We start from the raw sequence: 144,179 nt of genomic DNA, 5'->3' as shown, positions 1-144,179 counted from the left end.
CTGGAGCACAGTGCGCTGCACCCACTGACCTGCGCCCACTGTCTGGCACTCCCTAGTGAGATGAACCCAGTACCTCAGATGGAAATGCAGAAATCACCCGTCTTCTGCGTCGCTCACGCTGGGAGCTGTAGACCGGAGCTCTTCCTATTCACTTGTTTATTTCTTGAATGAGAATTTCCTAACTTCCCTTTTCTTTCTACAAGTCCTTAACCAGCCCCCAAATCCTCCTCCTAAAATTGCTGACCTTAAATATACTACTTGTGAGCTGAGATGAGCAGATAGATTTGAACCCATCTCCTATCTTCTTGTTTGGCTGCCCTGCAATAACACTTTCTTTCTAAAAAATTCAACACTTCAGTGTTTGGGTTTCTGCCCTGCATGGTCAAACAGACCCAGCTGGGTTCTGTAACAGCGGTAGACTATCACATGCCCTCGCACGGTCCCTTCTGCATTGGTACAGGACTTGGCCATGGGGCTTGCTTTGGCCAATGGAACAGCAGCAAATGTGACCGAACAGAAGCTGGATAAGCACTTGCACATTGGGGCTTGTCCTCTTGAAATGCTTCCTCTTGGAAGCCACCTGCCATTCTATGAAGAAGTTTGGGCTAGATCACCGAATGATGAGCAACCACATAGAGAAAGACCCCCACAGAATAAGAGACTGTCAAGGATGTCTAAGTCTCAGTGAACTTCCAGGTGAATGCACCTGATGAGTGACCTGAGCTATTGCACTTTCATGCTGAAGAACTGCCAGCTGAGCCCTGCCAACCACCAACTCTTAAATAATGGGAGGAGATTGTTACCAAGTAATAGACAGCTGAAACAAAGAATGCAAAAGCAGAATAAATTAAAATCTAGAAAGTAATTCAATAATCACATATGAGATTCCCCTCAGGGAATTTCTGCTTTTGTGATACTTGTAGGATAGTCTTATGTTGAAATCTGAGAATAAAAATTCAAACTAAATGTCAAGAAAATTTTACTCATTTATTAATTCCTTCAACAGTCTTTTGTTGGCCTTCTGTTATGAGCCAGGCTCCGTGTGAATAGAGAAGACAGGGAAAGGGAGAGAGACGAGGGAGCTCATCTCACCCCAGCACAGTGTGCTAAGTGTTGTGAAGGATGGCTGTGGGGAGTACAGCGGAGGGTAGGAGGACGGGCAGAGCTGAGGGAACTTCCTAGAAAAAGGTGGCCCCAGAGAGAAAGATTTTGCTGGCTAAGGACTTTTATGGAAACCTAACTTGGGATGATTTAATTCCAGGTATCTTTATGAAACTTAGGATTTAAAAAAGACAAATGGAGAGTTAGATAAGGAGAGACAAGCATTTCCTATTTATTTAAAGATTCCAAATACAACTCTTCATAAGATATGAATGATCCATCTTGGCTCCCTTAAAGCACATCCTGGACACATGGCCAAGAAACTGCTTCCTTCAGTCACCACGACAGAGTGCCTCGTGTAACAATGTTCTGCACCTTCCCCTCTCCTCCCCTACCCACACCCGTCCTCACACATGCTCCTCCCTGCCCCTGACACTGACAACCTAGGAATCGCTAGGAGAAAAGCCTGGCATATGTGGGAGCCACCCTCATAGAAGCTGTCCCGAAGGAAAGGTGCTAACTAGGTGAAGACATATGACTCTCTGAGCGCTATTTCTTAATTCTAATGGAGGGAGATTGTGGCATGGAGCCAGGAAACAGAAAAGGCATGAAAAGAAGAACTAATTTGGAGCTGGCAGGGTGAGTGTTTCCTGGCTTATTTAAAAACATAGATACAGAATTCAAACATGGAAGAGGAATCCGACTACCAGATGGAGACAGGATGTCAACAATGGAGTCAACAATGGCCAGGCCTGAAGGGATGTATTTTGACACTAGGGCAGCCATATAAAGAATACTGCTTGGTGGATCGGGTGGGTTCATCTTATACTCAATGTTTCATTTCCATTTAAATCTCTTGGAGGCAGAGGTTGAGGTTATTGACTTGGCCCCATATTAGGAAAAATCATAACCCAGGCCTTCAAAGACCTTCCAGACTACAAGGGAAAAAGTCAAACACATGGCTAACGGGCATATATAAGGATCTTCACTGAACACGGACTTTTGAATGTCTATGATGTAGCAAGCACTGTGCTGGACACCACAGGTGCATTAAAGCATATGCCGGAGTCCCTTCCCTCAGGGAACATCCCTTCTAATTGCCACTTAAACATGGCAAACCTATGGAGGTGTGCCAGGACAAGGGCAGTCAGAAGGGTGGTGTGGTATACTGGGAAGCTCATAGACCACCTTGCTTTGAGTGCCTCTCAGCCACTGTCTTGCTCTGTGATTTTAAGGAAGTCTTGAACCTCGCTGAGCCTGCTTTTTCCATCTGCAGATTGGTGATAATGAAACCTACCTTGCTGTTTCATGTTGAGGAATCACTGTGAGAAGGTAAGGTCGTAACAATTTGTCGGAAGGAGAAGGAAGGTCAAAGCTTTGTTGAAGAGCTTTATGCTATTGGCCAAACAGAAACATAGAGCCCTGTGTGTGGTAACTCTCAGGGGACATGGTTGCCTCATGGATAAAAATGTGAGAATTAGAAGAACAGAAAAAGCCAGCAGGAAAACTCAGAGGAAAGAGTCAGAGAGAACAAGGATGTTGTCTGTCTCCAGCATAATTGTGTAGAGCCTGGGATTCATTGCTAGTGACATTCCCTGGCTTCTCCCTCAGTGTGACGTCATGTGCTCTGTGATGTTTATTGCACTGCATTCCAGGGATGCTGCACAGAGCCATGTCCAGTGTCAGAAACCTTGGAAAATAGTCCTCGGTTTAATTTTAACTTTTTATATAAACAGTGACCTAATTTGAGGAAGGCTCGGTCTGGCCAGGCATCCCCGCTCCCACATTTCCTCCTCTTCACTCCCTCCTTCTGCCCTTAGTCAAACTGTCTCGCCTTCATCTCCCATATGGACTTTGCAAACAAGCAAGGGGGATGTGTGAGCTCAGCTAACTTGAAAAGAGAAGACGTGTGCCAGCGAAGCAAAACACTCCAGCCAAGTCATGCACCTCTGCGGGAGGGAGCCACCTCCTCAGCTCTCATCGTGAAATGTTATCTCACCAGGGCAGATGGAGGTACAGACAGAGGACTCCAACGCAACACAAGCAGCCGCCTGTCCAGAAGAGAGCCCTTTCTCTCCCTCCCAGTCCCAGCTCCAGCTGTATTTTCTTTCTTTCTTTCTTGAGCAAGAGGTCAGGTTCTCTCTGTATGCTTTGTGCAAATTAAGTGAGCTGTGAGTGCTGCCTGCGGCTGAAGGAACTACCCTCTGGTCTATGGTTCATCCTTCCTTCAGTCCAACCGCCACTAAGGGAGCTGAGCCCTCCCTGCCCAAATGCACAGGTGGGCAGCACCTCCGAGAACACAGAAGAATATGAAACGACCCTTCTAATTACTCAGGTGCAAGCAGAGGAGCTAACCATCCCACCGGGAGCCCACCCATGAGTGATGAATTCCAGTGACTGAGCCCAGTGTTGGGGGCTAGGGTAGAGGAAGATTCCCTTGTGGACACGGTGGGAGGGAGGGAGGCATGAGGGGACAAGCAGGATGCCCTGACAGATTTTAACCCAGAAGCATGAATCCAGGTCTGAGGTCAGCAAACGTTTTCTGTAAAGGGCCAGATAGTAAATAATTTGTACTCTTTGTGGGCCATCCGGTCTCTGTCTACTTGACTCTGCCATTGTAGGGCAAAAACAACCACAGACAATAAATAAACGAACGGGCGTGTCTTGTGTTCCAATAAAAGATGGTTTACAAACACAGGCGGCTACTGGATCTGGCTCATTGGCTGTAGTTTTCTGACTGAAAGATCCAAGAGAACACCCTTTCCCATTGGTTCTGTCCACGTTTCCATATAGCTAACAATATCCTGGAGACCAGTTTGCCGCCCCGTTCCCCAAACCTTTATGTGCCTCTGATTTCTACACCCTGTTACTCTGTCTGCAAAAACCCCCAAATGCTGTAACTGGCTATTCACCTGGACAGAATGGCCTCCTTCAGGGAAAGCCAGCAGGGATGGTGAATTCAGATTTCCTGATTTCGTTGACAAATTCCTCACCACTGGCAGGAATGGGAAAGATAGATATTGAAGGTGCTGAAACCCACCCCTGTTGTCAGTTCAGGAGTGAGGTAAAAACATTCCTTGAACAATTTGGTTTAGAATCATAGAGCCTCCTATTTTCTAATCCTTCTCTCTTTCTAGGTCTGATAATCTGAATATTGGCACTTCTACTTTATTCTCCATATTTCTTACCTTTTCTTTTTGTTTTCTGTTACTTCATACATTCCTCATGCTTTCTAGAAAAGCTCCTTAGTCTAATATTGCAACCCATAAGTTCCTTTAGCTATACTCACTCTACCATTTTCCCCATTCATTGCTGTGTTTTGTTTTGTTTTGTTTTGTTTTGTTTTAGAGTCAGGGTCTTGCTGTGTTGCCCAGGCTAGACTCAAACTCTTGGGCTCAAGGGATCATTCTGTCTGAGACCCCCAGGTAGCTGGGATTACAGGTGTGCACCACCATGCCTGCCATTGAGATCCTTAATCAAGTGTGAGATCCGGTGGAATGGCTAAGGGCTGGACACAGAGATAGATTACTTGTGTTCAAATCCCAGCTCTGCCTATAATTGCAGACAAGTTACTTAACCTTCCTGTGCCTTACTTCCCTCATCTGCAAAATGGGCTTAATAATAGCACCTGTCTTATTCTAGTGAGTATGTAAATGAGCAATGTTCACAGAGCACAGGGGAGAGCAGCATAGTTGAATCCACATTATTTTCAGACCTAGTGCTTCCAGTTCTTTATTCTTACAATTTCTTCCCAGTATTTTATATTGATATTACCTTCCCTTATTTCTTCACTCATATTAACCAGAATCCATTTGAATCCCAACTCTTGCAACACTTCTGCACAGTTTGTGGCCCTTTTCAGCAGGAGTACTCAGCAGGAACATGGTTGTGCCCAGGTGAACTTGCAGTCCCCCGGAATACCACTGAGGGGTTCCAGTGCTGCACATTCCAGAGGGCCACAGGAGTGGCAGGGCATAAGCCCCAGGGCAGGGTGGGAGCCCCACCACCCAAGACACTGTCCATCACTCACCAGAAACCTCTGTGGGGAGGTTTAACTTGAAACCCTTAGAATGATTCAGCACATGTAGGAGGCCGTCTCCAAGGTGGCCACCCACCAGCCTGGGGGCTAAGAGTGAAGGTTAGGGAGATCCTGAGTGCAGCTGCTCAGACACCCTCTATTTTCATCAACTCCCCCTTCCATCAGGTTTTCTTCTGCCAGATATAAGTGCTGCCTCACCCCCACACCCTCAGACAACAGGACGCCAGCACTGAGCCACTGTAGCCATTTCTGTGCTGGGGCAGTCAAGGTTTGTCCTCAGGCAACTCCTGGGTGGAGCAGATGTGGGGACACCAGAGCAGAATTTGTAAAGCTTACTTCCAACCTCCTCTCCCAAGGCGGCTTTGAGCCTCTTCCCTCAGCCCCCCACTGCAGCCACTACGTCCCCCACCCCATGCCAGTTGAGACAAGCTGCTGTCACTCCAGAGATCTCTCAAGGTTTTGTGTTGTTGCAAGTGTTGTCAGTTCCTGGAGTTCATCTTTCCCTCTTGCTTCTATGGTTTCTCAAGGGTTGATTTTGGCAGCAGAAGCCTGTATGTTGTGCTAATTCTCCATCTCAGGAAGAAACAGAAAACAGAATCATGAAGTCTAAAGAAACTGAGGTGCTATCCAGCTTTCTGTCCTGGGTATGACTCTCCTATGATTGTCCAAATAAGATGTCATTTGGGCTTGGTGCGGTGGCTCACACCTGTAATCCCAGCACTTTGGGAGGCTGAGGCAGGTGGATCACAAGGTCAGGAGTTCAAGACCAGCCTGGCCAACATGGTGAAGCCCCATCTCTACTAAAAATACAAAAATTAGCCAGGCATGGTGGTGGGTGCCTATAATTTCAGCTACTCAGGAGGCTGAGGCAGGAGAATGGCTTGAACCCGGGAGGTGAAGGTTGCAGTGAGCCAAGATCGCACCACTGCACTCCAGCCTGGGTGACAGAGCGAGACTCCATCTCAAAAAAAAAAAAAAAAAAGTCATTTGGTCTCTGCTTCAAAATCCCCACCAATAGAACACATATGCATGACGGGATGGTTCTTCTCATTTTTTGCACTTTTTACTGAAAAATAACATACATACAAAAAAGTAGTTCATAAGCTTAACAGACTTTCACAAAGAGAACACACAGAAATATTCTGCACCGAAATCTAGGAACTTTACAGGTAGGTCTGTTCACTTAATACGTCTAGCTGCTATAACCGAGAGCTATCACAAGAGCGTCCTTGTTATAGTGAAGAGTTGCATTTCTATAATTTCCACCAACTGTTTCAGTGCTACGAAGTTACACAAAATAAGTGCAATATTTTCTTTAAAAAACAAACAAACAAAAAAACTTTCTTAGAGCCAGATGTGGTGGCTCATTCCTATAATCGCAGTTACTTGGGAGAATCATTTGAGCCCAGGAGTTCAAAACCAGCCTGGGCAACAGAGCAAGACCCCATCTCTAAAGAAAAGTTTTTTGTTTTTGTTTTTGTTTTTAACTTTTAAGCACTTAAAGTTACATATTTGTTTTCCTATGAGAAATCTTTTTGTCCCCCATCTTATATAATCTTACTCCTTTCAACCAGTTTTGCTGTAACAAGATGGTACTACGGTGATGAAATATGAAAATCTATTGGGTGGGAGGACTGACAGGCAAAGAGATGTTTGGAGAACAGATGTTTGGGGACAGAAAGTGACTTTCTGGGCTAGTCACAGCTGTATGAGGAGAAAAATAGAAACAGGATGATGTCGGCCAGCAACAGCAACCCAGTTCTTTTCTGCTGAGTCACGCTGGAGGGTTTAGTTTCTCTGGGCCTCCCGGGTGGGCAGACACCGTGTCCAGAGAAAGCAAGAGATACCAGCTGCAGGACGAGGTCTTTCAGAGGGCCTGACATGAGGCAGCGGCAGCCCAAGAAACCAGGGCGGTGCAATCAGAACTGACAGCAGAGCAGGGAGATGACAACTCATCTGAGGCGGCACTGAGCAAATGTTCTAGCCGCTTCCAAGATTCAGCCAACCCTCATCTGAGAGTTAACTATAGAAGCAAGTGCCCTCCAAGTTCTCACTGACAGCCGAGGAGAGGGAATAAAGCATTATGTGTTGAGGATGACATGGATGAGAATTGCAAATTGTGGTAACTGAGGAATTGATGCTTGGTGTCAAGACACAATAGAAATGCTTATGTGGACAACATGAAGCATGAGCCTGGGGGCCATGGGAAGGGACTGGGCTAAGAGGGTGTGCAAAGTGAACATACTAAGCAGGAATCACTGGATGTACGTGCTTGTCCAGCTTTTTCCATATCCATGGGCCTGTCCTTTTAGCTTTTCTATGTGAGAGCTCTGAAAAGGAGAGCATGAAGTAATCTGGTCTACAGGAGCCTTAGGAAAATCAGGGCCTTCTTCTCCTTCTCTTCCTCCTTCCTTTTCTTCTGTGTTAGTCCATTTTCATACTGCTATGAAGAAATACCCAAGATTGGGTAATTTATAAAGAAAATGAGGTTTAATGGACTCAGAGTTCTACATGGCTGGGGATGCCTCACAATCATAGTGGAAGGTGAAGGAGGAGCAAAGGCACGTCTTACCTGGTGGCAGGCAAGAGAGTGTGTGCGGAGGAACTGCTCTTTATAAAACCATCAGATTTCATGAGACTTATTCACTATCATGAGAACAGCATGGGAAAACCCACTCCCATTATTCAATTACCTCCCACCAGGTCCCCCCATGACACTTGGGGGTTATGGGAGCTGTAATTCAAGATGAGATTTGGGTGGGGACACAGTCAAACCATGTCATCTTCCCTAAATACTGGGTGAATTTAATACAAGGTATGGAAAAAGAACCCCTGGACTTGCATGGTCCCAACTATGCATCATATCTGTGCATACATTTATGTAGATATTTTATATGTTCTTTTGTATACTGTTTTCTTCTTAAATTTAATTGATGCTCTTTGTGTGTACAGGAAATCACTGAAAATAAAAGTGGTGTGATTGGTCTACTCCATGTATAGAAACTACATGTCTTATGTCTTTGTTAGTTACTAGGATAGGTGTTTATAGCTTCTCCTGGATGTATACTTCTAACGTTTGGTCTTCTGGGTTGTAGTTACTTTTGCTCAGAAAGAATTCATCTGTTTCCTGTAGCTATGAGCTTAACTTGTTGCCTGTGGCTGTTTTCCCCTAGCATTCCATAGCCAGACTATGCAATTTAAAGCATAATGGCACTGGCTATGGAGTGTCCAAAAAGACCACCAGAAAAGAAAAAGTGTTGGTTAAGCAAAGCTGGGTTTTTATAGACTTATTGCAATAAGAGAGAACATCAGCTTGATCTAGATACAGAATCCAGTAGCATCTCAGAAGAGAGAAGTCAGGGGAGGATTGTTTAGGGTTTTAGGGCCTAGGCTGGGTGATTCTTAGGTGGGTCTTCAAAGGCAGGGAACTGGTTGGGATTGGGCAGAATTTGTGGCACAATAGCTTTGGATTGGTAGGCACCACAAGGTGAGAATATAAAAGTGAGCTTTGATGAGCGACCCGTTAGTCCTGATAAGTCAGCTGTTTCAGTAGCTCCACGTCTTATTTTCCAGGAGCAGGTATTCACTGGAGCAAGTAGCTGAGTTGTTTTTGCCTGATCTCAGCATTGTTCAACTAAAAGCCTATTCTTTATCCCAGAGTTGTTTAGCTAAGGAACAAGAAAATACATTAGTTTCAGTTCTTATGGAATTACAAAATTTGCTTAACTACAACTTAAACATGCAGAGAAAATATGGTTTTAATATTTTTCCCATAACTGATATGCTTTTATGGGTGAGCTGGTTAGTGGGGAAGTAACAGCAAAGCTGATGATGCAGTCATTTAAACAGCCCCTTTAATGGATACCCCACATCTTTAAGTAAAAATGCCCAATCACTCCAATTTTTCACACTTCTACTTTTCTCTGCAGCTCCTCTCCCAGATAGTTTCTTGGTATATAGGGGAAGGGATGTGACTTACGTGTCTTCTTACAGAAGGAAGAATAGACAGGTCAAGGTCCAGGGTCTGGTTCCTGGAGTCTCTCACTTGCCACTTACCCCACTGGAGTTCATAGCTCAAGCTCACAGCCAGGATAATACTTGTTCTGGTTCCTCTCACTTGGTCAGGCCTGACAGCTCTCTCTGGGTGACTTTATCTTCCCTCAGCAATAGCCATTTGTAACACACTCTGATTCCTCATTCAATTCTCCAGCCTAGACAATCTATTTCCTGCCATAGAGGCCCTCATGTTAGACCAAGTGACTCTATTCTAAGCTTCTCTACTGTAGAAATAAATGAAGACCAACCAAATGAGAAAAGCAAAGGCTATTTATTCAGAGCTTTCTATAGCAAGGGAGTCTGCCACTGTCACTTTTGGCAGCAATGCAAAGGCGGGCAGAGGAGTGGAGGAGCCTTAGGGTGGAATGAAGGGAAGGCTCCAGGTGTATGCTGATTGGAGGCTGTTGGCATGGGAAGCTGGAGGTGGCTGGCTCACTAGGAGCGGGGGCATCCTAAGTGATTACTTAGGGGTGAATATTTGCCTTTCTCTGGTTGGCCCTACGTTGGAAGCATGGACAAAAATTAGGGAAGCTGTCCATTATTCATAAAGTTCTGGTCATTTTTTGCAGATTATTACAGAAGTTACTATTCAGCTTCATTTATTGTTACTAGAGACAGCAATCTGGCCTCCTGCAAGTCTGACTTCAGGCAGGCTGGCTTCCTAGGCTGGTTATTGTAGATAAGGGGGGTGTTATATAGATAAGGTGGGCAGATTCCTGCAGATTGTGGGTCAGAGTTGTATTTTTTTTTTTTTTTTTTCAGACGGAGTTTCACTCTTGTTGCCCAGGCTGGAGTGCAATGGCGTGATCTCAGCTCACTGCAACTTCTGCTTCCCAGGTTCAAACAATTCTTCTGCCTCAGCCTCCCGAGTAGCTGGGATTACAAGCATGCACTACCATGCCTAGCTAATTTTGTATTTTCAGTAGAAACAGGGTTTCTCCATGCTGGTCAGGCTGGTCTCAAACTCCCAACCTCAGGTGATCCACTTGCCTCAGCCTCCCAAAGTGTTGGGATTACAGGCACAAGCCACCGCACCCGGCCAGAGTTCTATTTTTAAGTATGGTCTGGTCATTGTCCATTTGTATATTCAATCTCCCTTTACCAGATAGCAACTGATGGAGTCTTCCAGAAGGGCAAATTTCTCCCCAACCCCAATCCATCCCCTTGACAATGCTCCTCTATTTTGTCTCAGTGCCTCCTTGGTGTTTGCATTAACTCCTTTTGGATAGTCCTAAATCAGCCCCCTCCCCTTCACTCTCTCTTCATTTTTCCTCTCATCATCTCCTGGGATGGGAAGAGTAGGGCTTGCCTGTCTTCCTCTGTGGTATCTCCTCTTCCCATGGACCAGCAAGCTTCATGGCCTACCTGTTGTCTCCAAAAGAATAACTTTTCTACCCTGCAGGGAAACTTGTAGATCTGGGTGATTCTTGTTGGTGCTGAATAGGCTGTTGTATTTCTAATTTGTTCTTGAGGTCTCTCTCCGGACAGTGAATATAAACTCTAGTGCTGACTTGACAGGGCTCCAGGGATTTTCCTGTAGATGTTTACAGTGTGCCTTTCTTGGGGTGCTTCTTTATCCTGGTGGACAGCCTCATGCCTAAGTGTTCAACCTGTGACCAGGTGCCCCTCTCACAGAAAATTTGTTTATACTAGCAGATGCCCTTGTGGCTTTTATCTGGACTGTGTCCAGTTTACTCCTGCCAAGATAGCCATTCTATAGGAGAACCATGATTTGGAAAGAAGTTAGGTTCACGTGTGTTGGTCAGGAGAGACACAGAGGAGGCAACTCCACAAAACACATGAAATACCAGAAGCAGTTTATTACTTACAGATCCCAGAGAAAGGAGGGCAGCACGTTTTGCAGGACCAGCAGAACAGAGGAACCTTCAGGGACATATGTGCTCACTCAGTGGGCAGAGAGCAAGGAAGGGAGAAAAACCTGTGGGTCAAAGCCTTTATTGGGGTCCAGGGCATTATCTAAGCAGATTTCCCTGTGGGAGTTCTAACTGGTGAGTTCAGAGCAAGCAGACACGAATTCCATGGAGTTGTGCTGTGACTGAGAAGTGGTCACTGGTGCACATCTGTGCAGTCCACATAGGGTGTGGGGGTCAGTGAGGCAAGTCAAGTAGGCTGTGTCTAACTGTTCCCTAGGGAGGTGGTTGCCAGGGGAAAGGAGTTGTATAGGGCAGATGTCTGGATTAACCAGCTTGAGGAACTGGGAGGAGGCAGAAAACTGGAAACTGTGTCGAAGAAGATAAAGCCCTGCTTCTGTATGAGAAAGTCCAATTTATATTCAAAATGGATGCAAAGATAACATAAAATGATAAGAATTCAGTACACAGGCCAAAGGAGGAGATAAAGCAATTCAGATGGGTCTCAGGAAAAAAAAAAGTCTTCTTTCAAGACTATTATCTTGCTTGAAATCCTGTTTTAAATATCAAATGCTGAATATCCTCTTTTTTTCCCTTTGCACACCATAGAACACACCCACAGACCTCTGGGCTGATGACCTTGGAACCAATTAGAAATAAAGATCTATACTTGCACAATTGAAAGAGAAAATTACATTAATATTTTTTCGAAATATGGCTCCTATCATAGAAGGTATTCTTCACTAGGCTTACGTAGAATTCTTTTGTCCTGCTTGCTTCAACTGGCTTTCTTTAGGGGAACAGAGGTTAATAGGGAGAAATGAAGCTATTTCTTGTGCCCTGTTTAGAAATGATCTCTTCCTCTTCATTTTAACTGCTGGAGAATAAAGTCTCTTTCATCCTCTCAGTACAGGGCTCCCTCTTCTCAGAAGGGCCTCCATTGGCTTTTCTATTTCCTCCCCATAATTTGAGCTCCCTACCCCCACGTGCTTGAATCTTAATGGAAAAATAGAGCTGCAACCCTTCACTTTTAAGAATCTTCTTCATAGGGCTCCCCAGCTACCTCCCCCTTTACTGAAAACCCTTTAAAGTTTGTGCATGCACATGTGTGTGCACACATGTGCGTGTAATAATAGGCCCTCTATCCCTTCCTTGTCTTGATTGCTCTTACAGACTACATGTACTAATAATTTTATATTTGACTTTGACTGTTATTTCATTCCCTCTAGTTCTAAACCATTATTCTACATTTTTTCAGAGGCTCATTATGACTCACTGGGCAGCCAAAGAAACATAATGAGTCCAAGATGATTGCACATGGTGGTACTCCACAAATAGATATTAAACAGCTCATGAAATCTATAAATGTCCTTACTATACTGGGTGCATTATAAAGCTATGAATCAATAATTCAGGCAAGTTTTTTTTAATGCTCTCTAAAAATCTAGCTCTCTAGACTTTTTTTCTCCCGGACACAAAAACTGTATGCATATAGGAAAAAGAAAGCCGAAGGAAATGAAGGAGGAGGAAGAGGAGGAGAAGGGGGGAGAACAAAAGGAGAAATGGAGAAGAATACAAAGAGAGAGAAGAAATTATTTAAATAGCATAAGCCCTTTCTCACAGCTTTTTGACAGTTGCCCACATAAGGAATAAACAACAAAAGGCACAAAGTAGGCACTCAAAAAGGATTTATTGAATGAGCAAAGACGTTTTATAACCATATTTTGGACTGAGTTTACACATTGGTTTTCATAGTAACCTCTATGCAATGTTTAACTCTGTGCCTGGAACTGTGCATGTATTCACTCAGTAGTTTTTAAATGTGAGGAAGGAACTGATATGGCCCCCCACTGGCTGGGTCGTAATAGCAGAGGCCACTGAAGGGCAATATGCAAGCTGAATGTTGAAAAAAAGCCAGTGATCAGGGGACGTTCCTGAGGGTACTGGAAAAAAACGAATGAGGAGTTAATTGAGTTTGGTTCTTGATATGCTTTGAATCTGTGTCCCCATCAAATCTCATGTTGACTTCTAACCCTCAGTGTTGGAGGTGGAGCCTGATGGGAGGTGATTGGATCAAGGGGGTGTAGTTCTCATGGATAGGTTAAACCATCCCCTCAGTGCTGTTTTCATAATAGTGGGTGAGTGAGTTATCATGAGATCTGGTTGTTTAAAAGTGTGTAGCACCTCTTCCCTCTTTCTCTCTTTCTCCTGCTCTGGCCGTGTAGTATTGGCTCCCCTTTTGCCTTCTACCATGATTGTAAGTTTCCTGAAGCCTCCCCAGAAGCAGATGCCACTATGCTTCCTGTAGAGCCTGTGGAACTGTAAGCCAGTTAAACCTCTTTTCTTTATAAATTACCCAGTTTCAGGTATTTCTTTATAGCAATGCGAGAACAGATTAATACAGTTCCCCCTTTAGGATCCCGTCTGTTTGTGAATGATTCCACCATCTTTTAACTGGCCCAACCCAAACATCTGGGCATCATCTCAGACTTACTACCGGACCCAATTCCTCACCAAATTCCTCAATAGTTCTCACATATACTTCCTGCTGCCCCACCACCACTGCCAAATTTCATATTGTCACTGATTCTTGTGTTGATCTTTGAAGGAACATGCCAAACAATCTCCCTGCTTCTAGTCCTGCTTTCTCCCACACTACATACCAGAGGAATCTTTTGAAATTCCAACCAGATTATGTTACTTTTCTGCTTAAAAATCTTTCAGTAATTTCCCATTGTCTTCAGGATAGAACCCAAACGCATTCACAGAACATACAGAGTCCTTCATGATCTCTCCCTCGCCTCCCCTCCAACCTCATCGCTTACCATCCTCCTACCTACCAGTCCTTCCCTGCAGTCACCTTGATCATTTGCACCTTCCCCAGGACACTTTCAAGTCTCTGAGCCTCCACATGTTTCTCTCTGAAATTATTTCTCCCTTCTCATTATTTCTTTCAAGACATTGTGTCTTTTCAAGACATCTTTTAAGACTTAGCTCTGTTTTCCTTTGGGACGCTTTCCCCATTCTCCTGCCCTTTCTTTCCTTTTAACTAACTGCTCCTTCACTACCTCCAATATACACACACCTCAAAAGTGGTTTTCATGCCTACATCATCCAGGGTCCCAACAGAAAACAGATGACACCCTCTGATCAATCTAAATATGAGGAAAGTTTATTTACAAGGAACTAATTATAAAGTTATGGGTGCAGTTAAGTGAAACTACAGGAACTGGTATAGAAACTTTGGACTAGCAGCAGCAGTGGAGCTCTCATTATCTGTAGGTCATAAGGGAGAAGGTAAGGGAGAAAGTAGGTGAGTTTGGGATGAGCAGTGATATTTGATGGAGTCATCTTCCCAAGGAGAGAAAGAAATACTCCAGAGCTGCCTCTCCTCTCTGCCCCAGTCTCCTAAAGTGCTGCCTGTCAGTTGAAGCCAACAAGAAACCAGACAGCCCAGGAGTCTTGTTGACGTGGTCCATGTAGACCAATCTCCCAGGGAAGAGCAAAGGTGGTGTAAGGGAGGAAAGATTTTTCCTCTACCCTCTTAGGTTCTGCAGCTGGGCCTGAGAATTAAACTGACAAAAGACAGAGAAACAGGAGAAAAGCATAGACATTTTATTTGATGTTAATATTTTTGCATGGCATAGGAGACTTCATAGAAAAAAGAAATGAAAAGGCCCGAGAGGGTATATACCATTTCAACAAAGAATGATCAACTGTGGAGCAAAAGGAGTTGGGGCTGGGGCAGCAAATTGTGGGAAAGTGACTAGGAAATATTGGAGAAACTAGTGGAAGATAAAGGTTGTTTTAGTAGGTTTGTTTGTACAGATTCATCTTGACATTGACTCTCTGTCTTCAGTAATAGGAATGTTCTCTTCTCCCTGGTAAGGGAAAGGAAGGCACTTTTCTTGTAGGAAGTCTGTGCCAGCTTTTGGGTAGAAAGGGAGAGATCAGAGAGCCTTTCCTACATCTGCTGTTCATTCAGCTCAAAATAATCAGTATGTTAAAGTTGCCTGTTTTAGAGTGGCATGTTCTGATTCCTATCAGTGGAGAAAGACCTAGTAAATCTGGAGGTGCCCAGTGCCCTTTTTCTGTGCCCCACAGCTTCCTGTGCACACCTCTTCAAACCCACGCCTCCTGCTAAATTTTAACTGCTCCACTCCCTAGCTCGTCTCTCAACCATATGAAAGGCAGCTGGGCCTTTCACCTCTTTTCACCAGTGTGTACCACAGTGACTGGCACATAACTAATGGTAACTGAACCCAATAAATATTCTCTAAAATTAAATAACAAAATTTTGAATGCATACATGCCAGAATTGTTGGAGACTTTAGAAAATATTTAGTTCACTCTTCTTATTTCAAAGATGGAAAAACTAAAACCAAGAGGTGAATAGCCTTGTTCAAGAGTTAAAATTAATACACAGCATTAATGGTATGGTATACACAGTATTAATTTTCAGGACCAGATCTTTTAGTTTTTCTAATTCCCAATCTTCCTCTACTACTTAATTTTAACTGTAATCTCAGGTTATTCCTTGGAAGCAAAATTCACACGACTTTTCCATTAAACTAGGAGTCTTATGTTTTGGCAACAAGAAAGAGACAGCGAGAGGGGTTGGATCTGCCTGCTTTGAGTCCTTTGCCAAAAACAATCTCTGAGCTCTCTGGATAAGCAACACTTGCAAACCTAGCAAAGTGCCACAAGTTGGAGTCATGAAATGAAGCGTGAGGCTCGGGAATAACGCCTTTACACAAACTACCTCTGGTGGTGGGTGGTGAGAGTGGTTTTGTTTTAACATCCTATTAGCACATTATCTTTCATTTCCAAAGCCTTTATTGGTTCCAAGCCTACAGGTGGTGATGGGGGGTGGGAAGGAGATTGAGTAAGATGTTCCTTAGTTGGGAGGCAAAGCTGTTGGTGCCTCCTCGTTTGATGAGTCAGCCATCAGCTGCTGCTGCTGCTGCTGCTACCACTGCTGTTATTTTGTTGTTTTTTTTCTTGGGAAATGCAACCATTGCTTCTGAAATGATTGATTGCATGCCAAGTGCAAAAGATAGAAGCATTGATCATACTGGGCTGGAATCACCTGTTTATTTATCTGACCTCACTAAACTGTGTGCTCTTAGAGAGCATAGATTATGCCCTTTGTCTAGGTAACTCCAGACCCTGGCCAAGTATCTAATGCTTTGTTGGTGACACCACAAAAACATAAAAAAAAAAAAAAAAAAAAAAAAAAGCTAGGTGGACTTGAGAATATGGACTCAGTGGTCAGGGATGCAATTCTTTTTTTTTTTTTTTTTTTTTTTTGAGACGGAGTCTTGCTCTTTCACCCAGGCTGGAGTGCAGTGGCACGATCTCAGCTCACTGCAAGCTCCGCCTCCCGGGTTCACGCCATTCTCCTGCCTCAGCCTCCCGAGTAGCTGGGACTACAGGCGTGTGCCACCACGCCTGGCTAATTTTTTGTATTTTTTAGTAGAGACGGGGTTTCACCATGTTAGCCAGGATGGTCTCGATCTGCTGACCTCGTGATCCACCCGCCTCAGCCTCCCAAAGTGCTGGGATTACAGGCGTGAGCCACCGCACCTGGCCAGGGATGCAATTCTAAGTCCTAGCACTCTGATGAGCATTCTTATGTCACTTCACTAGCAGAGAGTGGTTCTAGTACCATCATGCAGCTGTTGCAAGGATCCAAGAAGATTGTGTGATTGAAACTTCATGTGATACAAACTGTAAAAGTTGGGTATAGCTTAATTTCGCAGAAGCTATTGGCTAACCCCATGACTTTCGGCAAGTTAAACCACCTATGAACCTCAGTATCCAGAGCAGTAAAATAAGAAGTTTGGAAACTATGATGTACAAAGTCCTTTTCTGCTCTGAAATTCTCCTAAATTTCTTTGCTGTCAAACACCCCAACTCTCTTCTTTGACAGGGTAGAAGACAATCCATGAAGCTGCCACTAAAAAGGATAAAAGGAACTATGTGGGTTTATGATCACAACCAATTATGCTACTGCCAAAAGAAAAACAGCACTGAATATTTTAGTTTCTCAGAGGACGTGCAATGTTTGAAAATCATCTTCCTTCTTGCATTAAAAAAAAAAAAGAAAAAGAAAAAAAAGAAAAGTGGGAGAGCCATCACATTCTGTGCATAACTTTTCTACTTATAGACAAAATTTTCAATTCATTTTTTTCCTTTCTGGAGGTGTGAGGGAAAATTCCCATAGCTGGAGGAGTGTGGAAGTCAGGGGACTGTAGGAGAATGTAAGTGTGATCGTGGGACTACACTTAATTCATTAAAATGTGTGGTTTATAAAAACCACTTTGCCAAAAATGAGCTTTGTGGGAAGGAGAAGGCAGCAGGGATATGGATGCGTGGGGGAAAGGGAGGAGTAAGAAGTGCCAAGAGAGAAGGAAGTCTTATTTGTTGCTAAATGTTGAATCCCACATACGAATATGTCATGAGCCAATTTAGGAAAATTAAAATGCAACTTGGGGGAGTGAAAATCTATTAGGCACAGATATTACGTGTTGACATTATTATCATCCTATTTTTATATAAATTGTGAACATTCTCCAGTAACTTTAAAAAGTTTGGGGAAACTTTTTTTTTTAGTTATCCTCCTTTCACATTTTCTCTCTTTTCCTAGGTGAAATGGCAGTAATATAAGAACATTGTGCTTTTATTCCTTTCCTGTCACTACTGTGAATTGTTTCGGAAACAAACTGCATTTTTTAGGTTAACATTGGCTGCTGTAACAAATAAACCTCAAACTTTTGTGACTTAACACAACAGAATTTTATTTCTCATTCACAGAACAGTCTGGTGGGCACATCACTTTCCTCAATGAGATAACTCAAAGATTGAGGCTCTGCTATGGCTTGAATGTGTCCCATCCAAAATTCGAGTGTTGCCAATGTGATAGTATTCAAAGATAGGGCCTTGAAGAGGTGATTAGGCCATAAGGTCTCTACTCTCATGAATGAGATTAGCTGTCCTTATAATAGGTGTTGATAGAGGAAGTTCATCCCTTTTTGCCCTTCTGCTATCTACCATGTGAGGATACATCTCTTTTTCCCCTCAGGGGTTGCAGCATTGAAGGCACCATCTTGGAAGCAGAGACTAGACCCTCACCAAGCAATTAACATGCTGGTGCATTGATCTTGGACTTTCCAGCCTCCAGAACTGTGAGAAATAAATTTCTGTTCTTAATTAATTACCCAGTCCCAGGTATTCTGTTATAGCAGCACAAAGCTTAGACGGGCTCCTTACATCTTGAGGCTCCATTATCTCCTGGGAACTGGGAGTCCTTAGGTTCTAGCCATGGAAAGAGAAACAAAAGATGGAGAAGGCACACATGCTTCTTAATGGTCGTGGTTCAGAAGTAACAAATACTAATTCTATATATTCTACTGGCCCAACACAAATGCAGGGGTGTGCTGGGAATGGAGTCTCTGATTGGGCAGCAGGGATCAGGGATCAAAGATCAGGAAATATTCCAGGGTGAATATTTTACTAGGTGAGGAGGACCATGAATTTTGACAAACAGCCTTTGCTGCTCTACCCACTCCTCATCATTACTGTTAGACACAAAGAGAAATGGCAGCACTTTTTGTCCATTGATTGTAACTCTTTCTTTAAAGACTTTTAAGGCAGAATCTCAATTCATCTCTTCTATGAAACTTTCATGATTCAAAGGGAAGTCCCTGCATGGACACTGCCAGCTTCATTGCACTTCTGCCTCTATGCTTTTTCCTGAACCTTCTCCACCTCTGGAACGTACTTCAGGTAAGGCACCTGTGTCTGATCCTTGTGATGTCTTCTTGCATCTGTTATTCCTCTGCTTATTCACCTCAGGGGATCCCCTCTCTCAGAGACATTTGTTCTGTCAAAGAATTACTAAGCATTTACAAACTAGTAGGAAGATAGCTTTTCTTTAAGAAATCTCTTGGCAGGCAGACCCCGCCCCCCAAATCATACCCAGGACATCCCTATGTCAGAACTCACCAGGAACCAAAGGGTTCCCTTTCCTTATTTATAAGTCAATGTTAGAGCCAACTCACTTTTTAGAGGTGTAAAAACTGAGATCTAAGGAGGTTAAGTAGAGCTATGCCTGAAATTTCACAACTAGTTTGTGAAGAACCAAGCTTAGGATCCAGGAGTCCTGACATTCCACTAGCACTCTTTCCATTCTGTCATGGAGCCTTAAGAGCCAATACCAGTATGCATTCTCAACCTATGGAAGAGACAGACACTTAAGTGAGTGTGTGTATATAAATGTGCTGTGTGTGATGATTTTTTCCTGCCAGGCTTGTCATTTCCCTTTACCACCCAACAATTTTTATTTCTTAGAGCATGTAACATTGTTTTGGTCTCCACAGTATTTCCACTACAGCATGGCATTTGCTGGGTGTATTAGTCTGTTCTCACATTGCTATAGAGAACTACCTGAGACTGGGTAATTTACAAAGAAAAGAGGTTTAATTGGCTCCTGATTCTGCAGGCTGCACAGGAAGCATGGCTGGGAGGCCTCAGGAAACTGACAATCATCAGTAGAAGATGAAGAGGAAGGAGGCGCATCTTACATGGCCAGAGAAGGAGGAAGAATAAGAAGGGGTAAGTGCTACACCCTTCTAAACAACTAGATCACGTGAGAACTCACTGTTGTGAGAATAGCAGGGGGAAAATCTGCCCCCAGGATCAAATCACCTCCCACCAGACCCCTCCTCCAACATTGGGGATTACACTTTGCCATGAGATTTGGATGGGGACACAGAGCTAAACCATATCAGTAGGTGACTAGTTAGTAGTTTTTTTCTTTTACACAAAAGCTAGTGTTGACATAAATTATCATAGCATCAAAGATACCTAGAAATAAACCAATCAAAATATGTACAGGATATCAAAGTCAGGTCTAAATATTATTGAAAGAAATTGAAGAAGACCTAAATAAATTAAAAAATACATCACTTTTATGAACTGGAAGGATCTCATCACTGTAAATAAGTCAAACCTCTCCAAATTGATCTACAGAATCAATATAATGCCAATCTAAATCCCAGGAAGGTGTTTTGAGGAAATTGACAGGCCTATTCAAAAACTAATACAGATATGTCAAGTCTTAACAGTAACAGAGACAATCTTGAAGAAAAATGAAGTGGGAAGATATCGTGACTCACTTTTAAAAGTGCACCAAGTAAAACAGAGTCGTATTGGTCATGGGATAGAAAAATGGACCAATAAAAAGAATTGAAAATCTGGAAACAGATCCACACATATATGTATACTTGATTTGATTTATGACATAGGGAATCATGGGGAAAGCCTAAGCCCTTAATAAATGACACTGGTTCAATTACATATTCATATGGAAAAAAATCTTGATCCCTACCACACACTATACACAAATACCATTTCAAATGTGAAAGGCAAAACAATAAATCTTCTAGAGGGTTTGGCAAACTTTTTCTGTAAAGAGCCAGAGAATAAACATTCTGGGCTTTGTGTGCCATAAGGTCTGTTGTAGCACAAAAGTAGTCATGGGTGATGTGTAAATGAATGAGCATGACTGTATCCCAATAAAACTTTATTTACAAAAACAGTTGGCAGAATGGATTTGGATCACAGTCCATAGTTTGCCAACCCCTGTTCTAGAAGTTAACATGGGAGAATATCTTTATGATCTTAGAAGATTTTTAAATAGTCACAAAATGTCCTAATCAAAAAGGCAAAGATACATTGTGGTCCTTTAATTTTAAGACCTTCTGTTCACCCCAAAATACCATTAAAGTACCGAAGAGGCAACCCACATAGTGGGAGAAATTATTTGCAACACATATAACGCATGTCCAGAATAAGTGAAAACTACAAATTAATAAGGAAGACAAATAACCCAGTGCCATGTTCAGGCACTTCACCAAAGGTAGCCAAATTGCCAATTAACATTTCCAAAGGTACTCAACTTTATCAGTCTTCAGGAAAATAAAAATTAAAACCACAATGACATGCTACTACACACCTATTGGAACAATCATAATTTAAAAGCCTGACAATACCAAATGTTAGCAAGGTTTTTGAACATACACACTGTTGGTGGAAGCGTAAACTGGCACATTTCCACTTCGGAAAACTCTTTGGCAAGTTTCCTCTAATGCTGAGTACTACATGCATACTTTCTGACTCAGCAATTCCACTTGCAGATATGTACTCCCACAGAAATATACACAAAAGACATGTATAAGAATGTTTGTGGCAGCATTATTCATAATAACCTCAAATTTTAAACAACCTAAATGTCCATTAAATGGACAGTTGAATGGGTAAATAACTCATAGTATATTTATAGAATGGAAAACTATTCAGCAGTAAAAATACATGAACTCCTATTACATGCAAATCTACTAAAACTTTCAAATGTAACAGTAAGTGAAAGTCACCAGACCTGAAAGAATACAGAATGTATCATTCTAATTATATGTGGCTCAAATGCAAATAAAACTAACCTATGGCGTTATAAGTCAGGACAGTGGTAACCTTTGGAGAGAAGGAAGAGCATGATAAATTGGAGGGAATATTCAGTGGGTTTCTTGGGTGCTGATAATGCTCTATTCTTTAACCTGAGTGGCACTTACACAGGTACATTCATTTTGTGATAGCTCACTGGACTATATACTTATGCTCTATGTACTTTTCTGTATATATGCAGTACTTCATTTAAAGGTTTTAGAAATCTAATCTATTGAAGAAAAAAAAAAAGCCACTGCCTCCTGTTCCAACTATATGTTTCAATCCCCAGAGCAGGTCAGACACAATAGCTGTAGAGATGCTTAGGTAGCACTGAAACGCTACTGGACAAAGGAACATGGCTAACAAGTGTTCACACGGTCTCCTTACACTGGCTCAAAGACCCAGCTGGCTCTAATACATTAAACTTAAAAGGTCACGAGGCCTGGTGACCACCTCACAGAAGGAATAGATTCTAGATACAACCGGAGAAGTTCGTCTCAGAACTATCAGGTCAGGAAAATGAGGTTGTGAAGTCAGAACTGTAAAGCAATTCTGTTGTTCTAGCAACTGCCTTACGTTGGTCTCTTTCCTGCTCCTATTCTCTGTTAAATCTTGTAAAAGTGTCTTTACTCACAGGACAAGTGGCTCTCTATACTAAGTGGCTTAGATTTAGGTTTCCCTAAAGATGGGATGGATTGATTGCATATATTTGGAGCTCTATTGCTTTTTAATACCCAATAGCAAAGAATCCTATTCCTGAATCCTAGAACTTCAACCTTCATGAGACAGCGAAAGCGAATTTTGACCCTCCCAATCAAAGTAGAAGAATATTTATTCCATCTCCTTCATATTTTCCTCTTCTCATCCTTGAAATCTTAATTAAAACTTCCTAAATTCATTTCCTCTAAGTATACCACAGTAGCCAGAACCCTTATTGGCACTGAGAATTTTCTTTGGCAGAGGTATAATTGCTCCTCTGTCAGTGTCCGGTGGAAGCTAACCTGAGTGGCATGTTTTCATAAGCTTTGGTGGTTGAGAGAATGCCACCAGGATGGCAAGCAGGGGATGTGTCAAACACCTCACCTTGAAAGGAGCACAGGCCTTGAAGTCAGACAGACCGAAGCTCCAACACAGTGCCCAACACTCACTAGATGCTCGACCTTAAACAAATTACTTAATGTAGTTTAGAATCAGTTCCTAAATTATAAAATAAATAAAATAGTGTTTATCAGAATGGCATAAAGTAAGAAGAGGAGGAGGAGGAAGAAAGAAGAACATAAATAGCACTTGCTGTGTGCCTGGCATTGTTCTGTGTGCTATATACATGTTGACTCATTTCTGTGTAATTGTCACAGCAATCCTAGAGCACAGGATCTGTTCATATCACCAGTTTATAAATGAGGAGCCAAGGCATAGAGAGGTGAAGTAACTTGCCTGAGGTCAGATGGCTACAAAGTGGTGGAGGGAGGACACTGATCCAAGCAGTCTGGCCACAGGGTCCACGTTCTTAGGCACAACACCCAATTGGTTTCTTGCCTCTAAAGTAGAGGCAATAAAGCATGGATTACTCACTTCAAGTAATGCTTCTTTCATCCCCTTTCTCACAAAGTTCAATGGCATATCTAATTTTTAGGTTTAGAAAGAGAGAAATTAAGAAGATCCTTGTATGTTTCTCCCATTTAATAGCACCACCTGTATCTTGCTTTCACCTCCTCAGTGAACAATTATAGAGAATAGGGCTGCTTTGGTAAGTTCTTTACTCAGTACACACACGATGAGCACCTATGGCATGCCAAGCACTATCCTAGGTAATAAAAGAGCCAAGGGGCCACTCCAGCTTCTTCTCCACTCTCCCTCTCTCACTGGATTCATAAGTCCACATGGAAATGTTGTGGCCTCAGGACTAAAGAATGAAGTCTGGGCCAGCGACAGGCCAATGCTCAAACAGCCCTAACTTGTCCATCAGCTGCCAGAGAGGTCTGCATGAATCCAGAACTAAATCCAATCCTGGGTTATGCAGAGAGAGCCTTCTCCAGCCTGGATTTGCTCCTGAAACAGCAAGTACATTGTTCCTAACTCCAGGCCACGCTTGCCAGTAGCAGCTCATGACCTTCCAGAAATTGCTTTGCCTTTATAGAGCAGACTGTAATTTTAACTCCCACTCCCCCACCCCCAACTTTATTTTTTCATCAAAAATTAATTTAAACACCAATGAAAGCTCAGAATCCATTCACTCTGATTGGCAAGAAAGGAAAGAGAAAAGAAAAGCAAAAACACATTTTGTTGTTTGCCACACCTGAACTGGCAGAGTCTTCAAGAGTTGTGCTGAGGTTGGAATTTAACACTCCCGCCTCCAACACAAACACTCCTGCGGTGGGGGGAGGTGGGGGGATGTGCTCACTAGGCCGCCCTCAGATCTGTGCGTTGATGGCGAAAACAAGGCCCTAAAACACATGTCCAGCAAAACTTGAATAAGTCATGACCTACACAAGGCAAACCTTGCTACCTGCTGCTTCTCTTTTCCTCTCCCCACTTCCGTCTTTTTCCTTCCCACAGAGCTTCTCCTTTCCTTCACAAAGCTTGGGAAGCACCCTCTGTATAAACTAAACTGTACATGAAAATCCAGGTCCAAGTCCACCATTCCAAGGCCATCAGTACCTTCAACATGGGAAGCTAAGACTAAGAATTGGGACTTGGAGAGCTTTCCTGAGACCTCCTTTCCTGTCATATCTGCCTTCCTACAAGCCCTTGTCTGAGAAGTATGTATTGAGATGGAATAAACTGTAGGACTTCTGGGTATTTCTCTCTAGGCTTCCGGCCCAAGCTTGTATCTTTGGAATGTTCCCAGGGTTGGCCCAAGAGCCATGGTGATCATAGCAAGCCCAGGCTCTAGTGATGTGGGCACTGCGGAAAGTTTCCTGGGGAGTGTGTCATGTTGAATCAAATGCGAATGCTTCCCCTAAACTAGATGTTCTTGAAGTTTATGTAAATAGGAGGCAGGAGAAGCTCGAGTAACTGTAGTTCTCCCGATTTGAATCATTGGTTTTACTCTTTGCACTGTGTCCAATGCAGCCCACTCTGCAGAGCAATAGGAGTCAGTTCTGAGGCTCCAAGGGCCAGGAGGAAGGAGAGAGCTGACAGCTCCCAGTAGAGGAAAAAGCAGGGTCACTGTCCAGCTTTCTGGAGTTGCAGGATTGGTTTTCTGCTGGACTCCCCAAGTGGCAATCTACAGGCCTCTTTCCAGAATTACCAGACTCTGGGGAGACAATAAGAAAGAAACTAAAACAATTTTTGAAAAGTTTTCCAAAGTTGGTGAATGCTATATATAGCCCCCAGTTGGCTTTGATATTTGCTCGGCTACAGGGAGAGGGGAACATGATGTGATTTGTGGGTGTCTTGATTGCAAGTTTTGGCCAAGGCCTAGGTTGTTCTGAATTAAGACTGAGGAAGCAGAATTTCCCTTAGGGCCTTGGTACTGACTTTGAGCTGGGATCTTCTGGAAGACTCCATAGAGTGGAAAAACAGTTGCCTATTATGCTTATGTAACAGGATTATAGATTCTTTCACTCTGAGAATCTTTGTGAAATGACCTAGGATGCCTGAACTTCATAATGTTGAGAAATCATCTAAGCTGAGGGGATGCGGGGTTGATTCTGGGTGTTGGAACAAATATTGCCACTTGGGTCTTGTGTTGTCTGAGGTTGGACTCCCCAGAAGCAGACCCTGAGTGATTCATTTAAGGAATATTACCAGAAAAAACTGGTTAGGGGTTTGAGAAGTGGGCCCCAAAAGGAAAGGAGGATGCCAGGACAGGGTGCAACACTGAGCAAAGCCCCAGGAAAGGAAACGCTGAGATGTGACTTACTCTCTCTCCAGATCTTCCTGTGTACTGTCACTGCTGTCCTGGCCAGGGGCCAAGGAAGCTAGAGTATTTACACCTCCCTCTCACCTGTCATTCACCGGTTAAGGACTGTCATTTCTAGAAGGAAGTCAATCTTCATTATTGCACTATCAAAATAGTTTCTGGACCGAGGGCAGCCCTCTGATAAACAGATACAGCTGCTGCTTGGGCACACCTGGACCTGGGTGTATGAAAATAATAAAGGGCTTGTAAGGGGAGTGGTCCAAGTACTAAGTGAGTCAGCTATATTTTGTCTGGGCTTGCTATGGACTGAACTGTGTCCCCACCAAATTTGTATGCTAAAGTCTTAACCCCCGCCCCCCCGCCCAATATGACTATATTTGGAGATAGGGCCTTTATGAGGTAATTAAGGCTAAGTGGGATCACAAGGGTGGACCCCTAATCCAACTGGACTGGTGGCCTCATAAAGAGAGGAAGAGACACCAGGGATGTCCGCCCCCCGTCTCTTTTCATGCACACTCAGAAGAAAGGCCATGTGAGGACACAGCCAGAAGCCAGCTGTCTGCAAACCAGGAAGAGAGCCCTCACCAGGAATCAAATTGGCACCTTGATCTTGGACTTCTCAGCCTCCAAGACTGTGAGAGAATAAAAGTCTGTTGTTTAAGACTGTGTGTGGTATTTTGTTATGGCAGCCCAAGTGGTTAAGACAGTACCAAATAGCTCTGGGCTGGCAGGCATTGCTTTGGGTCAGTCATACACAGAGTAGGTATATTTATCTGTAAGAGAAACTCTACTGATGCAATCCATGGTACACAAGTACCAAAGGCTGCGAGCGGTCACCGTTGATTTGTCAGTGCTGTGGGCCCTGCCCTTGGTCCCAGGGTTAGTGTCAGCCAGTGGTCCTTTGGGGTCTTCCCCTCACCTCACCTTAAATTTTTTGATTCACATTCCCTCTGCTTTGCTTGACTGCATGAAGGTGGGACAGATGCTATGTTCGCAGGAGGGCACCAGTGTGCTTTTCTCCCCTACTTCCCAATCATTCCATCTGAAAAGAATGCATGAAACCAGATTCTAAAGAACCAGCATGTCTTTTTAAACTTCCTGGCCACCTCTTAGTGGGTGGAGATCCCACAACAAAGCAGGAACTATCTAGAGTATAGATGTCCGGCCAACCTGCTCACGTGGCCCAAAGGTGAGACCTGAGCTCACGGTTGCTAGCCACTGAGCACCCAGGCCATGCTGAGCACAGCACCGCAGGGCAGAGACTTCTGAAGTTACAGCCTTGCCACTTAACAGCGAGAAAGAGCTTCCCGAAGCCAGAAGCTCAACTATGTGCTGCTCAAGAATGCCATGCTGGTGGTGGCAGGTAGCCTACGGAGGAACAGAGAAACGATGTGGAGAAGCAGACCTGGGCTCAGTGTTACCTCCTTCTCCATAACTGTGGGACTGGCAAGGAGAAAGGAAAGTGGGGCAACAACCAGGAGAAGAGCCCAAATGACTGCTTTTGTCCGGGCACAAATATCGCTAGTTATGCCATGCCCCCACTGAGCCTCTAGATCCTTGTCAAATCCTTTTCCGCAGACTAAAATTAATCATTCACATATAAACAAATGTAAATATATTTTTAGCATGCCTCAGAAAACCCACCTTCCTGTTGGGTTTTGGGGCTCTCTCTCCAAGTCAACTGGCATATCACAAAAGCAACTACAACTGCTTAGAACTTTCCACCGCATACAGGCGACTGTGACCCCAGGTGACATCTGACTGTGGGTGCCAAAATGACTTGTGTTGTGAGATTAGAATCTCTAACTGCCTTGTGGTTTCAGAAGGCAGGAGAGGCCAGAACTTAAGAGAGGGTGAGGGCTTAAAAATTCAAGGTGAAGAGTTCCAGAAAAACCCACACATTTTGAGGGTCATTTGTGTGGCTTCCTGCGGAAGGTTTTAAAAGCCAGAGCACAGTACTGTTGAGACGTTAGCCAGTGGAAATAAAGGAAATCCGCCACCCAGCCAAGCAGCTAGCTGGATGGTAGCCCCCAGTTGGGGATGGTATTTCACCCTGTGAGGGCAGGCGGCGAAGGAAGAGAAACCGACCAACTGTCACCAATCTGAAAGAATTTGAGGGCCAGAAGGATAACAGCATGATTTTTTTTTTTTAAAAAATATTCTTTTAAAGGCATACACAGGACGTATGATCCCTAAGTAATAGCTCATAATTAATAAAATAACTCTGTGTTCCTGCCAAAGTACTCTTTTTCTAACTCATTTGCAGACATTAGATACCTCTTACCTCTTCTTTGCACTTATCATCATTCCACGAAAATAAGAGATTGGGGCAAATAAGGATTTGCATTGACAGGACATCTTGTGCTTTTCAAAGAGTAGTCCGTTCCACCAAGAGGTAAGGATAACATAATTAGAAGAAAATTGTGGGATGTGTCCATGGGCGGATGTGGTGGCTCACGCCCGTGATCCCAACACTTTGAAAGGCCAAGGTGGGAGGATTGCTTGAGGCCAGGAGTTCAAGACTACCCCGGACAACATAGTGAGACCCTGTTTCTACAAAAAAAAATTTAAAAATTAGCCAGGCATGGTGACACATGCCTGTAGTCCTAGCTACTCAAGGGACTGAAATGGGAAGATCACTTGAGCCCAGGAGTTCCAGGCTGTAGTGAGCTTTGGCCACACCACTGGACTCCAGCCTGGGTGTCAGAGCAAGACTGTCTCTAAAACTAATTAATTAGTTAAAAAAAGAATTGTGCCGAAATGGCTTAGAGCTGGTTAAGTGACAGACGCATGTTGCTGTGGAGCAAAGTTAAGGTTGCTTGACTCTTAGGCACTTCGTTGGCCATGACCTCCTGCTTCTGGTTCTCCTGATAAAATGCTGGAGGCTCAGTCCAAGGTAACCAGCAAGAAGTGGGCTCAGGAGGACAGAGCTCTGGCTTCCCAATTGCACGTTCGTTCACAGGCTCCTACCTCTGCCACTGCAGGTTCCTTGACTTTGGCCTTCAGTCCTGACTTAATTTCTTTGCTTATGGGTAAAACAAGGAATTCCTGTCACACTGCCAACATCACCCCCTTTCTTCTCACCCCAAGGAGAGTGCAGAGAGGAGGCGAGACCAAGCCTGCCCAGAGTTGGAGTCTTGAGACACGAGGTAACATTGGTTCCCCATCTATGCTGAAACCTGAGGGAACTTGGCAGGGCTCATGAGGAGGGGAGGGCCGGCCTTGAGATTTTCTTTATGTTTGGCCTGGATGTAGTCCAACCTTAAACTCAAATGAAAACTTGAGAAATGTTATATTACCAAAGAGCGCATGTGTGTGTGTTGAGATGAAGGTAATGGGGTGGGTGGTGGCGGCCAGCCACAAAGTGCAGCTTCAATCCGGCTAAACAACTAAACCCTCACTGCAGAATCCAGGCCCTCATGACCGCACCATAAGGAGGAGTCTTTACTACCCCGATTCTTGTATTTTGTGTTTGTGCCCATCCAGGGAGCTCTCGGAACTCCTGGGTTCCAGTCCCTCATGTGGTTACTCACCTGAGCTAAATCTCTTCACTTCTCTGATCCTCAACTTTTCCCATGCTCTAAATTAGAGGTATAAATCGAGTGTCAGGGATCTTTTCATTCAAAGAACCAAGTTCTAGTGCAATCACTGACAAATGTAATTTCTAAATGTTAAAGTCATCCATGCTTCCAAGACACAATTGAAAAATGGCAAATGTTGAGAGGCTCAATGCATTTCGTTTCTTTTTCAAAGGGCCTTTCCTATTTCAGGCAATGGCGTCTGCGGTGAGTATGTGTGTATGAAAGCATACGTTTGCAAAACAGTGGAAATATTTGCGTATAATAGCATTTTCACAGCAGTTAGTATCAACAGGGAGAAACCTAGGAGTGGCTTTTCATGGGTGTCTGTGAAATGACAGATTGTGCAATTTTTAGGAAGGAAAAAAAAGCTTGAAGGGAAAAACCCTAGAGGCAATAATATTTTGACCTTGAGAGGGAAAAAAATATGCTAGTTTGTGTATAGAAAATAAACTCTCCTCCAAAGTTTACGTTCAGAAAAACCTTGGTTGCTTGCTCATAAATAAATTGAGGACAGAATTGTTGATTACTGAGGTTAATGTTCTTTTACTAAAGTGGAAACATTGTATGTAATTAGATTAAGAAGAGACTTCGGTAGAAAGAGTGACGATGTGAGTAATCGCGAGTCAACAAAGGCACATTTTGATTTTATTAGCTAGCTATTAGAGCAGTCTTTGGCATTTTATGTGTGATGCACAGCATCAGGATGTAGCTGTTGAAAGTCATTTGTGTCCGCTGTCTGGACTAATTGAGCGACAATAATAAAACGCTGTTTTTAGATAAACAATGGGTGGCGGAGCTCCATCGGTCCCTGCAGGGAGCGTGTTGATGCCTTTCAAAGAGCAACTGGCTGAGCTCACGTGCCACAGTCATTTCACAGAGGAAAGTCAAGTCGTTTAAATCAACTAAATTGAACGCAGTTTTGAAATGGAAATCAGTAATCCCAGTTTGGAGCTGCCTCCTTGTCAATGGAAATCTAGAGGCTCGGATCGCCGTCTGGTTCTCTCCCAAGTCTTATTCAAAGGCAGGAGGCCCCTGAGCCACGGAGATTGCAAGTTAGCAATACCAGGGAAAAGAATATCACGTGTCGAATGTTTTGTGTAGTGCGTTGGTGCCGAACAGGCTGATATGGAAATATCATCATAAACCCCAGCTGCCTGCTCTATGTCCCTCCCTTCAGTGCACACAAGATGGGCCCTAGACAGACGGACAAACAGAAGGCTTCCAGGAGGATGTATGTGGGTAACGCGCTGCTGCCCTCGCCCAGTAGGAAGGAATTTCTCTTAAGAGGCCTCCCTCCTCCTCAAAATGTGCTCCTCCCTTTCTCCTCCCCCCATGCCCTTTAGAATAAAGCGTGTCCAGAAGTGAACCTCAACTTTGCATCAAGATTAGGATCTCTGGTTACAGACTGAGAACAGAAGAAAGCAGGCTGACATCCTCTGACTCACTTTATCTTAACATAGGATCACACAACCACCAGGCTTTTACGGCAGCCAAGGGGTGGCTGGGGGTGCTTTAACATCTCCCGCTTTTCAGCTATCAGCCTTGTGCAAACAGCCACATGACCTAGGGAAAGACAGTGTGCTGGCTTGACAAACACGGCTTTGAGATAGGTTCACTGCACTCCGTAAACTAAACTGCATCTTCCTCACCCTGCTATAAACTGTTGTTGTTGACCAGCACAATCGCTCACTCCTGTAATCTCAACACTTGGATGAGGCCAAGGCTGGAGGATCACTTGGGCTCAGGAGTTTGAGACCAGCTTGGAGAACATAGTGAGACCTTGTTTCTACTAAAAATAAAAAAAAATATCCTGTAGTCCCAGGTACTCAGGAGGCTGAGGTGGGAGGATCACTTGAGCCCAGGAGATTGAGGCTGCAGTAAGTGGTGACCATGCCACTGCACTTTAGCCTGGATGACAGAGTGAGACGGTCTCAAAAATACACACAGACACACACACACACACACACACACATACATACATATAGTCACCTGAGCTTTAGGAAGCTGGATGCAGTCCATTGACATTCTCATTCAATAGCTCTTACTTGAATACTTGCTAGGCATAAGGTCCTGTGCTGCCTGCTGGGGAGATATCCTTGCAAAAGACGAACACATGGCACTTGAAGTCTGATAGATAGGTAGGTAGGTAGGTAGATAAATAGATAGACAGACAGACAGACAGACAAATACAATACGACTATTGGTCTGTTGATACACGTTTAGGAGGTCACGAGTAGCTTTCCCCCTCCCAGCACACCCAGCCCTAGATCATCCAGTTGTCTTTTAGAGCTTATAAGGGAGGAAAAAAATTATTTTTTCTGCTACTCTTCTAGATTCTCCAGCTGGAGCCCTATAAATTGGACTGACAAAAGACAGATTAGCAAGAGAAATGCAAGCAGCAGTTTATTAGCATGTGCATCATGATTACACATGGAAGTACCCAGAGGTGAGTAACACAAAGGAGTGGTTAGAACTTGGGCTTATATACCACCTTAACATAAAACACAGGAAAAGGGGTTTGAGACTTCTGAGTAGGGGAGGCAAGTCATGGGATGGTGACCAGGAAAAGTATGGTAGACAAGAGTTGTTTAGTAAGGTGTGTTATGTGGATTTAAATCAGTACCTTCTTCATTGATAAGAGTTGTTAAGAGTACTCCTTTTCCTGGTATGGGAGAGGGAGATATCTCTACAAATCTAAATTTCGTTTATTAGGGGAAACCGTGTGCCCTGGTTTTAGAGCTTTTCCTGAGACTGCTGGTTCTCAATGGCCTCGAGCTCAAAATAATCCATATGCCAAAGAGGCATATTTTGGGGTGGCATATTCTGGTACCTCTCAGGCTACTCCTGACACTATTTTCACTTGACTTCCTAGTCATCTCATCTGCTCTTCACCCTGGATGCTAGAGAAAATTCTCTGGCTCTGTCATAACCGAAAGCACAAAGTTCTTTCTGTGCATTCCTCTGATCTAAAGCATTGTGATAGATTAAAACTAGGCTTTGTACAATCTTTCGCTGATGACTCCTCTGAGTCCTGCCCCTCTGGAACACAGCCCAAGACAAGCAGCCAAAACATGTCTTCACCTTCTCTCTTAAGAGCTTTTTCCTGACTTTCTCCCATCTTGGACATATTTTAGTAATTTCTCAAAAAGTATTTGCAATGGTTAATTTTATGTATCAACTAAACTAGGCTATTGTGCTCATTTGTTTTGTCAACCACCAGTCTGGATGTTGCTGTGAAGGTGTTTTTTTTAGATATGATTAATCTTTTAAATCAGTAGACTTTAAGCAAATTAATTTTTTCTGCATAATTTAAATGAGCTCAGAGGACAGAGCATCAAGCCAAAGATGATTATTCTCAAAGCTTAAAATCTAATGGAATTTATCCTGCTAGGTTTTGAACCTGCTTGGAACTTTTGAGTCCCCTTTTCCTTCTGATTTCTCCCTTTTGGAATGGGCATGTCTGTCCTATACCTGTCCTAACATTTCTATCTTGCAAGTAAACTTGTCTGGTTTCATAGGCTCACAGCTGGAGAAGAATGTTGCTCCAGAATGAATCACACTGAGTGTCACGCACACCTCATTTAGATGATATTTAAATGAGATTTTGAACTTAGAGTTGATACTAGAATACATCAAGAATTTCAGGAGTGTTGGGTTTGGGTGAATGCATTTTGTATGTGAAAAGGATGATCCAGAGGGTGGTCTGTGATGGGTTGAATTATGTTCTCATGACCCAAATTTATGTTTTGAAATCCTAACCCCAGTGCCTCAAAATGTGACTCTGTTTGGAAATACAGTTGTTGCAGATGTAATAGTTAGTTAAGATGAGGTAATACTGGAGTAGGGTGAGCCCCTGCTAGAATATGATTGGGTATCCTTATCAAAAGAAAAAATTGGGGCCGGGCATGGTGGCTCATGCTTGTAATCCCAGCACTTTGGGAGGCCAAAGCAGGTAGATCACCTGAGGTCAGGAGTTCCAGACGAGCCTAGCCAACATGGCAAAACCCCATCTCTACTAAAAATATAAAAATCAGCTGGGCGTGGTGGCGTGTGCCTGTAGTTCCAGCTACTCAGGAGGCTGAGCCAGGAGAACCACTTGAACCTGGGAGGCAGAAGTTGTGGTGAGCTGACATAGTGCCACTGTGCTCCAGCATGGGCGACAATGAGTGAGACTCTGTCTCAAAAAAAAATAAATATATAAATAAAAAGAAAAACTTTAGACACAGACACACACACAGAGGAAAAACACCATGTGAAGGTTTGATTCATGCCGCAACAAGCCAAGGAACTACCAGAAACTAGGAGAGAGGCCTGGAACATTAGATCCTTCCCTGGTGCCTTCAGAGGGAGCATGGTCCTGCCAACATCTTGATCTTGGATTTCCAGCCTCCAGAACTATGAGACCATAAATTTCTGTTTTCTGAAGCCTCTCAGTTGGTGGTACTTTGTTATGACAGCTCCTATAAACTCATAGAGTGTCCCTTCCTTGTCACCTCTGCATTGCACTCCCCACTGGATCAACTCCTGGAAGCCCACCTTGTTGGAACCCTTATGTCACACAGGGGTGACAAGAAGGTCCTGCCTCTCAGCCCCATGTCATTGGCCTTTCTGGATTTTGCACCCTGCCATTAGCACAAATATTAGCATGTTCGTCACACAGACACGTTAGGATTGCTCTAGCTCCAAGTCATAAAGCCCTCTTTAAAAAATTAAGCCAAAAAGTGTTAAGTGGCTTAAGCACATCAGCACCTGAAGTATAAGGATTTTATCCTATACGTTTCCTGCTGAAACGTACATTGGTATAAAAAAAAAAGTGAAAGGGGAGAAAGCAGCCTCAAAACTCAAGGGGAGAAAACCTCAAAACTTATCTTTGTGTTCACTAAAAATGTTGGCACTATTAGGGCTAGGTTACTCTGCAAGGCTCAAGTGCATGTTCAGTTACCTAACTCTGAAACAAAGGATCCAGATTATTTCTTTCTTCAAATGGTTGCCTCTGATGAATTAGGAACACAGGATAAAATAAGAATCACCAGTTTAGGAGTTTAGGACCTGGGTTCAAATTCTCACTGGATCTCTTACCAGCTGCATGATCTTAGATAAATGACTTGTCAAGCTCTTTGAGCATCATTGTTCTTATCTATGAATGAGAGGTAAAAATCCCTATCTCAGGGAGGTGTATAGACTTTCCCTTTCTTAGGCCTCTGATTCCTGGAAGTGGGGGAGTATTTTAGCATGAAATATCCAAGTTATGCAGTGAGAAATCCATCATTATTAACATGAGGAAGGGTTGTCTTATAGATGCTCCACCCTGAAGATGGGAAAAGACTACAGGGAGCTACCCATGGTTTCCCTTTGGGACCAGCAATACCTGTCATCTGCCAGGGGAGGGGTCATGTTTTGTGTGATCTAGAGTGTAATTAACTTGGGAGGTCATTTTGAAGGAGTAGAACTCATAAATTCAAATACAAAAGGAGGTGCAGGGCTTGGAAGAGGCTTCAGTTAGCGACAGGCCCTGAAGCATGAGCTTCTTCAGCTGCAGAATAAACCTAACCACGTCCCTTTGGGATACAAGGAGACTAGACTCAGGACCTTGGGAAGAAGAGTGAGGAGGAAAAAGAGAGAAAGATTAAAATAATAATAATAAGAGGATTCTAGAACTCCCATCTGAAACTGATTCGGTGTGAGTGGAGTGTGGATAAATGTCTGTATTCAGGATGTCTATAAATGACTGCTACTAGATTACATTTCTTCAAAAAATTTTTTTCTGCTAACTGAGTAGACCTGAATGCCTGCTCAGATCTGAAAATATTCTATCTTATTTTTTCCTAATATGATGTTAAGGGTGGATTTCTTTTTATGAAACTCCCATGTGTAGTTGGGATCTGGCTTTAGTTCACATGTGGATCACCCCCAGTGGTCATACTGAACCTGGGCAGGCCTACCAAAAGCCTGTGATGGGGTTCAGGACACGCTACCTTAAAATATAGCACCTTGGCATTTGGGAAAAGCACAGAAGCAGGAAGTTCACTTTTACATGTATTCTCCCTTCTCCCTTGAAGCAGGTCAAAAGACCTCATGTGACAAGTGCCCTCCTTACTCCCAGAGAAAAGGAAGGAAGACACAGAAACACCATGAAGAATACAGACAAACAGACCTTGCTAAGTTCCCCCCCATTTATTACCATGACATCATACTGCCTTTGTCCAATCACACTTTCATCAAACCTGAGCATGAAAATACACAGGTTTCTCTGTTTGGGGGGTGGGTCTTCATTTTTGAAGTTTCCATGTCATGTAAAACTTATATTAAAGAAATGTGTATGTTTTAGCCTTGTTAATTTGTCTTGTGTTAGAGGGATCTAAGCCATAAGCCTAGGATAGATGAGGAAAAGATAATTAACACCTGTTCGTCTGAAGGCTGGGGGATGGTTCTTATCAGACAGGAAGGAGCCAAGCATTGAGAAGTTGACCCTGTAACAAAGCCCTGGAGGTGGGAAAGAAGGAGGAGTTCAGAAGTGCATTCAGCACGTATTTATTGACATGTGCCTAAGTCCACAAGCACATATCAGAAGCCCTTGAGGCCAGATGTGTTTTAGAACTCAGAAATTTTCAGATTTGAGAAAGGCAATGTGCATAAACCAAATATTATATAACATCCCTAGAGGGGTTGGAGGCAACACTTTGCAAATCAAACACGGTATTTCCACAGTCCTGTCTCAGCCAAATATATGAATATTCACACTAAGTGGGATAAATGCCGCCTTACTTCACTTCATGTTTTGCTACCAAGGTGGTTATAAAAATTTTTGTGTTTTCAGAGGTTTGGGGATTTTCGAATTGTGGATAGGGCCTGGGCCAGGTGCTGCACAGTGTTCTGATGGTGGGGAAATAGCACTAACAGGACCAGAGCAGAGGCCTGAGGGAGCTGGTAGGCTCTGAACAAGGGATGGTTCCCCCGTGGGGCCCTGGCGGATGCAGGTGTAATTCCCATGGGGAGAAGGGGAGCTTTTTAAAGGGAAAGAAAACAAAACAATAGAAATGGCGTTCCATTAAAGCCCTAGAAAACATTAGTGCATAAGCTTGAATGCTTTAAAAAAATATCTCCAACAGAAAATCACACAGAGAATAGAGGCCCCCTCCCTCCTTCCTGTCAACAATAGGCAGCTCAGTGGCTCTGGTGACTGGAGGGCCATGGGCCTCAGCTGGAAGATGTGAGTGCCCAGCAGACTGGATGGGCACAGCTGATGCCCACCCAACAGAAGCAGACCCCGATGGAGAGAGACCCACTCTGAGCGGTGGTTTGCAACTGTGTGTTAGGATATGGGGGAGACAAAGGTACCCCCGGGACAGGTGGCCAGAATATTTCCTGGTCTATAACCTGTAGGAACTGTCCACAGAATATACACATATGTGTATGCATGTGTGTTCATATATATATATTAACTATTGGGAGGAAGACTTTTCATCTATTCAATTAGTTTGGAATGCTTGGGGGCCTGCAAATTAACTGGCAATAGACAGATTAGCAGAAGAAAAGAGAAGGTTTATTTACATGTGCATTTGACGTCACTAATGAGTAACTCACTGAATACCCAGTGGTGAAGGTTTCTATACAGGTTGAATATCCCTTATTTGAAATGCTTGGGGCTTAGAAGTGTTTCAGATTTTGGATTTTTTCAGATTTTGGAATGTTTGCATACGCGTAATGAGATCTTGGGAATCTCAGGCCCTATGTCTAAACACAAAATTCATTTATGTTTTCCGTGCAACTTATACCCATAGACTGATGATAACTTCATACAGTTTTAAAAAGAATTTTGCACATAAACAAAGTTTGTGTTCCTTTCGTATATGTGTCTGGAATTTTCCACTTGTGGCATCCTCTCAGTGCTCAAAAACCTTCTGATTTTTAGAGCAGTTTGGATTTTGGATTAAGGATGCTCGATTTGTACCAATATAACAAAAAAGGGAGCAGCAGGAATTTAGGGATTCGATGGGAAAATGTGTAAGGTGCAGTGAGTTTTTCTTTGTGCTAATGGGAAGGGACAATTTGTCCACTTCCTGGAATTCGCAGGAAAGCCCCTCAGAGCAGGGTTAATAGCAGCCTGTATTTTTGAAAGACTCTGTGTTAGTCAGATAAGGAAAGTTCAGATAAGATTTTAAATATTCTCACCTCTAAACAATCTTTATGCCAAAGCTGTCATCCCTTTAATACATATATGCATGCACATACACATGTAAATATATATTATATAGGTATATATACATACACATATGATTTATGTATACCTATATAATATATATTTATATAGGTATACACACACGGGATATTCTATACTTACACCACTTATGGCAATTATTTTTAAAATCTCCCTGCTTTTTCTCTTGTTCATCTCTGCCCCCTCCCAAGATCCTGGCTTGCCCTCCTGAGGCCTGCAGGGTCAGGACCAGATCGAGGAGAAATGAGGAAGTCGCAAAGCGGCATGTGTAGACTGCGTGGTTTGCTGAGAGCCTTCAGTATGATGACAGGGTAGCGCTAGGCTCTTAGGTCCGCCGTGAATCTAAGTGCAAGTCAGTTATGCTTGGCTCAAGCTCTTTACCCTCTAAGTAGATTTCCCAGGGAGTTTCAGAAACACCAGCACAGGACGGAGGAATTTCCCGAGAGTGCGTGCTCCTGCATTAGCGGGTGTACGCAAGAGCCAGAGAAATCTGGGCTCTCATATTCACTGGGCTCCCACTGGCTAGAAAACTCAGGGTCTAAACTCCAGCGAACATTCTCAGAAGAATCAAAGAACCTCTCTACCTCTTCCTACATTGTGTGGCCACTGTTGACTCTCTCCCACAGCACTCCCAGAAATTGTTCTGGATCTTTCCTAGAAGACAGCTTAGGGACATTTATCTTTCCCCTGTCCTCCTTGGTGAGAGCATGTGTGGACCACTCCCCACTGGTTGGCATCTCATCTCGGCCCCTTTGCCTCATTTCTACGCTGCAGAGAGTTTCCCACAAAATTTTCCCACAAATTTTTTTTTTTTAGCATTTAGCGGGGATTTCACCAGCAAAGCAAAAGACTCTGCCTGCAGGCTGATTGGTTGCAAAAGAAAAGGTGAAGACATTTCTGAAGAATGGTCCCATTTGAGAAGCGAAAAGCAGCCCTGGTCAAACTTGTGGCCTAGTCCCCTGTGATTGTTTTTGTCGCTCAGTAGACTGCTTCTGCCACTGTTTACCCAGCACAGGGAAGGTGCTTTGAATAGATGTCTTTGCTGACACGGATCCCTTTGCTTTGTGAATAGGGCGATTACTAAACAATGAAGCTGTTACATTAGGAGCAGGAGCTGGCTGGAGCCAACAAATCTCCTCTACGTTTACAGAGCTATAATTATCCAAAGTTTCAAAACACAATGGTATCTGCTGAGAGGGAACATCTGGGAGGGAACCAAGCCATCCCAATTAAAGGAGCGATGCACAGCCCATGGACTGGATGAGTCCGCATTAATGGGGTGGTGATTTTTTTAGATGTCACTCAAGTTAACAAATGTGCTGAAAGGTTTAAGCAGAACAAATGTGCAGGGGGAAAAAAAATCACATCAAGAAGAGAGATCTGTTTTATAAGAACATCTACAAATTGGTTGCAGAAAGCATTCCAGGCTGCTGTTATGAACACTAATCAAGAGAAAAATGTTTCATGAGGTTTTTCCCATATGAAAATAAAAGCTTTTTCCAGTTGCCATTTCATTTCAAAATAAATTCTTTTAACCTCCAGAGGACCCCGCGTGACAGAGTGGGGTGGGAGGACAGCACTGTGGGGAGGTCTGAGTGGTTCGGGGTTATGGGGCTGTGCCGGCACTTAGGCTCACCATAAAGATTAGGGGAAATTGGTTGTTTTGAGAGATTGGAGACTTGATCCTATAAATAGATTTGGCCCAGATAGTAGCACTGGACTCCGCTTTGCCAATGAAGTTTACAGTATGCTCTCCGCCGTAACAATCTGTCCTAAAATGGGTATGGGCCACATGCTTAGGGCTCCTGAGCACTTCAAGACCTACAATCTAAATCAAGGGTCTATTGCACCTATTACATAAGTTGAGGGCAATTCTTCCAGGTAAAAAAAAAAAACAAAAAAAAAAAAAACTAAAAGAATAGTTATGAGGGCAGTAACAAAACCAGACAAAAGAATCTCTCATTCATCATCTTATACCTCTGGGAATGTTTGCTCTAATGGAGTGAGAGTTCCATCGGGGGCGGGGAGGGGGGCCAGCATAGAGGATTATTTCTTCAATTATGCTTTCTTCCCATCTGTTTGGGGGCACTGCAGCAGCATCACACAAGGACTCAGCTCAGTTCTGAAGGCAGAATCTGGAAAATGATTTGGGTCATCACAGGCTATACAGCAGAGCCCACAGTAGGCTAAATCAGGAAAGTAGGGTGTTGGCCAGGTTTTTCCCAAGCTGTCCTTTTCTGGGCTTTTGCTGATGCTCCTGCTGCCATGGGGTCCCTCCCCACTTTCAGTGCCCTGTTGGTCCCCCTTCTGATTGTTTCCCACAGAAGTACACTAAAACATGCTGACAGAGCACTTGCTAGCTTTCACTTACTCCAAGGGGAAAAAAAGTTTAAGTCTCTTTATCAACTTTCCCATAGGTATTTGCATGATTATTGCCGCAAAAGCAGTATTATAGCAACATAAAAAAATGAATAATTAAAAACAGTTACCAATTAACCCACCACCCTACTACCATTTGAGTACCCCTAAGCCCATTTGTTCGCTGAGCCTTCACCTGCTTTTTCCTTTCTGCTTTGTGAGATATTTGCCTATTTCTAAGTTTTACTATGGAAGGTAATACCACCATCAACACGTGCATTCTTTTTAACCTTCTGTGAAAGATCTCTCCAGAAATCTTGGACCAATGCACAGTACTGGGAACTGAATTGTGCCAAAATTCATATGTTGAAGTGTTAACCCCCTGTATTTGGAGATACGGATGTTAGAGAGGTAATTAAGGTTAAATTAGGTCATAAGGGTGCAGCCTAAATCCATATGACAGGTGTTCTTATAAAAAGAGAAAGAGAAAGCAGAGATCTCTCTCTTCCTCATGTACACAGAAGAAAGATCACTGGAAGACACAGAGAGAAGGCGGCCATCTGCAAACCAAGGAAAGAGGCCTCAGGACAAATCAAATCTGCAATGCCTTGATCTTGGACTTACAGCCCCCAGAACTGTGAGAAAATCAACATCTGTTGTTTAAGCCTCCCAGTCTGTGGCATTTTGTTATGGTAGCCCAAGTAGACGAATACACACAGTGTTGGGGTTGAAAGGTTAGGAAGAGAAAAGCAGCCTTTGACATTAGGAGCAGGCCTGGCCCTCACAGCTAGCCCATGTGTTCTCCTGCTGAACACAAACAATTTCACAGAACTCTAACATCAGACAAGGCCACTCTGAGGCCACGAAGGGTCAGGACAAGAAAAAGGCCACTGCACAATCGTGTCTGAATCCAGACAAATACACAAACCACAAAAATGACCCAAGCATCTTCCTATCCTGGATAAATGAATGACTGCCACAGCTTTCTTACCCATTTTAAGTTTTATCCTTGCTCTAGTTTTTTTTCGCCTTCTAGATTAGATTTATTCATAGAACTACTCACACTTCCTGATAGCATCCAATCCAGAACAAAGCCCCACTTCCTAAAATCTTCCCCCTAAATACCTAATATGAGCCAAAATCCTACCACAAGTCCTTTCTAAGCTCCTACTGAGCAACTCTATGGTTCCTTGTAAGCACTAAACCCAGCTTGGTGTGTGTATGTTTCTGGTGGTCACTGGCTGAGCAACGTTATCAGTGATGTGAGTGTTTTTGTGGTTTCTAATAAGCATTTAACATTGCTTATCAAAGAAGCTAATCAATTTTGATTGCTTTCAAATATTTTACACAACCTAACCAGCAACTTAAGTGTTAGGGTCTTTTTCAATTAAGTTGATCGTGTAAACTGAATCTTGTTTCAATGTGTATGTTTTATTGGTTTGTAGGCTAATCATTTTCCCAGGTATTTGATATTTCTCCTCTACTAGTATTTCTTTTTATCTGTCACGAGTTTGATATTCAATGATGAAAAAATAATTTTTGTCTCCTACTGAAAATATTTCAGAAGATTCCTGGAAGGTGAGCGAGGTATTTGAGGGGTTGTAGTATTGTTAGTGTTTTTCACTCCTGCTTCTGAAATGAAACTCATGGCCTGGGATTTAGGGTCCTCATAATAGAAACAGCATTGCATGTGCACACCCACACAACAAAAAAGGGGGAACACTTGGCAATTACAGTCCTCATTTCTGTAACTGGTCGTGTTGTCATAGCTGGTGGTTATAACCTCTTTCTTCTACTATCCATTCTGTATTTCCCTTGCCTTCAACAAGCGCCTCAGCTGGTCACAAACCTTCATTTCCAAAGAGTCTGAGCCACTGTCCTTCCTGGAGTGGGTTGTTACAGTTTTCCATTGGCCTTAATCATAGGGCTTGGTAATATTAAGAGGTGTCCTAAGGGATCTCCTGTAGTCCAGAAATACTCTTCCTTACCTCTGTTGTGGAGCAGTAGTCCAATTTCCCCTTGGTAGTCAGATTCAGTCACCCTAACCAGCACAGTAACTCCTTTCTTTGCCTGTTGATTCAGAGGAATAAGGAGTCCAAAATGGCTGTATGGCAGTCTTGACTTCCAGTTCAGTGGAAGCATTGCTATGTCTCCCTGTGGAAGCATTCTTTCCTCTGGAACTAAGACCTGTGGGCCAGCAGAGCATGAAGTCATGGGAACAAAAAGCAAAATTTACTAGTGGGTAACCAGGAGTAACAGTGAGTGGTAGAACTCCTATTTCAACCCCTTGATTCCTGGACCTGTGAGTTTCTGGCTATAGGAGAAACAGCATCATTAATTGAATGCTGATTCAGAGCATATACAGTCTTATAGAGAACCTTGTCCTAACCCTGCAAGGTAGTGCCATTTAGCTGGCACTAGACTGAGTCTTCAAAAGGCCATTTCACTGTTTTATCAAGCCAGCTGCTTTGGGATGATGGGGAACATGGTAAGACCAGTGAATTCCATGAGCAGGAGCCCACTGCCACACTTCATTTGCTGTGGAGTTCTTTGGTCAAAAGCAATGCTGTGTGGAATACCATGAGGGTGGATAAGGCATTCTGTGAGTTCATGAATGGTGGTTTTGGCAGAAGCACTGCAGGCAAGGAAGGCAAATTCATATCCAGAGTAAGCATCTATTTCGCTAAGGACAAGATGCTGCCCCTTCCCTAATAGAAGTGGTCCAGTGTAATCAACCTGCAAACAGGTAACTGGTTAATCATCTGGGGAATGCTGCCATATCAGGGGCTCAACACTGATCTCTGAGGCTGGCAGATTGGGCACTTGGCAGTGGCCATAGCCAGGTCAGCACTGGTGAGTGGGAAGTCCATGTTGCTGGGCCAAGGCATAATCTTCATCCCTGCCACAATGGCCACTTTGTTCATGAACCCACTGGGCGATGACAGGGATGGCTGGGGAAAGAGGCTAACTGGTATCCATAGAACGGTTCATTCTGTCCACTTGACTATTAAAATCCTCCTCTACTGAGGTCACCTTTTGGTGAACATTCACATGGGACACAATTATCTTGACTTTTTTTTCCCCATTCAGAGAGGTCTAACTACATATGTCTTCCCCAAATTTCTTTGTCACCAGTTTTCCAATGGAGCTCCTTCTACATCCCTGACCATCCAGGCAAACCATTGATCACAGCTCATAAATGAGGATAAGCAAATGCCAACCCATTTCTCTTTCCAAGCAAAGTGAACAACAAGGTGCACTACTCAAAGTTCTGTCCACTGGGAGGAATTGCTTTCACCAGCATCCTTCAGAGATGTCCCAGAAAGGGGCAGTAGTGCTGCAGCTGTCTACCTTCAGGTGGTGCCTGCATATTGTACAGAACCATCTGTAAATCAGGCCTGAGCCTTCTCTTCCTCTGTTACTGATCATAGGAAACTCCCCATGAGACTGGGAAAGATAAGGCAGTGTAGCAGAAGTGGGAACCATGAGCATCTGTGTCACTTCATGTAACTCACTTGTGCCTGCAGGGCCTGCTCAGTCCCAATCAGTCAAATCACTTCCATTTGATGATAGAGTGCTTCTGTGCACACTGACATTATAACTTGCTGTGTAAGAAAACACCCAGTTCATGATGGGCAGCTCAGGTTACATGGTAACAGGGTAACCCATAGTGAAGCATTTAGTCTTTACTAAGGCTCAGCAGCAGGCCAAAAGCTGTTTCTCAAAAGGAGAGTAGTTATCTGTGGAGATTGGCAGGGCTTTGCTCCCAAATCCAAAGGCCTGCATTGCACTTCACCCATAGACGCCTGACAAAGGCTCCAAACAGCATCCCTATGTGCCACTGACACGCTAAGCACCATTGCTTGGCCCTGCTGGATCTTATGGCCCAAGCAGCAGAGCAGTTTGCACAGCAGCCTGGCCTGTTGCAGAGTCTTCTCTTGTTCTGGGGCCCACTCGATATTAGCAGCTTTTTGGGTCACAGTAACACACCCAAATGAAGAATATGTTGCCTCCAAAATCCGAAGAAGCCCAGTAGGCATTGTGCTTCTCTTTTGGTTGTAGGAGGGGCCAGATGAAACAACCTAGCCCTCCCTTAGAAGGGATATCTCAATAAGCTTCACAACGTTGGATGCCTAAAACTTTCACTAAGGAGAAGGCCCCTGAAGCTTGTTGGATTTATTTCCCACCTTCTTACATGCAAATTTCTTACCAATAGGTCTAAAGTCGTTACTACTTCTTGCTCACTAGGTCCAATCAACATAATGTCATCAATCAAATGGACCAACGTAATACCTTGTGAAAGCGATTGAGACCCTCATGAATTAGATTATAATATAGTGCTGGAGAGAGTTGACATACCCCTGAGATAGAACAGTAAATGTGTATTGCTGGCCTTGCAGTGAAAGAAAACTGCTGTTGGTAGTCTTTATTGATAGATATGAAGAAAAAAGCATTCGTCAGATCAATAGTTGCATATCAGGTTTCAGAGTATATGTTAATTTGCTCAAGCAATGAAACCACATCTGGTACAGCAGCTGCAAGTGGAGTCACCACCTGGTTAAGCTTATGATAATTCACTGTCATTCTGCAAGATCCAACTGTCTTCTACATAGGTCAAATAGGCAAGATGAATGGGAATGTGGTGGAAATCACCACCCCTGCATTTTTCAAATCTCCAGTGGTGTCACTAATCTCTGAAATCCCTTCAGGGATGCAGTATTGCCTTTGGCTTACTATTTTCCTACATAAGGGCAGTTCTAGTGGCTTCCTCTTGGCCTTTCCCACCATAATAGTCCTTATCCCATAGATAGGTAACCCATGTGGGGATTCTGCCTGCTGCTGAGTTATCTATTCCAATTATGCATTCCAGAACTCAGGAAATAACCACAGAAAGCTTCTGAGACCCACTGGTCACTGGGACAAGACCTGAGCTAAAACTCCATGAGTCATCTTACCTCCATAAGCCCCTACTCTGGCTAGTGGACCACAGTGATGTTTCCTGTCTCCTAGATTCCATGTCAGTTCAGAGCCTTTGTCTGGTAGTACCCAGAATATCTGATTACTTCCTTTTCCTCAAGGCACATTTACCCTGGTAAAAGGCTATAGGTCCCTTTGGGGAGGCTTGGGGAAAAAGTAACAGTATAAATTATTGGCAGTGTACCACGGTCCTTTATCAAGGGGGCCCAACTTCCTCTTCATTCAAGGGGTTCTGGCTCTGTAAACTGGCTTAAGTCTGGGAATTCATTTAGGGGCCATGATTCCCTGCTTTTATGATACAAGATAGACTTTTGCTCACTTGAACTTTGCTGTTTACACAGATCAATTAATAATTTAGTAGGCTTTCTATCTGTTTCACTTCTGAAAACATCATGATCAACTAGCTAATGCCATTGGTCTGTGGAAGCCAGGCTATTCTGATTGCTGCTTTGACTCTACTGTCCCTTAAGGTAACCACACTCACTTTGCTTTTGGTGGTTAAGAGCTGCCACATGGCTCCTGCCACCCTAGGATCCAATCACTCCATTGCATTTAGGTTTCCCCGTTCAGTGACTGCAGATCCCACTGTAAAGTCTCACCTGCACTGAAGAGTGATCACGGAGTTTTTCAAGGATACCAGGGATTCCATCACAAATTTATGTCTCACAATCGTGGTGAAAAATATGTCTTCTGGACTCTCCCTGAGTGAGGGGGAAGATACTAAATGACAAATCCACTCTAACATTTCAATCTCCCTAAGCCTTTGAATCTCTTCCTCTATATTAAACCAAGGCAGTTCTAGCATTTTGAACTCACTCAATATTGCCCACCTTTTGGTCCATGTTTCAGCCAACCAACTAAATTTAGTCCCTTTGTGTTGCTATGAAGGAATATCTAAGACTGGATACTTTATAAAGAAAAGAGGCTTCTTTGGTTCATGGTTCTGCAGGCTGTACAAGAAGCATGATACCAACGTCTGCATCTAGTGAGGGCCACAGGCTGCTTCCAGTCATGGCAAAAGGTGAAGGGGAGCTGGTGTGTGCAGATCACATGGCAAGAAAGGAAGGTGGTGGGGAGGGAGGTACTGAGCTCTTTTAAACAACCAGCTCTTTTAGGAACAAATAGAGCAAGAATTCACTCACTTTTGCAAGAATGGCACCAAGTCATTCCTGAGAGATCTGCCCCCTGATCCAACACCTCCTACTGTTCCCCACCTCCAACACTGGGAATCAAATTTCAGCATGAGATTTGGAGGGAACAAACAAACTAAAGTATAGCACAAACAATTAGAGCCCTTTCGAACGGCCTGAGCTGAATGTTAAATACAGAATCTCTGCTTAGTGAGCCCATATCAATGAATTCCACCTAATCCAACTTTATGTTCCTCCTGTCATTATCCTATACTCTCAATATCCACTCCCACACGTTTCCCAGATTTCTATCTGTATAAATTAGAAAATTCCAGTAGTTCTTTTGAACTGTGGTATGCTTCCTTGTGAGTTACATTTTGTACCTTACCTTTAGGAGCCTACTAGGACTTGAATCAAGTTATAGGTCTAGAAGCACAGAGGGGTGATATAAATGGATCTTGAGGAGAATCACTGTCTAGCATAGCATCTACCACAGAGGAGGTCATTACAGTTTTCTAGGACAATGCAAGTTTAATCCCACCAGTTGAGAGGTGAGGGGGTGGAGAAGCCACTACCACTGGGAGTGGGAAGGTGGCTTCCCCAGAGGTTAGAGAGGCCTCTTCCACTGGCAAATATTTATCAGATTCCAGGGGCTCGATTTCCCCAGTTTCATCAGGTCTTCCTACATATCCCCATTCCAGCTCTCAAAGTGCATATCTTCCTCACTTCAACGTTAGACTTCCTGTGAGGCTGAGAGTTTAACCTGGGCAGTCATTCAGCCAGTCTCAGGATAAGATTCTGTGTTTGATTTTCAGCAATCACAGCCTTGCTGCTAAAGGCAATAATGATCTTTCAGGGCACATGTAGAAGATTTCAGGTCTTGTACATGGGGCTTAAGCTGAAGATTCAAATCCTGGAGCTCATCCTTTCCTTTCCCCACTTTGCCCAGTGACATTTGGATCAACCAGCCAATCTCATACTTGTTTGCAAAAAGTGTTCGTAAGTATATACATAGCTCCCCACCCCCCCACCCCGTTCCCCCCGCAGCTCCTTGCTTCTTACAAGAGGTTGCTAAGGAGTATCCAAAGGTGCTGTTTTACATATCTCTATTGCCAGATCATGCCATGGACTACCAGTGCTCTCATTACTACTAAAAATAAAGTCATTAGCATCTTGAAATCTAATCAGATTAGAGAGTCAATTCCAGAAACCGCAGAACCATTTCAGAAAATCTGTCCTTAACATTCTTTTTTTTTTTCTTTTTAATTTAATCATTTAATTTTTTTGAGACAGGGTCTCATTCTATTGCCCAGGCTGTAGTGCAGTGGTGCTATCGCAGCTCACTGCAGCTTCAACTGCCTGGGTTCAGGCAATTTTCTCACCTCAGCTTCCTGAGTAGCTGGGACCACAGACACACTACCCTATGCCTGGGTAGTTTTTTTTTTTATTATTTGCAGAGAAGAGGTCTCACTATGTTGCCCAGGCTGCTCTCAAACTCCTGGGCTCGGGCAATCCTCCTACCTTGGCCTCCCAAAGTGATGGGATTACAGGCACAAGCCACAGCACCTGGCCTTCATCCTTAACATTCTGTTTCTCTAGAACTATTCAAGGAAGTGGGGATAGTCATACAATATTGCAAATGTACTAAATGCACGGAATTGTACACTTAAAAATGTTTAAAATACTAATTTTATGTGTATTTTGCCACAATAAAAAAACCACAGTTACAAAAAAGGAAAAGAAATAGCCCAGCCTGAATGAAAGTAGGCAAGAGGCAAAAAGACCCTCAATTCAGAGTTTAACTCAACAGAAAGTGCTGATCAATTTGTTAGTTGGATAAGGATAAAAGCTCAGAGTTTTAGAGTTTTAAGAAATAAAATATGAATCTAAGGTTTTCTATCTGTAATTTTACGTTCATCTTTCTTCTAGGATTTAGTCAAAAGTCTTTTCAACTTTTGGCCCGATGATTCTATGCTAATTTGCACTTTCAACTTAACATTCATATGGTCATTTTGTCCCAGGCAGAATTAAAGATTCAAGATGTACCTACTTCTTCCGGGGACAACATTCATGATTCTTAAAGATTTCACAAGTGTACCTTCTAAGGTAAATTATAAACAGTGCCAAAGAATTTGCTTCACCGCATGCCTATAGGGTTGTGAATCAGGCTTAACTCTTCCTCCCCCACCCCCATTCCCCCATTCCCATCTCACCTGACATCTTCCTTTGACCTACTTTTTCAGAAATCAAAGAAGTAATCTTAGGTGGTGATTTGAAGTCCCACAGCCATTTGTACTTACTCCTCTTAATCTACTCTGCTTTCTGTTCCTTCTTTCTACTGCCCAGGGTAAGTGGCTGGAAGTAGTAAGAGGTCAATGCCAAGTGAAATCCTCTGGCGTTTTCTTCTGACAACCAGGAGTCTGCAAAGTGAGTTTGCTGGGAGTGTCCAGTTTTTTCAGCTTAACGTTAGGTGTACTTTCTGTCTTCGGCACAAATTGTTTCCAAATGCCTGTGGGTTGCAATATGATTTTCCCATCTTGAAAATCTATTAAAAAGGAAGAGATTCTTCACTTCTCCCCACCCCACCTCCAGGCACTGCAGATGGCGATTAACACCCTACACAGCCCCTCCCCATAGCATCATCCATTTTTTGCCTGCATTGCATCTACTTCACAGTTCGAGACATGCCAAATCACACACGTTCTAAGTACTTGTTGCTAGCAACAAATCTCTCTTCCTCAGTGGCCAAGCAGACTATATTTGGAATGTCAGAGCACCTAGCCCTTCCCTGGCCCACTTCCTTTAGCTGAGAAGTCTCCAAGCCTTAAAGCAACCTCACCCCTGTTTCCTTGAGTTCTGCTTGTTGAAGCAACTCTTTGGATTAACTCGGCAAAACACAAAGTGACAGCAAAACAGAGAAACAATCAGATTCTTTTCCATGAACTCCTTTCTTTTCTATAAAAGTGAGTGTTATTAATCCCTATCTTATGGGACAATTGTGAATGTATTTAATGAGCTCATCAAAATATACATATACATACATATATATATGGGGGGGGTTGGGGGGGGGAGAGAGAGAGAGTCTCACTCTGTGGCCCAGGCTGGAGTGCAGTGGCACAATCTCAGCTCGCTGCAACTTCCATCATCTCCCAGGTTCAAGCAATTCTCCTGCCTCAGCCTCCCAAGTAGCTGGGATTACAGGCGCTCACCACCAAGCCCAGCTAATTTTTTTTATTTTTCTTTTTGGAGACAGAGTCTCGCTCTGTTGCCCAGGCTGGAGTGCAATGGGGCAATCTCGGCTCACTGCAACCTCCGCCTCCCGGGTTCAAGCATCCTGCCTCAGTCTCCCGAGTAGCTGGGACTACAGGCAAATGCTGCCAAGCCAGGCTAAATTTTTTTGTATTTTAATAGAGATGGGTTTCACCGTGTTGCCCAGGCTGGTCTCGAACTCTTGAGCTCAGGCAATCCACCCGCCTCGGCCTCCCAAAGTGCTAAGATTACAGGCATGAACCACTGTGCCCGGCCTAATTTTTGTATTTTTACTAGAGACCGGGTTTTGCCATGTTGGTCAGGCTGGTCTCACACTCCTGACATCAGGTAATCTGCCGACCTCAGCCTCCCAAAGTGCTGGGATTACAGGCATGAGCCACCTTGCCCAGCCTGAGCTCATCAAAATATTAAAACTAGTGCATTTTTAATGGCAGTGTAGACCTAGCACATGGCTGGCAGTGTAGACCTAGCACATGGCTGGCAGTGTATAACTGCCAGGTGTTTCTCCTCTTTTCCTCACCCTTTCTCTCTCTTTTTTATTGAGGTGAAATTCACATAACATAAATCAAATCATTTTAAAGTGAACAATTAAATGGCATTTTATACTTTCCCAGTGTTGTGCAATCACATCTCTATCTAGTTCCTAAATATTTCCATCCCCCCCAGAAGGAAACGCATCCCCACTAACCACCCTCCATTTCCCTCTCCTCAGCCTTCACAAACAACAATCGACTTCCTGTCTCCATACATTTACCTGTTCTGGTTATTTTATATAAATGGATTTATATAATATGTGTCTGGTTCCATTCACTTAATGTAATATTTTTGAGGCTTTTTCACCGTGTATCACGTTTTGGTAATTCATTTCTTGTTATATCTGAACAATATTCTGTTGTATGAATATACCACAGTTTGTTGTCTATTTATCTATGGATGAACATTTGGGCTGTTTCACCTTTTGATGTTTGTAAATTGTAAGTAGTGCTGCCATGAACACATATGTACATGTATTGGTTTGAGTGCCTGTTTTCAATACTTTTGAGTATATAACTAGGAGTGAAATTGGTATTCACCCTTTTTTTACTGTTACTTCTCTTAATGATCTCATGTCTGCGTGATCCTTAATGATGCCCCGTTTTAAAATTCCCGACATTGTTTGTCACTAGGTCATTTGTCTCTAGTTTAACTGATCAATCTTGACAGCAATTTTTCACTTTTATTAGTATTTTAAGGAATCAGCCTGTGGTTTTGAGAATCTTGTCTGCTTATACATTTGAATTAGTTACAATGATTGCTTTCTCTTTGGATTTGTTTCGCCACTCCTTTGGTAATGTCCGGAGAGAGCTTCTTAACTGACACGAACGGGGCTCCATTGGTATGTCCTGGGATCCCTCGTCAGGCCTGTGCACTCCCAGACCTCCAAGGGCCGGGACCTGCATTTTTGTCCGAGGGCCGTCCCCAGGCTGCCTGAACTTACTTAGCCTATGGGCATAGTGGGCTGGAGGTGCCTGGGAACTAACAGCCTCCAGAGGAAACCTTTAACTAAAGACCAAAGGCTGTCAGGGTGTAAATACTCTTCTTGCCCTTCGGCTGGGATAATTCTGAAGCATATTTTACTTAGTTTTCTAGAGTTCTTCTTGGTAATTAATGCAATCAAGCTCCAGTCTCCTGCTGTGATGACTGCCTTCATAACATACCCTTTATTATTTATCTGTCTTCCCTCCGTATCTCACTTCCTACCTGTTCCTACTTGTCTGTTTCCCTGTGAGGGACTGAACTGTGAGCCCCTCAGATTCAACGTACGAAGCCCCTAAATTTATTTGTTCGAGTCTGAAGCCAAAGTACCTAAGAATGTGGCTTTATTTGGAGATACAGCTTTAAAGAGGTGATGAAATTAAAATGAGATCATGAAGGTACACTCTAATCCACTATGACTGGTGTCCTTATAAGAAGAGATTAGGACACAACACACACAGAGGGAATCCCATGGGCAGACACAGGGAGAACACAGACATCTGCAAGCCAAGGGCAGGAGCCTCAGAAGAAACCAAACCTGCTGACACCTTGATCTCAGATTTCAGCCTCCAGAAATGTGAGAAAATAAATTTCTGTTGTTTAAGCCACCTAGCCTGTGATACTTTGTTACGGCAGCCCAAGCTAATTAATTCACTCCCAATTAAACTGTTCGCCCTTGAATCCTTGGCTCAAGGTCTGCTTCTGGGGAACCCAAGCTAAGATTCAAAGTTTATTGATTTTTTTCAGTGTTTCTTCTTTTCTAAATATGCATTTGAAGCTATAAATTCCCTTCTAAGCAAGGCTAACACTCTGATATGTAGTATTTGATAGTGTAATGATAAGTATTTGTAGTATAATGGGAAGCTTTGATATGTAGTATTATTATTTAATTTGAAGTATTTTCCATTGCAATTTCTATTTAACCTGTGGCTTATTATAACTCAGAAGGGTTTCACATTGGCCTTATAGATGCTCCAGCCATGTGTGTCACTTCTGCTCACAACTCAAATGACCAGAACTAGCCACAGGGCTCCACCCAGCCACAGGGGAGCAGAAAGCACAACCTACCGTGTTGGTGTTGCATAGAACATCTTTCTATATGTTTCCTCTTGCGTAGGTGCTAGAATTGCTTTAGAATAGGCTATAAACCTGGCGGTGGAGTCACTAAGTCGTCTTATTAAACCCATCTTCCATTTTCTTAGAAATTGCCAAGCTGCTTTCCAAAGCGGTTGTGTGAGTACACATATTGCCCATGCATATTGTTCTGCACCTTCACAACCCTTCATATTATCAGACTTTTAAAATTTTTTGGCAATTTTGGAGGCATGAGACAGTATCCTTTTGCATTTTAATTTTCATTTCCCTGACTAATAGGCAGGTCAGGTTTGTTTGTTTGTTGTTGTTGTTGTTTGAGACAGAGTCTTGCTCTGTCACCAGGCTGGAGTGCATTGGCACGATCACAGCTCACTGCAACCTCCACCTCCTGGTTTCAAGCGATTCTCCTGCCTCAGCCTCCCAAGTAGCTGGGACTACAGGCACCTGCCACCACGCCCAGCTAATTTTTGTATTTTTAGTAGAGACGGGGTTTCACCATGTTGGCCACGATGGTCTCTTGACCTCATGATCCACCCACCTTGGCCTCCCAAAGTGTTGGGATTACAGGTGTGAGCCACCGGGCCTGGCCAGGTCAGGTCTCTTTTATACCACATGTCCTGTGATGGTCTCTACTTTATATAACTGTATTTTTAAAATAAATTTTATGAAACATTTTCCATTTTAATAAAAATTAAGTTTATATCCTATTTGATAATAATTTGTGGCTCATTTCCCAATAGATTACATCATAATTCTCTAAAACTAATCCTTGCATTTTAGCAAGACTTCAGGTCTATTTAATTAGCAAGGCTGAATTTAAGAATGAACTTGAACTTTATCAGGGGTCAGTAAACTGTTTTTTTGGTAAAAGACCAATAGAAATATTTTATTTTATATATTTTTTTGCTTTGCAGGCCACATGGTCTCCGTTGCAAGTACTCAGCTCTGTTGGTATAGCTGAAAAGCAGATATAGACAATATGGTGTGGCTGTGCTTCCATAAAACTTCACTTGTGGACACTAAAATGTAAATTTTGTGTAATTTTAGCTTGTCACAAAATATAACTCTTCTTTTGACTTTTTCCTCAGTTATTTAAAGATGTAAAAATCATTCTTGACTCAGGCAGGCTATATAAAAAAGAGGCAACAGGCCATAGTTTGCTCTTGGGCCCTAGCTTGGCACCCCCTGAACTATATGAAAGCTTGACTCTAAAGGCAAAGAATGTGATAGAAGCTGTGTACCTGCTGTTAATGCAACTCACATTGCAATCAACATGAAAGATTAAGATCTCAGCCAGGTCTTTCAATCCTCTTTCTCTGTTTTTGTGCCTTACAAGGATTTTCTTAGATAAGTTTCTTGAGCATGGTAGATCCAATGGTCTCAAAAGATTTATCCTGCATTCTGCATGCACAGGTGTTTCACACAGCAAAGCCCGGGAGCACAGGTCTTGCAGCCTCTGGATAACCAACTTGTCTCTCACCAGTGGTTCAAAAAAGCCCATGCTATCCTCATCCAAATAAACTTATGAAATGCTTTACCAAATGATTTGTTCAGAACAGTGAATACTGGACACCACTTTGTGTGGAAGAAGAGGAGATCCAGTAATGACAATACATCTTTTGTTAGAAAGACTTACAAAGTCTGTGACATTCTTCTTTGAAGTGTTGTCATTGTGTTGGATGGGATGAAGTGGTTCTAGGATACACAAAAAAGGATCAAGAACACCTGAGAAGACTACAGATAAGTCCTTACTGCTGATTTTGGACACAGGTAGGTTACAGAGATGTTACACAAGCCCTCTGGCTTGTCAGTAACCCAGGGATCTGCCTCTGCAAGGCTAATACCATGGTCATTATACTTTATCTCTCTGAAATGCTCTGGAGTCTATTCCGCATATAATTGGATGTTTGTTCAGATAGAAAACCACACTTTGGCCAAATAAGTCTTTGGTTTCTTCCAGGTCAGCCATATGAAGATTCAGATGAGCAGTCTGTGCTTCCTTTGCCTTATCTCTCAAGAGCTGAGACCTTATTTCTATTCCACCTTGAACAATTTTGTTTGAGTACAACATATTTACTGATATGGTCAGCTCAAGTCATTGTGGAATGAATACTTAGATGCTGCGTTCTTCCAAAAACTGAGCAGAACCTCCCTTCTGTGAACATTTTCAATAGGTTGTTTTCAAGGTGAGAAAGTGGGAGGGAGAAGGGGACGAGCATTGAAGTAAATATTTTTTTCTTCTTTTACTTTTGTTACTGGGAATGTTCCTATCCAGGAAGGCAGGTCCCCTTTTATTTTATCAGATCCAGAGGAGTTATCGTACCTCTGTTACCAATTCTTTATCCATAATTTATGTTAGTAACAAGGGACCTGTTGCTAGCAGTTACTGATGAAAACAAAAGCTGGTGGCTTTCTGGAAGAAGCGGGCGTGTGATCTCAAGAGAGTTGCATCATGGCCATACTCCTCTAAGTTTCTAATTTTCTTTTCTTTCTTTTTTTTTTTTTTTTGTTTTGAGACAGAGTCTCATTCTGTTGCCCAAGGTGGAGTGCAGTGGCTCGATTTCAGCTCACTGCAACTTCCGCCTCCCGGGTTCAAGCAACTCTCCTGCCTCAGCCTCCCGAGTAACTGTGACTACAGGCCTGTGCCACTATGCCTGGCTAATTTTTGTATTTTTTGTACAGACAGGGTTTTGCTATATTGAGCACGCTGGTCTCAAACTCCTGACTTCAGGGGATCTGCCTGCCTCAGCCTCCCCAAGTGCTGGGATTACAGGCATGAGCCACCACGCCTGGCTTCTAATTGTCTTTTTAAAAGCCGTTTCCCCTTTTGTGTGTGTGAGTTATCTTCACTCTCACTGGCCACCAATAACAAAAAAGAAAAGAAAAGAAATAAAGAAGTGGGAGATGTTTAGAACATTTCTGTGATGTCAAGGCAGATCCAGTAATTAAAGTTTTCCCTTCTTCCTATCTCGATTTGATCCCAATGCACATTTTTTTTTATGTAAGTAACTTCAGATTTCCTAATCCACTATAGCATTTAATTCTCAGGCTGTTAATGGAGTAGAAGTCATTCCTGTAGCTGGCATATCTGAACTGCCTGCATATCAATATCTGTTGAGACACAGCACCAAATAATCATTCGAAGCCCAGAAGTGAATAAGAACAATCCATTCACGCGTGGAACATTTATTGGATATCGTCTATTTTAAAAACATTGGCTCATCACTCTGGGATATGAATAAAAAATTAGAGGAGAAAAGATGAATATAAAAACATATGGTAACTGAAGAAGGACTGAAGAGCTGATGGCAAGGATTCTGTCTCAGGTGTTTCCAAAGGCAGAGAGAGTCTACCAGTCAATTCCAAAGACATGTGTTCTCCCTTCCTCCAATTCAGCTACCACCAAGGCTCCACCTGGCCCTTTAGGGACTCATGCTCCACTTATATTTCTGGGAGGAGAACAAAACTGGTTCTTCCTTAGGAACCAAAACAATAACATGGGCCCTGTGCTAATCTGAAAGGTATTTTTATTTAAGGAAAAGACTTGGCTTTTTTCATGTTAAGGTTAAATATTTTCTCTGGGGACTGTGATGAACACCTCCTGAAAAGTAAAAATCTAACGGGGTGTGTGTGTGTGTGTGTGTGTGTGTGTGTGTGTAGGTGTGTAGGAAGTTTTTTCTAGAATTCTAAAATTTCTTAGGTAATAATTTTCACATTTGCTAAGTTCTGAATGAATCTAAACTATTTTGCTTTGAGTTTGTCTTCCTATTACTAATCCATTTTCTGCTCTAGAAGATTTTGAAGATAAGGTAGGTTTTGAACTTAGCCCACTGACTGCCAAGCAATAGTCATTTACATGGAAAGCAAAAAAAAGAAGTTATTGGCATCAGAATTGACTCAGTCATTAAAATATTCCACACCTAGATTTCTCAAAGAACTAAAAACAAAACTACTATTTGACCCAATCTCACTACTGGGGATACACCCAAAGAGAAAGAAGTCATTATATCAAAAAGATGTCTGTACTCAAATGTTTATCACAACACTGTCCACGATAGCAAAGACATGGAAGCAACTGAAGTGTTCATCAGTGGAGGACTGGATAAAGGAAATGGGATAGACTATTCACCATGGAATACTTGTCCATCCATAGAAAAGAACAAAATCATGTCTTTTGCAGCAGCATGGATGGAACCGGAGGCCATCGTCCTAAGTGAAATAACTCAGAAACAGAAAGTCAAATACCACATGTTCTCACTTATAAGTGAGAGCTAAACAATGAGTACACATGGACATACACAGTGAGTGGAATAATAGACGCTGGAGTCTACAGAAGATGGGAAGGTGGGAGGGGCTTGATAATCGGAAAGTTACCCATTGGGTACCATGTTCTCTATTCGGGTCATAAGTTCACTAAAAGCCCAGACTTTACGTCTATGCAATATATGCGTGTAAGAAATCCACACTTGTACTCCCTAAAGGTATAAAAATTAAAACTAAATAAATAAATAATTAAATAATCCATACCTAAACCATTTGCAGTGGAAGATTTTTGCACAGTTTTATTTTCTTGGGGTCATTTCCTACCCTGAGTTTTGGCCATCTGCATATGGTTATGGAATTACTGTCTCTTAGGATGCTCTTTACTCTTTCCTGAGCTGGTGAAACCTAGGGGAATCACTAGAATAAACTTCACTCTCTATTTATGCGGATTTGCTTCACAGTGAATCCTTTGTATCAACTGAGTCACTGCCATCAAAATATCCATGAGAAGTTCACATAACCTCATTTCCCTCTGTTAATGTTACTGAGTAAAGCACAAGACAGGAATATTCTTAGAGGATATATGGCTTCCTCTTAATCAGAGCTGGCTTAGAGTGGAGAAACAGGGTCCCTGGGGACAAAGCAAGGCACTCATGAACTCTGGCCACTGTAAGACAAACAATGGAGACCTTATTCTTAATTTAGATTCTAAGCAAAGGTTTTCCTGGTGACCTAGTTCCTCTGGAGCAATCGCACTGCTCCAGTGATGTTTTAGCTACTTGCCCTGGTACCCTGAGTTCCCACCTTGCCCCTTGTCTCACATTTTCTTTCAGTATATCTGGATTTTTCCTCTGATTTACACATTTCCTCTATAATTCTGCACAATACCAAAAATAAATATAATTTCCTTCCTCTTAAAACTCAATAACCATTAGGCTAGAAGAAGAGGTACCATTTGGCAAAAAAAAAAAAACTCTCCATATCACATCCTGCCTAGCAGTAACCTCAAACTTGATCTCACAGTGAGGACAGCCTGATTTTTCTCATGCTTAGGAAATCACCGAGCCATGGTAACACTTTCCTGGATGTAGCTATTGTAGCGTACTGGGGCCCCTGAGCCATGCAGGGTCACACAGTTTGTCTGGGGTGAGAGGTCTCATTCAAAATGCATTACACCAAATTTTCCTTTCAATGAAGTTTTGGCTGTACCACCTCCACTGCCCCACCTGTAAAATGAGGAAACTTCTCTTATAAGAGAATGAGAAAAGAGGGAAGAAGGAGGAGTGTCCAGACGGATAGAAGGGGAGGGGAAGGTGGTTTCTTTTTTTCTTTTCCCTTTTTTTTTTTTTTGAGATGGAGTCTCACTCTCTCACTCAGGCTGGACTGCAGTGGTGGTATCACTGCAACCTCCGCCTCCCAGGTTCAAGCGATTCTCTTGCCTCAGCCTCCCAGGTAGCTGGGAACTAAAGGCGCACGCCACCACGCCCAGCTAAGATTTTTGTATTTTTAGTACAGGTGGTGTTTCACCATGTTGGCCAGGCTGGACTTGAACTCCTGACCTCAGGTGATCTGCCCGCCTCGGCCTCCCAAAGTGCTGGGATTACAGGCGTGAGCCACCGCACCCAGCTCCAGAAGGTGGTTCTATAAAGACCTGGCCTTCCTCCGGCTCTCATCTGCCGATAGTCTAGAAGAGCAGATTCTGGGAGGCCTGATTCTACAGCTGCCCACGGATGTTTAGAGGCACTGACGCACCAGCTTTCCTCTACCAAGGAAGATCCCTTAAATCACCCACAATGAACAGTGCATCATCTTTCAATGGAGGCAATTCAGCCCGTTTTTCCCATTATTGGAACATATCTCTGCTTCTCTTCCTGAGCACTAAAGTAGTTGGCATGCATTTAGGAGCCATGTTGTGTGAAAAATATGGCTCACCATGTAGTTGGATGTGAGTAAGTTGGATGTGACTGGGATCCGTCTCCACTGTAATGCAAAAGGTATGGGCATTCTCCCGCCTGGTCCTTGAGATCCCTGGCGGAATATTTGTGATCTTCTAAATTTAATATAGTTACAGGGTAATTGACAGGCAGGACTACACTTCCCTTCTTCCCCAGGAAATGCCTGTATTCATTCTATGTTAAATTTGTTTGATTTCAAAGATCCACTGGGTAATTCATGGCTTCCTGCTCTTTCCCTTACCCAAATGCCTTCCCACTCTATTTATGAGTCCAGAACAGGTCAACATTTGAGGACCTAGTAAATCAAGTTGAGTTTGGATTTCCGTTGCAATTTTGTGACTTCCTATATGAGCACTTTATTATCACAGAGAAGGAAGTCTGGGGAGCAGGACAGAGATAGTTCAGAGAAGTCTCCACTAATATTTATGAAGACATTATGTAAAAACATTCTCCCCAGCCCCCACATCTCCCCTTTTTTTAACACCCAGAATTCCAAAAGAATGAGCATTATTTTCATTGATTGCTGCCACAAGCAAGAAGAATAGGGCCAATCTATATTTTCCCCCACAAAATTTGGAGAGGCATGATATATAGAGAGAAGCCTGAAGGAAAAAAATACATGCAAGTATAATAGAATGGTGTTTGCTTATTGTGATTTGTTAATATATGTTCCTTGAACTGAACTAGATAAAAGTAAATAAATACTATGAAGATTTGTCTTGTGCCAGTATGCTTAAAAAGGAATTTTATTTCATCCTTCCTGTCATCTTGCAACACTTCCAAATATTAATTTAAAAATTTCATAACTCCAGTATATATTTTGCATCAGGATAAGTCATATTGTGTTGAAAAAATTGTCACAATTTTCTTTTCTTTTTTAGAGACAGAGCCCACTGTGCTGCCCAGGCTGGCCTCAAACTCCTGGGGTGAAGGAATCCTCCCACCTCAGCCTCCCAAGTAGTTAGGACTATTGGCTTGCACCATCAAGCCCGCCATCACAATTTTCTAATCCATTCCCAGGCTCATATAATTATTGAACCTGAAACAGTAAATACAGATAGGTGACAAAATCAAAATTGGAGGTTAAGCTTGTCTTGTCCAGTCCAGATCCTGCTTTCAAACAAGATTTGGGATATTGTCTCAGAGAATTCCCAACAAATATAGAATGAAATAAAGTCCATATGAGAGAAACAAATAAAGAGCTGTGGGAAAGCAAAGGAGGAGGTGGTCAGGTCTGTGAGAAAGTTCTGAGAACACTTTCACAGAGAAGATAATAGTGGAGCAAGAGGCATGGACCCCACTGGTTCTGCCTTACATGGTACCAGAAGCAGCCTAGCTTAACAGTTAGTAGATTCTCAATAAGAAGTTGTTGAATTTATAATGGAAGGAAAGATGAAGAGAAAAGAGCTAAAGTTATACCCTTAGAAAATACCTATATCTAGAGGGCAAAAGAAAGAAAAGGACGACAAGAAGAGGAAGTAAACAGAAAACTATGCAATGTATGAAGGGATGTCAAAGAGAATTTGGTGGGCAGTATTTTCTAATGCTGCAGAATAATGCTACTTAAAGTATGGTCCTCAGACCGGTAGCATAAGTATCAACTAGAAACCTGCTAGTAATACAAATCCTTGGCCCATCCTAGACCTACTAAATCAGAGTCTCTTGGAGTGGGGGCCCAGAATCTGTGTTCAATGAGCTCTCAAAGTGATCTTTATGCACATTAAAGTTTAAGAAAAAATGTGGCATATTTCTGGAAGATACGTTGCTACTGACATGACTCAAGTTTCTGATTCTTAGAACCAAATTCTTGCAACCTCCTAGGATCTTCCCAGAATTAAGTTGCAGGGAAATTACTGTATTAAATTGCTAATGTACAAATGGTTCAAGGTAAATAGCTTATTGCATGCTTTATTTCTTAAAACCTTTCTTTCATTGTAATGTCCCACTTCAGTTAGAGTGAAAAGGAAAACAGCATTAAACTTCCTCAGTTAATCATACCTAAAAACCACTCCGGTATATTATTAAACAACTCAGTTCACCTCTGTCAGCTACCGTCTCAAGGAAAATTACAAAATGTTTTGCATTGAACAAAAATGAAAGTACAACATCTCTGAATATACAGGATGAAGATAAAGTGGTACTTGAAGGGACATTCATAGCATCAAGTGATTTTATTAGAAAAGAAAAAAGACCTCAATTTAAAAATCCAAGCTTCCAATTTAAGAAACTAGAAAAAGAAAAGCAAAAGAAACCCAAAGGAAGCAGAAGAAAAAATATATAAAGATAAGAACAGAAATCAACAGAATTTATAAAATAAAACAATAGAGAAAAATCAATGAAATAAAAAGTTGGTTCTTTGAAGGATCAATAGAATTAATAAACTTTTAGCCAGTCTGACAAAGAAAGAGAGAAAACACAAATTACTACTACTGGAAATAAAAGAGGGCACATAACTACAGACTTCACAGATGTTAAAAAGATAATGAATACTACAGAAACTCTACAGACATAAATTCAAGTTAGATAAAATGAACCAATTCCTTGAAAGACACAGACTATCAAATTCACCCAAGAAGAAAGAAATAACCTAAATAGCTCTATGCTTATTAAAGAAATTAAATTTGTTGTTTAAAAATTTTCAACAAATCTTCAGACTCAAATGCTTTCACTCCTTAATTCTACCAAAAATTTAATAATAAAATAATACCAATTGTATATGACTTTTTGTTAAAATAGAAGAGAAGGAGGTTTTATTTATTTATTTATTTTTTAGAGACAGAGTCTCCCTCTATTGCCCAGGCTGGAGCGCAGTGGCGCAATCTCGGCTCACTGCAACCTCCACCTCCTGGGTTCAAGCAATTCTCCTGCCTCAGCCTCCCTAGTAGCTGGGACCATAGGCGTGCGCCACCACGCCCAGCTAGTTTTTTTGTACTTTTAGTAGAGATGGGGTTTCACCATTTTGACCAGGCTGGTCTCAAACTCCTGACCTCATGATCCACCCACCTCAGCCTACCAAAGTGCTAGGATTACAGGCATGAGCCTCTGCGCCCGGCCAAAGGAGTTATTTTCTAAATCATTCTTTTAGGTCAACAATACCCTGACATAAGAACCAGACAAAGACAGTATAGGAAAAGATAACTGCAGAAGAATATCTCCCATAAACATAGATTAAAAGTTCTCAAAACAATATACTAGGAAATCAAATCCAACAGTATATAAAAAGAATAATACATCACAATTAACTACAATTTATCCTGGGAATCCAAGGTTTGTTCAATAGCAAAAAGTCGATCAGGCATGGTGGTATGTACCTATGGTCCCAGCTACTTGGGAGACTGACGCACGAGAATCAGTTGAACCCAGGAGGCAGAGGTTGCGGTGAGCCGAGACCGAGCCACTGCACTCCAGCCTGGACAACAAAGCAAGACTCTGTCTTAAAAAAAAAGTCAATCAATGTAATCCATCATATTAATAGATTTAAAAAATATTATATCAATTGATGCAGAAAAACCATTTGACAAAATGCAGCATCTATTTGTGATGAAAATTCTCAGCAAACTGAAAAAAAGAGAAATTTTTAACTTTGTTTTTTCCTATGAGGAGCAAAATAAAAAATCTTTATTCTTAGGCAACATCATACTATAAGTCCTAGCCAGTGTAATAAGGCAAGAGAAAAAAATAAAAAGCACATAGCTTTTTATTATTTTTTATTATTTTAAACTGTCCTCATTTAAAGACAATATAATTATCTACATAGAAATAGCCATGGTATCTAACAAAAAGCTCCCTAAAACTAAGTATCTGGAATCCACTCCTGAAATAACTAACCTACTTTCACAATAAGAACATTATTCCATTTATGATGGTGAAGACCTCATGACCTAATCACTTCCTAAAGGCCCCACCTCTTAATACTGCTACAATGGCAATTAAATTTCAACATGAGTTTTGGTGGGGACATTCAATCCATAGCAAATACCATTTATGGAAACTCCCCCAAAATGGAATTTTTACGCGAAAATCTAACAAAACTTATAAAGGATCTGCATGCTGAAAACTACAAAATGCTAGTGAAAGAAATCAAAGAAGACATAAATAAATAGAGACATATACCATGTTCATGGTTATGATGTCAATCATCCACCACTTAATCTACAGATTTAATGTTATTACCATCAGATTTTGTTTTGTTTGTAGGTACAAAAACATTCTAAACCTTATATTAAAAGGCAAAAGAACTAGAATAGCTGAAACAATTTTGGAAAAGAAAAGAATAAAGTTGGCAGACACACTACTTGATTTTTTTTTTTCTTTTTTTTTTAAGTATGAGTGTAATCCCATACTTTGGGATTACTCATGCCTGTAATCCCAGCACTTTGGGAGGCCAAGGCAGGAGGATTTCTTCAACCCAGAAGTTCAAGACCTGTGGGCAAAAAAATGAGACCCCATCTCTACAAAAAATCAGAAAATTAGCCAGACATGGTGGCTCAAGCCTGTAGTCTCAGCTACTCAGAAGACTGAGGCAGGAGGATTGCTTGAGCCCAAGAAGCCAAGACTGCAGTGAGTCATGTTCCTGCCACTGCACTCTAGCCTGGGCAAGACAGTGCTACCCTGTCTGTCCCCGCCCCTGAAGAAAGGTGTGCCTACTGTGTTGCAAACATTGTTTGCTAGGTTCTGGTACTGAGAAAACAAGGAATAAGACATTATCCTTGCCTTGAAGCTGCTTACAATTTGATGTAAACTCACTCTCAGTTTCACCCTGTGACTCCCTTCATCTTATGTTCACAAACACTTTTGTGCCCCTGCTTCCCAGCAGGCAAAACTAATAACAATATATATAGTGTTTGACAGATTTAGAAATACCTAGGCTTTGGACAGGTGCCATTCCATTAAAGCTAATGATTTCCAGGTCTGCCTGCACTGGGTACTAGAATCTTGACCAAATGTTAACTGGATACCCGGCTTAAATAGTTCTGCTTAAATAATACATTAATGCTGCATTTATTGAGCACATTTTACTACATTTGCATTTGAATTAGGATAATATGCTCTCTGCCTTCAAGGGGCTCTGAGGTTAGTGGGGAAGTCAAACTATAAATAAAGAAATTAATGAAAAAGATGGCATGGGACTGAAAAACAGGCCAGATGCCAGATAATCAAAGGCCTCAAATATTGTGCTAAAAAGTTGCAATTGTATCACATAGATGATGACAAGCCATTGAAGATTTTAAGCAAAGGAGGGTTCTCAATGACTTTATTCACTCGTTCATTCAGTAAACAGTTACTGAATGTCTACTATACACCTCGTGCTAGTCAAGATTCAGGGAATACAAAAATAACTAAGCCATGACCCTGCCTCTAGCAAGCTCAATACCAAGAAACACCCCACTGTGTGACACGATTCATTTACAAGTGAAGCAGGATATTATCTTGTGGAAATAATCCATGAGATTTTTTTTCTTTTTTCATTGCCCTCCCTCACCCCTCATATAAGTAGCCATTGCTTTAACATCCCCACGTCAGAAGAATGACTGGGTTGAATGCAGAAATCAGCTCACATACTTCCTAGCTTTTGGTTTCAAAAGCCTAAGCTCCAGAGTGGAGAGAATATCACAGAATCAACAAATACCTGGAGCCAGATGAAGGTTGGAGGATTGGGCTAAAGGGTGGATTTTCTTCCTCCATCCACTCTCTACCAGACTAGAATCCCTCCTCCCATTGCAGCAAGGAGGAGGGGAGAAAGAGCCTGGGGTCTGTGCATCTCTGAGCAATAGGAGGCCAGATGTGGCTTCCTGGGTATGCTGCTGCAGCTGTAGGAAGTCTGCAGAGAGAGATGGATACCTGGCCATTCAGGCAGCAGATGAAACCAAAGGCAGGTTTGCAAAGATGCCTGTGTTCTAGCCACAGCACATAGGCAGCAGAATGCCAGTGCACCCAAAGGGGCTGTGTGGAAAGAGACCATGGAACTTAGGGGTAAACTGAGTCAGCAGAGGACTGCCAAACAGAGGGCTCTAATACCCCAACTCTAGTACCGTGCAGGGCCTCAGACCTATGGCACAGTCCAGGAGTGGGGAGAGAGGGCCCCAAGGGTGACTGAATTTCAAGTTTTTCTAGCCTGGCAGAAAGTGCACTGTGCTCTAATGAATACAGTGAGATGTCTGTATTAGTCCATTCTCACACTGATATGAAGAATACCTGAGACTGGGTAATTTAAAAAGGAATGAAGTTTAATTGACTCACAGTTCCACATGGCTGGGGAGACCTCAGAAAACTTACCATCATGGCAGAAGGTGAAGGGGAGGCAAGGCACGTCTTACATGGCGGCAGGAGAGAGAGAGCATAGGGGAAACTGCCCCTTTTAAACCATCAGATCTTGTGAGAACTCCCTTACTATCACAAGAACAGCAGTGGGGAAACCGCTTCCACGACCCAATCACCTCCTACCAGGTCTCTCCCCCAACAGGTGGGGATTCCAATTTGAGATGAGATTTGGGTAGGGACCCAGAGCCAAATCAATGTCCTACACAACTAAGCAAGTAGACTGAGATTGAGTCCTGCTACACATGTCAAATGACTCTGAGACAGGATAGGTGACAGATTCTGCTAGGTCATAGTGGCCGTGCAGGAGAGGAGAGAGGTCTTCTCAGAGGGCTCAAGTCTGAGCTGAGCTTTGAAGGGTAGGATGAGAACCTGTGTGTTGGGAGGATATTTCAGATAAATGGGACATTTACAGGTATGGCGCCTCCCAGGAAAATTTAAGAAGTTTTGTTTTGTTTTCACAGAGTTATATTTTGGATATATGCTAGGGGAAAGAAGTTGGAAAGTAAGGCACAGAAACTAATGTGAAGGGCCTCACTTCTAAGGGTAAGGATTTTGTACTTGAAGATTGAAGAGTTTTAAGTAGTAAATAAACATTATTAGAATGTCACAGATAAACAAGAAAAATTTTCAAGGGTAGGCTGTCATTAAAAAAAAGACAAGAAAAATATATTAGTGATAATGATCTAACCCACAGTATGTAGCATAAAACTGCATATTATTCCTGAAACTATTAACATAAACATATGCAGTAATAGCTAATGTTCAATTAAGGCAAGAATCGCTTCCTTTTATTCACTGTTTTAGCTTCTAGCATAGTTCCTAAAACACCAAAGTGCTAAAAAAATTGTTAAAATGAAAACAAAAGATATTATCTATCTTGTATAATAAAAGGCATCTTGATTATTCAACATTGTATTCTAAGTTCTCAGTATAGCATTTGGCACATAGGTGTTCAGTAAATATTTGAATAAATGAAGGAATTATTCTGTAAGTATAAAAAAAAAATAATGAACACATAAAGAACATCAATTAGTATAAAGTTGCAACCACTATAGCTTTCACATGTGAACCTCATACTTCTGGTGGGAATCAAATGAAACTCTTACTGAAGTAGGACTCATGTAAATATCTCCACTTTGGCCTCAGTCTGTGGCCCACTGTCAAACTGATTATGAACCTCGATCACATAACAGTCTGTGTCCCATGGTGGTTCACACCAGAGGGGTTGTTCCCAACACTGTAAAATTCATTCTCTCTCTCCGTTTATGGTTGTTCAAAATTGACTTAAGGGCCTCGGATCTGCACTATATTTGTACAGCCTTGGATAGTTATTTTTGTTCATATGTACTCTCGCACACATCTATGTACTATAGCTCATACAATTTCTTTTTTTTTTTTTTTTTTTTTTTGAGACAGGGTCTCACTCTGTCACCCAGGCTGCAGTGCAGTGATGCAATCATAGATCACTGCAGCCTCGAACTCCTGGCCTCAAACGATCCTCCCATGTCAGCCTCTCCTAAAGTGCTGGCATTAGAGATGTGAGCCACCATCCCTGGCCTACCTCATGCAATTTAAAGAGGCTATTCTCGGCCAGCCATGGTGGCTCACATCTGTAATCCTAGCACTTTGGGAAGGCAAGGCGGGCAGATCACTTGAGGTCAGGAGATAGAGACCAGCCTGGCCAAAAAGGCGAGACCCCGTCTCCACTTAAAAGAAGTACAAAAATGAGCCCAGCATGGTGGTGCACACCTGTAGTCTCAGTTACTTGGGAGGCTGAGGCAGGGGAATCACTTGAACCCGGGAGGTGGGTTGCAATGAGTCAAGATCTCTGCACTCCAGACTGGGAGACAGAGGAAGACTCCGTCTAAAAAAAAAAAATAAAATAAAATAAATTATTTTTTAAAAAGAGGTTATTCTCTAATGTTAGGCCTACAAAACCCTCTGCTCTTGTGTGGACCACTAGTACCTGGGGTGGCTTCTCTGTGCTACTGTGTAGGCAGGTTTTATAAATCACCCTGGTTTTCAAAAAGAATATAACACTCTCTAGCTTAAGAGTTAACAAAAAGTCTTTCCCATAATTCTGTAGTTTCTGGTCCTGTATTACTTTATCAATGGGAAATTATTCAACTTTTAAATGGAAGAAAATTCTGACATATGTTACAACATGGATGAGCCTTGAAGACATTATGCCAATTGAATGATATGATTCTACTTATAGGAGGTACTTAGAATAGTCAAATTCTTAGAGGCAGAAAGTAAAATACAGGTAAGCAGGGGTTCAGGGGAGGGAGTGGGGAGTTATTTTTTAAAGGATAGAGTTTCTGTTTGGGGTAATGAAAATGTTCTGGACATGAACTGTGATGGTGGATTCACAATGTGAATCTACTTAATGCCACTGAACTGTATACTTAAAAATGTTTAAACTGTTAAGTGTTGTGTTATGTATAGCTTACTACATAAAAAAAATTTTAAACATTTTTAAGAAGCTAATTGGAGTCTCTGAGCTCATGGCTATGGTTTACACACTATGAGGTCCAGTAGAATGATCTGGCTCAGCTATTTCTCTGGGGACACCTCCTTGTCAGTTTCTTAGTCTTTCCTCTTGGACTAGTTGCATTCTCCAGAGAAAGACCTTCCAAACTTTTGCTTGAAAAATAGTGACAAGTTACCAACATGCTAGAAGCAGAGTGAGGGAAGAGGGCACAGGTCTTGACAGTCAGTATATAAATATGTATTGAACTCTCCTTCAAACCTGCTTAGTCCTCCTTTTATTAAATGACCCCTGCCCTAAACTGCGTCTGGTGGAACCCTTTCCAGAGAACCTCTCTTTGATCCTCTCTGGAGAATAGACCCTCAGGCTTCTGCTGAGCTGAAGGAAAACTGCACAGAGAGTAGGAGATTTCAAGTTTTAAATGGATTTTAACAAGTCCTCCCATTTTGCCCTTGTCCCTTAAGCCCTACTTCTAGAGACAACTGATGCCACCAATTTCCGAGTCTTTGGGGAGTTTTTTAGTGTCCTGGGGTTTGTACATCTACTGATTCTTCTACTGGCTTAGATTCATGTTTCTTAGGTCAGATAAGTCAGTTGCCATTTGAGTATCTGCTTTCCAGCTTTCAAGATGTTATTACTATTTCCTTCTCTCTCATTATCTTTGTTTTTGTGGGTTTCTGCAAGTAAACAAACAAACAAAATGCTTTACTGTTATCTTAGTGTGGCTTAGGAAGACGCAAGAGTAAATGTGTACGTTCATCATCTTTGCCAGAAAGTCTCTTAGGTAGTTTGTACGATGCCATTTTAAAAATTGTTGTGTTCTCCTAGCCTCCGTTAGCAGAAGGAAGCCATCTAAAACAAGAACAGTGAAATGTTACTGTCACTTGATGGTGGTCGGTGAACTCTGGAGTACCTTTCCAGTTCTGAGCACAAGCTTTAAAACTAGAAAAACTGGAATTGTTTTAGAGGATGGTGGCTAGAATATTAATGGAACAGTTGAGGGGACTGGGAAGGTTTTCAACAGAGAATGGAAATTTTCAGAAGTTGACCTCAAATATTCGAAAAGCTGATGTCCATTCATTCATTCATTTATCTGGTAAATCTTTACTGAGTTCCTGTCACGTGCTAGGAGGCATTCTTCTAGCATGGGAACACAGTGGTAAATGTGACCAAGTCCCAATTTTTGAAAAGTTTATATTCTAAGGAAGGAAAGAGTGATTTGCTCTGGATGGGCCAACTACAGAAATAGAACAAATGGGTAAAAGCCATAGAGAGACAAATTTCAAATGAATGCAAGAAAAAACTGTAAAGTGTTAGAGCAGTTGAAGTGTGATGAACAACCTGGTCAGCCCCTCAGAAGCTGATTAGAACTAGAATACTCTCAATGAAATGGTTCAGCAGAGAGGCTAAGAGCATGGACTGTGGGTGGCATTCCAACTCTACATCTTGCTTGAGGTTGACTGTGGCCAAATCACAACTTGTCAGGGCCTCCACTGTTTCAAGTGTAAACTGAGGATGATAGTAATATACCGTCTAAGGTGTCGTGAGGATTAAATCCAGTTAATCTGGATAAAGTGCTCAGAAGAATGTGAGGCGCATAGTAAATGCTACGTAAGTATTACTAGTATTATTTCTTTTCTACTTTTATTTTTGTTTTTAACCTACTCATTATTTTGAAAAAAATTTTAAACCTACAACAAAGTTGCAAAATAATACAATGAACACCTATATTCTCTACCAAAATTCCCCATTTGTTAACATTTTGGGCACTTGCTTTATCTCTCTGAGAGTGGTTTGTTTTTCATTTGTTTGTTTTTGGACCATTTCAGTATTAGTTCCAGCTATCATGACCCTTCACCTCTACATATCTCAAATACCATTTTCTGAGAATGAGGGTAGTCTCCCACATAACCACTGTAGAACTATCATACTCAGAAAATGTAATATTGATACAATCCTATTTTCTAACATATAGTCCATATTCACTCTTCCCCAATTGTCTCAAAACTGTTTTGTCCAACTTTTTAAAAAATCAAGATCTAATTAAGGATTCTGAATTTAATTGCATTTCATTGTCATGTCTCTTTACCCTCTTTAATCTAGAACCTCTCACCAAACTTTTTTGTCTTTTATGACATTGACATTTTTGAGAAGGCCAGGCCAATTTTTTTGCAAAATGTACCTCAGTTTGGACTTGTCTGATTCTTTCCTCTTGATTAGATTCAAATGGAATATTTTTGACAGAAATCATATATAACTGATGTGGTTCTCTCGATGCATCACATCAAGAACCACCTGATGTCAACTTGTCCCATTACTCTGGAGGTAACTTTGATCATTTGCTTAAGGCGGTGCCTGCCACCGTCCCTTCCTATGATTAGGCAGTCACTGTACTGTGAGTGGTGTGATTAGCCAGAGACTGTGTGAATGTCCTATTTTCTGAAGAGTTTCTCACCCAGGGGTTTTAATTCCCATTGACGATTCTGTTATTATTTTGCAATGAGCATTGAACAGAGACGATAACTTTAGTTCAGAGAGAAGATTGCCATATGTGCAGCAAGAGCATCCAGCAGGTAGTTCGCTCCAGTTAGTAGAAAAGAAAATGAGCTTTGCTATAAACTCACATCTCTCTGCCAATTACCAGTCTAATAACATTGGGTAAATTTCCTCAAGTTTAACCCTCTGCAAAATGGGAATCATCATTTCAATCTCACAGCGTTTATTTGTGGATTGAATACAAAGAGAAGCTATCCTGAAAATGAGGATGATAATGATGGTGATGGATGTAGTATCACAGGAGGAAGATGATTACATTTTCAGCTAACTTTGTGAAGGTTGGAGAAAGAAAGAAGGAAATGGACACACAAGACAGGATGTCGGAAAAGGGCCTTACTTTATAATTAATCACATAAGAGAAACAAAGAACATGAGGGAAGACACAATGATCAAATATTTGTTGAATGCTTCTGATGCACAAGCGGCTCTGGGATTGGTTTATTTCATCGATGAGTGATGTTGACTCTAAGGTTTATAACAGGTCAGGGAAATGGTAGCATTTTCTCCTGGGTATGGGCAAATTGGGAAAGGTGGAAGTAGGGAGAACAAAGACTAAAAGTTTTATCTTCGTCATATTTATCCTGAATTGGTGGTAGCCCAGCCAGTTTGAATTGCGCTGCAGAGTGGTGGTAAGCATTAGTATTGGGCTGTTTGCGTAAGAATCACCTGAGAAGCTTATAACACTAGTAAGTTTCTAAACTAAGCTGCCCCTCCAAAGATTCTGACTCGATATGCCCTGGGTGAGGTTTTGACCCACTGCAGGGATAGATAAAGTGTCACATGAACCAGAGAGGTCATCTCAGGGGAAGAAAGTTGATTTGTGTGTCAACGGATTATAGACAGTAATTGTATACTCAGGTGTGACAGCACTGGCCTGAGAATAAGGCACCAGGTCTTTTACCAATAGATTGAGGCAATTTGACTTTGACATGTACATTGCTGACAGAGCTGACCTAGAAATAGCCAGAGAAGTCTGTAGCCAACTCCAAGATCTGTGCTGTGTGTGGCCACTAGCCACACGTGATTAACTAGAATTAAAAAAACAACAGTTGATGTACTTTTAGGATATACTTCCTTGAGTACTCAGGGTCACTAAAAAACTTCTGTTGTAGAAAATTTTAATGTAAACTGAACTGAGAGTTAATTTAAATCAACTAACAATCATATAAAAATTTAAAATATAGTGGCCAGGCATGGTGGCTCACACCTGTAATCCCAGCACTTTGGGAGGCCAAGACAGGCAGATCACTTGAGGTCAGGAGTTTGAGACCAGCCTGACCAACATGGTGAAACCCTGTCTTTACTAAAAATACAAAAATTAGCCGAGCATGCTGACATGCGCCTGTAATCCCAGCTACTCAGGAGGCTGAGGCAGGAGAATCACTTGAACCCGCGAGGCAGAGGTTGCAGTGAGCAGAGATCGTGCCACTACACTCCAGCCTGGGCAACAGAGTGAGACTCGTCTCAAAGAAAAAAAAAAAAATATATATATATATATATATAGAGAGAGAGAGAGAGAGATCCTTAGTTAAACTAGCCACATTTCAAATGCTCAATAACCACGTGTGACTAGTGGCTACTGTATAGGACAGTGCAGATATACATTTCTATGATTATAAAGGTTCTATTGGATGAGCAAATACTGATAACCTGCCAAAGGCCCACCCACAGTAGGAAATAATTGTTACTGGCCTCACTCTAGACACCAGGAAAGATTTGGCATTTAGTGTACTAAGGACTATTTTAGTTTGTCTTATTGCCAACTAAAAAACAAAAACAAAAAAAGACTGTAAGAGGCTGTCATAAACTCCTGCAAGTCAGGAGACTTTTGATCAAGTGAAGAAACCACATCCATTTAAATCCATTCCCCTTTTTTGGCGTATGTGTTGGGGTGCAGAGAGACTGAACTGTTAAACCCTATGGCCCCAGCAGCAAGCACTGTAGAATATCCTGTCTCCAGGGATGGATTCTATGAGCCATTGTTGGATCTGACTCTCCGCCTGGCCTATGCCTTCCCATTCCCCAGGCAGTCTGACTGCCAAGATAGTTGGCAGTGCCCAGGTGTGATGCCAGGTAGCTGCGTTTCCTCTCTGTGTGTGCTCTGTTGGCCCTCTCTAAGTATAGTCTTCATCCATCTGCTCCTCTCGCCCTTCCATGCTGCAGAGTTAGGTGTTGTTTTGTCCCCTGGAGGAAGCCCATATTGTTCTATTCCTACCAGAGAAGAAACAAATGAGGAGCAACAAGGAAAAATATGGAGTGTAAGCATGTGTTTCCAGGTCATCAACATGCAGGCAAACGTGCATGAAAATGAGTGTTAATTTACTGCATGATTCAGTGTTTGCAAGACTATCAAGTCATTTCCCATAGGCTGCCCAACAGCCATCACATGGTAATGAATTTCTATTATAACCCATGTATGATGCTTGAACCGGCAAACTAACAATCAAAGAAAAGCACAAAATAATAACAATGGTGATAACAATAATGATAGTGTAATAATTAACTGGCAAAGGCATTTACAATTGGGGTCAATTGGGTAAGAGAATGTTGTGAGGCAGCTATAACAGGTCTGATTTTCTCATTTTAACATTCGTGGTTTCTGCTGCCTTTATTTTAAAAAAATAAAAATTTTGAACTGTGAAAATACACCCAGCCCAACAATTAAAATAGAAACAAATTGTGTCGATAGCAGGTTGCACTTTTATTTTTGTTTTTCATCTTAGGTATTGGAGGTCCTTTAAAATTTCTTTGGACTGTTCTGCGGTAATTGTCAAACAAAACCAGAAAGACTCATTCTTGGGGATTTTGTATTCAGTATTGAATTATATTCACCATTACCATTTTCTCATTTAAACATATGCGTGCCTTTGGTTTTGCTTTAGTTCTCTGGAAAACTCACAGTGGACTTGTACTTTAAAATGGACCAAACCATTTGAAAGCAAGACCATTTTAAAGATAAATAGGCATTTAAAATTCACTTTATCCTTTTTCTCCTTGTTATTATTTTTCTCTTCTCACTTCTTTCTACTCTTGGTTATCATTAAGTATAATTTAATATCTAGCTGAAAGGAGAGTCGATCTGATTGTATCATTGTAAATGTTCATGTTGAATTTAAAATGTCCAGAAAAGAATTCTAAATAATGGAACTAGAGTTTAATGTTTAGTTAGTTCTTTTTTCCTGAAAAGTTGTCTCAGTTCATGCTCATTGTCTTTAATGGAGTGTCGTTAGCCACCTTGTTTTGGGCAAATATCCTTTAGCAGGTTTCACCCCAGAACAAATATTTACAGTTCAGCCCTAAACTCTAGAAAATGGCTTTGTGGCTGGTGCTGGAGGTGGAGTGGGGCTTCAGTGGAAAGGCTGACTGCGTCTTGGCTTTAGAAACACAAATGGAGCCACCACAATAAATCATTAAAGACACTCAAACGGGTGTTTATTGGAAGAATGCTCACCTCGGGTAAGCTAAGGTAGAGGGTTGAGAGTCTATGGGGGCTGGGATCCCACATAACTAATGGGCACACTTTCTACAGACAGAAGGGCCATGCTTTAGTCATAGTGGTAAATCTGTAGTGACAGACGTTTGTTCTATATTTGTGAATGACCTGATTTGGCATGCATGCAGCTCGTTCTACTGACAATAATGGTAACATGGTGTGAGGGAGAGAGAGAGAAGAAAGGAGAAGGAATAGGGTGGGGGAGCTTGGTGGAGGGAGGAGAGAAACCCAGGCTGATAGTAAGGGAGAAGGGGAAAGGAATTTTAAACAGTTGGAGATCCTGAGCATCTAAGGGTGACCTAAAGGCAAACTGCCTTTAGTATCTGATTATTTTAATTTGAGAGGAAGTTCATGCCTAATTGATTCAGAGAGGATCGCCTCTCCTTCCTCTGTGCTCCCTCCCTCCCTCTCTCACTCCTCTCCCCTGCAATCTCTGGGGAAGGTATTCAGAACAGCTGTCAGACCATAATGGGATGCTTCTGCATCAAGGAATCCCTTGCAATTTGCAAAATTTGCCTGGCCCTCCATTCTTTGCTGCAGTCCTGCAACCCATGGGCACTTTAAGTAAGAAAGAAAGCGGCCTGAAGTGACGAAAAGAATGAAGCGCTGTCACTCACTGGAAGGGAAGTAGCATTATGCTCTCTGCCTCATCTCTTTCTCTTAAGCCATCTCCTTTTTAAAATCACAGATATAATCCATGGGAAGAGCAATTACAACCCCCACAGAGCCCTCCACAGAGAGAGAGGTTGGGGTGGTGGGCAGTGCATGGAATGAGGAGAGTACGGAAATTCTCTTTTTTTGAGATGGAGTGTCGCTCTGTCACCCAGGCTGGAGTGCAGTGGTGCAATCTCAGCTCACTGCAACCTCTGCCTCAGCCTCCCGAGTAGCTGGGATTACAGGTACCCGCCACCACGCCCAGCTAATTTTTTTTGAATTTTAATACAGACAGGCTTTCATCATGTTGGTCAGGCTGGTCTTGAACTCCTTACCTTCTGATCCACCCACCTCGGCCTCCCAAAGTGCTGGGATTACAGGCATGAGCCACCACGCCTGGCCGGAGAGCACAGGAATTCTATGTCCCATTCCTAACTTGCTGTGTGACTATGGACAAATTACATCCTTCTCTGAGCTTATTTCCTGGCCTGTAAAATGAAACAATTCAAAAGATGATCTCTAAGAAACCTTTTAAGGCTAAAATCACAGCTCTCATGGTAAGGACATAGATATGTAGGTAGGGAGCCTTAACGCCACTTCCTCAGCGAGGTCTCCCCTGGCCAAGCAATCCAAAGTATTGCTGCTCTCCCGTCAGTCTCTAATACAGCACTTGCCACCATCTGAAACCATCTTCATGATTTCTTTCGAGTTGTTTTATTAACCTTCTTGCATGCAGAGAGGGACGCTGTCTGTCTTGTCCACCGCCTCTTCTTTGGTGAAGAATACATATATCATGAATGTTTGAGGAGTGTCAAATGAATACATCCAGCGATTTTTCTGTTAAGTTCTCTCCATTTGCAAGCAACAGAGAGACATATTCAGATTACTTGACTGAGTGAGCTTTTATGAGGGCTATGTCAGCAAATAAGGGAGGAGGAAATAATCTCTGGAGCCCGCAACCAGGCCCTACTGAGAAATGAAACACAGTGCTTCACTATTTAGGATGCAGCTGAAGCTCTGTAACCTGACGGCTCCTCTGACGGCACAGTATCAACTCCGTCCACGATCCCCTCAGATCATGCACCCATCCCTCCCTACTCCATGTCTGCATTTTCATGAGACAGAGTTATGGTCTCACCTCTTCTGTTGCTCTGGGTTCTCCAGGGTAACCAACTCTCCGTGGGTGTCCTGAGGTCACACTCTTCCAGAAAGGATTTGATTGGCTTACTTAACCACTATCCAGTAGAGGAAACCCCTTTTGGGCAAAATTGGCTTTGAAATCAGCACATAGGGGTTCCTTACAGGGCAGCATATCAGAAGCAACCGTGCAGCTTTTATCAGAATACACTTCCTGAAGACTGACTGATAGATAATGAATTAGAATCTCCATCTGGTGTTGAGTTGGACATCTGGTATTTTGAAGAGTCTCCCCAGGCAGTTCTTCTGTTGTGCGCCTCTGGGCCACTGCTACTGCCATCGCTGGCTGCCTTTGGGCCAGGTGCTCGGCCTTGGTCCACTCAACTTCAGGGAGGCAGAATCACTGGTCCAAAGCAAGGGAGTAAGAATGACACACTCAGAACCCCACAGGATTCTTTCACATACCCTGTCCATCTCTCCATCTACCTGTGCATTCTTCCCTCTACATATATATGTATATATACACACACACACATATATATATATAATAGGTATATCTATATATATATATCTTCATGGTGTATATATATATATATATATATATCTTCATAGGTAAGATATTTAGATATTGAATCTGATTCTGGTATCTCCTTCTCCTTCAGAAAGACAAGGATTAAGACAAGTTAGAGTGGATTGGGTGCTGTGGGTCATGCCTGTAATCCCAATACTTTGGGAGGATTGCTTAAGCCTGGGAGTTTGAGACCAGCAAGAGCAACAAAGAAAGACCTCAGCTCTACAAAAAATAAAAATATTTAGCCGAGTGTGGTGGAGCACACCTGTGGTCCCAGCTACCTGGGAGGCTGAGACAGGAGGATGGCTTGAATTCAGGAGGTTGAGGCTGCAGTGAGCTAGGATTGCACCACTGCACTCCAACCTGGGTGACAGAGCAAGACCTTGTTTCTAAAACAAAAGACAAATTAGACAAATTAGAGTGGTTCTAGAAACTAGGAGGGTAAGTGTGTACATTCCATCAGGGGTTATAGAAAATAGAGCATACAGGCCTGGATTTCATTTTAGGATTATTAATAGAATTCAGCTTCTTGAAATAATAATCCTGTCTACGGCCATACCACCCTGAACGCCCCCGATCTCGTCTGAAGTAATAATCCTTTATTCTGTAGTCATTTTCATCCACAGTTCCTCCAAGGCAGGAGAACCTAGAAGGAATGTATTTGCTGAGCCATGGGAGGAGCAGCCCACTGAATTACTTATGAAATATAATGTTGCTCATTTCCTTTACCAAAAACAAAACAAAACAAAACAAAACAAAGATGAAGGAGGTGGAACAGAAGAAAAAGGAGGAGGAGGAATTGGAGAGGAAAACAATATCAAACATGGGTCAGTGTCCACGGCTGACATCAGGAGGCTCTTGGGAAAGAATGAGTGAGCACAGAATGAAGAAGGCTGGGCAGTAATTTATCCAGAATTATGTGTACTGACCTCTAATTTGTATATTGTATAAGAGAAATAGAAGATGCAGCCCCTGCCTTCACTGAGCTGACAGTCCAATAGGGAGGATGCATGGAAAGGATCTACAATAGTAAATTAGATAATGCAAAAACGAGGCAAGCCTACTGTGTGATCTCAATAGATGCTAGTTTCCTTTCATCTGAAACAAAAAAGTGAATTAAACAATAGCAATGTGTGTCAAACTTACCTAATCTCTATTGCAACTTCTCTGTCCCTCACCAACCTCTACTTGGTTTTCTAGGATCCCATGCAACCGAGGTGGCCGTACAACACAGAAGTCTGCTGGTATTGCCTCTAACCCTTTGTAATGGGCTGAATAGTGTCCCCAAATAATTCATGTTCACCTATACATGTGACATTATTTGGAAATAGGGTCTTTGTAAATGTAATCAAGTTAAAATGAGGTCCTACTGTACCAGGACAGGCCATGAATCCAATAGAACTGGTATCCTTATAAGAAGAGGGAAATTTGGAGATGGAGTCACACAGACATACAGGGTAGAAGGCCGTTTGAAGCAAAGATTGGGGAGCTGCACCTATAAGCCGAGGAACACCAGGGATTGCTGGCCCTACGGAAGCTAGAAAGGGCAGGGAAGGACTCCCCCCTAGGGCCTTCAGAGAAAGCCTGGCCCTGCCCATGCCTTGATGTTAGGCTTCCAACCTCCAGAACTGTGAGAGAACAATCTCTGTTGTTTAAGCCACCCAGAGTGCGGTACTTTGTTAGGGGAGCTTTAGGAAACAAATTCAACCTCCTTCCTTTCTTCTTCATTGAATGAGGATGGGATGCTGAGAGGAACAGCAGACATCTTATGAGTATGAGGGCAGATGCTGTACCAAAGTAAAGACAGTAGACCAGAAAGACAAGAAAAGCTGGCTTCTTTGTGGCAAGTTCCCTAGATTAGAGATAAGTCAATCTCTACATGTTTCAGTTCTTGCCACTGAGATTTTCTGTGACAGATGACACATTCCTGACTAATGCCCTATGGTCAAGTAGAAATAACTAGAGTTACCTGACTTCATGTCTCAGCCATGCTGTTATGTAGATGGGTGGCCCTGGACAAGTCATTAAAACTTCTTGGGCAAGGTGCAGTGGTTCACACCTGTAATCCCAGCACTTTGGGAGGCCGAGGCAGGTGGATCACGAGGTCAGGAGATCCAGACCATCCTGGCTAAAATGGTGAAACCCCATCTCTACTAAAAATACAAAAAATTAGCCAGGCATGGTGGCGGGTGCCTGTAGTTCCAGCTACTGGGGAGGCTGAGACAGGAGAATGGCGTGAACCCGGGAGGCAGAGCTTGCCGTGAGCCAAGATCTCGCCACTGCACTCCAGCCTGGGTGACAGAGCGAGACTCCGTCACAAAAAACAACAACAACAACAACTACTACTTCTGAACATTTTATTCCCCTTTAAAATGGAAACAATCATATCTACCTGAGTTTAAGATATTTTATGAGAAAGCCAGATGTCATCAATGGGGCAGGAGAAACTAATACACATTATCAGGGCTGTCAGATCCCAAGGGACCTGAATGCTGATATACCTGACATATAAAGACCATTTTCTCCCTCTTTATCCTTACTGGAGGAGCTCCCAGTTTTGTTTTGTTTTGTTTTGTTTTGTTTTTAAGAAGGAAGCAGTTCTCAGCAGCCAGCCCTGGTAAAGGTACTTCATAAAATATAAAGGACCATACCAACACTGGGGGATATTCAAGTGCAAATTAAATAGGTCCATCCCACAACTTATATGAAGGGCCCAAAACATTCTCATCCAACAAAAGAAAACAGAGGTGATTTTTTCTCAAGTTCATTCTGGGGTAGTTTCACCCCCATAAGCTTCCCAAACCATCCTTTTCTTGACCTGGGTATGTCATCCCCATCACAAGACCCTTCCTTTGGTTAGGAGCAAACAGAAGACATGAGCTAGTTGCCTGTGGAGTCAACTCTTCCTAGTCAGAAGGCGGCAGAATGACCAAGATGGAAACCTGTTCCACAGGTCCTTGCCCCCTGATGTAACTGAGTAGCAAACTTCAGAGTAGACCCCAAACACACACCACAGCTCCCTGGGGAGGCTGAGGGGACATCTGAACGTTCCCAGCAAGGCACATTGAACAAAGTACATCTTTTACCCACTTCCCACTTGGTAGGTGGGTCTGTCGTTGAGCGAGCCCAATTTTCCAAAAGGCTGGAGCCGCCCAGTGTTCAGCACCTCCAGACTCAGGGCTATGCTTGGCCTAGTGTCCCAGCTCCATTCATCTCTTGTCCCTCTCAGAATTCAATTCAGATCACCTTTTTGCAGACTGAATCTAAGCCCAGGCAGGCCCTGGTCTGTCTTTCCTTTTCCTCCCGCCTGTCCTCACCCTCTCACCACTTTAGAGCTAAGTGAATACAGTTTTCCAAATATAGTTTTGCAGCCGGTATGCTAGGCCTCCTAATGAGCCATGATAATTGCTTCTGCTATTTTCCAAAATGAAAATCAACCTCTGAAGAGCAGCTGGTTTGTTGTAATGTTCTCCTCCCTCCAGTTACATTCCACATTCCTGCAAGTCAGTCAAATCCCAGCCTTGACTGCCCCATCCATGAGCAGGGCCTGTGGGAGAGGGCAGGAGGAATGTGCTGATGGTGAGGAAACGGGCCTCGCCACTTGAATAGGCGAGCTATTGTGTCCCTTTTGTATTTAAGGGACTAGAGAAAGAGAAAGAGTAGGGGGAAGATCTGGATTTGTTTTTGAATTCTAACATGTCTTATTATGTGTTGTGCTTATCAATGTATCTGAAAAGATAACCAAGTTTTTAGATGACAGAGCAAAGATGGTTCCACTCTCCTTTTTTCAAGAATCGCTCCAAAACAATAAAGAGAATGAGAAACAATAGTGAAACCCATATTCTATAAGGGCAGGAGACATCTGTAATCTGGAACTGCAATGGATGAAGATGAGAAACCGATGGAGGAATGGGAGCCACTTATTAGATCTCTGGAAAGTCAAACCCAAGAGCCAGGAGGTGATACCATTGTGAATCAGGCTGACTTCCCACTGCGGAAAACAGGGAAGTCTGGAGAGTTGACAGATCCACATACTGCATTGATCAGAAGTGAACATGGAACTGAAAACAGCCCTGTAGTAGAAAGATAATAACACCAGGTACCATTTGTGGTGCACCTTTTCTTCCTCTTTACAAACATTCTCTCATGCAATCCTCATGACAACAGCAAAAGGTATTATTTCCCTCCTTTTATGGATGCAAAATCTAAGGCTCAGAGGGAAAAAGTCTTTTGTCCCAGATTGCAAAGAGAGAATAAGACACTGCATCAATGTATGTATCCTTAATTCCAAAGCCCTACCACTAGACCCCACCACCTCTCTGGGTAAAACCGAGCCATGAGTGCCCAGTGTACTCATGTTGAATAGGTGGCCAGGGTGACATATGCCTAGCAATGGTGATGGCAGGGACTGGGTAGGGCTCATGCTGCCTAGGCTCTTGCTTCACTCCTTGGCACAGCCATTTTGCCTAAGCTGCTCTATTGTTTTGAAAATGCTACAGAAACAAAGTCTAACCACCTCCCCCTTGTCATCTGCAACAGGATCTGATCTGGTGGGGCACTCTTGCTGGGATGGGGTACACCTAGTCCTAGAAGGTGGGTTCTTTCAGTTACTAAGAGTCCACCAAACACTCTGGCCTGTATCCTGGGAGGGAGGATGGATATCAAGGAAACAGCTCATCCCTTCTTACCCTCTCCTGTTTACTAATGCCCTGTTACCTGCCCTGCACCAACCAGAGTAGGCTGCAGATCCCACTGTTGCTTTTTCCCCCATTGGATCCACTGGTCACCCAAAGTGCAAAAGTCTGGGTGAACCCAGATCATGAAGAAACAAAGCGCACAGTGTCAAAATTGCAAAATAAAGTCTTCAGTGTCTATTCTCTAGTTTGTTCATGGTGCAAAAATCTATCATCAGACACTTCATGAGAATCTACTATAAAAGTATTCACTCTGTTAGGCATTTTGGAGGTGAAACAGACCAAGGGCATGGTGTCTGCCCTCAAGAATCCGTAATCAGTCAGAGAGCTGCAGCATCAGCCCCTGAAAAGAGAAGGAAAGCTATCAGGCTGTGTGTGATTAAGAGCTTGTGGAGAGCTGTTCTGAGTTCTGAAGTTTTCCTCGTGGACTGTTTCTCTGGCTTTTCCATTAAATTGTGAATACTTTGAAGGGAGGAGTTCTTGTTTTTGCTTTTCATTTTTGTATTTCCAGTGCATGGCAGTGTGTGGGGCACATATCAGCTGCTGAGTGAACATTTGTCAAATGAATGAATTAATTAATCAGTCCATCAATCAATCAGTATGTCCAGAGGAAGGAGTTCTGCAGAGTGCAGAGAGCTGGAGTGGGTAGGGAATGCATTCATGAAAAGATGGGACCACCGCCAGGTAAGCAGGTATTATCCAACAACTCCATAAAACCAATGGAAACTTCCAAAGGACAAGACTCCTAGCATGGAAATCAGACTTGTCGTAACAGATTTTGGTGAGACTGAAGGAGACAAGCAGGGGTGACACCAAGGCAAGCCCTTTCCAAAATGTAAGTACAAAGGCAACCATGAATAAAAGAAATACCTAGAAACAGTTATCTACTTGGCTGTAAGTATTGCCACTGCATCTAAATTCCCATGTCGTGAAGACAGGGAAACTTGTATCATACATTTATCTTTACTCTAGAGAGTCAGTCTAATTATTATTGGCCTTAATTCATACCCCAGGCAGCTGCAACAGTCTTTGCCTACCATCAAATAGTGTTTCAAAAGGTGTGAAATTCTTTTCTGGCATTGAATAACATCAGAGCCATGGATTCTATTTACTACTTACACTGAGATACCCAGCAAACAGGGCCAAAACAACAACAGCGACAAAAGAAAACAACTTTGAGAAACCAAATTCTGCACATGTTACTGACAGGTAAATTGAACTGCTGGTTATTCCTTCATTCAATATTTATGAGCATTCACCAAACAGGCACTGGCCATGCAGCAGACAGAGCATGGAGATTCAGTGGAGAATAAACACACAGGGTTTCTGCTCCATGGACTTCAGGTTCAGGTATCTGTACAGGCACTGTGATTTCACTAGCTTTTAGTACTTCTAAGACAGGGATCAGCAAAGTACATCCCACAGGTCAAATTCAGCTCATCGCCTGTTTTTTACAGTCTTTGCACTAAGAATGTTCTCTGTACTTTTAAATAGTTGAAGAGAGTCAAAAGGATAATATTTTGTGACATAGAATATTATATGAAATTTACGTTTGAGTGGCCATAATCCAAGTTTTACTGGAACACGGTGAAGCTTATTCGTTTATGTATCATCTACAATGGCCTTCATGCTACAACAGCAGAGTAACTGTGGTAGGTTCTATATGTGGGGCCCACAAAACTGAACTTTTAATTTCAAAAAAATAGTTTGCTCACCCTGTTTTAGGCTAAATTTTCTCAAAATACACTCCATAAAACATGACTTCTGAGGAACATTCAGAGTGTTAGATATTTTTAGAGTTTCATTGTCAATATATTTTAAAACAATGTGTTATAGAAAGTTTCAAAAGCTTCCTCCTTACTCAGTATCTCTCTAATTTTGAGCATGCCAAAAAACATGTAAGATAGTGCTATAGGTTGTGGGGTTTCCCAGACCTGCTTGTATATTTGTTTATTTTCAGGAAACATAGCACCACTCTTTGGGAAATGTTGACCTCGGTAGATTTCTTGGTCATAGGTTTTATTTGTATTATTTCTAAAACCAGTTGCCAAAAATCCACAGCAGTATCATGGAATAGGATAGTGTTCTACTTAGAACTGAATCTGAAGCCTCTTGCTCCCAAGCATAGTTTGATTGTTCTCAAGGTTTCCAGTTTGATTCCAGCCAAAGACTTAGGTATTTGGTATCTATCTATCTACCATACTTGAAGAGCTTCCATATGCACCCTAAAATGAAATTGTGTGAGAAGATTCCCATCCTCCATGTGTAGGGTACGCTAAGAATGGGCGGTTCCTGATCTATACGAGACTACACCATAGCCAGGCATCGCTTCAGCTCTGTGTGATGGAGGCCCCAGGATGAGCCCAGGTCGGGTCAGCATGCTGGGACACTCTAGAAAACAGAAGTTATATTGTAGGGGAAACTGAGAAGCCTCTTGGGAGAGCATTAGGGGAGAAACGAACCAGTGACAATGAATCTGACTCAGTAAAATGGTCATAATTATTCTCTGGGAGGGGCAGTCCTAAGAATAGTGTGGTCTCAGTCACTCAGATGTATCTTCTGGCCCAGTACCCGCTGGCCACTTGTTTGAGTCCTGTGAGGAGAAGGCAATTGAGGAAGGAGGTTGTAAATAAAAACTAAAAGAGCTCTTTCTTTAAACTCTTAAAATCTTGTGGGTTTAGTGACACTGTTTCTAAGAAGGATGCATTCTTCCCACCGCATTGCAAGAATTTGGTTTGGAAAGTACTCATGGCACTGGGGATGCTGCTGCTCAGATAGCCAAGGTCGCATAGCAGCGCTGCCTGCTGGGGGCGCTGTTTGCAATGGAGCAGCCGCACCGCACCACCTGCTCAGCAGGGCAGTGAGGGCAGGAAACCGTCAATCAGCAAGGGGTGACCTGGCCAGGCTGAACACCCAGCGACTCCAAGCCGGAAGAGCAGCAGTTGAGACAGCAATCAGCAGGAGCAGAGATTTTGGTATCCAGTGGGACAGACAGTGGGGCAAGGGGAGCAGCAGGGGACAAGCAACAGTATCTGCCAAGCCCACACTTATTGATGAGCACAAGAGAAACCATCTACTGTCCCGGGGTGGGGGGGTGGTCCCAGAATCCTTGGGGGTAGTATGCACGGGGTTGCCATCCAGCCTTATGCTTGTGACTTTGTGACTCAGAGCTAGTGATATCTGATCTCATTCCTAGTCACAGATTGAAGGAGCTTGGGGAGGTTTGGATTTCTTCTATATACTCATATAAACACAAATAAACTCACACACTTGCATGTATATCCTATCCAAGATATGTGCTATGAATGTAAATGTTCACACATACGAAAGCTGTGCTTGTATATGAAATCATAAATTGTGAAAACGAGGTGGGGGTGGGTGGGAGTTGGGTGAGGGGTGTCTAAGCGGGTGAATCTTAGGGTCTCACCATTCCTGCTGCTTCTCTGCTTTGTGTGTTATGTGCTTCTACATAAGATTTCTTTTAAGAAAGATTTTCATGGCTAAAAAACAGTTTTGAAAACTCCCTCAATATAATCCAACCCTATCATTTTATAAATGAGGAAATGAGTACACAGACAGGTTCAATGATTTGCCTGTGGTCACGAAGACAAAAGTAATGAATTAAGGGTTCAAGTCCAGTGTTTTTTTGTTTCACTTTGTTTTCCTATTACAGCTTGCAGAGGAAGAAAGAATATTCACTAAAACAAAAAGCCGAAATATATTACAGAACTCCGTCTGTTTCTTGATTTTAATGGTTGGGGGTTTGAGAATTGGCTTATTAGATCTTTTAATTTTTCTAGCTATGATTTTATAGCAAAAGAAATATTAGCTATGGGGGCAATAATGTGGATTAAATTAACAGTTTTGTATCAAATGACCACATTTAATACAATTTAAAATTTAACTTTAAAGTTGAATTTAGACTGTACCAGACATATTGTACTAATCAGAAATGTATAACAAAATGAATCATTGTGCTTTAGAAAGGGACTTGAAAGACATGGAACTCGTTTTCTAAGCACAGTAGGAAACAAAAATGATGACAACAAAGTTTGAGAAGAAATTCACAAGGAAACGTTGAGAGAGTAGAATTACTCACCCTGGAGAAGAGAAAGCAAAAAAGGTGAATTTTTTTTCCAGGAATCTAAAATGTCTCTTAACAGAGATGTGCTACATTTCTCATTTCCAAGGAAGACAGAGTAAGAATAGACCTTTACAAAGCACCATGAGAGATTTGTGTGGTAGAGTCAGTAGAACGGTGATATGGACCTTGGTGGTCCTCTAGATCATGCAGTTATAAGGACTAGAGATAGCGCTTGTTAAGTGCCCAGGACAGGGAGAAATGGTAGCTATTGTTATAAACTCAGAAGACTCACAGTCTCTGTTATTTCAGGAAACATCAAGCATCACCAGATGGTGGAGGCTGAAGGCAGTTCCCCAGGGAGTCATAGCGGGTAGGGAGGAGAAGGCTGGGGTGTCACTTTGGATAGGTGTGTTGAATGGTCACTTAGATTGCACCCACACCTCAGGGCTGTTACCTAGGTTTGGGTAGAATGCTCTTCTATGCCCTGCCCCTGCCTCTGCCTCTTCTGCTATCCAAATAGAGATTCCCAGCTGCCTGCTGTTCCCGCGCCAGAAGTCTATGGATGGGCAGTGGAAATAAGGCAGGCCATTTAAAAAAAAAAACTTTAGGTGCATCTGATGTCCTAATTTCTTAATATGCTGCAATAAACATCTGAAACAGTATAAAATTCTGGACACAGATGGTTATCACAAATACCACCCCCTAGGTCACCATTTTTCTTCATCATCAGAGAAGGAATCTGTAGCTGGTGGCTGTGGGACACACGGCAGCTCGAAAGTGGAGGCGGCCACATCATCCCAGAGGGGGCTGTGATAGGGACATACTCATGGGAAAGGTGATGGAGATGGTGCACACAGGAATTCCTAGCCTACTTGTGTAGGGAAAACTTTCTCTAACCGTGATTTTCCTCTGCACTCACACCACTACAATCATCAGCACAGAAGACTTCCATGACCAAATGCATGGGTTTTTTCCCCCCACAAACAAAGCAGCAGACACCAGCTGTGTGTCCTCTAATTCAGTTCTGACACCATCTACCAGGAGATGCTGTAAGATCCCGCAGATTGAGGGCTTAGTCCCCAAAACTGCCCCCCAAAAAGGCGCAAGTGTGGCCCTCTCTGGGACTTCTGATGGACCGGCTTCAGGTTGGGGTTCCCATGACCCCCTTTTTGGATTTGATTGATTTGCTGGAGTGGCTCACAGACCCTAGAAACACTATTACATCTACCGGTCTATTATAGAAGATATTGCAAAAGAAATGGATGAGGAGATGCATAGGGCAAGGCATGGGAGAAGGGGGACGGAGCTTCCATGCCCTCCCTGGGACGCCACCCTCCAGGAACCTTCCCGTGTTCAGCTCTCCAGAAGCTCCCCGAAACCTGTCCTCTTGGGTTTTTCTGGAAGCTTCATGACGTCACCATTCCTTTCCCTAGGATATAAGGTGAGACCCTCTCATGGAAGAGTCTTAAGACCCACAGTCAGAAAGGTGGGGGAACATAGCGTGAAAGGAGGGCAGGAGGTTAGAGGGCTGCCCCTGAGGCCTAACCCCACCCAACATTACAACAAAAGACTAGAACAAGGGCTATGGGAGTTACGAGCCAGGAACTGTGGATGAAAACCAATATGTGTCCTAACACCACACTAATGCTTAGTACCTCGGCAGTGTACACAACAGGAGAACAGGACACTATCAACTGTTCACTTGTCGGTCTTCCAAGCTCTGTTTTCCTCCAAGTTTAGATGCAAAGTTCCAGTTCTGCCCTATATTCCAATTCTGCAAAGAATCAAGGATCAAAAGAGCTGCACAGAATCTTTTTGAGCAGATGGAAAGGGGAAGAGACTCTGGGTTATTTTAAAGTATGCCCCTGGCTGACAGACAAAATGGACTCCCTGTGGCTAACTGAGGTGCTCAGGGTTCAAACAGAACCAGGCAGCCATAGCTGGGTGAGGGAGTGGTCATGTACTCTGTGAGCTCAGAAAGATGTAAAAGTGTCACCGGACCTCCCTTCTACAATCAAGCCAAGCCAATTTCTGTTGTCAGTGCCAAGATAAACTGCAATCAGAACCATGCCCCAACACACACACACACACACGCACACACACGCCATTTGAAAGAAACATCTGACAAGAGACTTCTGGGTTTGGGCTTGGAAACCGCCCAGTCAGGGCTCCACTGTTTGGATCAATCAGAACTGAACAAGTTTAAATCCTTCATTTGCATGAATAAGCCAGATCAAGAACCAGGGCAAGAACTTTCCCTATTTAAGCCAGACCCTCCCTTTGTTCCTTGGTGAGCCCACTTTCACTTATGATGAAGGCTGTGCCTCCCCAGTCTGCAGATCGTTTTTTATAGAAAATAAAACTCTCCCTTTTTCCTCCATAGAGCTCATGGTCTTCTAATAACAGTTATTACTGATTTTTTTTTTTCTGTCGCACATGAAAAGCCATAGTACAATGCCTGGTCCCTGGTGAGGAAAATGATCGATAAATAATTCATTAATATTAGCTGGTAGTACACATAGACTCAAGCGATACCAGACATCAGTATTATCATTACTGAAATGCTTTCCACCGACACAGATATTCTCTGGTCTTCCTTCTTTCTTCCTCTCCTCCTCTTTCAACTTCCCTCCTTCCTTCCTCCTTTTTAACTTCTTGCCACCTTCAAGGTTATTCAAGGATCAAGATGTTAGAGGAGGGTCAGGTTGTCATAGAGTGTCTGTCTAATTCTCTCCAGGAGTGGTCACAAATAGAGCCTTCCAAGTGTGAGGGGGGACAATGGTAACATGAATTGACTGAGTACATATCAAGTCTTACACTGTATACTTCACATGCACTAACTCTCCTACTCTTCACGACAAGCATGCAAGGTATGTCTACAATTACAATGGAGTTGCACACATTTGGCTTATTCAACCTAGACAAAATCAACTGTGCATACTTGACCAAGAGAGAGGGATGGAGGAAGAGGACCTAGAGGATGAATTTAGTATAATTTGCACAAGTGATTTTGCTCCCAATTCCACTCAGTGAACTTAGACCCAAAGAATGCACAAGATGTGAGTTCCCTCAAACTATCTCTGTTCCCGGGATGCTTCCCATGGTGTGAACATCTCACAACACTAGAATGATTCTGATGATTCAATTTACAATCTTAATTTTTTTTCATCCAAAATGGCCTGTAAACTGAGGCCAAGAATTTGATCTGTTTCACTGTGGAAGAAAAGCTGGCCATATATACCCACTGGGAGATGATTTAGGAGAGAAACTTTATAAACATTTTGAAGAATTATCAGGAATAAATTTTGTCTGGGCATGATAACTCAGGCCTGTAATCCCAGCACTTTGGGGGGGTCAAGGAGGGCAGATTGCTTGAGCTCAGGAGTTCAAGACCAGCCTGGCCAGCATGGCAAAACCCCATCTCCACAAAAAATATAAAAATTAGCCGGGTGTGGTGGCTCACGCATGTAGTCCCAGCTACTTGGGAGGTTAAGGTGGGAGGATTGCTTAAGCCCAGGAGACAGAGGTTGCAGTGAGCCGAGATCATGCCACTGCACTGCAGCCTAGGTGATAGAACAAGACCCTGTCTCAAAAAGAAAATAAATAAATAAATTTTGACACCTGCTATATCTTGCCTCATGTTTAGTTTTGTCTCATAGATGACACTTCATTTTATCTCCATTTTACAGGTGGGAAAATAGAGGCTGAGAGAAATTGAGTAACTTGCCTCAAGCCATATATTCGGCACCGAGATGTGATCTGAGCCAGGTGAGTCTGGCTCCAAAGCACATGCTCCTTCTGCTCAAGTCCAGTTCAGCTCTCTCTTTAAGTCCAGTTTCAGATGCTCACCTTCCTCTTGGCCATCACCTGGCTGTCTGCATCATCTTGCTTTCCTCTCTCTTCCAAAGCCTCTGCTCAGGGCTATCTTCACAGTCATCAGGGGCCAGGATGGACATTCAGCCAGCTCACACTGGGCCAGCCATACTGGGCCTTCATCTGTTGCAGGCTGTCATCTGTCCTAATGGCCACACTGCCTTTCCAGTTGTTGGGATATGTATCCTAGTGCCCAAGCATTACTCCTTGTCACCCTGATACAATAGTAAAGAGAGATTTATATAAAACAAAAGTAGCATTCTAAGTAATTTTAGAATGGCTTTGCCACTTAGGTCATGGATGGTCACTGACATCTTCATTTTCCAGAGCCAACAACTGAGGTCCAAACAGCGTGCCTTGCGCAAGGCCACACAAGAGGTAAGTTGGGACCTGAACACACCTGATTCTGTATCATTTCATGCTCATGTTTGTGCCCTGCCCAGGAATCCCCAAACCCACCTGCTTCAGTCTTTGCTGAGAATTTACGGTGACAATTTATGGGACTCTCTTCAGGAGAATGACAAGTTGCAGGTGAACTCTTGGAACAAATGTGGATTGTCTTGTCTTCATTTGGAATGTATGACAAACTCATAGGGCCATGTCAGAATGCAGAGTGACTGGGGGCTTCAGGACCCCGTGGGGGTGTGGGGGGCATTGTGTGTCTGCCTTGTTTTGATCCATTCTGCTGCTCCAGATAATGGCACTGGCTGTACCAGTGGCCCAGATCCTTCACTTGCAGAAGAGCTTCCCAGAGAGGAGCAAGCCCTCCTGCCGTCACCTCTGGTGTCATCCTATAGGACATTAAAACCAACTCAAGATTGTGTTGAAAACTGTTTTCCTTTTGAGGATGCTAATAAGAACAAGATCATATCAATGGGTATGGATCATGGCAGGATTTTCCTTCAGCTGAGTCTTTTAATGAGCCGTTTCATAATGAGGGCTGAATCTACACACAGTATCTACATGCTAGCCAAGGTTTAAAGACTTTTATAATATTTTCCTCCATTCTCACCCCCTTCGAAGCCCTGGCTTTAATTCTTTTAAACAGTAACATTCATTGGCTGTTAAGTAAAACAGGAGAGAACACAATAAATTTATGATATTTTGAGAAGCTATGCCAGTTCTCAAGCATTCAGAGAAACAAGCTTGGCTTTTATGAGGTAATTATGATTTAGTGTTTTCTCTCGCCCTGTTGAGTCTGTGAGCTGCCTCTAAAATGGATCTGGAATGAATGTCAAAGTCAGGATTTACAGTCAAACCTTTTCAACATATAAAGTACAGGAGAAGTTTATTGTTTTGTTGGTTTTTTTTTTTTCTAAGCAATAATTCCTTCTGCATTTGTGTGCTGTTAGGTTTTGTAGGATTTCTCCCCTCCCATTTGAAATGGTATCTATAAATTACTTTTCCTGATAAGGCTGCAGTATCATCAAAAAGTGATTGTCTTTGCAAGCAATCATGACAAAGCATGTCAATTTAAATCATTTCTTTCTCTTCCTCTCACTCTTTTTTCCTCTTACCTTCAACAGGAATCTATCATTTCAATGTTTCCACCCTTTCAGAAATGAGCAGGAATTGACTAAGCTTGATGAGTTTGAGGTATAAGAGATCTTCATGCTCCCTCCTTCTACCATCTTTTTCCCCTGTTCTCTCTTTGAAATAAAAACTGTGTTTGGATGTTACCTTCAGGGAGAGCAGACTCTGGGATCATCAGGCTCCAAGGCTTTCTGCCCTTACTCTCCCGTTAACATGCTGGGATTGACACCACCTTTGCAAAAATTATGACGGTGAGAAAAATCTGACATAGGAAAATTATGTCAGTTAAAGAGATCTGACCTGACCAACTCCATCTTGCTCATAACCTCCAAGCTGCCCTTGTTCATTTTGGGGCATAGGCTGAACTAACTTTGGGAAGAATTTCATTTATAGCTTAACTTTGAAACAACTATGATAACAGCCCTTTCCCTGAAATGAACCCCCTCTTTGCTTGGGAAACAGACCATTTTTGTAAAACCAACAAATTTGCCACAAGATTAGAAATTATGGCTCAGGAGTCATGCAGCCAGAGGCCACAAGATTCCTAACCTCCCCAGGCACTCTTATGAATAACATCACTATTGTAAAACCTAAGATTGGTGTTCAAGATATTTTTCAGACCCTGCATTCTGATGGACCAGCTGGCACCACCCAGACCGGTAATCTGGGTCAACCAGTTCTGCGATCCTATCCAGGAACAGAAGATAGCAAGAAGAACCTGATTTGACCCTCTGTGATTTCATCTCTGACCCAACCAATCAGCACTCCCCATTCCCTCGCCCCCTGCCTGCCAAACTATCTTTAAAAAACACTAGCCTCGGCTGGGTGCTGTGGCTCATGGCTGTAATCCCAGCACTTTGGGAGGCCAAGGCAGGTGGATCACCTGAAGTTGGGAGTTCGAGACCAGGCTTGCCAACATGGTGAAACACCATCTCTACTAAAAATACAAAAATTAGCTGGGTGTGGTGGCAGGCGCCTGTAATCCCAACTATTTGGGAGTCTGAGGCAGGAGAATCACTTGAACCTGGGAGGCGGAGGTTGCAGTGAGCCAAGATCGTGCCACTGCACTCCAGCCTGGGCAACAGGAGTGAAATTCCATCCCCAAAAAAACAAAACAAAACAAACAAAACCCTAGCCTCTGAATTTTCAGGGAGGTTGATTTGAGTAATAATAAAACTCCAGTCTCCCAGTTAGCCAGCTCTACCTGTCTTAAACTCTTTCTCTATTAGAATTCCCCAGTCCTGATAAATAAGCTTAATCTGGGCAGCGGGTAAAATGAACCCATCAGGCAGTTACAGGATCTTAGGCAGTTGTTACTGAACTGAACTTGGGTCCACTTACCCAACATGCAAAAAAAAAAAAAAAAAAAAAAAAAAGCCAAACACTGACACTGAAGTTTGCAGCAAAAGAAAGTGAGGCATTTATTGCAGAGTTCCAAGCAAGGAAGATTGGGCAGCTCACACTTAAGATCCAAACTCCCCAGTGGTTTACAAGCAAGAGTTTTCAAGGGCAGGGGTACATTTCAGGAAAGCAGAAGTTACAGGCAAAATAGTAAATCAATACGTAGAGGTTAAACATTGGTTTGGCCCAAAAAGGCAGGATATCTTGAAGACAGGGCTTATAGGTCATAGGTGGATTCAGAGATTCTTTGATTTGCAATTGGTGAAGGGAGCGAGGCTTTGTCTAAAAACTTAGGGTCTGTAGGAAGCAATGTTAATTAAGGGTTTGGCCTGAGGGTGCGACTCTCTTGAAGCCCGTCAGGAAGAAATTTAGAACAAAAAACACTGGTCAGTCCTCACTGCCCCATTATCTGAGCTCTATGTGACAGCAGTTGGCATTTTCCACCTGATGGGGGTCTGGGTTTCTGAAAAGCGACTCAATAACATATGCTAAGATATGATCATTTATTTTCTTCGAGGAACCAAATCACCTTGTGACTCTAACTTGCTTGAGACACTATTGCTTAAATTATTACTATCTTCTTGCTTATAAGGATGTTCATTAACTTCTCAAGGCTAGGTAGGTGCCTGGAATTTTCCTTGAAAAAAACTCAAGATTTTTCCTTTATTTCTCTGGAGGCCTCTAAGAGGGGTCCCTGCTCCATCTCGCAGTCACCTTGCCTCTAGGAACCCCCACCCCCGTTTCTTAATTTGTCAGATAAGGCAGTGAGTGGTTTCAAAGTCCTCTTCCAACTCTAAAATGTTAAGATTACCTACATATGGCCCAATAGTATTACATTAGGTCAACTTGGTATTTGCATGTTTGTCTTCAGAGGTAACAGAGATAGAGGGGAGGGAATGATGTGACAAAGACTCTGATCTTTTTTTTTTTTTTTCTGAGACAGAGTCTCACTGTCACCAAGGCTGGAGTGCAGTGTCGCGACCTTGGCTCACTGCGAGCTCCGCCTCACAGGTTCATGCCATTCTCCTGCCTCAGCCTCCCGAGTAGCTGGGACTACAGGCGCCCGCCACCTCGCCCTGCTAATTTTTTGTATTTTTAGTAGAGACAGGGTTTCACCGTGTTAGCCAGGATGGTCTCGATCTCCTGACCTCATGATCCACCTGCCTCGGCCTCCGAAAGTGCTGGGATTACAGGCGTAAACCACTGTGCCCGGCCAAAGACTCTGATCTTAACCAAACTTTAGTCAGGCTTCTCTAAGCCCTCTAGACATTGACATTCAATATCTGTCCTCGTTGGGCTTGCATCACCCAGTTTTAGCAAAAGCAAAACTCTTGTCAGTTTAGAGAGAATTCTTCACTCTCAATGTCAGATCACCCTCTATAGCTGACCAAATTCCTCATCTTCCATTATCCCCCAGTGATATCTGATCACCTTGGCCTGTCTTCAGCAAGAATCCTATTAGGTCAGTTTAGCAAAACTCCCCCTACCTTGGATGTCTCTTCTTCATGTTTTCCATCCACTCCCCATCCCACTCCTATGCTCCTTGGCTATAAATAAATCCCTATTTTTCAGAGTTGAGCCCAGTCTCTCTCCCATACTGCAAGACCCCTTTACAGTAGTCCCCTTCTTGAATGTGGGATATGATGAGGTTTCTCTTCAAATAATCTGATCAATCTTTTATTCTTTAATTCATAATCCCCCCCCCACATTTTTCTCCTTTTTTCCTTCTTGCCTTTGTTAAATGCCCAGGCATGCCACAGTATCAAGCATTATCAGTACCAGCTCACATTCCTTTCCTTATTAAAAAAAAAAACAACTAACTTTCTGGCTCATTACAGACACCCCTTCCCCTTCCCCTTCCCCTCCACTTTCTTTTACGTGCCCACCCTATCTAGAAAATATCAAATGTTTAGCCAACCGAAATTAGTTTAGATTGTATGACCCGACCCCGGCCAATGGGGAAAGGGTACAGGGGCAAGAATTGTATCAAAAATAAAGGCTCTTGTGCCTCTTTGTTCAGGTGTGCTCTCATGACAACTGGCCAAGGAGGCACCCCTCTGCGCAAAAATAAAATTGCTTTACTAAAAATCCTTTGTTCAAGTGTTCAATTTCCTTAGAATTTTAAGCGTTATTCTTAACATTGAATAAAGTCTTCCTTACTGCCTTTAACAAGTCTCTGAATAATTTTCTTTCATTTAGCAGATGTGAGAAGTTGTGAAAGAAAAAGGCCTATTCACCATGCTTCTTTATCTCCACGAGGAACCCCTCTGTGGCCTCCTTATCAGTGCAGCCCACCCTTTCCAGGGTAAGGGGACCACACTGACATGCCCTGGTGTTTTGAGGGGTGGAGAGGAGAGAAGGGGTAGATGTCCATTCAAGATTGTCAGCTTTTTGATATAGTCAGACCACAGTTTCCAATTGAAAAGTGGTTTTTGCTTGGTTTTCTTCTGGTTTCTATCTCACTTTACAGTTCTTGGTGGTTGTGCCCGGCAAGTTGAAAGGAGGAAGTTGCCCCTTTGTCTTATTCTCCGATGTCTTCAGGGAAGAAACCACGTAGCAGCTCAGACCAGAGACTAGAAATTGCCTCTGAGCATCTTATTAGATTACATATTAAATGTGAAGGTGTTCAAGACATGCCACCCCAGAATAGACTGCTTTGGTACATTGATTATTTTAAGCTGAAGGCGCTTGAAAACAGCAAATCCAAGGAAACACTTTCTCTGAACTTCCCTTATCGGCCTAAAGACAGAACCTCCAAAAGGAACTCAATTGTTCCCCACCACCATCCTGGTGAGTTCCATCAACCAGGAAGATTAACTCTTATCACAGGAGAGGAGATTAGAAGTCCACATTGCCTCACTGTGGTTTGAATGTGTCCAGGCCAAAATCCAGGTGTTGCCAATGCAATGGTATGAAGAGGTGGGGCCTTTGGGAGGTGAGTGGGCCATGAGGGCTCCTCCCTGGTGAATTAATGCCCTTATAAAAAGTCTGGATGGAAGGAGTTTGACTCTCTTGCCTTTCCCTCTTCTGCCATGTGAGGAGGCAGCAAGAAGGCCCTCTCCAAACACCAGATGCCGACCCTTGAACTTAGACTCTTCAGCGTCCACAGCTGTCAGAAATAAATTTCTGTTCTCTATAAATTACCCTACCTGTGGTAGTTTTTTAGCAGCACGAAAAGGGGGAGGATATACCCCCAGATGAACTTTGTCACCGACTATCATATCTCCCATTTCTTCTTCTTCTTTTTTTTTTTTTTTTTTTTTTTTGAGACGGAGTCTTGCTCTGTCGCCCAGGCTGGAGTGCAGTGGCGCGATCTCCGCTCACTGCAAGCTCCGCCTCCCGGGTTCCCGTCATTCTCCTGCCTCAGCCTCCCGAGTAGCTGGGACCACATCCCATTTATTCTTCTAAGGGCCCATGCATCTTCCTAAAAATCATTTCCTCTCCCCAACGTCACCCACACCACCACTCTACACACCTTCCCCTATGAGGATGGGATATAAACTCCCAAATCTCACTGTCTTTTTAGGTAGTCGCTTTTTTCCTGTGATGTTTCTGTGTATACCTGTCTTCCTGTTAATCTGTCTGTCGTCAATTTATTTCCTAGGCCTGGCTGTCAAACCTAGGAGGGTAGAGGGAAAGCCTCTCCCATCCTTACATATGCAATATACTATGTATTATATATAGCACCATTGACAGTGTAATGCATCTGTCATCATATATTCTATATAGCTCTATAACACAGTTTATTATAGCTACAATTGATTTAGTATTAACTATGTACCAAGCTTGCTATAGTGTATTTTTCTTACGTTTTCTCATTTAGTTTAGATAATGTAGTTTATTTAAATGGCAATTCCAAATAACATACAATGTTAATTTCTTTCAAAGATTTATTCTGTCTTCAGCATAAAGAAATTAAGACACATAGAAAATGGCCCAACAATAAGAATGTCCTCAAAAAATAGATGAGAATAATGACTTAGGGATTATTACAAATCCTAACCCTTCCTGTCCCCTACCACCTCCTCCCATTCACCCTAACCAAACACACACACATCCTTAAAGGTCTGGTATAAAATAATTCAGGGATCCCATTATATTCTAAAACCTTCTCAGCTGGGATAATTGGCTTTGGAACCTCCCTTTTCCCCACGACTCTCTCATATGCCAATATCTCCAACACATAGATAATTTATGAAAACAGAGTAGACACTTTTTAATAATTAAGTGATAGATAATAGGAGCTTTTAAAATAAGCTGTAAGAGCTTGGAAAAGGAATGGGGGTTAGTCATCTGCATATTTATTTGGAATGACCCAAAAGGCTATTCATTTTATACCCCATTATCTGCAACTGGAGACCCCAAGAAGTTTGCTTTCTCTGCTAGCTGGGGTATTTTCCAGCAGGCATTTGGGAGCTGCAGTCAGTGGGAGGGAGAACTGGAGAACCAGATGCCTGCCCCAATCTAAATCACCCGTATCACCCACTCTATTCTCTCCAAATTACAGTGCAAACAATAACACAGGTAAAATTAGCCAAGATACTAATTATGTAGTGCAAATGTGTAAAGGATATAGAATGATAAATGGCAAACGCAGAACATGTTGTGTCATATCTTGTAATCTCTCTGGCTACCGAGCCCAGGAACAAAGGGAGAATTGTGCTCTGTTTGTCTAACATGCTCCATATCACAAATTGGAAATCCTTCCTAATTAAGATATTGTTAAATGTCCTTTGTTAGCAGATTTTAACAATGTTAATTAGGAGGTTAGAGTGATCATTGTTCATCTAGCAAACAATTAGGGTGATTTGCACTGTAGCTTTTGAGAAACTTCTCAGCAAATCAGGAGTTTCCTCTCCACAGAGAGGGGAGCAGACCAGAGAAGGAAGAGGACAGGCAGGAGAATGGGCAATGTTTTGCCTAACATTTTTAGCTTACGGGCCAGGGTAAAGCATGAGGAATTGTTAGACATGGGCCTAGTAGCCATTGAGATATCAGTGTTGACCTTGACCTGGTGGCATCACTGTGTTTGCAGATGCGCTATTTATCCCCAGTTCAGGAAAGCCTGGTCAGAGAAAGTGTATGAAACAGCAGGAACCCCTCTCAGGAGCCTTCCAAGCTACACCTCCCCACCTAGCAAAAAACAAAGGGAAAATTTTGAGTCCCTTCAAGGGAAATTCCAGGCACCTAGCTAACCCTACAACCAGCAATTAAGGAAGTAAATGAATAACCTGCTAAGCAGGAAGATAATAGCAACTTAAACAATAGCCACCAAGTAAGCCAGAGTCACAAGATGTTTGCTTCCCTATAGAAACTAAAAGATATTATCTTGACGTATCCTTGAGCTATTTTTCAGAAACAGGAGCCCCACCAGATAGACAATGTTGACCACTGTCACATAGACCTCAGATAAGGGGGCACTGAGGACTGAACTCTAACTGATGTTCTTTGTTCTAAATTTCCTCCTGAGGTGCCTGGAGAAAGTCACACCCTCAGGCCAAAACTAAACATCGCTTTCTGCTAACCCCAAGTTTTTAGACAAAGCTTTCCTTCCTTAACCAATTGCAAATCAAAGAATCTCTGAATCCACCTCTGACCTGTAAGCCTCTGCTTCAAGATGTCCCCCTACGAAGGGCCAAACCGATGGGTAACTTCCTTGTTTTGGTTTACAATTCCTTGTATTGGCTGCATGCAACCCTTCCTTGTCTTGGTTACGACTGCAACTATACATTTAATGCCTTTAAATGTCCATTTCAAAGTACATTTCAGGAAAGCAGAAGTTGCAATTGTAAAAACCCTTGCTTGTCATCCGTCTGGGAGTTTGAGTCCTAAGTGTTAGCTGCCCAGTTCTCCTTGCTTGGCACCCTGAAATACATGCCTCTCTTTCACTGCAAATACCAGTGGTGTTCGTTTTTGGCTTTTGGCTTTTTCTGTTCACTGAGTGGGTGACCCAAAGTTTGGTTTAGTAACACGCAGTTTTCAGGTTTCTTAATCATCTGGTCAAGTGAGGGTATCTTCCTAAGGCAACAAAAACAATGCCACGCCAGCCATATTTCAACATTTTCTAAAGTTAGAATTTTATTATTTTTAGCAGCAGATGAGCCTGGGCTCCTTCTGCTATAGTCTCCAATCCCTGCCACTTCTATGCCCCCAGCATACATCTGCATGATAAAAAACACTTGACAGTCTTTTTTCCTTTTCTTTCTTTCCTTTCCCGCTCCCCACGGCCTGATACTTGTAGAGGGATGTAAGGAGGGAGAGAAGGAAGGAAGGAAGGAAGGAAGAAAGGAAGGGAGGGAGGAAGGAAGGAAGGAAGGAAGGAAGGAAGGAAGGAAGACAGGACTTTGCATTTTGCTACTTTGAAACTGGAAATACAAGAGCAAGGTATATTTTGAGAGGAGGACAGAACTGGCCATTTGAAAACTACCAGAGCACTTTAGTTGCTTTGAGAATCTCATTCTCTCTTGGCAAAGGTGCCCGTGCAGAAGGAGGGCAGGCAACCCAGTGAGAAGAGGGATGGGATTGGAAATCGAATGCAAAGACTCTGAGTTCTATTCTGGGTTTCACCAATGATTTCTCATACAAACTCAGGAAGTCACTTAACTAAAAGTCACACCTGCTTGGAAATGGCACTAAGTTTCTAACCACACACACCCAACACTTGGGGGAAAAAAATCCTAATAGCTCTCGGCAGCTGCTGGGTGCCGGGCACTGTGCTGGGTGCTTTACATAAATTTAATCACAGCCAGCACTTAGCTTCAACACTGAGGGTCCTGAGGCCAATTTAAGTGGCTCTCAAGTCTCTTTTATCCTTGGGGGGCCCCATCTGCTGGGGGAATAAAAAGCCCTTTTATGTTCTACACCCTCACAGGCCACCCACCCCAGCAGTTTGTGCTTTGTCTCAAAAACCCTCCATCTAATTAACAGGGCACAATTTTGATGAAATATTGAAGTAAATTATTCATGCCTGTCAGTAATCAAATATAGATGGGTCATCTTGTAAACTGTTACAACATCTGTCATTTGCTTTAAAGTACTTTAGCGTAGATAATGTGATGTCACATACATATTAGTTACCTAAAGCCACAACCTAAGTGACAGTAATAGGAATTTACCTTGGAGGAATCTACCTTCAGCCGTGTTCTTATCGAGCAAGTTCAGAAATGGGTATTCGTTGGGTATTCACTAGGGAAGCCGGTGGCATGTTTATCAGCGAATGGCTATTGTAAATGGGCTCTCACTGAGGAAATTTGATCTGAGTCATATGAAGTTAAGTATGAAGATGAACCCAGTTTTCTGTTTCTTTGCACTGGCATAAATACGTATTCAGCTGTGCCTCGGTGCTCCTGGCCTGCCCTATTTTTTCTCCTCAGTGCATCCACTGCCTAGTACAGAACAGATTTTCAACACACATCCCTTGAATGAAGGAGAAAAGCTACTCTGTCACAACTGGGGAAAAGTTAAGTAGGGTGGGAAACCCACCGACCTTTTTCAAGACCTGATGGAAAACCTTGGCAGGTGAATATTACCCTGTCCAAATTTCCAGACAGTGCTCTCAGGATTTCCTGTGTTGCCAGTAAACCTTTTACTTCCATGAAGAACCTTTGGTCGTCTTAAAGCGGGTCAACTTTTCCAGCTGTCTTTATCCACGGGCAGCACTGATGGAGACCATAAACTCATCCAAATTTAGGCACACAATAAACTGGAAGAGTGGAGAGGGTATTCAGGCTATGAAATTCTGATGGCTCATTACCATGAGAAAGGTTGTAACAACTTGGACAGGAAGCCGAACAAAAGGCAGCCACCGTTCTATTTACAATTCTAGGATTGTATTTGTAATCTCTCTTTGCAGGAGAAAGAGACCGCCATTTAAAAAAAAGACTGAAACACAATAGGAAGAGAGAGTCCACAATGCTGAGAGACACCAAAGGGATCAGAGTATGAGCACACACACTATGTGTGTATATCTTCTCTGTGTATGTACACAGTCGATGAGAGTAAATTATTGTCATGGGTAAGGGTTTAACATTATTGACCTCTACGATGGCTTTTAAAAAATATATGCCACATGGCTGGAATGCCAATTTGAAGTGGAGAAGCATTTAGGAAAATGAATAGGCTGAGCTGGAGTATTTTCATGGAACAGAGCAAGCCTCTTTAATTTGTTCACTGCAGAGAGCCTGAGAGTCAGCTAACATTGTAACCTGCTAAGTAAAGCACCATGAACATGATTATTAATGCAGAGAAGGAAGGCTCAAGAGTTATTGTGCTGTGCAGGTTTTGGTTTCAGGAAGGCAATAATTGTTCCAAAGTCACTGACAATTTTGGTTAACAAGTGATACAAATGGATCGGGTCTGTTGGCCGTTCTCTGGGGGCCCTCCCACACCCATAGCAGCTAAACTCTGCAAATTCTGATTCATTACCACTGACTCCCCTTTTGTTACCTATCTAGCCGGTGTCGATAGTTCGGAAGTGTGTGGTGGCAGGGACCATTCAAAAGGGCTCCCCTGCCTCACAGTCCCTGGAGCTCGAGGAGCAAAGACATTGCTTTTGTTCAGATGGAAAAGAATCAAACCCACGTTCTAGCCTATTGTCCCGCTGCAAGCCAGGCTTTTTAATTGGCATGTTGGAGTCAGTAAAGAGGTGTGCAGTGACAGCTCAGAAGTGAGGCATCATGGGGCAGCAGTGACTTCACCTCCAGTTTAATCCTGGTTGGAATTTTTGTGTGCTGTTACTGTTCCTGGCTCCTAGGAAATGTGTGTGGTTGCTGTTACTGGAGAGGCAGATAGGGCTGCACTTAGATGACAGGGTTGCACTTAATACGTTGCATTAATCCTGTGCTCTGATGCATCGATCCTTTCTTTCCCATCCACCTCTTCGGCCCCTGATAAACATTAAGAAAGTTGGTGCCTAACCACACTTCTCATTCTGCTTCCTCTGGTTTCCGTCTTGTTAGGTGCACATGAATAAAAATGTCACTTTGTCAATCCCCTTTATGCTTGCAAAGTGCCCCTCATGTGAACACCTGAGGATGAGACAGACAATTAACATTGAGCAATTCAATGCAACAAACATTTATTGAACCTCTGACTGTAATTGATCGAAGGTCTTGAGTCATTAACAAAATTGCTTTTGTGACTTTCATGACAAAGTCAAGGTGATTCTTCCAGTTAGCCATGTGAGTGTGTGTTATGTCTGCTGGTGGTGTCTAGGACGTTTGGTGCTGATGAGTATATCTAGTGTAGGAGACCAGAATATGCCACCCCAAAATATGCCTTTTTAGCATAAGGATTATTTTGAGCTGATTATTTCGAGAAGCTGCAGACACAGGACTGAAAATGGAGTATAAGTTACCCTTTTGCAGAGGAAATTTGCATCTACAAAGGAAATCTCCATTTGTAATCTCCATCCCTCTCTGTACCAGGAAGGGAAGAATGACTAAATCGACTCATCAATGGAGAAGGCACCCACATAAATCTGCATAACAACCTTGCTCTTGTTTACCCTACTTTTCCTAGATAACTCCCTATTAGTGGGCTTTCCCATGTCCTTCTTTGTTTCACTTGAAGAATATATTTAAGCAAACTACTCAGAGTCCTGTGGTCCATGTCTACTCAGGGGGGCATCAGCCTACTGTCTATTAACTTGCATTAAGACTGGCTCTAGGGTTTCTCTGATCTGATTTGATGGAAGGCCACAGTATGAGTGATTGTGGAGAGTATATTCCTACTATAAAAGTATTCAATTTATGAATTCTGGAACTGGAAAATCTGGTTATCCTCACCTAGCCTTCATTTCACCCAGCCTGCCAATCCTCAAATACTAAGCATCATTACTTTTTTTATACACATACATGTATTCTTAAGTCATCTGTCTCTTAAATCACCTTACTCTTAGATAATGCAGTATCAAATTTGTAGTAGAATGGTGCATCAATGGAGGGAAATATATTTAATTTTTAAAAAATGCTAAAATGAGAATTTTCTTAAAAGCCAAAGGGTAAGATTAAAACAGTTTTTCTTTTTCTTAGTACTTCAGACTTGTATTTTTGTGAAGAATTTTTCTTGCAAGCTTAATTCTGAAAATAGAGGATTCAGAGGTATTTATTATTATATAGAAGTAACATAAGCTGATAAACACATGCTATTAAAACAATAGTACTTTTATTAATTGGTGTATTTTCCTAAAGAGCAGCTTGTCAAGATGTATCAAAAGCTTCTTGAAAATGTGCACACTTGTTGACCTAGTAATCCCCTTTCTGGAATTTATCAGAGAGAAATAAATAGATGAATGAACAAAGACTATTTAGACAAATGACCAAAGACATTTATTGTAGACTTGTGTATAATGGGGATAAATTTGGAATGTTTTAAATGTCTAGTCATAAAGGATTTGTTAGGTAAATGATGGTATATTTACACAATAGAATATATGATGACAATTAAGAATGCTGTTGTAGTAGAAGAATATATATTATCTTGAAATAATTCACCCAGTGTGTGATCAAGTACAAAAAGCAAGTTCTACAATATTAGGTAGAGTAGGTGAAGGGTGGTGCCAGATATGCCACCCCAAAATATGCCTCTTTGGCATATGGATTATTTTAAGCTAGAGGCCACTGAGAATCAGCAGACACAGGAAAAACTCTAGAAACAGGTCAAAAGTTTTCCTTTTAAAATTGTAAAGGATGTCTCCCTTACCTGTACCAGAAAGAGGAGGACTTTTAACAACTCTCATTAATGGAGAAGGCACTGACTTAATTCTGCATAACAAAATTCAATAAACAATCCTTGTTTACCATACATTTCCTAGGTCTCTCCCTCCCTTTTCCTGGTTTTAGCCTAAGACAGTATATAAGCCCTCTAACCATGCCTTTGGTTTACTCATCTTTGGGTGCTCCCATATGTAAGCATAATATGCATGTTAATAAGTCGGTTTGTTTTTCTCTTGCTAGTCTGTCTTTTGCCAGTCTAATTTATAGGGCCTCATCTGAAGAGCTTAACATGGGTGAAGGAAGAGCTTTTTTCTCCCCTATGTAGGACCCTATTATAAGAAAATAATGGGAATATTGCATGTAAAGAAAATAACAGCAATTACTTTAGAATTGTGGTATTATAATTAAATTGTTTTTTTAAGCAATGTAGCATAAATTTTTGGCTATAATCATGTATTCCTTGTGTAATTCTTTGAAAATAATTAAAACCATACCAAAAATGCTTAGATTTTTCTGTCTTTCTTAATTTTAATGTGAAGTGATACCTTCCACCACCACTGACTTTATCAGGAAGGAATTTGGTAAAACACTAAAACTGGAGTTCATGAGAGACAACGGTTAATTTTATGTGTCATCTTGTCTAGGCTATGGTGCCTAGTTGTTTGGCAAACACTTGTCTAGATGCTGCTGTGAAGATATTTTTTCAGATGTGATTAACTTCAAATCAGACACTTTGAGTAAAGTAGGTTATCTACTCCAGGAGACAGAAAAAAATCTTTGTTCTCTACTCTTCTTAGGTTCTCCAGCTGAGGCTCTATAAATAAGACTGACAAAAGACAGATTAGCAAGGAGAAAACAAACAGATGTTTATCAACCTGTGCATCGCACATACACACGGAAGCACTCAGGGATGAGGAACTCAAAGGGGTAGTTAGAGCCTGGGCTTGTATACCATCTTAGGCAAAAACAAAGGAAAAGGGGGTTAGGGCTTCAGGGGAAAGAGGATAGTTATGGGAAGGTGACCAGGAACAGTATGATGAGCAAGTGTTGTTTATTAAGGCTTGTTACGCAGATTTAAATCAGTGCCTTCACCATTAATGACCATTGTTAAGAGTCTTCCTCTTCCTGGTACAGAAGGGGACGCCTTTCACAAAAGGAAATTTCCTTTACAAAAGGAAAACGTGTGACCTGTTTTTAGAGTTTTTTTCTGTGTCTGCTGATTCTCAGTGGCCTTTAGCCCAAAATAATCCATATGCCAAAGAGGCATATTCTGGGATGACATATGTCAGCACTCTTCACCTCATAACCTGGGTAGCCTTCATCCAATCAGTTGAAGGTCTTGATAGAAAAGACTGGGGCACGCTGAAGAGGAAGGAATTCTGCCTCCAGACTGCCTTTGGACTTTGGGACTCAAGACTAAAATATCAATTCTTGCTGGAATTTCCCGACTGCCTGGCTGTCCTATAGATTTCAGACTTGCCGGTTCCCATAGTCATGTGAGCCAATGTCTTAAGATAAACCTCTTCTCTCTCTCTCTCTCTCACACACACACACACACACATATTGATCAGTTCTTTTTTCCTGAGAACTTTGACCAATACACCAGGCTAATGCAAAGTCATTTGCATAAGGAATTCTGATGCCCTGGAAACAGAACATTGGTGACTGAGTTATCACAGAAGTTGTATTGATTGGAATTGGGCAGCAACGCTGTCTGCTTCATCTCAAGTGACTTCCATTTGAGGAGAGATTGGCTGCTCAGTTGTGCTTGCTGGTTTGGCTGGTGCACTGAATTAATGGGGTCAAATAAGAGCTGAACTTGACTGGCAGAGGCCAATTGGCTTTCAACAATAAAGACCTCAGCACCAGCAAGGCCTGTGGTTCCTTCCCTGGCTGTGTGGAGCAACAGACATCCTTGATGTGCTTGCTAGTCGTGGCTGCCACGTCAGGAGAAGGTCTCAAAGCTTACTTAAGCTATATCCTCATTAAAGTTTAAAGCTGTGTGATCCAGAAACACAGTCAGCCCGGTAAGGATTTACTGGAAAAATAGACCGTGAAGCCTTCTGAGGGCAGGGATGTTGTTTAACATTCCATTACTTCCTCAGCATCCAGCACACTCCCCAGCACCTACTAGGACTTCAGTTAACTAAAGAAATGCTAAATAAATAGATGAAAGAAAGAATGAATGGGTGCTCTGCAGATTTAAGGGAAGTCAACACAGGCTTGGAAAGGAAAATCCAACTTCAGAGGCTGTCAGGTAATGTCCTACAAGCATACAGGTATGGCCACTTTAACTGGCACTCACATTTCATTCCCAGCCATGTGCAGTGAACTGGGTGGGTGACGTTGTCACATTATCATTGTATCACACATCTCACCTCAGATGGTTCCCAGTCATTCTCTCTATAAACCACAAGTAAAGCAACCAAGGAAAAAATCTGCAGTGAAATAGAAGTTTCTACAATGTAGTTTCATTTTGTTAAAAAGTCAGGCAGAGGAAGCTATAAAAGTTTGGGAGAAAACTAGAGCAGATGCAAGGAATACTGTTTTTGTGTGTGTTCTTAAATAAGGTAATTGAAGAGATGGCAATTGGCAAAGGGGAAATACACATTTGTGATGGATTCTCCAATGATCAAAAAGCAAAAATGAAGCAAACATCAGTGTGTGCTTGTCTGTTCCTTCGCTTTCCTGCCTGGTATATTCCCATGCCACTGTTTGCAAAAAGCCCTTGGTAGGTGATCTATTAAACAAAACATTCAAATCTGACATTTCCAGAAAGGCAATTTCCTTTATACTTCTCCTAGCTGTGACCCCATATTTCTCCTAGCCTTCGACCTCCCTTTCATTTCTGTTTTTACACCATATTTCTTCAGCTTCTTTTCCTACCACTCAAGAGTTATAAGTTCCCAAGGTGTTATCAATCATGCTCAGATATTCTAAGGTAAAAATGAACACATAGTCGGAAAAGTGTAAATGAAGCCATGCCACGGTGTGGTTGGCTCCTTTCAAGCAGAGGGCAAGATGGAGTTAGAAGGTGAAGAGATTTATTGAAGGTAACATCATGAAGGATAAAAGTAAGAGGGAGCAGGGGTGATCAGGGAAAGCCTTCAGACTATCATGCAGATCTGATGAATATGAAAGAAGAGGGATGGGCCACTGCGGTGGCTCATGCCTGTAATTCCAGCACTTTGGGAGGCTGAGGCAGGCGGACCACCTGAGGTCAGGAGTTCGAGACCAGCCTGACCAACATGGGGAAACACCGTCTCTACTAAAAATACAAAATTAGCCAGGCGTGGTGGCAGGTGCCTGTAATTCCAGCTTCTCGGGAGGCTGAGGCAGAAGAATCACTTGAACCCAGGAGGTGGAGGTTGCCGTGAGCCGAAATGGCACCAATGCACTATAACCTGGGCAACAAGAGCGAAACTCTGACCACCCCCCCCCCCCAAAAAAGACATGGATTAGTGAGCGTTCTCCAGAGAAACAGAACTAATTAGAGATGGTTTGTTTATTTTAAGGAATTAGCTCATGCAATTGTGGAGGGGTGGCAAGTCTGAAACTTGCAGGACAGGCAGGCTGGAAACTCAGGTAAGAGTCAATGCTACAATCTCAAAGCAGATTTTCTTCTTCTTTGGCAACCCTCAGTTTTGCTCTTAAGGTTTTCAACTGACTAGATGATGTCCACCCATATTATTAAGGGTCATCTCCTTTACTTTAAGTCAAGTTTTTACAGTAGGTTGTCAGGCAGACGTGAGCAGAGTAGGAGAGCTCCGGTGATCCCACCAGGGACATTGGGCAACCATCAGATGATGGTCAGGCAGTTGTTAAACTGATTCTCTGAAATAGTAATTGGTCACACTCAGCATCAGGGAAAAGCAGTCTCCCAATAGAAAGAAAATACCTGAAGCTGGTGATCAGCAGCTTCCCGCTAAGATCTCAGGAGTTGGGCAAGTGGGCTCAAGCATGCACCCTAAGAGGCAAAATGGTGGAGTTTACCTGGTATATTACTTTCTTCGAAGAACACTGGACTGCTAGGGGAAAAACACCTCAAGCAAGCATGCACGCAACTTCAATAAACACACTGTGCATGCGGCCCCTCCCAAGGGCTGGCAGGCCACTGTGCATGCAGACAGCCCACCCCAAGGGAAGAATCAGAGGAGAAGGGATGCAACCCCCTGGAAGCCTGCCAGTGTAGAAGACCCCACGTCAAAGGTCAAACAGTGGACTTGATCTCTCGAGTCATCCACTTGGCCCTCTTTCAAGTGTACTTTACTCCCTTTCATTCCTGCTCTGATACTTTTTAATAAACTTTCACTTCTGCTCTAAAACTTAGGTCGGTCTCTCACTCTGCCTTATGCCCCTCCGTCCAATTCTTTCTTCTGAGGAGGCAAGAATTGAGGTTGCTCCGGCCCCGTACAGATTCGCAACTGCTAACAAACTGACCATAAATGCTAACCACATCTATAAACACATTTATAGATACACTTAGATTAGTGTTTCATTATATGACTGTGCATTGTCACCTAGCCAGGTTACCACGAAAACTAACGATCATAAGGGGGAAAGGGAGGAGGGTAGGGTAGGAAAAATCTTCACCTACAGGGCAGCTCTGAGAGACTGTCAACCAGTCTAATGAGGAACACTGGAGCAGAGTCCCACATCAGGTAAATATTGGCCAGGCCATGAAGCACTCACCATGCTCAGCCATTGCCTGGGGGCTACCCAGGAAGATCTGGGGGAAGAGCATGGCCTCAGTTCAAATGCTGTAGCGGATCTTGAAGGCACTGCAGCTGGAGGTGGTCAACCCACCATGCCCCTGACCAGAGACTAGAAAGAGATCTGGGACATAGAGTCACTGTAGATTCCCATCTTTTATTTTCTTCTCCTACCTTATTCTGGTGCCTAATGTCCCCTTTTCATGTTGGCCATGAAACATTTACATTCAGGACCTTCTCTCCCTTTTTCCCTTCATTCTGTTCCAATATTTCCTCCAGTTGTCCTCTCCCACTCTCTTCCTCATTTTTTCTCCAATTATCTCCCAGTTTCCCTTTGTCCTATATAAAGTCTGCTGTCCTACCTCCTTTTCCTGACCTTCCAGAGGAATAGGGTTTGCAGGAGCCCCAGACCTGCTGGTGTGAGCTGGGGGAGGCTTCTCAGCATCCCTTCTGAGCCGTGGTGATGAGGGCAGGCTGGCACCAATCCAAATGCATGCTTAAATAATGGGCACACCAGTGCCAGAAAATTAAAACACAGCATGGAATTGCTGAATTCACAATTTTATTGTCAGCGATTGTCTGGTGGCTCTGCATATTGAGAAAATCTTCACAGCTTCTTCCATTTTCCATGACTTGGTTAATGTGCAGATAATTCTAGTGGTAAACTTTTTATATCCCCTAAAGCTTCCCCTCCTTTCTTTTTCAACCAGGCAAATAAAATCACAACTGTAACAAAGCATGCTTCATATTTCGTCTCATCGTTCACATCTTGTAGATAATGATATTCAATATCTGGAAGGTGCTTGGAAATCACCTTACTCACACTTTATAGATAAGGAAATCATGGCTAGAGGTTGTCACGTGACTTGTTCAAGGTCACATAAGGAAGTTGTGGGGAAAGGAAAGTTCCTGACCGCCATCTCAGTGAGTACTAATGTCCCCCTTCTGAGGGGTTCAGTGAAGAGATAGGTAGGACAGATGCCATTATTTTCCATTGACACATAAGGAAACTGAGTCTCAAAGCTTCCCAAGGAGGAAAAGCCATAACAATTTGACGCATTTATTACTGTTTTCAACATTAATAAGAAAAGATGCTGTCTTTTGCTAAGCATAAGAATAGTTAGCTTCTTCATTTTAATTAAAAATGAAGTCAAATCCTGTTTTTGGTGACAACTTATACACAAAAATATAGTCCTTGTTGGAAAAATATTTATCATTTTCCTAATCCTTTACAATTTTCAAAGTCATCCCTTTTTTGTTACTTCAGTTGCTCAGCACTTGACCCAGGTGGCAGGTAGGGTCTTGTATTGACAGCCCCATTTTTATGATTGAGGAAACCAAACCTCAGCAAGTAAATGATTTGCCCAAATCTCATAATAAGTGAAGAAAGCAGGACTTGAAGGCTGGATTTTTTGACAGCCAGTGCTCTTTTTTCTCCTGACTCATTAACTGGCCTGTGGATGCTGGAGATCTCTAATGGAATAGTCTTATTTGCAAACATGGAGTGACATTAACATCTTGCTTCAATTTAGCCACTTCTTTCTACACTCAATGCCATTATGCTGGTTCCTGACTCTATCATTTCTATTTGGGTCAGTGCAACAGCCTCCTAACCAGCCTCCTTGCCTCTGCCCTCGCTGTCCTCCAATCCATGTTCCATGCTGCCATAGCCTGCAGCCAGAGTGACTTTTCTAAAGCAATCACCCCTGCACTCCCAAATACGTGTATATTTATAAATTATGTGCACGTACTCCTGCGACTATATTAAGTTTATGGGTAATAAATCTATTAGAAAATTTTAAAGGTTACATTTTAAACAATGTAGTTAAAGGATCTACTAGTTTCTTCTTATTACCTTACTTTAGAGAAAATTGTTCGGAAGCACAAATATGATTCTTCCCTTGCTAAAAATCAACACTGTCCTAAGATTAAAATGCAAACCGAATGTGGTTTATAAAGCTCTTCAAGATGCAACCCTGTCTATTTCTCAATTATAATTTCTTGTGATTCTCACTCTCAATTCCACTTTCCAATTTCTCTGCTGTTCATCTCTCTGCAGCTTTTATCCCCCTGCTGTTGACTCTGTCTGAAAAACACTTCTCTTTCCTCTGCTTCCTTCTTCTTCTTCTTCCTCTTTTTGTCCAGTCAATACCTACTGGTCCCTCAGGTCTCAAATTAAGCCTAACTTCCCATGGAATGCCTCTGAGACAAGATCAGGTGCATCTCAGCACCCTTAGCAATACCTATCACGTTGAAAAGTCACTTTCATTTTCTACTTACTTGTCTTCATTTCCCAGTAGACCATCAGCTCCTTGAGGGTAAAGCATGAGGTTTGTTGAGTGTTGCTCTCTAGCGCTGTCGAGTGCCAAGTATGTCAACAACTACAGGTATTTGTTAAATAAATCTGCAAATATCTGCTGTCAGCCCAAGAGTTTCTATTGAGTGGAAAATAGAGACTGTAACCAGCCCATCCATCATCCAGGCCTCATGGGGCATAATATTTTTGACACCCATGTTCTCTTTTACACTGTCTGCCAGGGAATCTTTCCCTTGTCTGGGAATAAAATGTAGAACATTCCCCACAACTTTCTGTTCAATCTTAGCAATAGAAAAGTCAAACAGTTCTTTGAAGTCTCAGTCGTGTCTCAATTAATTTAGAAATGAATGATGTCCAGCCCAATACATCAAGCAAAACTTCAATACTCAGGAAGGTACAGTGTCCCTATTTTCACCAGTCACACTGCCTTTCTTTGGGGAAGAGGATATGGTTGGCTTTTTTGCTTCCCTGGCTAATCTTGTGAGGGCCCTGGAGGTTTGCTGAAAATCACTAACATGAGGTAGATTGATTAATATGAGAAAAAGCATCCAAATTTCTTTAATGTGTATATACAGAAGGCTTCAGAATGAAGACCCAACCCCACACTGAGGTTCAGAAGCTAATATACCATCCTGACAAAGCAGGCTATGGGAGGGAGAGAAGAAGGATTCTGCTGAGGGGTAATAAAAGATTACTAGGGAGAAGGAATGGGATAAGAGAGGAATAAGAGATTAACTTGTAAATAGCTCTCTGACAGTGAAAGTCTTGCTCTGGTATGGTTATATTTTTGGCCTTGGAAGCAGAAGAGAAAAACAATTGTTCTCCTTGGTGAGCATGGATCTTAGGCGGATAAAGGAACTTCAACTTCTTTGGAAGAAACAGTGGGAGAGGGAAACTGAGCCTTCTTCAGTTCAATATGTCAAAGCACCATTATTTTGGAGTTAGTTTTTGAGCCCCAACAATCTTCTACTCCATCCACCAGCTGGAGTGCAGTGGCATCATCTCAGCTCACTGCAACCTCTGCCTCCCAGGTTCAAGCGATTCTCCTGCCTCAGCTTCCCGAGTAGCTGGGACTACAGGCGTGTGTCACCACTCCCAACTAATATTTGCATTTTTAGCAGAGACGGGGTTTCATTATGTTGGCCAGGCTGGTCTCAAACTCCTGACCTCAAGTACTCAAGTAATCCATGCACCTCGGCCTCCCAAAGTGCTGGGATTACAGGCGTGAGCCACCGCGTCTGGCCTCACCAGCTACTTTCTAACCTGACGGGTAAAATGGTTGGGTAGAAAGGGATGGAAAGGAGGGGATAGGGTTCAGGGCATGCCACTCCAAAATATGCCTCTTTGACATAAAGACTATTCTGAGCTGTCATTTTGAGAAACTGCAGACCAAGGAGAAGCTCCGAGAAGTAACCCCTTTATGAGAAACATTTACACCTCTACAGGAAATCTCTATTATAAGCGTGTCTCCCTCTCTGCACCAGAAAGAGAAGGAGGCCTAAATGAAACCCTTAATCTACGGAGAAGGCATCAACTTGAATTTGCATAACAAACCTTCCCTTCGTTTAAGGTGCCAGTCACAGCCACTTCAACCTGTGTCCCCACACCCCTTTTTCCTTGTTTCAGAGAATGATGGCATTTAAGCCTGAAGTCTAAGATAACTCTTTGAGATCTACTCTAGAGATTTACTCATTTTTTTCTGGGCTTTCTCCCATCTATACAAGAGGTATAGATGTTATTAAACTTCTGTTTGTCCTCTTGTTAACCTATCTTTTGTTACTGGGAGTCGCAGCTAAGAACTATGGAGGATAGAAAGAAAATGATTTTTCCTCCACTAGAGGGGACAGTAAGGTTCTTGACTGATGCTGCCATAAGATGACACCACAGCCTCCAGACCTTATAAATGCTTCAAGTTGACTTTGTCTTGTGGGCACTTTCATGTATTCTCTCTTCTCACCTCTTCAATGCTTTCAGGATGTCTTCTAAAACAGCCCAACGCCAATATTGCCACAATGGGCTGGTCCCTAGGAGTCATGCAATGTTGACCTGCCTTTGGGGGAGTGTAATGACACAACCCTCTCTCTGGGCACCACTGGTCACTAAAGCTGTGCTAGGGGGCATCTGTCACAGATGCTTCATTACCTCCCAGTTACAGAAGCTGTGTCCAGCTCTCTGAGTGGTACATTGAAACCTCTCTTGCTGGGTACAAAGGGAGGCTGAGATGGAGCAGGGACCCCACTTAGGGGCCTCCAGGCCCCCTCAAGCATGGAAATAAAGGAAAACCTTGAGTTCCTTCAAGGCAGATTCTAGGCACCTAGCTAGCCCTAAGAAGGAAATGACAACCTGATAAGCAAGAAGGTAATGATAGCTTAAAACAGTAACCAAGAAAGAGTCACAAGATGTTTGTTCCATATAGAAACTAAACGTAACATCTTAACATACATTCCTGATTTGCCTTTCAGAAACTTAGACACCCACCAAATGTATCCACTGGTACATAGACCTCAGACCAACAGATCTGAACTCGGACTGCTGTTCTTTGTACTAAATTTCTTCCTGAGGGTCCACAGGCCAGACCTTAATATTCCTTTCTGCTGACCCCAAGGTTTTAGACACTTTCACTTCCTTAATCAATCACAAATCAGAGAACTTTGAAACGACCTTTGACCTGTAAATCCTCACTTCCAGATATCTTACCTTTTTAGTTCAAGCCAACATATAACCTCCATGTGTTGATTTATGATTTTACTGGTAGCTTCTGCTTCCCTGAAATGTAGCCCTGCCTTTCAAAAGCCTTGCTTGTCAGCCATCAGGATGGCTGGGTCTTAACTGTGAGCTGCTCGATTCTTCTTCCTTCGTGCCCCACAAATAAATGCCCTCCTTTCTCCCACTGCAAAACCTTCGTGTGGATGTTTGGCTTTACTGTGCTGGGTGAACAGACCCCCGTTCAAAGCTCACACATCAAGTTAGAGGCTCAGTTAGTGAAAGTTGGTCCAAGAGGGAGGCCACTAAAGTAAGATTACAGCTTTGATGCTCTAGCTGCTCATGGGGAATAGACACAATGAGTCCCGGACTTGCCCAGGTGCTGAGGACACAAAGACAAAGCCCAAGAGTCAGGGCCCCAGGTGCTCACCACCCAGGAGTTGGTATACATAGAGTTAGTTTCCCTTCCTACCTGGGAGTTATGTGATTCTGTGGAAAGAAGGAGTTTATAACAGGAAAGCCTAAGTCTGAATTCCGTTTACTGATTGCAGAAAACATTGGGTTAAAAAGCTAGGAAAGGTGAATGGAGGCCCTGCCCACTGTGGCTTTTCAGGAACTGGCCTTTCCAAGTTGCAGATAATTCCTCTTAAATTTGCAGGTTGAAGATGGAGATGAGCAAGCTGCGAGTCTGGGTGATCTGCATCTTGTGGATCAAAGCTACAGCTTTTGCTTATTTAAAAGGTAGAATTTTCCAAGTGACCAGGCTGACTTTTTAAAATTCCATTAATAAATTTTAAAAATACACTGGTATCTTGAATTGACTGATTTGTCCCCCTAAGCCTGGCTTAGATTATTCCATTCCTCAGAGTGTGTTGAAAGATAGTCATTTTTTGTTATGTGGAACCCCTCTAAGGTAACTCTAACAAGATGAGACTTCCTGCAGCCTATTAGTGAAGAAAAAAAAAACTGTTTTTAGGGGCACTGCTTAATCGGCAGTTTTTCAAGACCCAAATGAAGTCATAAAATGCATGCATGTCTCTAAAAGTAAGTTCATGAGAATATCATCAGAAGACCTTCCTGAAATACAGCCTAGAAATGGGAAAATAGAGGCATTTTCCCCTTGAAAGCAGCACAGGGTCGTTTGTTTCTCAATTTAACGGAATTCTAACACACAAAAAAGTACAATGATTATTTAAATAACAATACCAGGTCTGCTGCAAAAATTCACAAAAACAAGGAAATCAACACTTAAGCTGAAAACTCAGCACAACCATGCTCCCCTCAGCTCAGATAATTGAGCCAACAAGTTAAAAGGAAAGGCCCGAGGTAGGGCAAAAATGTGTCACTGTGTGTTTCTAGACACAAGTGTAAAATTCCTGCCTTTGATAGCAATACAAATTTCTCCTCCTTAAGAAACTATTTTAGAGCTCAAAATACAATTCCTTTGTTTTCTTTGAGGGAAGAGGGTGTGGGTATGTATGTGTGTGTGTTTCAAACTAAATGGCATTTGAGGGCTTAAGTGTTTGAGTCCACAAAAAGTGAATAGATCATATGGTCTATTGTAGGATAAGTAATTATAAACTTATTAAAAATACATGTTAATTTTACTCACTGACACTCCATGATAACGGCTTCCTCAGGATCTAATCCATTCTGCTGATTACACTTCGCTATTTCTGGTGCAGGAACTTCTTGTCCTGAACAAATGGCTTGAGCAAAGTGCAAGTTGATCCAATCCCACGCCAAAAGATGAAATCACCACCTTTCAGCAATGCAGACAATTAAAGATTATTTTCCCTGTTGCCCTCTAAAGTCTTAGTTTAAGCCAGAGGTAGATAAGCAGAAAAAGAGATTTCTGCTCCCTTCAACCCCTCAATCTGATAAACAAGCAAAAATCCTTGATAATTTCACAGGAGGTAAGACAGAAGTTTCCCTGGGCTACTCCCTTAGAGAATATAGTACTCACTTTGGTTAACAAGTAAATCCTTGATACTTGAAAATGGATTTACAAATTTCATCCGAATCTGGTTTGGGGAAATGCCTTGACACCTCCTCCAACTGCTAATGGCCAAGTTACTTATCAATGCTTCTTAAACTTTGATGCTATTATGAATCACCTGGGGATCTTGTACAATGCAGATTCTATTTCTTTTTTTATTTAGAGGTGGGGTCTCGCTATATTGCCCAGGCTGGTCTCGAACTCCTGGGGTGAAGCAATCTTCCCACCTTGGCCTCCCAAAGTGCTGGGATTACAGGCCTGGGTCACTGCACCAGGCTAAGTAAACTGCAGATACTAAATCAGTAGGCCTAGGATGGGACCTGAGATTCTGCATTTCTAGCAAGCTCCATGGGTGATATCGATGCTGCTGGTCCAGGGACCATCCTTTGAGTCACAAAGACTTTGCTGACCGACAAAATATTTTAGCAGTGAAGCATACATAGTCAAGCTTGTGAATGAGGCAAATGGCTATTAATATATTGATTACTATTTGAATATAGATTATGATCCAGGCCTTAATACAGATTATTAAATTTTATTTTCTTAGAGTTTCTTTATCCATGAAGTCTCTTTACAGTTGGTTATTCTAATAGAAGATCCTGACCATCCATGGGATACCATTCTTGAATACAATTGCAGAATAATTTGGAGATCAGTAAATCACAAAAACTTTTTTGCCTTTGAGTATACACAATTCAAACCAAAGCCATGTTTCTTTTTTTAAATGAAAATATATTTACTATTTCTGATAATTGCAAATAATATGTGCTCCTTGTAAAAAAGCAAACAGGAAATAATCTGATATGTATTCTTCCAAAGGCAATTTAAATTTGTATTTCAGCAAATTATTACACTTCATGGATATTTGAATGAAGTCATGCACCATGTAATCATGTTTCAGTCAACAACAAACCACATATAGGACGATGATCCCATAAGATTAAAATACCGTATTCTTACTTCACCTTTCCATGTTTATATCACAAATACCATTGTGTCACAATTGCCTATGATATTCGTTACAGTAACATGCCATACAGGTTTGTAGCCTAGGAGCAATAGGCTATATCACATAGCCTAGGTGTGTAGTAGGCTAGGTTTGTGTAAGCACATTCTATGATGTTCCCACAAGGATGCATTTCTCAGAATGTAGCCCCACCATTAAGCAACGCATGACTGTAGTTGAATCAAATGCGAAATCCTGGAATGCCAAAGCTAATAGTAGAAACCCTGGAATGCTAATAATAACCATAGTTCCCTTGCATTGAGTGCCTACTTTCATGAGCATTCTGCTAGGCGCTCTGGCAGTATTATGCTCTTTACATATTGTAATTGATGGGGTTCAGGACATGCTACCCAAAAATATGGCACCTTGGCATTTGAGAAAACCGCAGAAACAAGGAGGTCTCTCTGACCTTCTCCCACCCTTCTCTTTTGAAGCAGATCATAAAAGAATTCCCTGAGCTTCCTCTAAAGCAGGTCTTAAGACCCTGCTCATCCCAGAGGTGCCCTCCCTATATCTAGAGGAAAGGAATGTCCTTAACTCTGAAGACACAAGGACACAGAGAAGAATCTGAACAAACAGGCCTTGCTAAGTTCCCTCCTGTTTATTACATCAGACCCGCTTTGTCCAGTCACAGTTCTGCACAACTGTCCATCCAACACCAAACCTAAGCATAAAAATATACATATTTTTCTGTTTTTTTTTTTCTGGGGGGGAATCTTCATTTCTAAAGCCTCCCACGTTACATAAAATGTAAATACATTTGTATAATTGTTTTCTTGCTACTCTTTTATTGTGGGTGTCTTAGCCATGAATCTTGCAATAGGTGAGAAGACATATTACTTTTTCTCCCCTCGATAATGGTCACGGCTTCTGGATTCAAGCAAAAGACAATACCTATTAATTTTAAGCAGAAAAGGAATTTGTTGGAAAAGTGTCAGTAATTCATAGAATTGACCCAAGGGCTAGAAAACCAAGCTGTTAGCATGAGTCAACATGAAGAAGAGCTGGGGAGTGGGGATAATGTGTGGATTTTGTCACAGGTTCACTCCGCTTAGGATCTGCTTCCAGCCTCACCACCATCAGAACCTGGATCCCTGACGCAGCTGTATGGGTGAAAAAGTAATAAGTCTTCCTTATCCATTCCAAGGTTTATGGCTGACACCCCTATTACAAAAGACAGATTAAATGCATAGCACATTTATCAAATTTTACATGACATACGAACCCTTGGAAATGAAGGCCTAAAGACACAGGGAAAACTATTTTGATGCTAAGTCTGATGAAAGAAGTGTGTGGAGAAACTCAACTGGACAAGAAGGGTGTGATCTAATGACATAAAACTGAGTGGGAATCCCAGCAAAACTATTTGTTCATATTCTTCTCAATCTCTCCGTGTAACATTCCTTTCCTCCGGGTATAGGGCAGGACACCTGTCATATGAGGATCTTATGACCTGTTTTTGGAGAGGTAGGTCAGAGAGTGACCTTTCCGTGTTTTATGGCTTGCTTTTGAGGAGAGAGAGGGGCAGAAGACAGGAGGGTGGGAGAAGGTCAGAGAGACCTCCTTGCTTCTGAGGCCTTCCTGTCTCCTTCAGCTCAAAAATAATCAGCACCCCAAGGTGCCATACTTTGGGGTACAGCATTCTGAGCCCCGACACAGACACCACAGGTAATTTTGCAGCTGTCCCCTGGAAGGGAGAACCTGGAAGAAGAAATATGAAAGGTTCAGCTTCCATGGTGGCCAGAATCCTACCTCCCCATCAGGACTGACACAATACAGGAATCCAAAACAACATCCACCAATTCTCAATATCTCGTTTAATTCTCACACCAAACCGGAAAGGCTGCTATAATTGTTATTTTAAAGAAGATGTTACTGGACCTCCTGGAGGTGAGGTGACTTGCCCAGGAAGCCAAGGGCCAGCCATTTAACCCAGCACTGTCTCACCCCCGAGCCTGTACTTCCCCACTTCCTAGCTCTTGGTGCCACTCTTCGCCCTGCCGTGGAGAGAGTTGCACACCATTCATCTGTGTGTTTTTTGGATCATAATCTTATTTGTTTTCTAAGTAGGGGGGCAGGAGAAAAAACCCACACAAAAATAAAGGAATTGATTTTTTTTCCCTCCTTCTGATAACCTTCACTTGGAGAATTTAGGTAATGGTATTAGTCTTTCAGGCTCATCTTCAAGGGAAACCCCCTTCCCACCTCCCCAGCCCGGGGGCTCCTTCTGCAGCTGGTGTAAATCTTAGATGTTCACCACCAGTTTCACCTTATGGAGTACATTCAGTCCTGAATACCTAAAAACGACCCCTTTGCTACGATGGGGTTCAGGACGTGTCAACCCAAAATATGACAATAAGCACCGGAATATGCCACCCCCAAAAATGTCCTTTTGGCATTAGGATTATTTTGAGCTCATTATTTTGAGAAATGGTAGCCACAGGAGAGGCTCTGGAAACAGCAGAAGTGACCCTTTTATAAGATAAATTTGGCCAAGTGTAGTGGCTCACGCCTGTCATCCCAGCACTTTGGGAGACCAAGGCGGGAGGATTGCTTGCCTCCAGAAGTTCAAGACAAGCCTGGGCAGCATAGCAAGACCCCATCCCTACTAAAGTTTTTTTTTTTTTTTTTAAGTTTTGCCAGTAATGTGGTACATGCCTATAGTCTCATCTATTCAGGAGACTGAGATGGGAGGATCACTTGAGCCCAGGAGGCAGAGGTCAAGGTTTCAGTGAGCTATGATCACATCACTGCACTCAGCCTGGGTGACAGTGAGACCCTGTCTCAAAAAAAAAAAGAAAAAAAGAAAAAAGAGAAATTCACGTGTAAGAGAAATCTCCATTTGTAAAGGTGTCTCCCTCTGCACAAGGAACAGAAGAGTGACTAAGTCAATAGAGACTCTGATCAAGGGAGAAGGAACCAAGTTAAATGTGCATAACAAACCTTGCTCTTGTTTATAGTACTTTTCTGGTCATCTTCCCATAACTGGCTTTCCCTACCTGCTTCTTTCTTGTTTCAGCAAATGATGATATTTAAGCCTGAAGTCAAAGCCATAGCTTTGAGATTTACTCTTGAAACCCACTCATTTTCCCTGAATGTTTCCTGTATACATGAGATATACATGTTCATAAACTTCTGTTTGTTTTTCTCTTGTTAGTCTGTCTTTACAGGTGTCTGTCCTAATCAAGAACTCAGACAGGGCAGAGGAAGCATTATTTTTCCCTCCCCTTTACTGTGATAAGCTATAGCATGGGAATGAAAACCTTTTGGCGCAGTGAGGGCTCTGGAGTGGGTGGCTCATTGTTCTAATGGAACTTCTAGCCTAGACGTGACCTGGAGTGTTGGCTTTGTTCTTAAAAGGTCACAAAACCAGGACTGAGGAGGGTGCAGGGTGCTCATGATAAACTGAATTCCATGGCTCTCGGCCAGCCAGGGTACTCTATCAAGTTGCCTTTGTGAGGTTAGAGAAAAAGAACGACTTCATATATTTTCTGAATTCTGGAAATGAAATTTTTCCCCCATTACTTTCACAGTGCTCTGGATTTCACTTCCTCTCCCAGCCTTATTCCCACTTTGGTAGAAAGAAATGCTAAGATCAGCAGAAAGATTAATATATCAGCAATTCTGTTATTGTGTGTATCGATTCTCAAGGGGCCAGAACAGAACCTCAAAGGTGAGTGTAAGTGGAAAATACATGCAGGCAATATTCCACCAGTTGTATTTATGAGCCATTTAGAATCTCCCAGGAGGGCTCCAGTTTAATATCTATCAAAGCTTTGGGTTTTCTCTTCTTCCCAAGGAGATACCAACAACTGTTTATTTTGCAAGCTCCTATAAGGTCTGAATATTTCTCATGAGTGGTACCTGGAAGGAAAATAGTGATTGTCCTGCCTATAAATGAGAAAGGTCCAGTAGTTGGGGGAAAGAAAACCTGTGATGTATCATTCTAATGTTGAGAATACGACATTACAAGCATGTCAGTTACCTTCAGTCTTACATATGTTGAGTTTTCTCATTATCTATAGGCATGCAACGTTTTAAGAACCAAAATATTGAATCCAATTTCTTCACTTTGTTCTTTTCCCTGTTCTGATTGCCTCATTGTTTAGAATGGCCTCTAATCTCCAATAGGTCCCAAGAAACAGGCCCACTTAATAATGCACAAACCAAGCCAGGCTATTTAAAGATGTCCATTAATTCCCATTAATTCATTCATCCAAAACACATTTATGTAACATCCACTCCATGCCAGCTTTTGTTCCAAAGTTCAGGGATACAAAAATAGTCTCAAAAAGAGCTCACAGTCCTGAGGGGAAGACAGACAAGTGAGCATGATCACTGTACAGTGTGGGAAGTGCTAGAATAATAAAAATAGCTACCATTCTTGAACATTTGCTTTTTTGGTACTACATATGCTGATGTGTATTATCTCTAATCCTCCTAGTACGCTGCAAGAAGTTTTGCTATCTCTTTTTCTAAGGAAATAGACAGATATTCAGAAGCTTGCTTATGGTTACAAGGCTACAAGCATTAGGACTGGGATTTAAACTCAGGTCTTGAAGGAGCTAAAACTCCTGTTCTTTGCATGTTGCTCCTAAATGCACTGACAGAGGGTGAGGATAACTAATCCTGACTCAGGGAGGGCTCAGGGAAGGTTTTTAAAGGAGATAAGGAGGAAGAGGAGAGAGCCCAGGGGAGGGGAGAGACTTACCTTCCCCATGACTCTTTAGACAAAGACTCATAACAGTGTGCCCAGACTTCCAAGTTGTAGGAAAAGAAAGGTGACAATCCCAGCTTTCTTTATTTGCTATAGGAAAACCATAACCAGGTCAGGGAAGGAACAAAGACGATAACCAGCAAGATGGCACAGCGGGCTCAAGAGGCAGCTGAGGTAGGGAGAAAAGGTGAAGCATCTCTTGGCCATAGCAGGCCTGGAAAGAAGGGGCTGTCCATGGGTAATAGCCAACAGTCTACAACCATATCGAGTCAACTCTGACACTTTGAACAACCACGCCTCCCTCCCGAATTAGCTTCCACTGACTCACTTGTCCATGGCTAAAGAAAGCTGCCGAGGAATGGGGTCCAAAACCAATACAGTAAAATCTTACTATTTTGAAAGATGGGAGACTGTGAGTCCCAATTGAATTAATTTTTATAAAACATTCAAACTCTAGGATGTGTTAAAAGAAACACCGATAATTATGTTACATGTTACAGATGCTATAAACTCAGAAATAAATGGGGTGCTAATAAGAAAAATCAGCTAAACGAACCTGAGATTACAATTTATAAAAACCCTGTGGCTTATGTATAGTGCTCATAAAAGTACAGATTTCTAAATTACAACTCTTCTTTCAAACTTCTTACCCAATACAATCACTGTGTTGTAATTAATACAAATTCCAAAATGCTGGGCCCAATAAGGGAAATTTTACAATACAGCAAAGAATGAGGTGAGTTGTAACATTGTACTAATATGAAGAAAGACCTCTTAAAATAGTGGTACCAAAAAATTTTAAATCAGTGGGGGAGATTTTGTGCATACGCTGTATTGTGTCAGAAGTCCCTAATTGCCCTGGGACCACTTAACATTTTATTTACTGGTCCCTGAGTGCCTACCATGTAATCAAGTCTATACGTATGTGTATGGCCTAATCATTAAGGTGCTAGAGTCTAACATGCCTCTCACACATGTAAATGTTGAATGCATATACAACACACAATCCACATTCTTCTATGGCCCCATTTTCCCTGGACAGTGAGTTCTGTACTTGGACAGAGAGATAAACTATCCTACTGAAAGAAAATGTGGGGAAGGAAAAAAGAATTTTCTCTCTACCCTTAGTTTTTAGTTGGAATGGACCCCTGTAACAAAAGACAAATTAACAAGAGAAAAAACAAACAGAAGTTTATCAACATGTCTTTCAACTACGCATGGGAGATACCCAAGGAATGCATCATTTTCACAGAGAGCTTTGATTTTAGGCTTATATAGCCTCTTCAGCAAAGAACAGAAGATTTTTAGAGAAGTGGCAAGACAAAGGAAAAGAACCTTGAGTCTCCAGGGGCAGCAAAGCGTGAGAAGGAAAATACAGTCATGCAGCATTTAGCGACAGAGATACATTCTGAGAAATGTGTCGCTAGGCAATTCCCTGATTGTGTGAACATCATAGAAGGTACTTAACGCAAACCTAGATGGTAGAGCCTACTACATACCCAGGCTGTATGGTAGAGCCTATTGCTCCCAGGCTATAAACCTGTACTGCTTGCTGCTGTACTGAATACCATAGGCAATTGGAACACAACGGGGAGTATTTATGCATCTAAACCTAGAAATGGTATAGTAAAAACACCATGTGAAAGACAAGAAATGGTACACCTCTATAGGGCAGCTCTATTATAATCTTATGGGATCACCATTATATAAGTGTTGACCAAGCATCATTATGGGGAGCATTACTACATACGGTAGCTGAAGGCTAGTTAGTGAAGTTTGTCATGTAGATTCCTCTAGTGGTGGTCTCCAGATAAGTGATCCTTATTTTTATCCTCTCATTGGTAAGGATCCTAAGTTGTCTTTAGTGATCAACCTTTGTTCTTCCTGGCAGAGAGGGGAGAAGGGACACTGTTGTCTATATAAATGGATGTTCTGCTTTTAGGCAAATGGGGGAGGTGGAGAGCTTTTCGTCTGCTTCTTCTCAATTACTTTCAGACCAAAATAATCCTTATGCCAAAGAGGCATCTTTTGGATTGATCTTGTCTCCTACAGAACATAACAATGGCTTAGAATTCCCCCACCATCTCTCCAGGACCCAATTTCTAGGAGAAATATCAAGGATGGGAAAATCAGCCTTTTGTAAACAGATAGAACCTGAAGTATGCATCCATCAGGAAGGGTTCCGGCTTTGGCTGAAACAGCACACTGGGATCACAGATAAATGGGAAAGAAAGGAATACAAGGGAGGAAGAGTGTGAGGGTGAGAAACAGAAACAGAGAAAGGAAGGTGGGGAGAGAAACAGAGAGAGAGAGAGAAAAAAAACCAATGCTTTCTATGCTGGAACTTGCTTTTTAAAGTACCTTATTTTAATTATGTTAATCCTTTTAAACCAGTCTCAATTCCCAGCTTAATGAGAAGGAGAGTTGAAGGATGGAGAAAGAGGACCCTCTTTGCATCCCCACTCCCAGGCCTGTGTCCTCCCGCACAGTTTATTTGCCCAGCGATCTGACCCACACACCTCCTACAAAAGAAGGTGAGGCCCTTTCTACTGGGAACTGAAGGGAAGGAACAAATTGCTTAGTGTCCTCCAAACTACTTATGGGATTTTTCTAACAAAGATCAGAACTGTGCCTCCGTCTCAGCCACAACTCTGACTCGGTGGCCTTGATAGGTTTTTCCACATGTCTCAATTTGATGCTAAAAGTTTCTGATTATTTCCTATCTCTTACTTACAGGAGGCACTTTCTGCAGCTGGACAGATGAGCTAATTTCCCCTGTAGGTTTCATGGCTCCCAATTTCCCCTTCCTCTCCCCATAATCCCTTTCCTGCTTGTTGGCACCCACACAACTATTTTCCCCATATTTACAATACAATTTATTTATTTTTATCAATGCATAACTTTACTCACCTATTCCTTAAACAAACACTTATGAAACACCTATCGATGCCAAATTCTGCACTGGGTCCTATTCCCAAGTTGCTAAAAATCTGCAAGTGGATGGATAGAGGTGTCATCAGCCTCAGTACTGGGTGGGCTGACTGCAGATTCCTGTCTCTCCAGCTGTGTACAGTTGAAGCCATCCTCATGGAAGCCACCCTCAGAATTCTGTACATAAATATAGTTATAATTAAGCATTAATCAGGCTGCACTTTGACACACTTCCTTGTAACTGAAAGTCACAATACACTAGATGCTGTCCATTTGCATCCCATTGTTCCTATAGTTAGGATTTCTGACATGAGGATTATAGGGCTTTTGCTTAAGAATTGCTTAAACAGATTGTGAATTCCCATGGAACAGGTGACACCAATCTGTTTGAAGACCCCTACAGAGAAACTGAATCAGCAAGAGGATACAGTTTCTTCATCTCCCTGTCCCAAGACGTCATCTTGCACTCTTCAGCCAATCAATGATACCACTCTTCAGCCCATTCCAAAACCCTTAAAATCCCTAGCTTCAGGCTTCTCTGGGAGACAGCTTTGAGGTTTCATCTTGTCTCCTCGTTTGGCAGCCCTACATTTAAAGCTTTATCTCTGCTGCAACTCAGTGTCTCATTGTATTGATTTGCCATGCACATTGGACAACAGATCTATTATTAGAGAAAGGAAGATGGGGAGAGAGAGAGAGAGAACCAATACTTCAACTTTATGTGGTTGAGGAAATCTCATAGTCTCCCTGAATTCTCTTTCCTCCTCTACTCATTGCACTTGGAATCAGAACACTTGAGTGTAAACCTGGATACCAGGTGACTTGAACAAGTTATTTAACCCTGCTAATCTCAGTTTGCTCCTCTGTAAAATGGGCATCCGCTAACACGTATCTGACAAGGCTGTTCTTACTAGTACTTGTGATAATATGTGCCAAATTTGAGTTTTCTTTGAAGTTCTAAGACGCCTCCTTCTCTTTGTGAAAATACCTTTCTCTACCAAAAGAGATATATAGACCAATGGAACAGAACAGGAGCCTCAGAAATAACACCACACATTTACAACCATCTGACCTTTGACAAATCTGACAAAAACAAGAAATGGGGAAAGGATTCCCTATTTAATAAATGGTGCTGGGAAAACTGGCTAGCCATATGTAGAAAGCTGAAACTGGATCCCTTCCTTACACCTCATGCAAAAATTAATTCAAGATGGATTAAAGACTTAACTGTTAGACCTAAAACCATAAAAACCCTAGAAGAAAACCTAGGCAATACCATTCAGGACATAGGCATGGGCAAGGACTTCATGTCTAAAACACCAAAAGCAATGGCAACAAAAGCCAAACTTGACAAATGGGATCTAATTAAACTAAAGAGCTTCTGCATGGCAAAAGAAACTACCATCAGAGTGAACAGGCAACCTACAGAATGGGAGAAAATTTTTGCAATCTACCCATCTGACAAAGGGCTAATATCCAGAATCTACAAAGAACTCAAACAAATTTACAAGAAAAAAAACAACCCCATCAAAAAGTGGGCAAAGGATATGAACAGGCACTTCTCAAGAGAAGACATCTATGCAGCCAACAGACACATGAAAAAATGCTCATTGTCACTGGTCATCAGAGAAATGCAAATCAAAACCACAATGAGATACCATCTCATGCCAGTTAGAATGGCGATCATTAAAAAGTCAGGAAACAACAGATGCTGGAGAGGATGTGGAGAAATAGGAATGCTTTTACACTGTTGGTGGGACTCTAAACTAGTTCAACCATTGTGGAAGTCAGTGTGGCGATTCCTCAAGGATCTGGAACTAGAAATACCATTTGACCCAGCAATCCCATTACTGGGTATATACCCAAAGGATTATAAATCATGCTACTATAAAGACACATGCACATGTATGTTTATTGCGGCACTATTCACAATAGCAAAGACTTGGAACCAACCCACATGTCCATCAATGATAGACTGGATTAAGAAAATGTGGCATATATATACCATGGAATACTATGCAGCCATAAAAAAGGATGAGTTCATGTCCTTTGCAGGGACTTGGATGAAGCTGGAAACCATCATTCTCAGTGAACTATCACAAGGACAGAAAACCAAACACCACATGTTCTCACTCATAGATGGGAATTGAACAATGAGATCACTTGGACACAGTGCGAGGAACATCACACACTGGGGCCTGTCAGGGGCTGGGGGGGCTGGGGGAGGGGTAGCATTAGGAGAAATACCTAATGTAAATGATGAGTTGATGGGTGCAGCAAACCAACATGGCACATGTTTACCTATGTATCAAACCTTCACGTTGTGCACATGTACCCTAGAGTTTAAAGTATAATAATAAAAAATAAATAAAATTAAAAAAAGGAAATACCTTTCTCTTTCCTAGCACTCCCTACTCTCTTCTTTCATCCCCCCATTTGTAATGGAACTATATAATTTTAGTCCTAATGATTTTGTTTCCTTCTTCTCTTCCTCCTCCTTCTTTATCTTTATCTTTATATTATTATTATTAACCAAAGTCCAATATCACAGATTAATTAATTTAAACAGAGACCTAGAAGAGGCAAAAGCAGTGGAGGTGAAGAAACAGAATCGGCAGCCAGTCAAAGGTGCAAATCAGATTGGCCCCAAGTTATTAGACGTGAATGCTGTTAAGATAAGTCAACTTGAACTTTCTTTGGGACAAGTTAGTCACAATAAGAATGATGCATTACTTCTGCACTGGCTCTCAGCCAGGCCAGCCCTGGGAAGTGCGGTTAGTCTCTCTAACCGAACTTGGCTCCAGAAATAGAGTTAAACCTCTTTGACAGTAGGAAGAGTTTCCCCTGCCCATTACACTATTTGCAAAAGAAAAGAGAATGAGAAGTATAAACACTGGAAGATCATAAATGCTACTAATAATAAATAATGCAATCCTCTTCTGGTCTGCACACACATCCAGGTCCTTGTGCCTCTCTTCCTCCAGCCATAGGGTAGCTGTGCACAATTTGTTCCCTAGGTCAGGGTGTGGCTGGGTGAGGGGTGGTAGAGTCAGCCCCTTCTGCACTCATCCAGCTGTTTGCATGTTAGGCTGCACTTACCAGGAAGAGGTACCATTTTCTAATTCATACAAAGGCATCATGGTGTGAGCTGGTGTTAGCCTACTCTTCCTCCATGTTTCGTGGAGAAAGCCTTTCAGAAACCACTTTCTCCTTGTGTATCCCTGGCATGCTTTAACCCATCTGGATATCATTCCATCTTTTTTCTCCCTTCCATGCAGTGTTTGTGGTGGACAAAGTGTAACTATTTGAAGTCAGACTGAACTCAGATTGAATCTCACATCTGCTGCTTTCCATCCAAAGGACCATGTCTGCCTATTGTACCTTCCCTAAGCTCCTATTTCCTCATCCATAAAATAGGTGCAACAATAGCTGTTCCTGAAGGATTGTTTAAGAATTAGAAATGGTCTAATTTATATACTTGGCACAGAGTGAGTATGGACATGTAGTCAGCAAATCACCAAGAAGAGAGAAATGCCTTTTTTCAAGTTTCTAGGAAAACAAAACAAAACAAAATAAAACTTTTGGGCCTGGCCCCTATCTTAAACAAACTATACCAACTGGAGTAGGTTTTGAAAAACTGTCTGCGGCTCATGCTAAAGTAAACTGAATGTATAAAAATACAGATTTACCAAACAGAAATATGTCGCATCCATTTTTTTATTCTCTCTTTATAAAAATACAAGCTGCCTACTACATTGAAAGAAGGATTCAATTTGCAGTTCCTTGATTTGTTTATTGTTTTCCAAGGGAAGCATATAGTTTGTAATTAAGTATACCTCTAGATTTTGTATGTGGGCATGTCTCTTACAGAATTGAATATTACTAATAATGACAAAGGTAAAGTGTCTGCAAATGACAAATGAATCGGGGCAGAGAAACAAGCACAATAGATTAAGCAGTATATCATTGGGAGAACCTAGGGCCTAGGATGAGAAACACAAGTCAACACCTGAAACTTTCAAAATGGGTCTCAGGATTCATTTGTCTAGAAACAGGATTGAAATAAGGAACTCAAATGCCATTGATGAAGTGCTGGAGATGAGAAGGACCTAGACATGATACGGCCTAAACCTCTGGTTGCACAGATGGGGAAATAGGCCCAGGGAGTCATACCACTTATTTAGTGGCAAAGTTAGTGCAACTACCCAGGTTTTCTGGCACTCTGGCCCCTGGAGAATTCTGTGTTTCATCTGTAGTGATATCACATATTTTCCTAAAAGGCCCATTATTATTCTGATGGTAGAGGAAAGAAGTTTAGGTTTAATCTTCTTGGCCTGCACTTGTCCAGGTTATGTTCCTCAGGGGGCAGCCCTAACAGAAGAGGAAATGCATGCAATGGGGAAGGGGGCTCACTCTCTAGTTCTCTGTGTGGCTCACCATGTCTCCATGCTAGCACAATGCCTGACATAACAGCAAGAATTTAGTGACTCTTGACTGAACCAATTTTGAGTGCACACTTTCAAATCTTGTTAGTTTAAACAATGCAATGATCATGACCTTTTGGTAACTTTCAAAGAAAGAGAGCAAGGAAGTGGGGGACAGGGTGGCTGATATAGCGTTAAGTAGAAAGCTCAGGGTCTAGGTAGTCAGGAAGAGTGGGCTTCCTATCCTGGCTTCACCACCTACCTACCCAGTGACTCAGAACAAGTAGTTACTTGTCTTTTTTGAATTTTGTTTTTCTCAACTGTAAAATGGAATAAAATGTCTATTTCATGGAGTTTTATGCAGATTACATGATAATATTTATTAATTGCTTGGTACTGTACCCGGCATAGGCTAGGAGCTCAATAAATATAACTGAGACAAAAAAGAAAGGAGATATTGTGTAAACAGGGTCCTGTTGGGTTTTAAGTGCATGCGGAGAAGTAGCTTCATCTTACATTATATTCCGGCAAACTGTGAATGCCTCCCCCCATCAATTCAAATCCAGCACATTTGCCCTTAAACCTAACAGGAGGTGGTCTCCAGTCTCCACCATTTCTCCCTTCCTTTTGCTTCTTTTCAATTTTTTTTTTCAGGTCTTGGGTGCTCCATCAGCTCAGGTCTCTGAAAATCCATACAATCAGGAAAACTGAGAGTTGGTGGAGCCAAGGACCAGCCCTCTAGTCCCAGAGGGACAGCCATGGCTCTGTCCTTTCAGCCCAGTGTGAGTCTAGAAGCAAGGCCCTGAAGCCACTTGTCTCCAGTAGGAACCCAGGCCAGGAGAGGCTCAGGGGGAAGGCTACAGTGCCGGAGCCCTGCTCGGAAGGCAGGCCCACTGGGGCAAACCTCTGAGCAGCTTGGTACTCCTTTCCCAGTGACCAGGGTAATACTTGAGGCACCAACCCCACCACAACTTCATCCCACCCACACCCCCAAGTGCCATCTTCTGCAACTGCTTGAACTATTTCCCTATTTGCGAACATGGGTTCAAATAAGCAATTTAAAATCAAAGCAGAGGGAACAGTTTGGAGCAGCAAGCAAGTCCACAGGGAAAGCCTGTCAGAAGAGTTATATCTGTGTAGCTACTAGCAGGCAGAAGCCCACTGCTTAAATGCGCATGCTTAGGGAAGATGCAAACTCAGGCTGCAAATGCACCCACCGGACCCTAGAAACCATGCTGCCTCCATGCTCCCATGTCTCCTTGGCACTTGCAGTTTGACAAGCACTTTCACAGCCCCGTTTGCACCTTAAGGAATCATGATTCTTTCAGGCATTATTACTTCCATTTTACCATGAGAAAACGTGATGCTCAGAGAGGTAAAGTGACTTGTCCAAAGTCACGAATCACAGAGTGGCAAAACTCGACCTAGAACCAAGATCTGCTAACTGCTAATTAGTCCAGAGCTCTTGACTCTACCCCATTTGGTTCACGGAGGCTCCTCTGGAGTCTATAACGGTGAGATTTGAAAAGGGGTGTTTACATTGCTGGACTGTTTTCAGTGAGATGGACCTAGAAAATTCCCTTCTAGCCAGCCTCTTTCTGAAATCTCACCTGTGGCCCCTGGAGTTCCTTGGCTAGTTTCACTTGTCTCTGTGGCCTCTCCTGGGAAGCAGGACATTGAAAAGTAGGAGCAAGTGCACTTGATTCTCTTCCCTGTGAAGCTGGGAGACAGTCCCTGCCTTCTGACAGAATGACCGTAGCAGGTGCTATTGCCTAAATGTCTGTGATCCTCCCAACATTCATATGTGGAAACCTAACTTTAAAGGTGATGTTATCAAGAGGTGGGGCTTTGGGGCAGTGATTAGACACATGAAGGTGGAGGCCCCATAAATGGGATTAGTGCTCTAAGAGGCCCAAGAGATACTCATCAACCCTTCCATCATGTGAGGACATAGCCAAAAGGCCATCTATGAACCAGGAAGTGGACCCTCACCAGACACCAGATATGCTGGTGCCTTGATTTTGGACTTCCCAGCCTCCAGAACCATGAGAAATACACTTTTGTTGATTACAAGCCACCTATCTATGGTATTTGGTTATAGCAGCACAAATGGACGATGACAGCAGGGTTCCCCACATTTTCTCCAGAAAATCCTTCCTTGCCTCTTCTAGTGTCTGGTGGCTCCAGACTCGCCTTGACTAGTGGCTTCATCACTCCAATCTTTGCCCTTAAGTGTCCTTATAAGAGGAAGGCAGAGAGTGTTGTGAGACCCACAGAAGAGGCAAAAACACACGCACAATGTGATGTGAAGATGGAGGCAAAGATTGGAGTGACGTATCTACAAGTCAAGGCAACCTTGGAGCCATCAGACACTGGGAGAGGCAAGGAAGGATTTTCTCCTAGAGCCTCTAAGAGGGAGTATGGCCCTGTGGACACCTTGATTTTGGACTTCTAGCTTCCAGAACTAGAACCAGAGAATAGAATAGCTTCCAGAACTAGAGAATAAGTGACTGTTGTTTAAGCCACCCAGTTTGGTATAATTTGTTACAGCAGCCTCAGGAAACTAATGCCTTTGGGAAAGCTCATGGTTTCCATTCCTGTTTCCTACATGCTCTGGCCATGCTTGGCTTTCTCAGCCAGAGTCCAGGAATCATCGACTTCTAGTCTCAGCTAGATCCCTGGGGCCCCACTGTGCTGTCATTGGCCATGCTGCCTGCAGAGAAAGCTCCCTGCTGGTGCTGGCCCTGGCCCATCCATGACCCTGTTGCAGGATGCTGAGACCATACAGTCCTGGATTATATGTAGTTCACAGACTCCTCAGAGCCAACAGACCAGAAGAAAGGAGTCAAAGGAGCCCAGGGGACAGAGACAGCATGGGATGGTTGGTGAGACCCTTCTGGATCCTTCAGAACTTGCAGAGCCTTTCCGCTCCTGGGGGTGTGCACTTGGATGGGCTCCTGCTCTTTGTTGCTTGGTGAGGAGGTCACAGCAACAGAGCAAGGATTTTTCTGTAGGAAAACACCCCAGAACCCAAGAGCTGCCTTGGGTTGCCAGTGGTATCCTTGCTGAAAGGATCCACAGCTCTTGGCAGATAAGTGCTGGAAACCTCAAAGGGAATGAGGCCCCTCAAAGCCAGAGCTTTGTTATTTCTCAAAATCCACAAGGGAGCCCTGTTTTCAGACATGGGACTCAAGTGCCGGCTGCAGCTGAGCGCGGCCCAGTTCCCCAGCAACCCCATCAATCCCAGCCCTTGGGTCTGTGTTTCTTTGTAATGTGTGTGCTTTATATGACATTAGTTATAAGCATTTCTGTGCATTGGTAGGCAGAGGCGCTCCTTCCCTGATTTGGACTCATCTTTCCTCTTTAAAGCTTTCCCCTCGGCCCTGTGTGCTCTTCATTCAGACTAACAATAGCCCTGGCAATATCGAGGTGGCAGCAGGGAAGAGCTACAGTTTAATAAAGCCAGGGCCCAGCGACCTCCCCCTACCCACACTAGGGCTCTAATAAAGCCCTTTCATCGTTCCAGGCTGCATTTCCACCCCAGTATCTGCAAATGGCTTTCTCAACTGAAAGGATGCTTTGTTTGTACTTAGGACGCAGTTGAGAGTAGTCACAGATTTCAGCCACCCTTCGTGGGATGGGAAAGAGAGTCAGGTGTGGAACTGCATCCTGAGAACCCCGCTCCCACCGAATCAACTGACAGCACATCCAGGGACTTTGCAGAGTCTGGAAGGTTCTAGAAATGTCTAGCACAGATCATGTCCAAGTTCACCTTTAGTCAAAAGTCCATGTGGGCTACTTCCCTGCCTTAAAACATAGCTAGCTTTTTCTCCAGACTTTCCTGTGTAGAGAAGCTGTCTTTTCACTCTCCTTTCTGAAATCATGCAATCAAACAGAAATGAAACTCTATTAGCTGTCTGCCTTTCTCCACATTCCACCATTTGATAGCACTTTACAGAATGTGAGCCAAGAGCTTTCATCACCCTGGTATATTTACTCAGTGAATCCTTGTGCTGTTACTACACGTGTTTGTATGCTGTTGTTATAAAGTGTTACCTTTTTTTAAATCACAAAATCATACATGACATTGGTGAAAAATTCAAGCATTCATGAAACGTATGATTTAGGAACTGAAAGACCCCTGCAATCCTACCCTCCCAACACCCGTGTAATGTATGTGTGTGAGGTTTTATTTTAATTTTCCATCTTAGTCATGGGGAAAACAAAATGATGGCTGTCTGGATGGGAAATCAACAGGAAATCCACAAACAGAATCAGGTAGTTCTCCTCAGCCCACCACATTGAGCCTCCCTCCCTGCAAATAGGGACAGTTTTAGCCTCTGTGACAACTTTCTCCTCTCAGAAAAATACCTACTTTCAGCAGGCAGGGTACCTAGGAATCTTGGCTGCTGTGGAAAAAGGACAAATGGGTCAGTGTGGGCCAGGATATGTTCTGAAATGGGGTGCTATGGGCTGAACTGTGACTCTCACAAATTCCTATGTTAAAGCTCTATGTTAAAGCGCCTATGTAAATTCCTATGTTAAAGCTCTCCTGACTCTCCAATGTGGCTATATTTGGAGATGGATCCTTTATGGAAATAACTGAGGTTAACTAAGGTTATAAAGGTGGGGCTCTGATCCAATAGGATTAGTGTCCTTTTAAGAAGAGACAGGAGAGAGCTCACTCACTCGACCACGTGAGGACACAGCAGGAAGGCGGCCATCTGCAAGCCAGGAAGAGAGCCCTCACCAGAACCTGACCATGCTTGCACCTTGATCTTGGACTTCTAGCCCCCAGAACTGTGCAAAAAATACATTGGTATTGTTTAAGCCATCCAGCCTGAGGTATTTTGTTATGGTAACACGAGCTGACTAATGAAGTGGTGAAGGAGTGGGGAGTATTGTACCTGGTCTAGCTGCCCCCCAACAAATCCTTGCCTCTGCCCAATATTGATACATTCACATTTCTTTCCCTACTGTCACCCCACTGTCCCTACTGTCCCTAGAACTCTGAAAATGGAGGACTGGGTGGAGGTAATAGGAGTGTCCTTTTAGAGACATACGTGTCTGAACCTAGCCTCTTTCCTCACACTGGGACTTTTGCTTCTCCTTTTTCATCTGCAGCTGGGGGCCAGTGTGGCTAAACTTGATGATAGTAGGAGAGAGAACTTTGGGGCATACACTGGGCACCCTTGAATCACATTGACAGTGCATTTTGGGCTCTTGGTAGTCTTAGCTCAGAAACAAATCTGCTCACCAAACAAATACCTCTGATGGCCTTGATTTAAAAGTTTAAAATTTCCCCTTCCACTCTTGCAAGTTCCTAGCCTTCTCTAAGTGAAAATAATTGCATTACTGATGCTTTAGCCTCTTGCTCTCCCTGTTTTGCCCACAGACCCTATGTGTGGACTCTAGGTTTGCCTCCTCAACTTCAGGACACACAGACCCTACAAGCAGCTCCAGCAACACAAGGCCCACATGCAACCCCCAAAAATTAAATAAACTAAATCTCAGGAAGCATGTGGAGTTGAAAGGATGATTTTTCATTTTTGCTGTCACTTTTAGGAAAAATGTCACCAATACCACATAGGTTTATCCCAAGATGCAGGGTGTCTTTTTGAAGTGGCTGTGAATGGGGAGAAGGCAAACTTGAGGAAACAAAGTGATAGAGGAGTGGTCCCTTAAATCAGTGCTTCTCAGACTTTTCTGTTGTGACCTGCAATAAATACACTTTACATCACCACCCAGTAGTCTGTGTACATATACACATTTCAAAAAATAATAACTACCCTTATTACCTGGGGTGCACTGATACTGTGTAGTCTAGTCTGGTCTGTTTCATTTAAAATGTTGCTTGGGAACTAAATTCATTTCATTCATAGACAGCAGCATTTGTTAGTATTCCCAAAGCTATGGAGAAGGATGGATGTTTACATTTTAGCAACACACTGATCAGAGAGAGCATAGGACAGTGGTTGAGACCCTTGTCTTTGGAGTTCAGCAACAGCTGTAGGTTTGAGTCTCAGCATTGCTGTTTAAGCAGCTGCACAGACGTGGATAAGTCCTCTAAGGTCCCTGTTCAACGGGGATAATGAGGCTTTCTTCGTAAGGTTGTGATAAGAGCTTTGAAAAGTAAATTACATGCGATGTTTAGCACAGTTCCCCAGAAACAGTAAGTTCCTAAGGAAATAGTTATCATTATTAACGGGCACTGAGGCATTTGAGGTGCCCTCCCTGGAGAGACACGTTGCTCTGTGTCATCTGCTTTTGCTGTGAGCTGGTGCTATGCTGTAGGGTGAGCAGCGAAGTCTGTTTTAGAGGAGGCTCCAAGACGGACACTCTGAGAAGTTTATTAATAATTATAAAGGGAACATCATTCATTTCAGCTGCTAAACCTGCTCATCCCCAAACAGACTAGGGTCTTAGATCTTGGTTTCTGCTCTGCCATTTTGGGTCATTTTGCAGCACCATGATCTTTCCAGGGATGGGCACGAGGAGGCTGGAGTTCTAGTCTCTCTCAGAGGCTAATGTGTTACGTGAGCTTATACAAGGCATTTCGTTTTTCTGTGTCCGTTCTTGTAATAATGGGGATTATAATACCTGCCCACCCTGTCTCACAGGCCAGTTGAGAGGCACAGGCACATTGAAAAATACAGAAAGAGGTTTGGAACCACTCACAGAGAGGCATAATATCAATACAAAGGCTTAACTATTTATTATTACTATCTATCTTTCCTTAGTATTCCATTGTGAAGATTTGTGGTTAGCACTTCATCTTTTTTTCTTCCTTTTTAAAGGATAAAATTCATTTCTAACTACCTTTTGAAGGTCAATTTATGCTCTGGTCAACTGATTTATAGGAGTGGGGGAGAACAGCTTCCCAATCAAAGTGCTTTTGAATAATGCAATACCCGATATTAAAAGAGGAGCGTTGCTGCCTGATATGGTTTACTTTCTCCATTACAGAGAAAATCAGAGCTGCCCTACAGCATGGAGGACATCTCGGTCCAGCCACCTGGCATCCGTGTTCTCCCTCTCGCTGCTCAAATGAGTACTACCAGTCCCATAAATGGCTGTGCAATTTGTGCATAAATATAAAAACCCAGTCAGGACCAGCTCAGCCCTGTGCCCTGCCTGGGGCTGAGGGCCCAGACTCCAAGGAAGGGATGTCTTTCCTCATTGGTCCACCTCTAGGAGCTGCCATTTTCAAATTTGCACAAAGTCACTGTCTAGACTAGCAAAGGTCTTGCTACTAAGTAAAAAAGTTTGGGAAAATATGAGGCCAGGCAATGTCCCTGCATAGACTCTGTGGGTCATAGCTGCAAAGACCTTGCAAATACCTGAATGCAACTGACATCTGGACTGCAGAGCTCCAGCGCGCAGGTGGCCCCTAAGTTGTCCGTGTTAGCATAAAGCAGGAAAGATAGGAGCCGCTCTCCTCTCTCCTTCCAGGGGCAGTGCCTGCAGTCCTTAAGACTGTGGCCTCGGGTATTGAGCACACCTGAGGTGAATCCTTGCTTGGCCTTCCAGGGGACTTGGCAGCTTAGAGTAGTCAAGCTTCAATGTTCTCATTTCAAAGACTGACGTGTACATTAAGTGAGATATGAGGACGTTATGACCATACTGCTCAAGAAGTGCCAGCTATTGCTCCCTTCCCTCCACCATTCATCTTCCACCTCCAACTCTTTCCACTCCAGCCCCTTTGCCCTGTTTCTTCCTTTCTCCTCCCCTCTCTCCTCTTTTCTGTTCCTGAATCCAGGCCTTTGAACAGTTCCCATGGACTCCAGCTGTGTCATCCATCTAAAATTATCCCCTGACATCAATATTCTAGCTTGCTTCCTCCTTCCTTAGTTTTCTGGCTTTCTTTCTTGTTTACCAACTTCCTTCCATTTTAAGGGTAAGATAAATGAGAGTACAGATGGTGGATTTTTTTCCTCCTTCCTTCTGGAAACTCTATGCTAACCGCTTCAAAAGCAAAAGTCCTAGTGTGTGCAGTATACTCTCCCAAAATGAGGCTGGGGTCCCTGAAGCCACACACATGTTGACATTGGTCCTAGTGCCGCCAGGCGCTCTATGGCCATGGGATCCCAAATCTGGCTGGGCAATGGTGGCAGCTGGCAGTGAAGTTCAGATAGCACGAGACCAATTTGGAAACAGTTGTTTCCAAGGGCTGGCATTAGGCATAGTCAAAATCTTAGTGCTCAATATAGTATGTTTTGAGGAGTATCTAAAAGTCTACTCTTGGAATTGAGTCCTTCTATATTAAACACTGTTCTAGAGGGGTCTTATTTTACAATTAAAATAACTTACCACACTTTACTGCGACTTCATTTATCAGATTGTAGAGGCAGAAGAGACAATTCAGTCCAACTAACAATGACCGGTTTTGCCAGAGTATAAACTTCTAAGGGCAGAGACTGTTAGAAAACTGTCTTCTCAGTACCTCCTGAATGCCCAGCGCATGAGAGTCTACCTCAACAAATGCTTGTAGAATGAATAAATAAGAGAATAACGTGTGCTTCATATGAAGCCAAACTCCTTGGTTTACCAAGATGAGAAGGCTGGTAATGGAAGCCCACATAACCACACACTTACAATCTGTTATAGTAACTATCATAATAGTGGATGGGTAAAGACTTTTGGAAACACAAATGAGGATCAATGAATTGAGTGGTGTGTGGACTGGGGAGGGTGGGAAAGACCATTTACATAATTCAGAAAGAGGCCAGAATTTACCTCCTGGGCAGACAGACCTCATGTCAAAATAGGCCATCTTTTCAAGTCACACATAAAAATTTTAACGGAAAGAAAAACATTTTAACTTAGGGTAATACAAATTCCCTAAATACAGCTAAAAACCGCAGGACAACTATACACTAAATGATAGCAATGGGTAGTGAGGGCGGCGGCCTCCTGTCCTGGCGGCTTCTTGGGGCTGCTCCCCTGAGCCCAGCCTTACACTGGGGCTTAGGGTTTTCTGGACCAGCCGTCCCAGAGTGGAAACAGGCTCCTCACCACCACTGCCCCTTCCTTTCTTCTCCATCAGAGCTGGGAAGAGACTTTAGTAATCAGCTGTGTTAACCAAATGAGTGTGGTTGCATTTTCTTTGATTCTTTCTTTGCCTGTGGTAACCCAAAGCAATGAACCATCTTGGAAGGCTTAATAAGAATGAAAATGACTGGGCTTCACCCCAGATCTATTGAGTTAGAATCTCTGGAGACGAAGCCCAGGGATCTACATCATATTAACTCAACTGCCCTAGATGAATTTTTTTTAATGAATAGACTTTACTTTTTAGAACAATTTTAGATATTACAAAAACACTGAAAAGCTAGTGCTGAATTCTCACATACTCCTTGCGCAGTTTCCCCTATTATGAACATCTTGCATTAGTATGGTACATTTGTTACAAGTAATGAACTAATAATGATACATTATTATTAAAGTTCATAGTTTATTCAGATTTTCTTAGTTTTCACCTAATGTCTCTTTCTGTTCCAGAATTCCCTCCAGGATCACATGTTACAGTCCCTAGATGATTTTTGTTTATTTTTTTAATTTTTAATTATAAAATAAATACATGAATATATTCTCTTGTTAAAATTTAAATATTACTCTGTGTGTGTTTTGTTTTGTTTTTCTGACACAAAATCTTGCTTGGTTGCCCAGGCTGGAGTGCAATGGCACGGTCTCAGCTCACTGCAACCTCCGCCTCCCAGGTTCAAGCAATCCTCCTGTCTCAGCCTCCCAAGTAGCTGGGATTACAGGCATCCACCAACACGCCCAGTTAATTTTTGTATTTTTAGTAGAGACAGGGTTTCACCGTGTTGGCCAGGCTGGTCTCAAACTCCTGACTTCGTGATCTGCCTACCTCGGCCTCCCAAAGTGCTGGGATTACAGCTGGGAGCCACCATACCTGGCCGAAAATGTAAATATTACTATTGAAGAAAGAACTCCTTTAACCACCCTCCAGTTTCTAACCCTTTCCCCAGAGGCAAACAATGTCGCAGATTTAGAGCACAACCTTCCAGTGGTTTTTCTATATATTCATATTCGTAGACAAATGTATTGAAGGATATAGTATTTTTTTGCGTTTCTTCAACATAAGTTAAATGATATTGCTCTATGCTTGTCATTCAGCACCTTCCTTTTTTAATTCTGTAAGTTACTGGTGAATGTTCAGTGTCAGTATAATGGGATCTACCACTTTTTTAAAACTAAATATTCATAATATGAATATGTGATATTTTATATGGCTACGGATAAACATTTACCTTGTTTATAATTGTATTCTGCTATTACACGTTTGCAAAGAACACATCCCTATGCATATATGTGAGTTGCTCTCAGGCATTGTATTTGTTTGCTAGGGCTGCTGTAACAAAGCACCACAAACTGAGGGGCTTACATTTATTTTCTCACAATTCTGGAAGCCGAAGTTCAAGGCCAAGATATCATTAGGGCCGTGCTCCCTCTGAATCTGCTTGTAAAGGGTCATTTACAAGCCTCTCTCCTAGCTTCCAGTAAGTCCTTGGCTGTGGCAGCATAACTCCAACATCCACATGATATTCCCATTACCCCGATGTGTGTCTCTATGCCCAAATTTCCCTTTTTTTATAAGGACACCAATCATATTGGATTAGGAGACCACCTTACTCCAGTATGATGTCATCTTCACTTCACTAATTAAGTCTGCAATGACCCTATTTCCAAATAAAGTCACATTCTGAGAGATTGGGGCTTAGAACTTCAACATATGAATTGCAGGGAGGCACAATTCAACCTATGACAGACATTGATCTCTAAACTTCTCTGATCCTGCGACGCTATCAGTAAAAAGTATGTTTGCCCATGCACCAAAATATGTGTGCATTTAAGTATTTGCAAATTATACATACTTGCTTTTGCACGAATGTGTACATTAAGAAACTGCTTTAGGTCAGTTCTTCAGAGCACAGACATTGGGGCTCTGAGATTTGTATGCAGAAACTTTACTGGGGAGAGTGGAATGGGGTGGAGAGGAAGGTGAACTGCAGTATGGATGCCACAGAGAGCTCAGAGGATTCAGAGTTCAGGAGCACAGGAGCCAGGATGGCCTTCAGAGCTGTCCAGAATTGAGGCCAGGACTAGGCTTTCTACCCACGCACTGACCAGTCACTGCATACACACTGCCCAGGATGAACAGATCCCTTGGCCAAGGGCAATCTCCTATGAGCGGCTCAACCATGAGCCATTGGTAGCAAACTGCCCCGCCAGCTGAGTCCTGAAAGGGCATCTAGATGGTGCTTTATAGCTGATTCCTCAAAAACAGACCCTCAACAAAAACTTTAAAGGGCCGTCATGAAGTTAAACATACACAGAAGTTATCAAATCTTCTCTGATAATCAATAAATCTTGCATATTCCCAAGATATACAGAATCTAACTTTTAGACTACTGCTGGGCTAGACCAATGCTGAGCATATAGAAAATATACATTTTAAGTTTTAATAGAAACTGGGACTGGGCGTGGCGGCTCACGCCTGTAATCCTATAACTTTGGGAGGCCAAGGTGGGCAGATCACTTGAGATCAGGAGTTCGAGACCAACGTGGTAAAACCTTATCTCTACTAAAGTCTGGCCAACACAGTGAAACCTCATCTCTACTAAAAATACACAAATTAGCCAGGCGGTGGTGGCGGGTGCCTGTAATCCCAGCTACTCAGGTTGCTGAGGCAGGAGAATCCCTTGAACCCAGGAGGCAGAGGTTGCAGTGAGCTGAGATTGTGCCACTGCACTCCAGCCTGGGTGATGGAGTGAAACTCCATTTAAAAAAAAAAAAAAAAGAGTTTTAATAGAAACTGGTAATTGTCTCCTAAAGGGCTACACTACATGACGCTCCCATCAAGAATGTAGGATGGCACCCACTGCATTTCTGCCCTCTCCTACCAACACTTGATATTATAGAACTTCTTAAATTTTTACCAACCATGGGTTAAGAACATCTCATTCGTGTTTCCCTAATTCCTAGACAAGCTGAAAATCTTTCTTTTTTTTGTGAATTGCATGTTCATACCTTTTGCTCATCATTCTTTTATGTTATGTGTCTTTTTCTTACTAATGAGTAGGTATCATTTATATCTTTGACTACTAAATCTTAATTCATTCTTAAGTGTAGTAAAATCTGATAGCCATAAATACTCCTGCCTTTTCCTCCCTGTCTCCTCATTTTCATGTGATGAATTTCTCTGTGAGACTAGACACACAGCTCTGGTATTGTCTACTTGGAACTGAAGGATGTGGAGCCTTGGTCCTAATATTGTCACATTCTAGTTGGGTGGTTGATTGATCTCTCTGATCCTCAGTTTTTTCATAAGGAAAATGGGAATAACCCTACTTCCCAAGGTTGCTATGAGGACTTAATGAGATTATGTGTGAAGAGTTATTTATCATTTTTATTTTTTAGCCTTTATTATAAAACTGTAAAAGTCCAGATACATACTATCACCTACAAAATCCATTCGTTCATTCATTTGTTCATTGCTCACTAAATGGAAATTTATTATTGCCAGCCACTAACTCTGTTATGCGTTAGTGGATCCAGGAGGAGAGCCATAGGGGAAAACAGATATAAAAAATAATGAAAGCCCAATCTGATGAGGATAAGGAAGAGCACTGCATTCCTTCTCATGTTTTACTCTTAGACTCGAAGAAAGGTGTTACCATACCTCCCAGATGCAGGGGATGGAGGACCACAGCTATATTTACAAATTCCCTCTCTGTCCCAATAAATCAGAACTTGTCATTCCCTGAGCAGTGTCTTAGCCCTGGGCCCTGTGAAACTTCTGTAGGTAAAGTCCTAACGACTTTTGCACATAAGCCTCCCTGTAGCAAATCGTGTAGGCATGCCTGGCCATCTTCCTCACCTCGCCTCCTCTTCCTGCCAGTGACTAGGTGAAGGATGTTGGCTGTGTCTGGAAAGGCGGTTGACTTAAAGGGATTTGGCATTGGCTCTGCAGGCCTAGGTATATTCTTCTCTGTCTGCAAGTGCCCCCTGAGTATGTAAGTTACCAATCAGATATTTGTAATGAAAGGTAAGGGTAGATTCAGCCCCAAAAGGAACCATGTTTTCCAGTCATGCTTTTATCAGAGAGCCCTGCTTTTGCAGTGAGCAGGATTTTGTGCATCTATTAATACAGGATTACGTTCCCATTTCTCTGTTGTTCTTGAGTTAGTGCTGGCCTGGTTATAAAGACATAGTTTGCTTAAGACGTAGAAAGAAATTTCATGCCATTGAAGCTTCAATAAGGTCCAGTGGGTAGAGGTGCTGAAAAGGTAGGTTTCAACTAAATTGTAAATGCCTTTGTATTCCAGATTTTGCAGTGGTGGGAATCAGTATGTTTAAAATAGGAGACTCACATGTTCGGATTTCATTTTTAAGAACACGGCATTAGTGTGATAGAGTGACAGGTGGCAGGAAACTTCTATTGTCAGCATATTCTTCTTCCTTCTCTAGCCCTTTCTCCTCTGTTTATCCTAACAATCCCAGGAATATCTGGAACATAGTGCAAATAAGCCTGCCAACTCTCTTGCCAGCATTCTGACCACAAGGTTAGGAGATAGAAACATACTTAAAAGGAAATCACATAAAACAAACTATAAGGCAATAAAAGAGGTATAAAAGCTGAAGTTGCCCTTGAAACCTAACTTCCTTTTTTCAAGTGTTTTTCTCTTCATTCACAGTGGCTGCAACTGAGGCCTGTGTTGTCCAGGCACCTGCCACCTGGCCCCTGGCCCACACTCTCTCCAGCTGCACTGTTAAACTCTTTCTCTTTCCTGAAGTTTTAGTGTCTTGTGTTTTCTTTTCCCCGTGGCCTTTCATAACCTTCCACGGCATGGAACACCATGCCGTGGGAGAGGAGGGCACCCAGAGAAGCACCAGGTGGGTCAGGGGGAGGAGGGAGTGAGGGGAAATGTGACAAATCACAGCTTTGACTATGGTTTTGTGGGAGGCATTGTAAAAAGGATTAGGATTGGCTAGTGTGAATAATTCCAGTGGGCTCTGGCACACAGGGACTCTCCCTAGTTGTCTGGTGGCTGGTCTTGGGGTGATCAGGGTAGGTGGAAGGTGGCCCTGAGTGTAATAGACCAATATAGGGAGAATGGGCTCTGGATTGGTTGGTTTGCATTTGAAAGGTGCACTTACATACAGACAAGTCCTTTACTCTCTCCAGGAGCTGGCTAGCCCTGGAAGGGGCAATCTCTTCAGGACGGGCAAGGCCCCAAGATACCAAAGCACGAGAATAAAAGGACATGTTTCATATGCACATATTCTTCATGGAATACAAAGAGTTTATTGGGCACCATTTTCCCCCATGGGTATCCTTGTCTTTCTCTATTTTTTTTTCTTACTAGTCACAAAGTTAATTCTCTCTTAGAGGGTCTCTTTTCTACCAACTCATGACCCCCTTCACTCAGCCACCTCTTGTTGAATGTTCCCTATAACGAGACACGGGTCCATTGGGTCAATTTGCTTATGGTTGTGTTTAGGCACCATTTTTTGTGGACCTGCCTCTCCCTAGACTGAAAGCAGAAGCCATGATTTGTTTCTTTTGGTGACCCCAACACTCTCCACAATACCTTGCACATAGTCAGGACTTAATACATGTCTGTTAAAATAAATGTTGACTAAATAACGTATCTATCAGTATCAGGCCAAGATTCTTTTTTGGCCAATCTCCTAGCTTTATCGTTGAAAATAAAATCTTTTGGAAAAAAACAATTTGCTCAAGGTTGCCCAGCAAATAGTAGAGGAAGCAATGTTAGAATCTATGCTTGTTGGAAATTATAGATTGGAGTGACATGAAAAGATGATTATTCACTTGGGTGTTTTGACGGTATTTGGGCCAGAAATTTTTAGAATGTGCACATTCTGTCCTCAAGTAGTCTTACCTCCCCACAAGACCCCCAGAAGAAATATATGCATGGAGAAATAACATGCAAAGCCAAGCAACATTTTGTTTTTAGCCGAGACTTCAGCCCCTAAAACACAATGCACCTACCTGAGCTGGGCCAGGTCCTGCCTGAGTGAGCTCTGCCTAGAATCAAAGCAGACAGTCCTGGTGTCATTTGTTTCTTCCCCCAAACCTAAGCTTTCAACTTTATCACCCTGGAGAGACCAAAAGCCAATCCAAACTTCCAGAGAGAGCCAGAGAGTGAGAGCTCTGGCCCAATGCTAGAATGAAGCTGACCTAAATTTTCCTCCCCAAGCTTTCTTAGGCCAGCCAGGTTCCCATTCCATGGGGAAAGAAAAAACATCTAGAATTGTTAGTAAGAGAGGTGAGGAAGTGCCAAAACAGGGACAAGCCTATCTTTTAATGTACAGTGCCTTCATCCATGACACTCACTCCTACATTGGCCAATGAAATATCACAAAATGTGACCAACGACAGCAACACCTCCTTTTGGGAATGAAGATTTTTCCTCCCCTCAAAGAAAAGGGGCTATCTCTGTTTTCAAAGGAATGGGAGAGCTCTGAGCTTTTTCTGAAAACAGATGGGATAGAGTGCTCCTTTTAGTTTGCGCCAATCCCCACCATGTTGCCTCAGATTAGGAGTTTTAATGCAATTTTACTTCTGCTATACCTTTACCATGCACTCAGGTTACCTCCCTTTGTAAGCAAGTGCCTCTTTTGATCAAAGCAGGTGACAGTGTTAAGGTTTCTATCTCCACAGAGAAAAAATGGAATGTATGTGTAGAAAAGCTAATCACAGCCAGGTGTGGTGGCTCACACCTGTAATCCCAGCATTTTGGGAGGCCGAGGCGGGTGGATCACCTGAGGTCAGGAATTCATGACCAGCCTGGCCAACATGGTGAAACCCCGTCTCTACTAAAAAAAATAATAATAATAATACAAAAATTAGCTGGGCATGGTGGCAGGTGCCTGTAATCCCAGCTACTCAGGTGGCTGAGGTAGAAGGCTCACTTGAACCTGGGAGGCAGAGGTTGCAGTGAGCCGAGATCGCGCCACTGCACTCCAGCCTGGGTAACAGAGTGAGACTCCATCTCAAAAAAAAAAAAAAAAAAAAAGAAAAGAAAAGCTGATTGCAAAATTAACCATAATGCATACAACATGGTGTTGAAATACTTAAGCAACTGCTCATTCTGTTAGGCAGAAAATGTTCTTAGATCTTGAAGTCTACTCTAGCCTGTATATATGAATCCACACTTCCTGTAAAAATACATCTGCCCCTATTTCCTGGTGGCATTGCGAAAAGCGCATATTGCTTTTCTTCTACAAAGCTACCGTTCTGTCATTTCCTTTAGTTGTGAGGTCTCCTACCCTTTTTTTCCAGTGATTACTAAGCTTCCCCAGAAAACCTTTTTTGGCTACCTCCATCAGGCTTCATTTACAGAGCCATGCCCATCTAGTTTCTGTTCTTCTGTGTCCTAAGTCTTAGTACTTATTTATATACTTTTATCCCACTAAGGAAAGTTGGGTAACTGATTCCAGCTTTCTGTACCTTGTATTTATGTCTCACACAATTTGGGTCTCTTCTTGTTTTCTTCTTGGAGTAGATACTTCTTGAGACAGGGATAATTTCCGGAGCTTTGGTTGGAGTCACCCAGGGCCTAGTCAAGAGCAGTTCTCTGCGCAGAATGAGCATTCAGTAAATATCAGCTGACTATGGTGATGAGTAAATGAGGATGTACTCAGGGTTGGTAGAAAAACTAACATGTAGTCTTCTTGCGTACTTTTGCTATCAAAGCCCTAGTTGCTTAGGTTATTTTTTCCTATTATAGTTATAATAGTTACTTTCTAGGACTCTTCCCTTAACTTAGCTAATAATTCTTCCCTTAGCTTCAATACTTTCTCCAGATGTTGTAAGTTATTGAACAGGAAAAAATGCATATGACCCTGATCTTATTAAACAGCATATTAATCAGAAGCCAATTATTCTGCCCAATACAAATGTGTATTAATTTTGTATTATGTGCAAATATTTAGGCACGGGCCCATGTACACATATATCCATTAACTAGTCAAATACCTAAATTAAAAATGGCAATCTGAAAAAAGTTCCAAGTGCAAAGGTGTGATTGCTTTGAAAATAGCCAATTTAGGAAAGTTTGGCCTTTAATTGGCCAAGTTAAACAAGGCACAATTACTACTAACTTGGTCCCCAAAGATTGGCTCTAATCACGTCATGTTTAACTTGGCTGGTTAAATTGCAAATATATTCTCTTTTTCTGATTTGGTTCATTTGGCTGATATAATCTCTTTGTGTGGCTTTTTCTCTCCTGACTTAGCTCTTTCTGTGGCTTTTTCTCTCCTGACTTAGCTCTTTCTGTGAATGGAAGCTCCATGGCTTAGGAAATACAGATCTATTTTTTAAAAAACAGCAAAATGTGTGTGTGGTTTTCGTTGCTGTCTTAAACAGTCTCTGAGAAAACTTTATAAGCTCATAGTTATAAAAACATGACAGATTCATCACAAAATTAGTATGCATATGTCAAAGGTTTTATAGACCTGATATCTCAAAATATTCTTGCATATTTTTGTTTTGCTTTACATTACAGGTGAGGAAGAATTTTTTTGTACTAACTCTAGTGTCTTCTGTTACTGAGAGATGAGGACTCTAACTTACACATTCAATGTTAAATGAGCCAGCCCAGGGAGGCCACACAGTTCCACGAGGGCACAGAGAAGGATGGTTAAACATTTATCTCTATTTTTGTCTGAGAGCATCAGAATTCAAAGAAGTCCAATTTCTTAGTTCAGAATGGTCAATTGCATGCATATTAGATGAAAAGGGCATCTAATTTCCTATGTACTACCATGGAATACATCAATCTAAGAAACAAGAAATTATTTTCTCTGGTAGAGAAACACATATACACGTGTGTGTTAAATACTCACTTATTTACTAAAAACAATAAACATTTAAGGAGGAATTACAGTGTGTCAGGTTCTATATTAGGCGTTGGATATGCAGAAAGGAGTAAGACAATTTTGCCTTTAAAAACCTGTAGCATATATTATATGTCTGTATTGGGTTATTTGCACTG

At 42.5% G+C, this 144,179-nt stretch overlaps 1 long non-coding RNA gene across 2 annotated transcripts; it reads left to right on the top strand.

Annotated features, from left to right (window-relative positions):
- The first annotated feature begins 86,030 nt into the window (after positions 1 to 86,030).
- On the top strand, positions 86,031 to 88,809 carry LOC134730540 (uncharacterized). Of its 2 annotated transcripts, none has more exons than XR_010112329.1 (5): positions 86,031 to 86,091; positions 86,539 to 86,671; positions 87,491 to 87,569; positions 88,002 to 88,052; positions 88,369 to 88,809. It is a non-coding gene; the product is annotated as an uncharacterized LOC134730540 (long non-coding RNA). The 2 variants fall into 2 exon arrangements; XR_010112328.1 differs by having other exon boundaries at positions 87,968 to 88,052.
- Positions 88,810 to 144,179: the final 55,370 nt, after the last annotated feature.

The sequence above is a fragment of the Pan paniscus genome, chromosome 5 (genome assembly GCF_029289425.2).
Source record: "Pan paniscus chromosome 5, NHGRI_mPanPan1-v2.0_pri, whole genome shotgun sequence".
Lineage (NCBI taxonomy): Eukaryota > Metazoa > Chordata > Mammalia > Primates > Hominidae > Pan > Pan paniscus.
Note: the sequence above shows the minus strand (reverse complement) of the source record. Positions and strands in the feature narration are given on the sequence as shown.